Source organism: Cannabis sativa, chromosome 8 (genome assembly GCF_029168945.1).
Source record: "Cannabis sativa cultivar Pink pepper isolate KNU-18-1 chromosome 8, ASM2916894v1, whole genome shotgun sequence".
Lineage (NCBI taxonomy): Eukaryota > Viridiplantae > Streptophyta > Magnoliopsida > Rosales > Cannabaceae > Cannabis > Cannabis sativa.
The window spans coordinates 40,159,690-40,303,868 of record NC_083608.1 but is presented as its reverse complement, the minus strand read 5'-3'; the positions used below and the strand labels follow the sequence as shown (position 1 = coordinate 40,303,868).

The window sequence follows — 144,179 nt, the reverse complement described above, 5'->3', positions numbered from 1 at the left end:
TTACTATTGTGTTCTATGTTATATACAAATAGATCTTGGGTATATTATTAATTTTCTAACATAATAAACTAATAAGTGTTTATCCCAAAACAATGCTTAACAGTTGCAAATGACAACTTAGGGTTTCCTACCAAATTCCATAGTTCAAATACACTACAATAAAACTTATATTTTGGCTCTAAAACATACACCATATGATAGAGCTCCTCACAAGCTTCGAAACGGTACATTGAACGTCCAAAACGGACACCCGAGAAAAAAATTATGACAAAAATACGATTCTAGATATCATTAGAATTTCCAAAACAGCAGGCTATTTTGACAAAAACGACAGATCGTTTTCAGGCACGAAAATCTCAAATTTTACACTCACCGAAATACTCTTGAAACCTATCCAAATCTTTCTAAACTTCACATGACACATATATATCATATATACAATAATCCTTACGTAACAGAAATTAAAATCGAGCCCTTAAACAGAAAACACCATTAAATCTCGGACCTAAGCTTTAAAAAGTTCTAAACTCAATTTGTAACTCAAAATCACCTCAAATTTAACAAGTAAACATCAGAACTAGTCCCATGACTACCCGAGAACAAGTCTATAAAACCAACACTAAACTTTCTCTCTCTAATGGCCGACACTAGCTCCTTCCTTTCGTCCATGTCCTCTTATTTTTGGTTGTCAGTGAACCTGCTTTTTACAAATGACTATCTTCTACCTACTTTTTACAAGACCTCTGCCGACAAAATTGATGAGTTCATAGTGTTCGATAGTGACTTGGACTTGTGCTATCCTAATGAGCTTTCTCGAAGTATGCTTCATAATTGGTCTCTCTACAATTCAGACTTGAGATTAGTTTCACTAGAGCTTCTTCCTATGAAACCTTGTTCTGATATTGATGTTACAATATACGGATCTGGTGTTATGATTGTTGATGATGGAAGTGGATTTTGTCTTGATGATGATCTAGATCAGCCATCTTCAAAGAGCACGGAAGCACATGCTCTTTATCACTTTATGGTATGCCGATCGAATTGAGTGCTATGAAAGAGTGGATAATTGAATTTGGGTCGTTAATGGTTTTCAATTCAGTCCGAACATATATATGACATGGTATGTTTTTTTTTCTTTTTTCTTGTCATTGTCACTTTGTACCAAGTTTAGTTCCTGCAACTTAAAGTATTTTAATGAAAACTTGCTACATAGTTTTTCAATTTACTTTAAGTAGGTAGATAATAGTCATTTGCAATTTGATCTTCATTAAGTTTTTTTTTGTTTTTATTATTTTGTTTCTAGGTTTGAAATTAATTTTCACATATCTATTTTGTTTTTAGTTTTTTTGTTGTACATTGTGTTTGTTTTGATTATATTTGTGAGTATTTTGTGTGTATATTTTTCTTTCCATTTGATTGACTAATGACATTAGTTTTAGTTATCTTTATTAAGTGTTTATCATTTATGTTTTGTTATGATTTATTATAGGGTCAAAATTGATTTCATAAGGTTTTAGAAAATAGTTTCAATGGTTCACAGATTTTAATTAGGGATGGCGCCGCGGGTTTGGATACCCGCGGGTACCCGTCCCTAATGGAGCGGGTACAGGGGTTGACTTTCGGGGGCGGGGGTGGGTATGGATTTAAACATTCATACCCGAGTCAGAAACAGGGCGGGGGTGGGGGAATAGATACCCCCCCCCCCCCCCACCCCGAACCCGCCCCGATATGATATATGTATATACTTAAGTTTTAAAATCATAACTACTACAATTAAAATAGCTTCATGCTTTAGGCTTTTTATTGATTATACTCTTTTTTTTTTTACTATACACACTATTCCACTTAAGTATATTGTTTTACTAATTTTTTATGATGATTTTTTTTTAATTCTCTTTGAGACATCATTTTTTTTTTCAAAAATATATATGTAATGGGTACCCGATGGGAATCCTTCTCCCGTCGGGTAATTCCCGCCCCGCCCCCGCTTTAATTTAAACGGGTATTGGAGCAGGTATGGGGGTGAATTTAAGAAGCGGGTATGGGGGTGGGGGAGCAATCCCCGCACCCGTCCCGCCCCGTTTACATTCCTAGTTTTAATAGTTTTGTGATGGGGTTATTCTATTTTATGATGTTATTGTATATATTTTATTTTAAGTATTTTTTTATTATTTTGTTTCCAAGTTCGAAACATATTTTCAAACTTATATATTGTTTTTAGATTTTTGTTGTGCATTGTACGTTATCTTAATTATATTTGCGAGTTATTAATTTTTTTTGTCTCGGCGTGTATTTTTTTTTAATATGGTTAACTGAAGAATTGATTTTAATTATCTTCTTTATTTATTATTTTATGTTTTGTTATGATTTTTGTTCCGAGGGTTCACATATTTGAGATTAGTTTGTTATTATACGTAATTAAGCTTTAAGTTTTGTTTTTTCTTAAGAATCTGATTTCGTTGTGTGAAATTTTTAACTAGCTATAAGTGAAACTAGTTTCTGATACTTTAATTTTCTAAACTATTTATTTTTTTTAATAACTCGTTTTTGTGTTTTAATTTTTTTTTTATTTTTGTTTAGTTGTATTATCTCTGTTCAATTTTTTACGCCATTGGCTTCTATGTTTAAGATTTTAATTGGTTGTTTACTGTAACTGATTTCTTTATGTTTGTTCGATGTAATTGGTTTCTTTTTATATGATATTCAATTGGTTGTTAATGTAACTGGTTTCTCTGTGTTAAAAATTTTATTTGGTTAGTTAATACAACTCGTTTAAATGATTTAAGTTTATTTATATGTTTAGAATTCTCTTACGATGATATGTTTTTTTTTTTAATTAATTAGTTTTTTTTTTTCAATATATTATTTTATTGTTTTAGGTTTTTTACATTTTTATTTTGATTTTTTAAGTTAATTGTATTTAGTAATTGGTTTTTGTATTTAATTTTTATTTTAATTATTTAGGTAATTGGTTTATGTGAGTTAATTTTTAATTTAATTATTTTACGATTTCTCTATATCAAATGTTTGCTAAGTTGTTTAATGTAACGAGTTTTTTTTTATTATTATTATTTATTTAGTTTAAAGTTATTGTTAAAAAATATTTTCTGGTATGTGTTTTTTCTTTTTTAAGTAACTAGTTTTTGTAATTGATATATTTTTTCATTATTTTAGGGGTCATATGTTTTTTCACTTTTTAGTTGATTGTATTATGAAACTGGTTTCTATATTAAATTATTGTTTTTGTTATTATACATAACTGGTTCTAAGATTTAGTTTTTAATTTGGTTAATCTACATAACTGGTTTTTCGGTGTCATATTTTTAATTAGGTGATAAATATTATGGATTTTTCTTTGTCAAATTCTAAGGTCTAACTCTGGCGACAACTCCAATGTCCAACATCGGTGACAACTTCGATGTCTAATTATAGTGACTTTTCAGTAGCAACGATTTTTTTGACAATGATAATAATTATGTTGAATATTCTCATCTATTTTCTACTTTTATTGAAGCTAATATTTTATTTTAGTGGATAATGACTATTTTGTATAGTGAGTTGATGATTGAGTCTTGGAACTTTTCAAAAATTTGCAACTGGTTTTAATTTTGATCTTGTGTTGGTTTTAATTTTGATACTGAGTTGAAGGTCAAGTCTTAGAACTTCTAAGAAGCATGTAAAATTTATGTGAGTTTTGATATTCATAACTACTTTTTTTTTTTTGTTAAGAAACCAATTTCTGATTATATAGAATTAATTGGTTTATTAATTTATGGTTTTAATAAAATTATTTTAGCATTCCTTTAATTTTTGTAAAAAAAATACTTTAGTTGACATTATTTTTTTATTCCAATATTTTATTTTTTAAAAAAGGAAAGAAAAAAAAAAAAAGAAACACAATTTTAAAATTTTTCATGGCATTTCCTTATGTATAATGATTTTTCCCTTATTTTTAATATTTTTTAAGAAAATACCATATTTTGTACACTTAATTTTTTATGCCGTATATATCAAAACTTGCATTTTATTTCCCATATTTTTGTAAATAGTTTTTTTTTTATTAAATTCTTAATGGGTTTATTTTATATGGGCCTTCTCTATTTTACCCATGTGGGCTTTTCACTGATCTATTGATTTTTGGGAGAAGATGAAAAGTACCCACTTTTTTATACGTTAATCAAATTTACCTCCAAATAAAATTTAATTTAAATATAATTCTTTTTATGAGTATTGTACCTAAATTACCTAGGGCTGAACATCAGTTGGTTTAGTCGGTTTTTTTCTATATAAAAATCCAAAATTTAGTTTTCGATCTGGATTGGTGCAATCAGGGCCGGCCCTGAAACAAAGTGGGCCATAGGGAGAAATTTTTTTTTTTGGGCCCTTATATTAGAAAAAATATGGTATTTTTCAAAATCGGTAAAAAAATGTATAATTTTAAAAGAGGAAAAAAAAAATTTGGGCCCCTGGACTGGGTGGGCCCTAGGCACAGGCCTAGCCCGCCTATGCCCAGGGCCGGGCCTGGGTGCAATCCGAAAACCCACCGACCAATCCAGAACCTATTTCCGTTTTGAACCTCAATTTGGTTAGTTTAAACCGTCCAAACCGAACTTTTTTTTTTTTTTAAAAAAAAAATAATGTAATTTATTCTATAAATACATTATTCTACATTTTACAACTACAAACATATAAATTAATTATTCAACAACTAATTATCTTATTCTTTTAACTTTAATATTATTAAAAAAATAATATATTATTTATATATATTATTAAAAACTATAATACATGAAATAAAACTTCATAAATTAATATATATATATATATATATATATATAACGGTCAGTTTATTAACAAAAAAAAAAAAAAAACGACCGTTCAATGGTAGTTCTAACCATTAGCGGTTTTTTCAGTTTTCAGTTTCGTCAATTTCGATTCCAACGGTGTTCGGTAGGTCGGTTTGAACGGTTTTTTTTTTTTTTTTTTTCGATTTTTAGATTTTATGCTCACCCCTAAAATTACCCTCAAACAATCACATAACTAAGACATAAATTCAAATATAATAAATTTGTATTCTTTGTAGATGGATGTATATGTTTGTGGGAAAATTAGGGCAAACTTTTGATTAGAAAAGAATGAAAACTATTGTGAAGTGATATGGGTAAAATTGATAAGATGATTAAAAAAAGAGTTAAACATAATAAATTTTAAAAAGGTAAAAGTTAAAAATAACAAATTAAAAGAGGAATATAGTGTAATTTTCTCTTGATTTTTCTTCCTGAACAATAGCTAGGGACTAACTGGAAATAAAAATAAAAGAATGAGGAGCTAAGAAAAAATTAAGAACAAAAATAAACCATCAATAAAGAAATTGGCACTTAGGTTATTTACACAAAAGTTTAAGTGAAAGCTAGAGTAGTAAAAATGTCATATTCCATACAGTAAAGCAGAAAATATTCTGAGAAAAAAGAAGAGTTGTGAACAAGCCATGACGGTAGTTTTTTATGAATTTTTGCAACCATTTATTGCATTGTTGCAGCTCCCTCTACACTACCTTGCCCCTAACAGTCCAAGACTACATAACGAAATAAACCGTGTGGAACATGTTTGACTGAGTTAACATATAGTTCATACATATATCTATCAGGGAATACTATTTATATTGTGAGTGTCCCTTATCTTATATTTGAGTATTATTTGTATCTGTCTCAATAGATGAACATGCAGCTGACATTCTTTTAGGAATACAGTCTCGGATATATAATATTTCTTGTAAGACAATAAGATTCACTCCATCGAAAAATGATAGTTAGTGGTCAATTTGGTCTCAAAAGAAACTTGTCAGGCTAGAATAAGGATAGTGTGATCTAACTAATTAATTAAAGCTGGCAGCAAAGATGTTTAAGAGAAACTTGTCAAGCTAAAATAAGCAAACAAAGTCTTGACTCTTGACAGATTCAAACAAAACAAAATGACACCAATAGAAATAGAACTCCAGTCATTACCAACCACATCTCTACATCCTAAAGCTGCTAGAAAAAGGAGTGACATATTAGCAATAGTGAATAAAGTTTACTGGTCCTGCTAAAGCTCAGAGGCTAGAGGTGGTGTTTTCCTTCAAGTCCATTCTCAAAATGCTCCCTCGTAGATAAAGAACCAGCTAACAATCAATGCAGTCATATAGTAAATTATAAATGTTAATACAGAAAAATCACAAACTAAACATAGAGACGAGGTAACTGCTGCTTCTAAGACAAGAGAGAGGCTTCTAATCACTACTACAGTAATCCCACCAATTGCTACAAGTTAAGCAAAGAATGAAAACACAATGGAAGAAAAAAACATTTCTAAGCTAAAGAAAAATAAAATGAAAAAAACATGTACCGTTACATGTCGTAATCACTTGAGGAGAAGCTGATGTTATCATTATCGGATTCACTACCAGTGTAATTAACCCATGGTCTTTCATCCGGGGCAAGATAGTTCTTGAACCATGCATCATCGAACATTTCAGCTGGGAGGCCAACAGCTTCTTTTCTTAAATTTGGAACAACATCATCACTGATCACTTCTGCCTCACCATATTGGTGAACAAGACTTTTCATTGCAATGTCATCAATTTGTTCATTCCATTGAAAATTACAAGAATTGAGGTCATCATCCGCATTGTCATCCTTATCAACTTCCATTTTGCTACTCGTCTCATGAACATCCCAAAACAGTCTGGGTCTCACTTTTTGGGCATACTTCAACCCGAAATTGCCATTGAGATAAATTGTTTGCTCTGCATCTTTTGCAAGTACAAACGCAGTGTCATAAGTAACTTTGACACGGATCTGAGTGATGTTGCATTTACTAGGTGTTCCAGCCTCTGGGTCTGTGTCAAACCATTTAGCTTTGAACAAAACAACTCGGTGACCAAATGAATATTTCAACTCCCACACGTTGCATAAACTACCATAGCACTCCGCAACCTTACCTTCACTTTCTGAAATAGAATACAAACCACTATTCTGAGCAATTCTATGGCTATCTTTCTCTTCAGTAAGAAATCTTACTCCTCCAACTACGCAGCCAGAGTAGGTATTTATCTCAAAATCAGGTCCAATAGCTAATGAGAAAAGCTCATCTGAGACCTTCGTTGGCTCAGTTTGACGCAACCGTTTCACCTAAATATATACATATATATATATATATATATGTTATTTATAGTATAAGCAATATTAAGAAAAATATTCAAGTCAGGAAAAGTAAAAATAGTGACTAACATGATTCGCCAACCATGCAGGAAATTCTTCATTATGCCTTTCTTCTAAGTTGACATCAGATATTGCCTTCAATTCCTTCTTATGCTCTCTGAAAACTAATTGATTAGGATCATTTTGTAGTAAAACAAAAGTTCAAGGAGGAAAAGAAGAAGCAAATATATCACTTACTTAACATAAGGCACTAACTCGTCTGATAGGAGAAGTACAAACCAGTGGGCCTGTTGCAACATTTCACGAGACAACTTCACAGATCCCTCGTGTCCAAATGGTTGAACACGTGGTTTAACATGATGTGAGAACACACGAAACGACGGAAGAGTTTGTTTAGGACCTAAATTGTCATCTTTTTCACTAGAATATGTATCAATGTCATGGCCATATATGGAGCAAAATCTAACTGCTTCATTAGCAATGTAAGCCTCTACAATCGAACCTTCAGGCTGACAATTTTTTCTCACATACTTTGTGAGTTTTTCCCAGTTTCTGTCATAGATAAGAATAAAAAAATTAATAACATATTCTTCAAGCAAATAGAAAATGGAAAAACCATTTACAGGTTATACTCAAATACAAACCTTTCAAATGGATATGTCCATCGAAAGCCAACAGGTCCAACAAGTTTTGCCTCATGTGGTAAGTGAACAGCCAAGTGAACGATGATGTCAAAGAAGGATGGAGGATAGATTTTCTCAAACTTGCATAAAATTAGCGCTATCCTCTCTTGTAGTTTGTCCAAATCTTTATCCAGTAAAGTTTTGGCACATAGCTTTTGAAAGAAATTGGAAAGCTCGGTCAGTGTAATAGTAATATCCTCGTGTATGTAATGAAGGTCAACTGCAGGAGGAAGAAGACGTTGCAAAATCACATGGCAATCATAAGCCTCCAATCCTGATATTACCTTATTTTTTATACTAACTTTTTTTGAGATGTCTATTGCATAAGCATCTGGAAGTTTAACAGACTTGAAAAATTTACAAAACGAAGTCTTTGGATCTGAACAATGAGACCTTGTCTTTGATAAAGTATAGCATGCAGGTGGTTTCAACAAACGGTTCTTGTGAAGCTTAAAGTGCAGTTCTTCCCTTATATCCAAATCAGACAAGTCCTTGCGATCTCTGTTTGTGTCCTTTGTCATTCCCTCCATGTTTAATAATGTTCCAATAATACTGTCACAGAAATTCTTTTCAACGTACATGACATCCAGGTTATGTCTTACCTTCAGTGTGGCCCAATACTCTAACTCAAAAAAAATACTTTTCTTCATCCAATTATAGAAAAATGTGTCATAACGAGATAACATTCTGTTTTCATTATTTGGATTTTTGCCAGGTGTCTTGATTGGTAAAGAGTCGAGAGTCACCAACATGTTTTCCCAATACACTGGCTCTGGCGGTAAGGCATCATCTTTAAACCAATTCGCCTTATATTGTCTATGCTTTCGCCAAGAATGACCAGGCGGCAAGTAACTACGATGACCCGAAAAACACATCTTATCCCGAATTATCAAACCATCTGTAAAACGTTGGCAAATTGGACAGGAGAAAAATCCTGTGCTCAAACTCCAGCCAGATAAACTCTCATATGTTATGAAGTCACTAATAGTCCACAATACACATGCACGAAGCTGAAATGTTTCTCCAGTTAAATGATCACGTGTTTCAACTCCATTGCTCCACAAATCTTTCAGCTCATCTATCAAAGGCCTCAAGAATACATCAATTTCTCTCCCAGGTGACTCTGGACCTGGAATTAACAATGTTGTCATGAAAAATGACTCATCCATACACTTAGTCGGTGGTAAATTGTAAGGAACGAGTGTCACAGGCCACAACTTATAAGAACTATTTGTGTTTTTGAATGGATTGAAGCCTTTAGTTGCTAGCCCCAATCTAACATTACGAGCGTCTTGTGCAAACCAAGGGTATTGCTTATCAAAGTCTTTCCATTGCTCAGTATCTGCCGGGTGTTTCATTTCACCTTCAACACTAACATGCTTTTCTTTGTGCCATCTCATATCAGTTGCATGAAGTTTTGTCATATATAACCTTTGTAACCTCGGCTTCAATGGAAGATAATATAACACCTTTTGCGGAATCTTCTTGCCTTTTCCATTTTCATATTTATATCTTGGCTCATCACATGTGGGACACTTTTCACAAGAAGCATGCTCTTTCCAGAACAATGCACAATCATACTTGCAAGCATGTATTAACTCATAACCAAAACCAAAATCCCGCAACATCTGTTTCGAATCATGGTATGAAGTAGGAAAGTTTGTTCCTTCTGGAAAAACACCCTTCAACAATTGGAGCAACATATTAAATGAGTTCTCACTCCATTTGTTTGATACCTTCAAGTGCATTAACTTTGCTAAAAAATCCAATGCCAACATCTTATTACAATCTGAAGAAAGTGAACGAGCTTTAGCAAACAAATTTGCAAAGTTGATTGCTTCAGATTCACTTCTCTCACCTTCACAAGCACCACCAAGTAACTCATCCTCAAAAATGTTGTTTGGAAACATTGGTTGACCCACATTATCTTCTAGATTGTCATCATCAAACATCACATTGAAGTCCTCAGGTGGACTAGTTGTAGTATAGTCAATTTCTTCGCCATGAAATATCCACCTTTTGTAATTAGATACAAACCCGTACCTATACAAGTGACTCTCAATGGTTTGTAAATTATAAGTACGACAATTCTTACAGCCTCCACATGGACAACGTACTTCATCAATCCTCAGTCGAGTGCTCTCTTTGGCCAGCTCAAGAAAGGATTTGACACCATCGACATATTCTTTACTCTGCCTATCTTGTAGATACATCCAATTTTTATCCATATTTTGCTTCCTATAACCAATTACTCAATATAAAAATAGACATAATACTGTAGACCGACAACATTCATCATGAAATTAATAAAACTAAAATGATAATGCTTTTTGGTCATAAATTAAGCCAATTTTTTTTGTTTGATAAAAAAAATCAACTCGTGTATATGTAACACAATGACATAATTAATTTTTGTATAGCTACACAAAGTTGCAAACAGTATAAAGAAGAACAAAACTCCCTACCTTGAAAAGCGCCAAAAAAAAAAAATCAATTTGATCAAGCAGGAAGAATCCAATCAAGCGAATACCTACACAAAATAGAAATCCAAATAGTAAGATCAAGAATCAAAACAAAGAAACCCCACTAAATAAAACAGAATGACAAGAAAAAGAAGGTGTACATTGATGGGGCTTTTGAAGCAGGAGAGCTAAGAAGTGAAAGAATAGGTTTGTCTCTAGAGTTTGAGGCTGCAAGAAAAGGAGAGGCAGCAAAAATGGAGCAGAAGAAAAGGAGATGGAATAGAATGTAAGAGATTCGGGCTGAGGCTGGGATTGGGGTAGGGCAACCCCTTTTTATTTTAAAGCTTTCTCGTCGGTTATTTAAGCACAACTGACGTTGTTGAGGTAACGCTCCACTCTACCACTCTTTATTATAATATATATAAGTGGCTTAATCTGAAAGGTTCGAGTCAGGGGATTGCTCCACGTGTCCCACCATTTATTGTCTTTCTACTTTTCATTGTACCGCATCAACCGCACCGTTGTGATCGACGGCCCAAATTTCATTGATACAGCGTTTCTGCGGTGTGACTATTACTAACTGATTGTAATTGATAAAGCTATAGGATGGGGTATGATTCATACGAGGGGTTTTTGAGAGTTGCTTAACTGATCGAAGAATCTTCAACATAGTCTTTACCCCTTTTTTATTCTATTGTGCTCTCTAAGCCAGGTTTTTCTTTATTTTCATCATTTATTTATTTGTAGTATTCTTTCTTTTCAATGTTTTTAATCTAATGTTTTTTATTATTATTATTATTGATGTCCAAATTTTTGATTTTTTTTTTTTAAAAAAATTGATTATTTGGAAGTGAAAGAGAGTTCAATATACCAGATCGAAACTTGTTATTCTGTTTGCATTTCTGACTTACGGTATAGTCTAAATTTATGTGAATTGGTTATTTGAGAAAGAAGCAATGAGTTTGAAAATTGAAATGCAGGGCTAAATGTGTGTTAAAAATTTGACATGAATTGAATTGTGCTTTTGGATGTTAAACGAATTCAACTAAAGACTTTGGCATTATATTTACTATGAATATCTTTTTTTTTTCTTCCTGAAAAGGGTACTATGAATATCTTTTACTCGATGTTTATCTACATATTGTACTTTGGAAATTCTGTTACTTTGAAGAGTATTGCTCAAATCAATACTCCTGATGCAAGTTCCCTCATGATCCAGGTATTACATATATCAATGGGTTCTAAAAGAGTTTAGAATTTTATTATACCAACATAATATTATAAATCGGTTTTTGACAATAAGATATATACATGCTTGTCATAGAGAAAGGCCTGGATATTTTAGTAATCGTTTCTCATTATCACCTCAAAAATAGAATATCATTCATATGGGAATTGCATCATGTAATTGGATCTGTTATTCTGTTTTATCCTTACATTTCTTGTAATTAAGGCTATCGAGAAAGCAATAGTCATATGTGTATTACCATGGAATGACACCAAATAACGATGGTGATGTTATAAGATTGACCCTCTCACAATTAATTGACATCATATAGAAGGAAGGGATTTCCTTTTTGTTTAAAGATCGCTTAAATTTTCTTGATAATGAATAAAGCACTCAAAAAAGATGCTGCTAAACAAACTCAGTTCTACTTTTCTGTTTTTGCCTTTTATTTATTATTTGTCTATTAAAAAAGAAAAAAAACCATATATTATTTGTAAATCATACTATATTTTCAGGAAAGTGGGAATGAGGCCTTGGCTTCCCCCACTAAACTAACTGTGTTCTCTTTTGCAGGAAAGTTGACATTAATTCGAAGTATTCTAGGTGTGGTGGAAGTCAAGAGAAGGATATTGTGGATGCCATTTGGAAGTGCTCGACAACAGTTGCAACATGGAAAGGGAGTGGGCTGTGGAAGCTACTATTGCAGTAGTTCTTTTGACTTTCTTGACTTAGTGAAGGCCTTACTCTCCCCTGCTGAATATGATTTGTTTGCGATCCTTTCTTGGCATATTTGGTTAACTAGAAATAAATGGGTTCATGGAGAGATGATTCCAAAGGCTGAAGATGTTGTTGAATGGTGCACAAAGTATGTTGCAGATTTTTAAAACTCCTCTTTGGGTTCAAACAAATTGGCCTCCTCTAATGGTACTCTGAAATGGACTTTCTCCTGCTGCTAATGAGGTAAAAATCAATGTTGACGCTGGTCTTTGCTCTTCCAACCTCTCTGGAATTGTTGCTAGAAACCATGACGGGCAGGTTTTATGGGCTCGAACTGATTATATATATCCTGTGGCCTCTTTCTCCTCTTGCGGCTGAGTTGACAGCCATTAGAGCTGGGGTTCATTTGGCCGTAGAAAAGAAGCTGCCAAAAATTTGCATTGCGCTGGATTGTCTAGCTGCGATTCAGTTGATCAACTCCAAGTTTAGAGGTTGCTAGTCCTTTTTGTTGTTTTGGACTTGGCCTTTTCTATTGTATTTGTTTGGTTGGTTTGGTGAATATCTTCCTTTCCAAAAGAAAAAATGGTACTATATTTTCTTAGTTTTCCCTTTTCTAGTTCCCTTCATGGTTCTCATCATGCGTGCCAAAACTTTTCCGTAGTCTTGAACTTGGCGTCGCACATTTTTGCAAGAGAAATAACACTAATGTGAAGGACTTATTCAGTGTTATGCAGTTAACATGCCTTCTCTCTCTAGTGATTTTTATCTATATATTATTAGCAAAGAAAAGAAGGTTTCTTTCTTTTAATGTTTTTTTAAGAAGTCATTTATGTTATCTCAAAAAAAAAAACTTAAGTATTAATTTTTCTACACTGATTTTTCGTGTAAAAATTGATTAGATCGATGGAGTAAATGAAGAAGATTGTGACCATTTTGAAACAGAGAGAAAGTATAAATCTTACAATTGCTTTTCAATTTTTACATTACATACATGACCTGTTTGGTACTCAAGATTACACTGAATTGGACTGAAAAAGATTGAATTATGCTAAAAGTAATTATGTATTTGGTTTAAAAATAGACTGAACTATTTTATTTATTTTTTTTTTTTTAAAAAAAATTAAAATGAAAATAAAAAGGAAAATTACCCCATATACTATTTTTTAATTTTTTTTTAAAATTTACGGTTTAGGTTTCTAAAGTGGTTGTAGCGCTAGTTGCAATAGGGGTTTCTATACGATTTTTTGTTTTAATTTAGGTTGCAGCGCTAGTTGCAATAGGAGTTTCTATGTAAAAATGCAACAAAAAAAAAAAAAAAACAAAAAAAAAAAAACAACAAAAAAAAACTGTTCTAAAGTGTAAAAATGAAAAAGTCCCAAATAAAAATATATAATAATAAATTGAAATAAAAATATATAATAATAAAGAAAGAAAAATGAATAATTTGTAGCAAAAAAAGAAAATAATAAAAATAATTAACTTATAAAATAAAATAATATATCATATATAATTATGTATATATCATAAATATATAATAAAATAATTTATCATATTTCTTATTTAATAAATAATTAAAATAGTAAAATAAAAATGCTTGAATAATATAAAATTATTTATGTTAAACAATAATTTAATCACTATTTTAATATAAATATTAGTTTTTTAAAATATTTATATAAATTTTCTAGTAATTTAAAAATAATATATAATTTTATAATTGTCATATTGTTTCTCTTAGAATCAATTTAAGTAACTATTGTTTATGAGCTGTTGTTCACCGGGTTCATTCCGGGGGATGGGGTTGAGCAATGGAATGCTCCAAGTGTTAATAGTATTAAGGTGAATGTTGATGCGGCTGTGTTTAATGATTCTTCTGCCTATGGAGTTGGTTTTGTGGCAAGAGATTCCAGTGGTTTCTTTATCAAAGGCGGTACAAAGTTGTTTCATGGCACAATTTCTCCGGTGGTGGCTGAAGCAATTGGAGTCCGGGAGGCATTGAGTTGGATCAAGGATCATTCATGGCTTCATGTGACTTTAGAAACGGATTGCCTTTCAGTTGTTCAAGTTGTCCATAGCTCTATGGTTATGATTTCTTTATTTGGCAAAGTTGTTAGTGATTGTAGGAATTTGTTAAGTTATTTGCGTAATATTTCTTTTCATTTTGTAAAACGATCAGCAAATGTAGTGGCTCATTCCTTTGCGAGGGCCTCTATATCTCACCATGATCGCCTGTTCAACTTGGACACTGTTCCAATTGAGTTGTTGCCTAGTTTGGTAACGGAGATTTTCGTTTAATAAAATGACTTTCATTTTCAAAAAAAAAAAAAAAGTAACTATTGTTTAATTAATAATATTTTAATTTTGAAAGCTTATGTATGATAATTTAAAATTATACATTTTTACTAATTTTCATGAATAAATTTTTGATAAGAAAAATTATAAATAAATGTTTAATAATTCTTTCATTTAAATTCTTATTAAATTTAAAATATATTAATAAAATTAAAATTAAATAAATGATAAAAAAAAATCTCCTCTACATGAGATTATGATGGGATAAATAATCTCAGATAGATGAGATTAGCTGGATTAGTTACCCATACTTCCAACATGTCTAAACACTGGACTGGACAAATTAGCATGTCTAATCCAGTTCAGTCTTGCGTACCAAACGGGCCCACATAGTATTATAGATTTATTTTGATGGCGATGGTAAGCTTTGGAATGTCAAAATATATTGATATGTATCAAAAATAAATTTCAATTACACTAATAATAAATTTAATATAAATTTGCATGCACTAGTTTTAACCCATTTTATTATTATAAATAATCGATTTAACCAATAAGTTACATTATTTGTCTAAATGACATAATGTTATTCTCATAGTAGATATATGTATATAGTTTCAATGTAAAAGTGATTGTTGGGAAGATGTACATACCTTGTCTCTCTCTTGCACAATTATATCTGTTTTATGTTCAAAATATCTATTGCCGACAAACTATCAACAAATAGTACAGAGTCCTAAAATCTTAATCGAATCCCTAGATTTTCTAATAAGTAAAAAGAAAAACAATATAGCACTAATCAAAAGCCTTATATATTCCAAGTTTATAGAAAAATAATATAGCACAGAGGTCATAACATCTTAATTAACAAAACACAATTCTTATAAACACCAAACACCCGAATTATATAATGCCAAATAAATATGGACTAACCCTACAACCTCTAGAAAAATTAAAGCATAAATGAAGATGAGAAGTTTTTTTTAAAAAAGGCTAACTTGATTAACTCTCAAGTGCTTCTTAATTTGGAATCTCTAACCCTCCAAGCTTTCTCTACACCATCGATTGAGAAGAAGAAGATGAGAAGAGGATAGCATTCGGTGAAGTGAAAAGAAGAAGATGAAGAAATGAAGAAAATGAGTAGTTAAAAAAGTAATAACTGAAATAACTATCACATCAATATTTATTATTATTTTTAAAAAGCTAATCGATTAATGGGTATTTTTTTAACCAAATACCCCTACTGCTTATGTGTACAATATTTTATTGAATCTCAACCCTTAAATCAATTACACACAAGATTGAACGATCCACATTGAATGCGGAACCGTCCATCAGGTGAAACAACATCGATCCTTCTCCCGCTACAAAAAATCTCACTTTTAGTCACAACAAAACTTGTGACTAAAAGTAAAAAAATTGTGACTAATTATAAATAATAATTCCTATATTGTGACTAAATGTATTAGTCACAAAAATGTGCTTTTAGTTTGGTCACAATACTTATTGTGACTAAAATTAAATTAGTGACAACTTGTATATAAATACTATATTTTAGTCACAAGTAATTATATATTTTTCGTTGTGACTAAATGTTAAATATAGTAATAAAAAAATTATGTTGTGAATAAAAAATTGTTATTAAAAATAGCTTTTCTTTTGTAGTATATATAGACAGAGAATCCTAGCTCTTATATATGATAACCATGTATATCATGACCTTCAACTACTCACAATACATCTAACGGATCTGATCTTAAAGTAAAAATAAAAAGGAAGTTTAGGTGGTGGGTATTATGGATATCGGAAGCTCTAGTCATCCTTTATGTGAAAAAGTTTCAAGTAAGAATTTTGTGAAGAACTTGTTCCATATCATAATCTTCTTCCTCCTCCTATCTCTTCCTACTTATCGAATCGTCTCTTACCAAAATCATGATACCTTTTGGCACCTGGCTTTACTATGCGAGCTGTGGTTTACCTTCTATTGGGTCCTCATCATCAGCACCAAATGGAATCCTGTACACTACAAAACCTATCCTGAACGACTCTTACAATGGTAAAACCACATTAATTTACTACCTCATTCTTTTTGATCTTGTTCTATAATTATGTTGTTAATTAATAAAAAAAGTAGAATTTATAAATTAATGTTATGTTATGTTATGTCATTAGGAGGGGTGAGCTACCTTCGGTGGACATGTTTGTGACAACGGCGGATGCAGTGTTAGAACCGGCTATTATGACCATAAACACAGTCCTATCTTTGTTAGCAGTGGATTATCCAACTCACAAGCTAGCTTGCTACGTGTCAGATGATGGATGCTCTCCTATTATACTTTACTCTCTCATTGAAGCATCCAAGTTTGCTAAGCTTTGGGTTCCATTTTGTAAAAAGCACAATGTTCAAGTTAGAGCACCTTTTAGATACTTCTACAGCAGTGATGATGATGATACTTCCTCCTCATCTGATCATCATAGTACTAATAAAAAGTACTTAAGGGATTTTCAACAAGAATGGATACGTATGAAGGTATAATAGACCACATCTTTGATTTTATTATGTGCAAATAGAATTTGTGCACTTATTTTGATTCAAACAAAAGATTTATTTTTCTCTCACATATATCTTTTAAAATTCTTCAATTCTGAACAAAGCAAAAGAACAAAATTATTTCTAATGTTTACGATATTAGAAATGTTAAAGGGCATTAGTGTGCATTAGTACTGTTTAGCACCCTACTATATGTCAATGTGGCTATTGGTCCAATTAAATATCGAGTCCCATATAATTTAATATAATAGCTTTTAGGGAATATTACTAACCAATCGCAATATAACATGTCGAGAAAGTGCTAGGTGGTGCCTATAAGTTGAATCATTTATATTTATATGTATCTATATAATTCTGATTCACATATAGTTTACTTATAAATTGAAGAGTGAGGTCACCTGATAGAATAAAGTAAAAAAAAACTCTTCTCTCCGAAAAGATGCCATTTGGGTTATTTATTTATTTTATATCAGAAAGGACAATTTAGCTAATAAAATCAAATAATTATTCTCACCTCTTTACAAATCAGTTTTGAGTATATTTATTCATATTCGAGGAAAACTTTTTCTTGTTTTTTTGCTGATTTTTTATTTTTTTTCCCGAATCTTCTTAATGTCAATTTGTTAATTATTGTACTTTCAACAATTAATGAAGAAGGTTTAAATTTAGATATATATTAATAGAGAAATCCACAATACAGTCACACAACTTGTGAAAGAAAACGACAAGGAAAATAAATGAAAAAATAAAGAAGGTTGGTATAGGTATTTACTTTCATTGTGCTCCATTTTCTTTTCTTTCTTCTGAAAGTGATATATTGTGCCTTTGTCTCCATTTGTTTGTTTCAGGATGAGTATGAGCAGCTAAGCTGCAAAATTGAGAATGCACTGAAAATGTCAGTTCCAAGTGGTCTTAGCGGTGATTTTGAAATGTTTGTCAACACGCAACGAAATAATCATCCAACTATAATCAAGGTTTAATTTGTATTATTAGTAAAATTAATTTTATTCGAATGGATTTTATATTCCTTAATTAATTTTAGATAATATGTGTTATGTTTGTGTGTAATTTATGTGTGAACAACATATTATAATAAGATTATTAAAGGCATAAATTTACCATAACATTATTTTAAAGGTAATATGGGAGAATAAAAAAGGTGTTACAGATGAATTGCCACATTTAGTTTATATTTCAAGAGAGAAGCGGCCAAAGCATACACATCATTACAAAGCTGGCGCAATGAATGTTTTGGTACGTAATCTTTAATTTTTGTTGGTTTTTTTTTTCTTTCTTTATTGTATAATATTTTGTAATTACAAATTTTAATGTTAATATGTTCAATTGAATAAATATATATTGAAGCTCACTAACATTATTATGAGCATTAATAATATATATATATATATATATATATATATGCACAGACCAGAGTTTCAGGATTGATGACAAATGCTCCATATATGTTGAACGTTGATTGTGACATGTTTGTGAACGACCCAAATGTTGTTTTGAGAGCAATGTGCTTGCTATCAGGTCCCAAACCTCTAAACGACATCGCATTTGTTCAATTTCCACAAGTTTTCTATGATAGACTTAAGGATGATCCTTTTGGAAATCAAATGATCGTTATATTTGAGGTGTGAGCATAATTAATTAATAATTTAAACCATATATATGTTTTAATTAATACATTTTTAGATATATTTGATTAATAATTGTACTAATTAATTAAGTGAATTATCCTATTATCTATAGTACATGGCCAAGGGAATAGCAGGACTTCAAGGACCATGTTACAGTGGAACCGGATGTTTCCATAGCCGAAAAATCATATATGGTTTATCACCAGAAGACACCAAAAATATTAATTGTATATATTATTCTTTTTATCTTCATTTTTATTAGATCGATAATCGATATGATAAATAATAATAATTAACACGATATAAAATTTTATTTGTCTCCTGAAAAATAAGGCGAACAAGATGAGGGGTTGCTTATAAAACAATTTGGAAAGTCGAAGGAGTTTGCCGGAGCAGCAACCAATGCCTTGAAAGGAAATTATATCACAGCTTCTGAAATAAGGCTTCAAACAATATCTGTGGAGACTGCATATCATGTTGCAAGCTGCATCTACGAAAGTGGCACTAGCTGGGGTACAAAGGTAATTAAGTTCATGCACTAAAATATTACACTCTTAATTTATTTTAACCAATACATTTAACTTTGGACGGGATCAACCATTTTAAAAGGTCATACCATCGGTGTCTATATATAATGATTTAATGTTTTGGTGCATATATACTTATAGTGGTTATATGTATAATATGTACCAATGTGGTGCACAATTTTGATTTTTCTACTTGTCATGTCAAAATAATATCGCATCACTCACTTCAAAGTTTTAACAAGTTTGTTGCTGCTAAATATAAAATGGAAGGCTGTTAGGAGACTTGTATCTCCTTGACATTGTTGCAGAAAGAAGAGAAGCATAACCAAAGGAAGTAAAAGAAACAGAGCAACAAAGAACAGAGAGAGAAAAGATAGAGAAAAGATGAAGAAGACAAAGAAGTGTCTTATTGATTATACTGGGAATCAAGTACAGAATATATACACATGATACAAAGCATGGAAGAGAGTTAGTTAAGATCAAACAGAAATAACAGAATGTGACAGCTAATCAAACTAACTCTAACAACCATAACCGATTCCCTTAACACCTCCCCTCAAACTCAGAGTTGGAGCTATCGACAATGGTGAGTTTGGACCGAAATTGAGGGAAGTGTTGACTTGAAATTGCCTTGGTGAAACCATCTGCAAGCTGATCAATAGCAGGAACATGTTTGACAGCAACTTTGTGTTGCTGAACTTTTTCTCGCACGAAGTACAAGTCCAACTCAATGTGTTTTGTACGAGCATGAAGAACCGGGTTCGCAGTGAGCAGGACTGTACTGAGATTATCGCACCAAACAACTGGAGGTTGGGGCAGCTCAATGTGTAATTCGAAGAACAAGGATTGAAGCCAAGCTAACTCAGCCACAACATTGGCAAGGCTTCGATATTCAGCCTCCGTACTTGAGCGAGAAATTGTATGTTGTTTCTGCGATTTCCAGGCAATTAAATTTGACCCAAAAAATATGGCAAAGCCAGATGTGGATCTACGATCATCAATGTCAGTGGCCCAATCCGCATCACAGAAGGCCTTGACTTCAAAACTTGGAGACTTTTGCATGTGTAAGCCATAGTGTATTGTTCCAGCAACATATCGTAGGATGCGCTTGACAGCAAGCCAATGAGATTGAAGAGGCTTTTGCATGAATTGACATACCTTATTGACACTATATGATAGCTCAGGTCTTGTTATTGTAAGGTATTGTAAAGCCCCCACAATCGATCTGTACATTTGAGGATTATCAAAGACTTCACTGCCATATGCTGAGATCTTCTGGCCACTGATCATGGGAGTGTGAATAGGCTTTGCATCCTGCATCTGGGCACGAGACAGTAAGTCTCTTGCATACTTACTTTGACACAGCAGTAGACCATTGGTTGTGGATAACACTTCGATACCAAGAAAGTATTTTAGTGTACCAAGGTCTTTGAGGGAGAAGTTTTGATGCAGGGACTGAATTAGAGAGGACACAGCTTGAGAATCACTGCCTGTTATCAATATATCGTCGACATATACCAAAACCATTGTAACAGAGGTTGTGGTATGATGGATGAACAATGAGTGATCAGACTTGGATGAGACAAAACCGAAGGAGATGAGGCAGTTATGTAGTTTGTCAAACCATGCCCTGGGTGCCTGTTTTAAACCATAGAGAGCTTTGTGCAACTTGCAAACAAGGTGAGGTTGTGTTGGATCTTCAAAGCCAGGTGGCTGTGTCATATATACTTCTTCAGTCAAATCCCCATTTAAAAAGGCATTATTGACATCTAGTTGCCTTATTTGCCATCCCTTGGATATTGCTAGAGTGAGAACAACTCGGATTGTTACAGGTTTAATAACTGGACTAAAGGTCTCAGTGTAGTCAAAACCAGGTTGTTGGTGAAAACCTTTTGCGACTAACCTGGCTTTGTACCTGTTAAGAGAGCCATCACTGTTTTCTTTAATGCGAAGCACCCATTTGCATCCAATAGGTTCTCTTCCAGCAGGCAATGGAACCAAAGTATATGTTTTGTTTCTCACAAGAGCAAGAATCTCATCTGACATGGCTTGTCTCCATTTCTCATACTGGAGGGCAGTTTTGAAGGTGGTTGGTATTTTTTCTGAGAGATAAATCTTTGGTTTGTGAATACCAGCTTTGGCTCTTGTGGTCATGGGGTGAGAATTGGTGGTTGGAACAGGGTCAGAATTTGATACACTTGGTGGAGTAGTGATGGGAATAGCCGGGATGGTAGTATCTATAGTAGCAGGTGTTGGATTGGAGTTGAGAGAAGAATTTGAGTGAGTTACTATAGTAGCAGGTGGATGATGGGACACGTGTGGAGGAATGGGATACACAGAAGTAGATGACTCACCTGGTTCATTCCTTAAAGGATAAGAGTGAGTGGATATAGGCCTATGACTTGTATCAGTGGATGAGTTAGATGAAATGGGAATTAGTGCAGAGGGCAGATAACTTATTGGTTCATCTGACTCTACAGACTTGGAATTTGCATGAGGAAAAACTAACTCATCAAATATAACATCTCTAGAGATGTAGACACGGCCATTGGAGTCTAAACACTTATATCCTTTATGGTTTATGCTATAACCAAGAAAAGTGCATGGTGAGGATCTAAACTGCATTTTATGTTTGTTGTAGGGTCTTATATTGGGAAAGCATTGGCATCCAAATGTTTTGAAGGTTGTATAGTCAGGTGTAATGTTGAACAACACTTCTATTGGGGATTTATTACCAAGAATTGGTGTAGGAAGCCTATTGTGGATGTAGACAGCGGTGCGAAAAGCTTCATCCCAAAATTTTAATGGCATAGAGGCTTGAGCAAGTAAGGTGAGGCCGTTCTCAACGATATGTCTATGCTTTCGTTCGGCCAAGCCATTTTGCTCGTGGGTTGTGGGACAAGGATGCCTATGAACTATGCCACATTGGTTTAGGTATGGTGTAAAGGACCGGTATTCCCCCCCCCCAGTCACTCTGCAAGACTTGTATTTTGGTGCCTAACTGAAGTTCAGCTTCAGCTTTGAACAGCTGAAAAGTCTTTAGTGCATCAGACTTGTTTTTGAGTAAATAAAGCCAAGTGAACCTAGTGTAGGCATCTAGAAAATGGATATAATACTTGTATCCATTGAGAGATGTAGTGTGGGAAGGACCCCATAGATCTGTAACTACAAGTTGCAGAGGTTTATTGTATTCTGTCATGGAAAATTTTGGAAAGGGGAGTTTGTGAATCTTACCAAGACAGCAAGCAGAGCAAATAGAGAATTGTTCTTTATTATTGACAGAAATATTACAAGAGTGAAGAACTTGTCTAACAACTTTTTCACTAGGATGACCTAGCCTATTGTGCCATAAAGAGTACAATGAAGTGCTAGGATTATTACAATTAGAACATTCAGAACTCAGGACATTGGCTTGAAAAGAACAACACTGATTGCTGTCTGGTTGATCAGGAACAGAAGTTGTGTTTGAAGTGGGAGGGGGCTGGAGCTGAATATGGTCAAAAGAATACAGGCCATTCCTGTGAACACCAGTCAGGAGAGTGGTTCGAGTTACCTGGTCCTTAACAAGACAGAAATCAGGGTGAAATTCAAAGAACACTTTGTTATCCTTAGCAAACTTGGATACACTAAGCAGATTTTTGGTGATTTTTGGGACATGAAGCAAGTTGTTAAGGACTAAAGAGTGATTAGAACTAGTAAGAATTGAAGAATTACCAATATGAGAGATGGACAAACCTGTGCCGTCGCCCACAAAGAGATTCTCTTGGCCATTGTAATCAGCTCTATGCATCAGATTTTGCACATCAGGAGTGCAATGATTTGTTGCACCAGAATCTGGGTACCAGTTTGGATCTGTAGGTGCAACAGCTGAATTTTGAGCCAAGTTAGCCTGAGGTTGTTGTTGAATATTGGTATTAGCACCTGTGAAACTTTTATCAAATCGATAAAAGCAGTCTATCGCACTGTGGCCAAGTCGGTGACAGAGCTGACATTGAATCCTAGAAGGTGGAGGGGGAAACCTGGTTCCTCTGCCCATAAAAGCTCCTCCACGAGAGTTAGAACCTTGCTGATATGATGAAAAACCAGTTCCCCTGGGAGTTCCAGCAGTATATCCACTTCTAGGAGAATTAAAAAATGGCTGTGAGAAGCTTCGATTTGGCACAGGAGGCTTCATATTTCGATTGAACTGAGCATAATAGGCTTCAAGACTCGGTTCTTGTTCAAGAGAGAATTCAACATCAGTCTTGACAAGATTGGCACTCATTTCTTGTTCAGGATCAATTTTCTCAATTCTTGATTCAGACGATAGAAGCAAAGCTTCGATTTCTGCGACAGTATATCCCTCTATTCTAGTGTTGGAGGAAATTATGAATGTGTCATATTCACTGGGAAGACCTTTGAAGATTGCAGATATATGATCACGATCATTGAGTTTCTCTCCTACACTGGCAAGAAGATCGACAGTTTGTTTGACTTTCAGCAGATACTCATTCAGCGACATCGATCCTTTGCGAAGATTTTGAAGCTTCGTTCGAAACTCCAGTATCTTTGATGAGACTCGCAGAGCAAAATACTTCTCCAAGGCGCTCCAGATCTGACGAGCGGAGTTGCATCCGACCATCCGAGTTAAGAGACTTTCAGTCATTGACGACAGAAGCCATGAGACTAGGAGTTGATCTTGCACCTCCCAGTCAGTGAAGGCAGGATTGTAGTTGCCATTGGCTTTGTCTGTATCATTCAAGAACTGTGGAGGAGGAGCTGAATCTTGAATGAATTTCGTCAATCGATTTCCTCGTATGGCTGCCAAGACCTGTTGTTTCCAAAGAAGGAAGTTATGATCGTTAAGTTTAATGGAAATCGAGTGATTAAAATGAACAGGAGCGTTCTCATCTGATGCTCTGTTTTGATTTCGGTTTGAGGCATTGATCGGATTTCCACCATTTACATTCGATCCAGGACCAGAGGTTGCCATATTCGCCATTAATGGTGGAAACTCTAGCTCTGATACCATGTTAGGAGACTTGTATCTCCTTGACATTGTTGCAGAAAGAAGAGAAGCATAACCAAAGGAAGTAAAAGAAACAGAGCAACAAAGAACAGAGAGAGAAAAGATAGAGAAAAGATGAAGAAGACAAAGAAGTGTCTTATTGATTATACTGGGAATCAAGTACAGAATATATACACATGATACAAAGCATGGAAGAGAGTTAGTTAAGATCAAACAGAAATAACAGAATGTGACAGCTAATCAAACTAACTCTAACAACCATAACCGATTCCCTTAACAAAGGCCATTGGCCAAGATGATGAGAGAAATGGGTGAGATATATGGATACATATGAATGAAGGGACATCATCCGGAAAAAAAATCACCTCTCCCCAATTTTCCTATCCAACTCCTTTTAGATATAAATCATCACTAATTTAGTTTTAGTCCTAATAAATATTATCACTAAAAACACATTTAAGTTTCGTTAAGTATGCTATATTACATTGTATTGTATTGTATAATATTATATTGAATTGTATTTGATACAATATTTTTGTATAAAACTATATGTAGTATTCACTTTTATGAATACTTAAATATATAATATCTTAGTATAAATTAAAATTTAACATAGTATTATATAAAAATATGATATATAATCTAATTCAATATAATACGATACAATACAATACGATTTAATACAACGTAACAAATAAGCCCTTAGTCACAACAAATAATTATTTTTGTGACTAATATTTTTAGCAACGTACTTTTTAGTCACAACATAGAAATATATAATGAATTATAATTAGTTATAATTTTCACTTTTAATCACAAGTTTTGTTTTGACTAAAAGTAAAAAAATTTATAATGCGTACAAAATTTATCTTAAGAAATATATTTTTAATATTTATTCATAAAATTATATGTTTTATTTTATTTAGAAAATAAACTAGTTTATATTTATTTCAATATCATTAATTATTATTAAAAAGACAAATATTATATATATTTGTCCCCTGAACCTTCGATACTATGTGATCTTGCTCTCTAAAATATATTACTTGTTAAAAATTCTCCCTAAAATGTAACAGTTACATGATTATGTCATTTCTGTTAAATTTTAAAGTTATAATGATCTATTAATTCTGAAAAAATTAATAAAATTATTAAAACACTTGAGAAAAATATTAAATTAATTAGAAAATATTAAGTTTACTTAGAAAATCTAAATTATTCCTAAAAAAAAATATTTTTAAATTTTATTTTATTTATAAACACGTACCTTAAAAAATTAAAGTAAAATTATTAAAAATCTAATAAATAATTCAAACAAACTAAGCTTTTTTTAGAAAAAATAATTAAGCTTATTTATATTTATAAAGTCATATCTTAAAAAATAAATAAAAATATAAAATTATTTTAAAAATAAGTAATAAATTAAACTAAAAAAAATATTATGTTTACTTAAACAAATTAAAAATTTTGGAGCAAAAAAAAAAAAAAAAAACTTAAACTTATTCTCCTAAAATTTAGTTTTTACAAAATTAAATTTTTAAAATATATTTTTTTATATCTAAATAGATTTTTCATAAAAAAAAAAAAATTAAATTGCTTAATTAGTTTTAAAATTTTAATTTCCTTTTTAATTTTTTTAATTGTTCAAATGATTTTTTTAACATCTAAATTAATTTTTGAAGATTTATTGAAAAAAAATATTGAATCTTTCTCATTTTTAGTTTTAGGGTGTACGATTTGATAGTTTTTAAAATTGAGGGAGCAAAGTTGTTAATTTACAAAGACACATTAACATTTAAACGGAATAATACGATGGAACCTACAAAAAAGGTTACATATGTTTGAAAAAGTTAATAAATGAAGTAGAAAAAATCAAAATGGGTGGCAATTATTAATTGAGCATTGCTATTAGGTACTAGTGGTACTTAGTACTTTCTAGACATGTCGAGTTGCGATTGGCTGGCGATACTCTCTAAAAACTATTATATTAAATTATATGGTACCAAATACTTAATTGAATTAATAATAGTAATATTGACACATAAGAGACTTGTGCCTTTATCCATTTCTCTTATTAATTTGAGGGACAGGTTTGTATAAAAAAATTGGCGACAGTTGACGTTTTTCCTATCTTATGTAGTCTGTTTATTATGATTTGGTGCAGGTTGGGTGGATGTATGGGTCAACGACAGAAGATATGAATACTGGGCTTTGTATCCATAAGAAAGGTTGGAGATCTGCTTTTTGTGTACCAGATCCACCAGCTTTTCTTGGATGCACACCTACTAATGGGCCTGGTTCTATGATCCAACAGAAAAGATGGGCCACAGGCCTTCTAGAAATACTAGTAGGGAGAAACTGCCCCATTTTCTTCACTATATTCGACAAACTTCAATTCAGACAATGCTTGGCCTATCTTTGGGTTCTCCTTTGGGGGTTCTGCTCCATTCCTGAGCTTTGCTATTCTCTTCTACTAGCCTATTCTATTATTACCAACTCCCAGTTATATCCTCAGGTAACCACAATGCTCTTTCATATTTCAAGTTATAATTATAACAAGCTAAATCTATTAAGACATGTTACAATTATAGATATTTGTTCTATTTATTACTAGTTCTGAATGTGTGAAATTAAATGTAGAGCCAAGAACCAACGTTCATCATTCCAATATCGATATTTGTGGTGTACAATCTATACACAATATCAGAGTACATTGCCACTGGACAATCAATCAAAGCGTGGTGGAACAATCAGAAAATGACAAGAATAATCTCAATGGGCCCTTGGATTTTGGGAGTAATTGGTGTGATACTAAAGCTTATAGGAATTTCAGAGACAGTATTTGAAGTGACCAAAAAAGACCAATCAACTTCAGGTACTATTAGTGATCATGATGATCATATAAATGCTGGGGTTGGTACATTCACCTTTGACGAGTCACCAGTCTTTGTGCCGGTCACAACCTTATTATTGGTCCAACTCATAGCGTTGGCTATGGCATTTCTAAGGTTGAAACCGCCAGTTCGCAGTGGTGCAGGTCACGGCTCAGGGGCTTTGGAGGTCTTTTGTAGTTTGTGGTTGGTATTGTGCTTGTGGAATATCTTGAAAGGGTTATTTGGGAAAGGAAAGTATGGCATTCCCTTCTCCACCATTTTTAAGTCTGCAGCTTTGGCATTGCTTTTTGTAGCCTTCTGTAATAGAAGGAACAACATTTAGATTGTTGGTTTAATTCAATCACCTTCCTTACTTATATGTGTGCTGTCTATTCCTAAAAGATGTTATCTATAATATTCATGGTTAATTTTATATAAAGACTGAGAAATAATTCATTTGTAGAAGAATAATTTGTGTATGAATAATATTATTTCAGAATTTCCCGATATAATTATACATTGATTCAAGGATTGCAACTATAATTTGGAGTGGAAATGAGTGAAATTTTTATAATGTTTATAATGGGTCAAACCAGAGGTGAATAGCATTAAGATAAATGTAGATGCAGCAATTTTTGAAGAGCAAAATCGTTTTGGTGTGGCGTGGGTAATTCGGGATCATAATGGTTTTCTATTGAATGCTCTAACAAAGCTTTTTATTGGATCAGCTCATCCGACGGTTGTTGAGGCGATAAGCTTTCGTGAAGCATTGAGTTGGCTAAAAAAACATCCAGTGCATACGGCCATTATTGAAACCGACTGTTTGTTGGTGGTTCAAGCCTTGAGAAGTACTATTCATGCAAGTTCTTTATTTGGTGAAATTATTTCTGATTGTAAGATTTTACTTACTCAAGTTAGTAACGTTTCTTTTAATTTTGTGAAACGGTCAGCTAATATAGTCGCTTATGAGTTTGCTAGAGCTTCTATGTTACATCCTGGTCGTGTTTTCAGTATGGGAAATATCCCAACTGAGTTGCTTCCTAGTGTGGTTGCTGAATTTGAAGGATAAATAAAGTTGAATTTCCTTTCAAAAAAAAAATAAATAAATAATAATTAAGTGTGACAAAATAATATTTTTGTCAAAAAGTAACACATAAGAGGTTACATCATAGATGAATGGTAAATTATTGAGAAATGATGATCGCAAACTTGTGTAACTGAGCATTCCATTATCACTTTTAAATTAGTAAAAGGTATTACTAATTTTGTTTGAATGTGAATGAATGATAATTATTAAAAATATAACTATTGTAGACTTGATTTTTTTATTTATAAGGTGTATAATTGATCCGGAATCTAGTGAGAGTAGTTTGGAAAATTTTGAAGAAAAAATAACAAAAGTTGAAAAATATACGTAACCAATTTTTTGAATGTTTGAGATGTTTCTAACAGCTAAAAAACCCCTAAATAACCTAATTAATTTCATGAATGCCCAGTTTATGATTCGTAATAGTCAAGGGCTTTATGATGGTCATTCATGTTCAAATAGGAGTGAATTCTCTATAAATAGTGACCACTTGTTCACTTGTGAGACACTTGTTGAAATCACTTGTTTGGTTAGAACCTTGTGATGATATGCTCATTTATAGAAACTACACAGAGTATATGAAGCTTGATAAATTCTAAAAAATATTCTTAAATTTTCCAAAGTGTCCACACAAAGGAAGAAATGACTTTTAGGACAAAAGTCCTTAACCTTGTTTAAGCCTTTGAGAATTTTTTTTCTCTTCTTTGTGGTCATATATAAAGTGTGATGTATTATTGCAATGAGTTGTAATCTATTTTTCTTCTACTAATGTAATCATGATGTTATACGTTTAGTGTATTTGATTATAATCCTCATATTCCCTCTTGTAAAAAAATTCTCGCAACAAAATTTTTAGGTATTGTAAAAATGAAGAACATTAGGAAAATGATTTAGCTAGAGATAAGTACATTAAGTCTATTATACATTTCTAACCGCGCAAAATTCTATTATGAATTTAGTTAGCTTTCAGTCGTAAAATCCCTTATCAAGTCCATGTATATAAATAAAGAATTTCAACTCAACTGAGTTAGTTTAGCAGCTTAAACCATTTCCACAATTCATTCTACCTCTATCTCTCTCTCTCTCTCTCATCAAGAACACAAAGCTTCAAGTTTTAGTATAGTATCAGAGTTATGGCTTCCAATCAACCAAAAGCACCAAAAAAATGCTTAACCGACAACACCAGTACTAGCTCTAGAAGCTCCTCCAAATGTCTTACCAAACAAAAACTTACTTCCACTAAATCTCAAACTCAATCAGTCGAATTACACATTGTGGAGATCTATATTCTTGCGGCTGTTCGAGGTTACACTCTTGAGGGCTATCTCCTTGGCGAAATTCCGCCACCACAATAGTTTCTTGCAAATAACATTCACATCCCTGCATTTCAGCAATAGTTTCGTTTTGATCAATTCATTATGCAATGGTTATGAATTCAATATCTAAGGCAATGTCATTAAATATTTGAAGGGTAGAATGGTAAATTTGTCCCTTCTCGATGTAGATCATCTATAGAAGATCTTTGACTATTTGGATTAGAACGATGGATAATTTATAGTATATCTATATCTTGCTACATACAGAGCGTTCTATATGATTAAGAATGCAATTTCAAATCTATAGTGGCGCAATAGGTTAGAGAATGTACTTATTAGTAAATTCTAGTTCTACTTATTAAAAGCTTGATTATATAGGCCCATGGTCCCTACACTATTTGAGATAATACTGCTTGCAGACTCAGTTAATTAGTTTTAATTAATCAATTATAATTCTAAAATTAGATTATGTCTTATTTATAAATTTTCACTAAGCAATAGCTTAATTGTGAAGAAAAGAGATTAGGGATTTATTTGTTAATTAAGAGACTTTGTTAAGTCTAATTAATGAATAAGTTGAATGCTAATTTTATTTGATAATTAATTATAATTATTAAATAAATAGTTTTGACATTTATAGGATTGCAATTAGAAAATATGGCATTATATTGAAAGAATGGATAAATAGTTGAAATAAAGTGGCAAAATTGTAACTAGTGAGGCTCATTAAGTGGTCGGCCACTAGAAGGGATTTTTACCCATTATTTTATTCTTTTTTAATTCATATAATTAAATTCTAAACTCTAGTTGAAATACTATAAAAGGAACATGAAGCTCTCATTCTCATCAAACCCACTTCAACCAACCTAAACCTAATTTTCTAACTCTGTCAGACAACTAGTAGATGAGAGACTCCTTTCATAGTGATTTTAAACCTTCTTGTTGTTCTTCATCATATTCGAGCCTTAGTGATAGAGTACCATGCCCACGCATATCAAATCAAGTACTCAATCATAGTGCGGAAGACGGTGGTTAACCAAACTGAAGGAGAAAGAGATCCAAGCTCAGATCTTGTTATTACTCTGTGACAAAATAAAAGAACAAGGGTTAGAGCTTTGAGCGGAAGGAGGCATATTATTCCGCTGCCATCAATATAAAGTTTTCTAAACTCTTATGTGTTTAATTTTATTATTTTAGAGAATTCATATTTAGGGTGTTAATCAACATACATGTTAGTAAATCTAGATCCTTGTAAAATAAGTTCCAACAAAACTGTCAAAGCTTGACCGATATCTGGACGATATTGACTCAACTCTACGCTACCAAATACAAAGCAAGAATTCTCCAAATTCGTGGTCTTCTGCAATCCACGAAGAGAGGATCAATTTCGATCAACGATTACTTCTTAAAGATGAAACATTATGCAGATGCTTTAGCAGTAGCAATAGATACATCTTGGCAAGATACCATGAAAACTGATGTTTCTGAACATGATAATTTGATTTTCCTTTCTTTTAATAGGGAGAATAAAGAAACCTATCAAAAAGTAATGGAACAATGTATAATTATTTTATCTTAAGCCTTAAAATTTATAGGGTTAGCTTGTTTGGCTTTCTTGCTCATTATATTATCGTGTTTCTTTTGTAAATTATATATTTGGATATCTTCTAAGTATAAGGGTTATAAACAATTTGAATTAGAATCTAATTAACCATTGAACGTAGGATTAGTCTAGAATTGTATTATGTGCAGTGTCGTATATATTATCTTTTATAAGTTTCTCTTTAAGTTAATGAAATATTAGTCTAAAGTATAATTTTAAAACTAATAACAATAATATATTTATCAATCATAAAAAAAATAATTAAAATTAATATATATTATCTTAGTTTAAACTGATGAACGTTTATAAATAAATATAACTCCAAAAATTTGTAAATTTTTCATATTCCAATTGTTTTAACTATATATTCTGAAATTCTTAGTGGTGAAAAGCCATTTAAGTATTTTAGAATGTGGTCATGACACACACAGTTCTCAGGGATTGTCTCTAAGATCTGGCAGCAGCAAATTAAAGGTACTCTTGTGTACTAGCTGGTGACCCGACTGAAGATGCTTAAATAGAGCTAAAGAAGCTAAATAAAAAATCATTCTCAGACATTAAGGCAAAGGAAATAAAAATAAAAAATTTACTCACAGCCTACCAAGAGGAGTTACAAAAGGACCCTTTCAATAATGAACTGCAGCTGAAGGAAAAAAAACACCAGGGAGGCCTACATTCAAGCACAGAAGGATTTGTATTCTTTTTTGCAACAAAAAGCTAAGGTCAACTGGGTTAAAGGGGGTGATGACAACACTGCATTTTTTCATGCCATCATTAAAGATAGGAGAACGCAGAATCGAATTTTATCCATTGAATCCAAAGAAGGAACAAGATGTGAAGACCCAGAGCAAGTGACTGAGGCATTCCTAGCTTAATTACTACAAAAGCTTGCTAGGAAGGAATCTTAGCAACAAGAAGCAAGTGAAGAGTAACATTATGAGTCAGCGACCACTGGTGACATGTGAACAGGCTGAAATGTTACTTAGGGACATTACAAAAGAAGAGGTCAGAGAAGTTTTATTTGGGGTTCCTAGATCTAAAGCCCCAAGCCCAGATGGTTACTCAAGCTACTTTTTTCAGGAGAACTGGGAAATTATAGGAGATGATCTCTTTGGAGCAGTGTCCTCATTTCTTTAGTCTGGTCAGCTCCTCAAAGAAATAAATTCTATTGCTATTACACTTATTCTCAAGATTAAGTGTCTAAATACAGTGAGTGATTATAGACCTATTGCTTGCTACACTGTCATCAATAAAATAGCAACAAAGCTGATATGTTCTAGACTCAAACACATCTTGCCAGACCTTATAGCTCAGAATCAAGGGGGGTTTGTCTCAGGTAGATTCATAGCTCACAATATAATGATATGTCAGGATTTAATCAGATATTTTGGGAGAAAATCGACCAAACCAGGATGTGTGATAAAGCTTGACATTCAGAAGGCCTATGACACCCTGGATTGGGACTACCTGGAAGAAATCTTGCAAGCTTTCAAGTTCCCTCACAAGTTCATAAAGCTTATTATGACTTGTGTAAGAACTCCTAGATACTCATTAATGTTCAATGGCACTATGCGTGGTTATTTTGAGGCTAGCAGAGGCTTAAGGCAGCGAGATCATATGTCTCCTCTGCTCTTTGTTCTTGAAATGTAATACCTATCCAGGATCTTGAAGAAAGCAGGGGCTAAAGAAAAGTTCAAATTCTTTGAAAGGTGTAAAGATCTCAATCTTAACCACCTATGCTTTTGCAGATGATGTGATCTTATTCTGCCATGGTGACTTTAAAAGTATCTATTGTATGCTGCATGCTTTGAAGTTGCTCTCTAGCTCATCTGGACTACATCCAAACCCTTCGAAATCAGCAATTTATTGCTGTGGTATGGAAGAAAGAGAGGTTCAAAGGGTGGTAGATATTTCTGGTTTTAGTAGAAAGGAAACTCCCTTTAAGTACCTTGGCATTCCAATATGTGCTAAGAGAATTTCAAGCAAAGAGTGTGCTTTCTTGGTGGAGAAGATGACAACAAGAATATAAGGGTATAGAGTTCAAGGAACATTTCATATGCTGGCAGAATTGTGTTAATCAATTCAGTTTTGTTAGCTATTTATTCATATTGGAGTCAAATAATGATCTTACCAAAGAAGATTATAAAGAACATTGAAGCCATTTGCAGGGCTTTTCTTTGAAGGGCCAATACATGTTACAAGGGGTAGGTCTTGTTGCATGGGATTCAGTATGCCAGTCTAAAATAACAGGGGAAATTGGGTTTAGAATGGTGGAAGATTGGAACCTAACAGTTATAACAAAGTATATTTGGGCAATAGCAAATAAAGAAGATAAATTATGGATCAAATAAGTGCACGATGTGTACATTAAAGGGGAAGATTGGTGGAGTTATCAAGCTCCACTTCAAGCAAGCTAGTATTGGAATAGAGGATTGTGGCAGCCAAGGAAACAGCCAGGCAATCCATGGATTTTCATCAGCTGATGAGAGAAAGTAAGTTTTAAATTTCAAGAGCTTATAAAATGGTCAGACCCTAGGGAGAAAAGGTGCAATGGTCTCAGATTGTATGGAGCAGATTGAATATGTCCAGACATAGTGTAAAGACTCAGTTTTGACCGAGTCAAATATATATATAAAATAATAATTAAATAATAATATATATGTATGTATAAAAAAACAAAACAAAAAAATAAATAACAGACCCCCCCCCCCCTTCGTCCCCCTCTCTCTCTCTCTCTCTCTCTCTCTCTCTCTCTCTCTCTCTTTCTTACTCTTCAAAATACAAAAAAAGAAAACCCACAAACCACCATTACCACCACACTTCGGCGACCCACCTCCAGCCACCGCCCAGCCCCACGCGCCGAACAAATCGAAAGCCCAAGTGCCAGTGACCTCACCCCCCAAGCGGAGCCGCTTCTTTCACCGCCGTTAGCTCGGGATCGCAAGTCAAAGTTTGGGGGTTCAAACTTTGAACGGATTTTCCGGTCACCTCCGGTGTCTGTTTGACGAGACGTCTTCACCGCTAAACTCAACTCGTCGAGGAGAAAAACTTACACTAAACCATTTTGCCCGGCTCGCTACTTTTTTTGGTGATATTTTTGTAGCTCCGCCCCTTTTCAGTGACATTCTGGCAACATCGTGTACCGTTTTGACAAACGGGTGGCATGAGTGTTATCTACTCATTGAGGTGGTCATTTTGATGTACACTACCCCTATTTTCGGCGACGTTTCCGGTACACCGATTTTTTTTTTTGATGAATTAGAAAGTTTATATTGCTCACAATCAACTTTACAAACTATAGGCACCTATCAAGATCCTTAATCGGCTATTCATCAGCTTTTCGGAAAATACTTACATGTTAGATCAATTTACTCTATACTTCCTTTATACTTTCTTTTCTTTTTCTTTTATTTACAAATGGTGAAACCACACTTGGTCTATTTCTTTCACCTTCTTCAGCCAGCAGAGAGAGACTCTTTGTTTGACAGCCACCTTAGTTTGTTGCACCATGCAATCAGCTTCCACCTGCTTTCCTTCCCACACTTTAGAGTTTCGTGCTCTCCAAATTGAGTACACTAAACCAGTAACAGAGGGTACGCGGATTTTTACCGCCACCGATTGTTAATGTGCACCATTTAAGTGAGGTTTCGGAACCCCAAATTTTAAATATAATCATATTATATGTCGTTGGACTCGGTTTTGAATGTAGAATGCGATGATGATAATTATTTAACCATTTGATGATATAAGTGAGAGTAATATGTAAGATTGGACTAAAAAATTAGAGCTCGGGACTTGAGAGCTTAAGATCGTCTTTTGGAAAAAATTTAACGACTCAGGAGAGGTAGGGACTCAACTTGATTATTGGACTTGATTTTTATAAGTGTTTTATAACATGGGACATATTCCAATTTTTATGATTTACAAATTGTTTGAAAAATTAAAAACTTAGTCTGCATATTTTTCTGGATGGTTGTGGGGCACTGAGTGCCAAATATATTTTTGTGTACAAATGTTAATGCCGGTTATAATTTTTGAGTTTATTCAAAATACAGCTATTATGCTGCCGAATTTTCTAAAAAATAAAAAGGAATATGTTCTTTTGTTATGCTTATAATTTGTCTACCTTGGTTATACTGATGAGAGCCATGTTGATCATGTTCGGTGCATATTGTTGTTTCACGACCTAGTCTCTGTGTCATCATAGGTAGATTAGGTGTGCACTCACCTGTAGGTGAAAGACCTAGAATCTGTACAGGGAATGAATTAAATCTGAGCCCCGGTACTATGGTGGATATTAGGTGCGACTACCCAATTTTGGATGTCATTTTCGATGATTGGTATTGAGAGCTAGGGGTCTAGTGGACGGTGTGATATGCATTTGACGTTTGATTTGTGATTATTTGTGGTCTCTCTACTTTGTTTATACATTTTGATACTGGTGATGAGATATTTTATTTTTATAAAGCTAACCATGCATGCAGGAATTTTATTAAACCAAGGGTCATTTGATATTAGTTGTTTTTCTACTGGGCTTTGTAAGCTCACCCCTATTTTTTCCCATTCTAGGAACTCAGTTTGATGCTAGTGGATGAAGATGGTACCGTTGGGAAAGGAAGTCGTTATTAGTTTAGTCTTATTCTACTCTTTAGTCTTCTAATGAAACTGATTTTGTATTTAAGCTGAAATGGATGGTCTGGATGACTTAAATTAGCTATGTACTAGAAATGAGGAATGATGGATGCTAGGTATTATTTTGGTATTTTATTGACTTATTAAATCTATCTATTCGGTGATTACATAATTGTGGGAATATTATTGTTCTTTTATATTGATGAGTGGTCCTGATTTTGTTACTAATATTTTTTTATTAATATAGGAGTTAATCTATTACTTTTAAATTAGTATTTTGTAATATAAATTAAAGAATCATTTATAAGCTTTATCTTCCTACAAGGGTCAAAGTGTGACTTTTGACTTCCCAAGTTATCATATCTGCCACGGCCTAGGGCTGGGGTCGTGACACATAATTTCTTCTTATGGTTAGCAGTGCAAGATCAGTTAAAGACAAGGTGTGAAAAATCAATATAACTGCAAAAGACATACACTTGTTTACTCTGCAGGACTGGTAAGGAGAACTTCGAGCATCTCCTTTTTAGCTGCAATGTTGCAGCAAATTGCTTACAACAAATTAAAGAGTGGGTTCATTAGAGGGTTGTGTCATTTTCACTTCTTAGACTAGTGAGGTGGTTGCAAAGAGACAAGACAAATAGGTTTAAAACTAAGATTTATGTTGCTGCATTAGCAGCCTTAGCCTATAATATTGGCAAGCTCGGAATGAAATTCCGTGGAGTGGAAAAAATGTCCAAACTAGTCATATAGTAGCTAGCTAGAACAAAAACAGATATTTTGTATAGAGTTAAAAGTGTTTAGCCTAAAAGAGTTAGTGCTAAGAATAGAATATGCTTTGAGAATTTGTAATAGAAATATACATACACGATGTCATTGTTGTACTGCTAGTAGTTTTTTTGTTTTTTTCTCATGTCTCTACTTTGAGATGTTTAAGTTGTAATTGGTTATATATTATATTTGGAGTAATAATAATCATGCTAATTCATAAAAAAAAAACAAAAACAAAAAAACAAAACAAAAAAAAAATTGTTAATTTTAAGGTTTATTCTTATAATAAAAAAAGTTAAATTATATATGATTATTTCTTGTATTATTTAAAAATAAATTATATAATACCTAAAATAAAACAAAATTTGCGTGCTTTATATATATTTATATATAAGGCTTCCCCTCTATACTAGTACCTCTGGTCATCTTCTCCTCCAAAGAAAAAAGAACTAATGGCCACTACTCGAAGAAGCAACTCAGAAGTCGAGTTTCATGGTGATCATGACCATCATGAACTACTACTACTTCCTCCTCTGTGCGAGAAAATCCCAGTCAAAAACACTCTAAACAAAGCTATTAATCTCACAACCCTACTCCTCCTCATCTCCATCCTTCTATATCGTCTTCTTCACCTCTCTGAACATGGCTACCCTTGGCTCTTCGCCTTCTTATCCGAGTCCTGGTTCACCTTCGACTTCCTCCTCAGTCTCAACACTAAGTGGACCCCACTCGATTTCAAAACTCACCCACAAACACTCTTACAAAGGTACTTATATTATTATTTATTAGATTATATATAATTGATAATAATACATGACGTACTTGTATATATACATATATATATACATAAAACTACCAGGGTGAAGAGAGATGAGGTACCAGCGGTGGATATGTTCGTGACGACGGCGGACGTGGGTTTGGAACCACCCATAATGACAATAAACACTGTGCTGTCACTCATGGCGGTGGAGTATCCACCTCACAAGCTGGCTTGCTACGTGTCAGATGATGGTTGCTCCCCTATCATCCTCTACTCTCTCATCCACGCTTTCCAGTACGCCCGCATCTGGATTCCTTTCTGTAAAAAATACGGTATTCAAGTCCGGGCACCTTTTAGATATTTCTCTAATGACGACGCCGTTTTGCCAACTGCTCAACATCGTGGTGTTAAGGGTAATTATAACTTCGCCCAGTTTCAACGGGAATGGAAAAATATGAAGGTACCTACATTTTTCTGTCGTTTTATTGTTATTGAAATGATTAAACGACAGTTAGTTAATTAGTTGATTTCTTGTGCAGGAGGAATACGGAAAGCTTAAAGAGAAGATAGAAAAGGTTGTGAACGGAACTGTCCCTTTCGATTGTTCTGGAGAGTATGCCGATTTCGCATATGCACACAAAAATGACCATTCTAGTATAATAAAGGTTATTCTTTATCACTTAATTAATTATATATTGTATACTATTTATGATATTATATATATATTTATATATAATTTTGAATGTGAAGAATTGAAAAAATAATTTAGATGACAAACTAAAGGTTTTTTTTTTTTTTTTTTTTTTTTTTTTTTTTTATGAACTATAATGTATTATATCTTACTGTCTAAAATTTAAAGCTTTTTTTTTTCTTTTGGAAGACTTTTTTCTTAATTTTCATTAATTTTTTCAATTAATTTCTTGAAAATAAAATTATTTTAATAGATAAATCGTAAGCAAATAATTTAGAATGTACAATTAATTATCATAAAACAATTTTTGAAATTATAATTATATGTATGGTATTAATTTAAAAATAATAAATTAATAAGCGCAAACTAACCATTATTAATGGTCAAATATAATTCTAAGATGGGAATTCACTCAACAAATTTTAATGAGGTCAGTTTTTCAAACTAATAATAATAACAATATTAAATAATGTAATGAATTAATTGATTGATTAAAAATAAGTGAATGAGAATTTACAAACCATATTCCTCCTAATTAATTTTATGTTTGATATATATATCAAGTAGCTAGCTAGTAGGAAGATAAGTAGATAGAATTTGGTTGTTTCATGTCATAAACAAAAGCAAAATTAGGAAATATGGCTAGAATTTAAACAACGGATCTAGAAATTATTTGTCTCCATCTTTACATTGAAATCAACAATAAATATATGTGGTCCAATAAAATTAACACCACATAGTTTATTAATTAGTATAAGTCAATTGAAAGACTAACACAAATGGAATACATTATCCCTTTCAAAAATAAAATGGAGTACATTTGTAATATCAACCCATATAAAATAATATCAACCCATGTTATGGTGCCCCCCACCCCTCACCCCCCTTCTATATATATATATATATATAAAAAAAAAAAAAAAAAAAAACTTTGTCCAAGCTAGAGAAATGATTGTAACACTAATTATTCTTTTTTAATTACAATTTTCTACAATATAAAACAATAGATCTGTATATTTATATAAAGAAATTTATAATTCGCAAATATATTTAAATTTTTGTACACCTATATTTTTATAATTTTAATTAATTGTGAAAATAACTCTAGCTAGATTAACCTCAATCATACCACTTAAAAAATATCTATAATTATATTGAATTAAAAAAAATCAAAGAAATATTAAGGTACCCAATATGGAGTAGATGTCATACTATTATATATTATTGTAATTTAATATAGTAGTGGTGTTTATCCAATTCAATCCGCACTATTTTACTCGTGTTGTGCTGATTTCAAATTTTAGATTCAATTCAATCAGAGTAATAGCTTAAATCTAATGTAATCCGCAAAAGTGGTTATTTTTTATTCATTACTTTTTAATATTAATAGATTATTTAATGCTTACTAAAAAAAATATTTTATTCACATAACTAACAACGAAGTAAAATAAATTATTAAAGTTTTATTTCTCCAAAAAAAAAAAAAAAAAAAACAAAAAATATATATAATAAATTCAAATGAAGAAAAAAAAATTGCATGTAAAAAAATATTTAATTTTATTGTAGACTATATATTTTCCTTATATATAAGAATGAAATACAAATTTGATTTATTAAGTTTTGAAATATATTTGTATCATATGTATTAAATTTTTAAATTACTATTTTGTATATTAAAATAATAATTTTATATATAATTTTTTTTAAATATATATAAATATATGTAGATTGGATTGAATTAGTTAATTTACGTCAATCAACATCTAATACGCCCAAATGCGAATTTGAGTTTTTTCAATCCACACAAGTACATATATCTGCCCATTAAAGATTGAATGAGATTAAATCGTACGGATTATATTAAGTATTTTATGAACACTCCTATATAAGACTATAAATATTTTAATTCAGTAAGTAATTGATATAGAAATAACTTAAATAAGATATCATCTCTTATTGAGCCTTAAAGTATCTAATAATAATATTATATAATTAATATACATGATAAGATAAAGGTCATTTTGTATCTTACAAAAGTTATTGATTTAACCATTTATTTTGTTAAAAACTAAATTGAATCATGTATTTTTTAAAATAATATTAAATAGTATCATTAACTGATTTTTTTGTAAAATAAAACTTAATAATTAATAACTTGACATAGAGGTGTTGTGACAAAACTAATATTATATTGTTTTTGCATCTAACTCGTGCTAGAAATCGTCTTCAAGTTGATGATATTAAAAAAAATTATTGAAAATTGAGCTTATGGTCTTATTTGTACTATTTTAAAAAATATGGAATTTATTTTGTGATTTAACAAAATAGATAGGGTAATCAATATATCTTTTACAAAATAGAGGATCCAAAGTAGTATTAACTCTACATAATATAATAAATTGACAAAATATAATTATATATATATTTTTCAAACAATAACTCATCAATTATATTTTGATCCAGACAAAAAAAAAAAACAAAGATAAATAACTATTAATCAAGAGAAAATGAAAGAAAGTTGCACAAGGGAAAAAATGGTGAGAATATACATATTACTTTTCAAAATGGTGTTACAACAATGATTTTCCACCATTTTATTTTTAGGTTATTAAATAGTGGTCTCCAAGGGAGTACAACAAATGAAATAGGGTATAGGAGATCATGGAGCAAGTGGTAGTGTTGCTGGCTTGCCACTTGCTACATATATGTATATAGTTGAGAAAGTGCTAGTTGTGTGGGTCGTGTTAGAATTTAAGTGTATATGTGAGAAAATAGTTTGTGATTGTAAGAGGTTTTATTTTAAAACTAATTAATAATATAGGAATAGTTTATAAATATATGGTATTATCTTCTTACATTTTTACATTTTAACAATATGAGATATAGGGAGCTCATCCTACCTAGTACTCTAGGGAAAAATAAAGTTCATGTTGGCTAGTTAGGCCAAGGAGAAACTCATCTTTTTCCAAATATATGAAGCCAAGGGGAAATCATCTTTTTCCTAATCGGAGAAGGAGAATTGTACCTCACATTTGCTACACAAAATGGAAAAGAAGCTTGCCTTTCCAAAGGATTATATACTTAATACTTAATTATACTAAAAATAATGCTAAATACCACTAATATCTTTTAATATTTCTTAGCTTTTTTATAAAACATTCTTAATTAAGTGACGTTTTCATTCTTTATTTTCTTATGGAGCTTGAAAATGACTTATTATTGATAATTAAATAATTATAGCATGACCTGATCAAAATATCAAGATCAGTATGATCATAATATAACTTCTTGAAAAGTTCTCATTTTATTTAATTTGATTTTCCCATTTAGGTATTGTAATAATTAATTAATATATATTTTGGACAGGTGATATGGGAAAACAAGGAAAATGACCCAAATAGCTTGCCTCATCTAGTTTATGTAAGTAGAGAGAAGCGTCCCGCTACACCACATCACTACAAAGCTGGTGCTATGAATGTTTTGGTAACAACCCACTTATTATTACTTCTTATGTACATACATCCATTAAATTATAAGAAAATTATATGATAATTAATTTATAATATTACAGACTAGAGTGTCTGGAGTGATGACAAATGCTCCATTTATGCTGAATGTGGATTGTGACATGTTTGTAAACAATCCAAATGTAATCCTTTACGCCATGTGTTCTTTCCTTGGTCTCAACCCTCGTGACTCTGCCTTTGTTCAATTCCCACAAGTCTTCTACAATGAATTGAAAGACGATCCTTTTGGAAACCAAATGGTTGTTAGTTTTGAGGTCAGTTTCTATGATTTCAAATATCACTACTATTCCCTTGTCATTTTATTTATTAAAAAAATATATATGTTTAAATTATATATGATGCATGGTATGAGTTCTATCTATACTATATGCAGATTATTGGGCGTGGGATGGCAGGTATCCAAGGACTCGTTTACGCAGGAACTGGATGCTTTCATAGACGTAAAGTTATCTATAATTTCGATTTGGATAACGCTGATATTAAAGGTTTAATTTGCATGCCTTTTACACAAACACATTGATCACACATTTATATATATATATATATATATATGATTCTAATATCCAATATTCCTTTTTGATCTTCTGGCTCTAGGCAAAGAATTATTAGTTGATGAAAATGAGACCACGACATTTGGAAACTCCAAGGAGCTCATGGAATCAGTGGCTAAGACCTGTACAGAACCAGTAGTACTTTATGGGAAGAATAATATTGACACAATTATTAGTTCTCATCATCATCAAGATCTCTCAACTATGGTTCAAGCAGCACACCAAGTTGCTCGTTGTGACTATGAGCATGGTACCACTTGGGGTGCAAAGGTACTATATTGGAAATGCTAAGTTGTCACTATTAATATAATTAGTCAATAAAGAATTTCATCGATCAAAACTTTATATTTATTTAATTAAGTCTAAAATTAATGACGATGATGAGTAATATTGTAGGTGGGTTGGAAATATGGTTCGATGACAGAAGATGTCCTAACAGGAATGCAAATTCATGCCATGGGGTTGAAATCGGTGTCATGCATGCCAAACCCACCGGGGTTTATGGGCATTGTACCAACAAGTGGGCCCACATCAATGACCCAAGTAAAGAGATGGGTAACTGGGCTTCTTCAAATTTTGTTCAGTAGGAACAGTCCAATCTTCGCAACCTTGCACTCTAAGCTTCAATTCAGACAGTGCTTGATTTACACTTGGATTCTTATCTGGGGCCTACGCTCTATTCCTACACTATGCTACGCTATTCTGCCAGCCTACTGTATCATTACCAACTCAAGTTATTTACCTAAGGTATACATTACTTACCCATATCTCCACACAAAATTAATTAAATATGCTGCAAATAATAAATTTACGAGAAATACTAACTTACTAAGGGACATTTAAGCTGTGAATTATGTGTCATGTATTATTATTGATATATATAATTTAATATTAGATTATACACATTTTAATTAAATATATAATATATATATATAGAGAATTGTTAATCTACTCATCATAATAGGCATATAGTTATGGTGTTGGAGATTTTAAGGTACTTAATTAATAAAAATGTTCTAAATTTATTGATGTAACAACATTTATATGTGATTAAGATGAGTTCATAATTTGAAAAAATAAAATAATACTACTGCATAATTATTATAGGTATTATATTAGGTTAATGTATGCATGTAATGTTTAAAAATTAAAATATGCACATATCGTTACTCATTACCATAAATTTATGCATGTAATGTTCTCATGAAAATTTTGAATAATATTGAGTGACAAAAAAAAAAAAAATTAGATCCAAGCAAACTGTGGTAGGATACTCAAAATTTGAATTCTACTTTTAATAGCTTAAACTATTTAAAATTTTCTAAAATTTACTTGAGTCTTGTTGTTACTACACTCAATATTGTCATGAGATTAATATTTGTAAATCCACTATATAGGGTAAGATTTTTTATTTGATAATATTTTATTAAGTTTTACATCTATACTAATATATGCAGGTCAATGAACCAGCAATGTTGCTATTTTTAGCTCAATTTGTTATCGAAAATATGGAAACCTACCACTTTTATCGTAAATATGGCCAATCCTTTATTGCATGGTGGAACAACTTGAAAATGGCAAAAATAAATGCAACCACTTCATTGTTATTCGGAGTAGTAAGTTTCCCACTTAAGCTATTGGGAATTTCAGAGATCGTTTTTGAAGTAACACAAAAAGAATCTGATGATAAGACTAGGAGCAGTAGTACTACACAAGGCACTGAAAATTCAAAAGATAAGGAGGTTGTAAACGCTGGTAGGTTTACATTCGATGATTCTGCGTTGTTTGTGCCACCCACAACATTGTTGTTTGTAGAAGTAGCTGGATTGGGATTGAGCATGTGGGAGGGTGGACGAGATGAGGTAGGGCTTGGGGAGTACTTGGCTAGTTTTTGGGTGGTGATGTGCTTTTGGCCTTTTGTCAGAGGTCTTTTTGGGAAGGGCAAATATGGGATTCCCTTGTCTACTTTGTTAAAGTCTTTTTGTTTTTCATTTATTTGTGTACACTTGTGTAGATATGCTTCAGTTCTTGGCTAAGGCAAGGCCTACTAGATTTTATGGTCTAAATCAGTGAATTGCAGAATGTAGAGTAAGAAATTACAACACTTTTATTAATTTATTGAAGACTACTTACAATCTTTTAACACTTTGGACACAATGACTCTGACACTCTTACATTTTTACACTACTTTGGACTCTTTTTCTCACACTTGAACTCTCTTGCTCAAACTTACATCATAAGCACACACTTCATTTCTATTTATAGACTACAAAGAATGTATCTAAATATTTTTAGAATTTTCTAATTTACTAACTAATTAATCACTTTTTACTATTTTCTAAATAACTCTAAAACTTAGTTCAAGTCATTCTAAGTTTTCTCTAAAATTTTTAGGCGTGTTCTTGATTTCTCTTATAAATTTATTAGAATATTTTAAAATATTCCAACATATATATTCTAGATTTAATAATGACTCTTAATACTCTGTCTCATTATCAAATCTTTTTCAAGCTTCTTCTCGTTTGATAAGGTTTAGTTGATCTCTAAATATTGAAAATATAATTGTGCTTAAGCTTTTGGTGAATATATTAGCAACTTGATCATCCGTACTGATTTTTCGCATCTCTATTTCTTCTTGAAGTACTTTCTCTCTTAGAAAGTAATAATGCTCTTTTACATGCTTTGTTCTTGCATAAAATACTAGATTTTTAGCTAAACAAATAGTTGATTAATTATCATAGGACAATGGCACCGAGTAATTGAATGGTTAATATAAATCTTTTAATAATTGTATCAATCATGTGCTTTCTTGTACTACTATAGCAGCTGCTCTATACTCTACCTACGTGGATGATAATCACATAGTCTGTTTTCATTTGCAACACCAAGAAACAACTCCAATTCTAATCTTAAACAAATAACCAGTAGTTGATTATCACGTGTCATGATCTCCGGCATAATCTGCATCATAATAACTAATCAACTTGATCTCTCCATTATACTTGTATAGAAGCCCATAATCTATAGTGTCTTTAACATACCTCATTACTCATCAAATTTCTTCCAAAAGAGGTTTCTTCAATTTTTGCATGTATCTACTTAATACTCCAACTGAATAGGAAATGTCTGGACGGATTAATGTAAGGTAGATTAAATTATCTACAAGTTGACAATACATTGTATCATTTTTCAACTCTTTTCCTTAATGAGCCTAAAGTTTGTCATTTGCTTCCATGGGTATTGATATAAATGTTCAAGCAAGCATTCTAAACTTTTGCAATAAATCCTTTGCATACTTTTGTTGGTAGAGAAATAAACCTTTCTTGGTGCGATTACCTTCTAAACCCAGAAAGTGTTAAAGTTCTCCAAGCTCCTTTATTTGAAAACGCTGTTACGAATTTTTCTGTTTATTACGCAAGTGTACGTATCAAGTAGTATCTCACGCAAGTGAGGTCGAACCACAGGGAATTGGATTGAGTACTACTAAATTATAATTATGATTCTATTTGGTAAAATAATAAGTTGCAATTTTAAAAGTAAATAACTCAGAAATTAAAGAGAAAATAAACGAAGATTAATCAAGATGAGAGATTAGGGAGGTGAATCCTGTTGATAAGTTACCTATGTTAATGCCTAATTGCTATCCTTATCTCAATGTGAAAGACAGATTATAAATTAACCTAACTCTTTTCAGATCTTTTAGGTTCTAAATAATATGTTCTCTAATTAACTTCTTAATTAGATCAACACAAAATCAGCATTAAGCAATAATCTATTAGTCACTAGGCTATGTAAATACTTTCGTTTTACATCAAAACCTAGACTATCCAAATTTTAGCATTCCTAATTCTCACTTTTCAGATTTCGAATTAGGATCATAGAGCATGTAAAAGGTGATCAAGCTTGCACATGAAATTAAACACAAATAAAGATAGTATTCACACATAAGATGTAGGAATGGCAATTATTTATTAACTAGGCATAAACTTAAACAACATTCATCATCCTCCCTTATTGGGAAATTTAGTTCATAATAACTCTAAAAACATCCATGATTAATTCAGAAATAAAAACAAACATAAAGATGAATAAAAAGGGTAAAAGAAAGAAACTAGAAGGTGGTATCGCTCCGGGTCTTCAAGATAGCTTCCTCTCCACTTTGCCTCCACTATTAGGTCTGTTTTTGCTTGCCTTTGACCTTCAATGTCGTATTCCTTATATAGGGATAAGTGGTGAGCCTCCAATTGAGTGAAAAATCAAAATTAGGTCAAATCTGCGATTTCCGTACATAGTCGCGACTAGCATTTAAGCTGGTCGCGACTACAGGCAAAACTCGAAAAACCGAGTTTCTGCCTATCTTACGAAGTCGCGACCTGGGTCGCGACCAGGAAAAAGGGTCGCGACCAGGCTCATCAGAGGTCGCGACTACTGATGCTTCAGGAACCAAATTTTCCAATTTTTTCCAAGTTTGTCCCAGTTTTTCGCCATTTGACTGAATTCGAACTTTAACACCCCGAGAACCTGAAATAATGAAAATCAAGCGTAAAACTGCTCCAAAAGACACCAATAGACGAGATAATGCTAACTTTAAAGACCCGAAATATAGGTTAATTATAACCTAACAAACGCACTGATAGATTCTCCTTTGTTTTATGAATTCTACTTCATTGTCTCCAGTGATGATGAGATTGTATACGTATACCAACACCACTAAAATCTTAGCATCTTTCATTTTGACAAATAAACTAGAATCTTTATGTGCCATTGAGTATCTGCTTTTCATCAAAACTCAACAATCTTTCCATACCATGCTCTTGGCGCCTGCTTCAATCCATATAATGTCTTATTCAACTTGCAAACATGATTAGGGTGAGCTTTGTCCTCAAATCCTCTTGGTTGAATCATATATATTTCTCGATCCAACTCTCCATGTAAGAATGCATTCTTCACATCCATTTGCCAAAGTCTCCACCCTTTACGAGCAACAAGCTAGTAAGACTCGTACTGTTGTCATTGTTGCAACTATACTAAATGTTTCGTCTAAAGTAGAAATCCAAAAAGTAAAAACCCTTCGGAGTCTTGATAACTCTGAATGGGTATCAACAAAACACACTAAGGATAGTTTAAAATTTCATCTTGCCTGGTTTTTCCCTAATTTCGGAATCCTACAAGCATGCAAATGTCTATGGGGGTGGAACAAGCCATACTCAAACCATTCAAGCAAAATCAACACTTCTAGGGCAAAAAGAATTTCCACATAATCTTACCCTAGAATTAAAACTCGACGGGAAACACTTTACCACTCAAACATGCAAGGAATCCTAGACCTAGCTTGAAGTAAGTATTTCTATCTTAGATACGAAATAGCGAATCGTCAACAAAGCGTCGGGGCACTTACTTATTATACGAACCAGAAAAGAGAGGTTGTTGTGGTAATCTGCCTAAGAATGCTGGACCCAGTCGATTACACGATCGTAGTAGGCCTGAGCGTTGAAGCTTTCGTCAGTCTAGGGTGGAACGATTTGAGGTCCAACGGCGCTGCTTTTAGAAAATGGGCTGAACGGAGATTTAGAAAGATTTGAATCAAGCAATCAAAGACTTCTTGCATTCACTGTTTGAGACAAAAGTGAAAAGTGAGTTTTTTTGGAAAATAAGGGGTTCTGGTTTGAAAGTTCAAAAATGGAAAGTTTTGAAAGTCTGAGGTGATGAAAAAGGAGAAATGAGTTGGGCAAATCAATTTATACCTTGATTAAGATCCACACAATTTGAAATGGATGGCTTGAATTTCTTCTTCCAAAAGCACACTTCGATCCGATGGATGGGAAGTTCAAAATATGACATTTAAGGCTTGTCCTGGCATTTATTATTCATCATTGCATGCCTCGAGTACCATACGCATTAAAGGAGACATCGTCTCAATTGTTCTTCTATCATTGTAACTGTTCCTAAGAGACGCACCCTCAACACATGCGTGCTGACAATAATTACATTAAAGCCCTCCATGCGTGCCACGCACATGGTACCTTCAATTTATGTTCCCTTACTTGATGATAGCTCACGGGATGCATCCACAACTCCAACAGTTACCATGTGTCAAGAACTCATCCCCAAGAAATGGAAGAGTACTGTAAGCTCTCAGATCTCAGAGAGTCCCGAAAGCTTGAGAGTAAATGTTATCCATGTTTCTAAGCATGTTACATGTGGCATTCAAAGGATGGGATTAGTCTCATAAATTCCCTAATGAAGGTCCCCCACTATGATCTTGCCACGAAGAAGCCTCGTGGAACCGGAATAAGTCAAGACTAAAGAATATATGGAAGTTCACTTGGCCCTGCCATAGCTTCCTGGATGCGGAAGGCGTGTTACCTCTCCCAGACCCAAAGGGATCTAAACTTGGAAGCCTACCCAAATGATACTCGGATGGGTAGTCAAGGGGCTAATGCAGATGTTATTTACCTTAGAGTGTCGCGGATGTCTACCTTTGATACAAGCCAGGTCACCAAGTAACGGTTATATTTTTTCTGACAAAGGATCAGATCTTGTCTCCTACGACCAAGCATGATAGTACGCACACCTCCACCACCTTTTAAGCAGACGGATATTACAAGCCTCTTCTTTTAAAGGTGAAAGCTTTATGCAACACATGGATTCTCCTTTTAAAGGTTAAACCTTTGGAGGACACGTGTCAACTTCATACAAATGGTCTCCCATTGTCCAGTTGTAGTACGCACAGGCACAATAGCTTCTAAGGGACTCAATGGTTAACTCTTATTTTACATGTATTTTACCCCATTAGTGGACTTTGAGCAGAAACCCCAGGTGGGTCATGGGCATGTCCATACCCGCCACTTAGCCTATAAATACCCTCATATTCCCATATGGAGGGGGATCGCAAATAACATAGCTGAAACGCTGCTAAGTTCACTCTTCCTCTTCTTCACAAGAAACATAGAGTGCACAATTAGAGTTTCCTCCAAATATTATAAACACATCAAAAATGCCCTAAGATGCTAATAGATTGACTCATGGATTAAAGTTAATTAACACCTGAACTACGTAAAAAATTTCCATCTCTTTATTTTTTATATTTTATTATTTCTTTAGTTCTTAAATATTTAGTTTCTGAAAATCTCGATAAACAATTGTAATTACCAAAAAAAATCTTTCTAGCTTTTCTAAAAAAAAAATACAACTAAAAATACACATAATAATCAAAGTAAAAACTAATTAGAATATATAACTAAGTATATACGTGCATTGCACGTAATATTACCTAGTACATAAATAATTTTATATACCAAATAAGAAAACGTATCTAATCATTGAAAGTGATTTTAAATTCTCTTCTCAAAAATAAGTAATGAATTACTGACAAATAACTTAAAGATGAAAAATAAAATTAATAGTGAGAATGATATTAATAAATGAATAATCATTATGTTCTCGATGATCATATCTACAATCCCAATTAATTAAGTAATATATTTTCATCTTATTTTCTTACGCGGTTTTTCCATATAAACTCCTTTATCATTAAATATCTATTGATTCTCTCCTAATTGGTTGGACCGTAGGTGTGATGATTTACGTAACGGATGGGTATTGGCTCAAGTTTTAGATGACCCAACTACGCCAAGGAAAAGAATAGAAAGAAGTAGTGGACTCCGTCAAATAGTTTAAAAAAAATTATGCATCTCATTAGTACAAAATTTATTTTAAATAAATCTTTCTTTACCCTCTATGTTATTATTATTATAAGAACTTCCAAGACTCACTTTTTGTTAAGTTATTCAAGCCTTAAGTTTATGCAAGTAATATATATTAAAAATGTGTTGGAATAGAATGTCTTCTAAAAAAATATAGCAATTGTATAATATTAATATATTTATAAAAAAATTTAACTAAAAAGAGTATTTTTTTTTCTTTTTAAATAATGAACTAGAAAAAGTTTTCTTTAAAAAAATGAACTAGAAATAGTACGTATTTAATTAGAGATATTTAATGGAAGATAAAAAGCATCAATTAAACCACCTTAACAAAAATGATAGGACTTGTATATATTCAAATATATATAAGCTTATTTATTCTGATCTTTTTACCTCCCAAGGTCTCGATTTAGAGTCAATCCGAACTGTTCTTCGAGGGCTTACTAAGCGTATTAGTCATCAACAATACGAGTATCTTGCTAAACCTTTCGATTTTGTTAAGGTCAGAAAAGTTCTTTTCCAACTTTCAGGGGACAAAGCCCCTAGCCCTGATGGTCTAAACACGTTGTTCTATTAGAAGAATTGGTCTACTTCAAATCAAGATCTTTGTAAAGTTGTTCTTGATATCCTTAACAATGGTGCCAATCTAAATCCCATCAACGAGACTTTTCTTGTCCTCATCCCTAAGAAAAATAATACTTCCAAAATTCGAGATTTGAGACCTATTAGCCTCTGCTCTACTATCTATAAAGTTGTTGCCAAGTCCATTGCCAATAGACTGAAAGAGATTCTTAATGATCTTATTTCCCACAATCAATGAGCTTTTCTTCATAATAGAATCATTTTCAATAACATTATCATTGCTAATGAGGTCATTAATGCCATTAATAATAGGAAGAATGGCAAAATTAGTTGGGCTGCTCTTAAGCTGGACATGGAAAAGGCTTTCGATAAAGTTGAATGGGATTTTATTAGGCATATTCCTACCCACTTGGGTTTCCCTATAAATTTTATTTCTCTTATTTTTAACTGTATCTCCTCGGTTAATTTTAAACTCAGTATCAACAATAACATTTTTCCCTCCCATTCTTCCCTCCAGAGGAATCAGGCAAGGGGACCCCCTCTCTCACTATCTGTTTCTCCTTGTTGCAGAAGGTCTTTCTACCATAATCTCTTCTAAAACTCAAGATCATCTGTTCAGGGGCATTTCTATATATCATTCTGCTCCTTCTATTTCCCATCTTCTTTTTGCATACGAAAGTTTGCTCTTTACTCATGTAAATTCTCTTAGCTGTAATCAGGGTCGGTCTTAAGGTATGTGGGACCTAAGGCGAAATTAAATTTTGGGGCCCCTATATATATAGTTTAACTATTGTAAAAATAATAGTTCTAGTGCTTAGTGTAATGGTAAAACTTTTAAAAACTCTTAAGAGCTCCAAGGTTCAATCCCTCATAACTATACATTAAATATTTTTTAAGAAAAATTAAAAAGTAGAGGTTGGGAATTGATTCCATGATCTCTTAATTTAAAGTAAGACCTTTTACCACTACACCAAACAATTTTTATTATATTTTTTTCTTATTTAAAATTTTATCTATATATTAATATTTTTTTTTCACAATTTCGGGGCCCTAAGCGTTTGGGGGCCCGAGGCGCACGCCTACCCTCAGGGTCGGCCCTGACTGTAATACTATTAAGGATATCATTACTATTTATAATAAAGTCGATGGTCAAACTGTTAATCTTGCTAAATCTTCCATTCTCTTCTCCCCTAACACTAATCTTGTTGATAAAATTTCTTTTCTGAATTCTCTTAATATGGTGGATAAACATTTCATTCATGATAAATACTTAGGTGTTTTCCAATGTTTCTCTCGTTCTAAAAATGTTAGTTTCTTTTTCTTCTTTAAAAAGCCAGTAGTAAACTATCTGTCTGGAATCAAAAACTTTTTTCTAAAGCTGATAAAGAGATTTTGTTTACAAGTAATGATCCCAGCTATTCCTTCATATACGATGTCCTACCATAGGCTTCCCCTCTCCATTTGTAAGCATTTAGGAAGACCGCCCATGGCTAACTTTTGGTAGGAATCTTTGGATAATAAGCATCATAAGATTCATTAGAAAAAATGGACTCATGTTTGTCATTCTAAGTTTATGGTGGTCTTGGTTTTAGGGATATTGTTCACCACAATCAAGCTATGCTTGCTAAATAGGCTTGGCGCATCTACACTAATCTTGATTCCCTTGTGGCTTCCCTCTTAAAAGCTAAATACTTTAAAAACAATGATTTCCTTCAAGCTCCCATTGGTCATTATTCTTCCTCTTGTTGGAGAAGTATCCTTTGGGGTAGGGACATTCTGTCTAAGGGTTTAGTTTGGAAAGTGGGGGATGGCAATTCTGTTCAGATCATTAGCCCCAACTTGATTCCCAATTATAGCTCTATTACTTTTAAAAATGATTATCCTCCTCCTTAAAACATGGTTTCTTATTTTATCAGGGAGGATTGTGCTTGAAATTCTAATAAGCTCAATAATTATTTTCATTCGGACTTTCTTAACTCGATTCTTAAAGTACCAATTGACCCTTTAAATAAGGACTGTCTCATTTGGGGGCATAATCCTTTTGGCACCTTCTCTGTTAGCTCAGCTTACCACTTAGCCAATTCCTCTCACTCCAATCTCAGTTCCTCCAATCCTGACACTTACAAGCCTTGGTGGAAGTCTGTTTGGTCCTCCAATGTTCCTCCTAAGATTAAACACTTTATTTGGAAGGCTTTTAACTACTTGCTGCCCTCTAAACTTAACCTCTTTTCTAGGAAAATTTTTTATAACCTTTACTACTCTGTTTGTTTTAACCAAATTGATTCTAACACTCACTCTTTGTTACACTGTTCCAAGGCAGGTAAGTATAGGAAACAAATCATTTCTCCACTTTTTTTTTTCATAATAATAAAGCTTGTGACATTAAGGAATTTCTATTAAGAGGTTTTAATTTATTTTAAAAAGGGGAGTTGACTGCCACTTGGGAAAGGACACTCTGCTTCCTTCCCCTAGAATGTATAAATTGAGCATGGATGCTACGGTTAAGAGCCAGGATAACAAGCATGGATATGGTATTGTAGTTCAAGACTCACAAAACAACATAATTGCAAGTTTCTTATCTTCAGTAACCTCAGGCCTTCCACCTATCTATGCAGAAGCAGAGGCTCTTCTTAGGGCTTTGAGTTGGTGCCAGGCGGTTCATTTCCCTATTGATATTATTGTCACAGACTATCAAGCCCTTGTCTCAAAAATTTTGAAGCAGCAAAAGGATCTCTCAGCCCTCTCTAGTTTGATTTGGAAGATCATCCACTCTTTGTCCACCTTTCCTAATGCATCAATTAATTTTACACCTAGAAGCAATAATTTTATGGTGCACGACCTCCCATGAAGAGCATTAGGAACTGATGAAGAGCCAATTTAAAACAATGTGTTTCAAGTCTTCTTTTTAGATCTTTGTAACCTATTCTATTTCTTTGGTTACAGGTCTTGTTTGTTCAAAAAAAAAGTATATATAATAAAGAAACTAATTCAAATCAAAAAACATACATATAAATGATAGAGCAATTTGCGGCAAAACTCCCTTATATTTTAATTTTTATACACTTAACCTCCTTATTTTTTTTTTTGTGGCAAAACCCCCTTATATTTTAGTTTTTATACACTTAACCCCCTTATTTTTTTTTTGGTGGCAAAACCCTCTTATGTTTTAATTTTTATACACATAACCTCTTTATCTTTTATTTTGGTGGCAAAACCCCCTTAAGTTTACTTTTTTTTTTTTTGCAAAGTTAAAGTTTTAGTTAGATATTACCGTTAAATATTAATTGGATTACTACTGCATCGACTTCGAGATTTTACTGTTACATATACACAGGTGTATACAATGGTCATCCAGATGATATTTAACAGTAATATTTAACTGGTGTGTCAAATTTGCAAAGAAAAATAAACTTAAGGGGATTTTGCCACCAAAATAAAAGATAAAGAGGTTATGTGTATAAAAATTAAAACATAAGGGGGTTTTGCTACAAAAAACAAAAAAAGATAAAAGGGTTAAGTGTATAAACACTAAAACATAAGGGGGTTTTGCCACCAAAAAAAAAGATAAGAGGATTAAGTGTATAAAAATTAAAACATAAAGGGTATTTGCCGCAAATTGCTCAAAAAAAAATTACTAATAATTAATATTTTTGTCCTAGAACATTTTACAATCAAGTTGTGTCATATTCTATTCATGAAATGAGTGATGCAATAAGTGGTAGTTGATAAATGGATGCAAATTAAATACCTTTTACTCTTTTTACTTCAACGATTTAATTTGCATCTATTTTTCTATACCATGCTACTTTACTCATTTCAGAAAACAAAAATATTAAGTGGCGTTTGATAACACTTTTTTAATCAGTTTTCTGTTTATAAAATTGAAAAAGTGAAAATATTTTTCAAAATTATGTTTTATAAAAATGTTTTCATTTTTCAATTTATTAATTGAGAATCAAAATTTTGAAAACAAAAAAAAATTACTTTCAATATTTTTTTGAACACTTTTTTTTTCTTAATCAATATTTTAGACTCTGCCCAAACCCGAACCTAAATCCCCCAACAGCCCTGGTGTTCTGTAAATATCATTTTCATTTTCATTTGTTGATTCTATTTAAGTCGAGTTTAGGGAGGTCGGGATCAGGGCCGGGTCGAGGGATGGCAGTTATACCCGCAGGTTCAGGTACCCGTGGGTACCCGCGGGTTCGGGTAATGGAGCGGGTACGGGGGTTGACTTTCGGGGGCGGGGGCGGATATGGGTTTAAAGATTCATACTCGAGTCGGAAACGGGGCGGGGGCGGGGGAATAGATACCCGCCCCGATATGATATATGTATATATTTAAGTGTTAAAATCATAATTGCTACAATTAAAATAACTTCATGCTTTAGACTTTTTATTGATTATAGTCTTTTTTTTACTATACATATTATTCCACTTAAGTTTATTGTTTTACTAAGTTTTTATGATTATTTTTTTTTATAATTCTCTTTGAGACATCATTTTTTTTTCAAAAATATATATGTAATGGGTACCTGATAGGAATCCTTACCCTGTCGGGTAATCCCGGCCCCGCCCCCGCTTTAATTTAAATGGGTATTGGGGCGGGTATGGGAGTGGGGGAGCAATCCCCGCACCAGCCCCGCCCCGTTTACATCCCTAGTCGGGTCCAAGTGGGTCGGGTCTGTGTTCGATTTTCAAGGTCTAAGTTGGGTAAGAGTCTAAAATATTAATTAAAAAAGCTATTTAAAAAAAATTGAAAGTGATTTTTTTTTTTTTTTTGTTAAAATTTAGATTCTTAATTAAAAAATTGAGAAGTAAAAACACTTTTATACAACATAATTTTGGAAAATAAAATTAAAAAAGTGTTACCAAACAAACTCAAAAAAGTTGAATTAGGATTCATGATTTACCTATATATACCTAGTCATTGTCATTCATACAAGAATGACTGAGGCTAGCTAGTTAGTTCTAAATATTTTTCCTCTCTTTTTCTTATTTTTTTTTCCTTGTTGTCAACTTAAACATCGTGTCTCCTTTGATTTTGATCTATCAAAATGGAGAGCAGTAAAAGAGAATCATCAAGTAGAAGTACAAGAGCTGGTCCTAGTAATTATAATGAAAAGTACTATTCCAAAGCCAAACCACCTCTTCCAAATTTATCTTTATCATTATTTTCTGTGGAGGAAGCCATTGCGTTACTCAAAGACGATTTGACTCGACCAAATGCCCTCGTTCTGCTGGGCAAGGTATAAATTTCATAAATATACACAAACCCTCACACTAAACAAATTTTATTTATTTCGACATTTTCATCTAAATTTTTTGTTATTTGCGTTTACATCCTTACAAACATTATTATTTTTCAATAATATCCGTATTCGATTGCATGTTTTTATTTTGCTTTTGACCAAGTTCTTTACTCTTTGTTAATTGTTTTGTCTCTATTAAAACGTATGCTGATTTCTTGATTTTCTTGGATTTTTTTTTTTTTGGTATAAAATTGTTTTCTTGTTTGGTTCCTGAGAAAAAGTTTTGCCAAGATTAATATCTCTCGGAAAATATTGGAAGAGAAAATAATTATATATGACAATTATTGTCTATATAAGATTTTCCATTCTGTTTTGTTTTTTGATTATTATAATAATTAATAACAGTCATGATACACGTTTACGAGGACCTTGTCATCTTGCAAGGCTATCTTTAATTATTTTCCATAGACGTAAAGACTACCAAATTATGACTCTAAAAAACGTTAGGAAGTATTATAATAAATATTAAATTATTAATGGACCTCAGATTTTTTTTTTTTTTCTTTTGTAACATAAGAACTTTTGAAAAAGAAAAAAAAATAATTTATATCTATTTATATGAATATATAGAAAATACCCATTACTCATTTAACCCGTTTTAGTGATATTGGAGTACTTTCATGTATCATCGTTTATTATCATTTATATATTTCACGGAATTAATTAATTAAACTTTAAATATGACGATGATTAGCCAAATAAAAATTAACACAATAAAAATCATTTTAAGTTATGTGACAATATTATAGAAGCTTGGATAAATTTTAAAGTTATTTACTGTAAGTTTTGTTCTTGAATTAATAATATAATACTAATAAATAAGTAGTAATAAGAGCTTCCACTATATTTTAATTTTTCAGATGAAATCAAATCATCAAAATATGGGTCCAATGGTGTGGAATTCCAGTGGTACTATATTTATTCTTCTGAAGGTACGTATGAGTGGACTCGTATGATTAATTTACATGAATGATTTGAAAATATTGAAACTTATACTGTCGTACAATATATGAATCTGAAATTGAGTTTTTATTTATTTATTTATTTAATGAGGTTAGGAAATAACTCAAATATATCGCTGGCTTTCAAGTGGACTAATTGCTGAAAATATGGCCAAACAAGTGTGCAATGCCCTTTTAGTCCTTCAGGTTATATATATATATATAATTATTTATTATATCTAAGCTATCCAATTCGGACATTCCTAAATTTGAGAAAAAACATTAGTCCTAATTCATCAAATTATATATCGTTTTCAGTCTGTAGCTTCACACCCACAAAGCCGGAAGGAATTTATTAAAGGTAATTAAATCATCCTTATTATTGAGATTTACAAGGAAGATAAAAAGATTTAACAAGCTAATACTTTAGTTTTTAGTTTCTTTGCTTTCTCTTTTTATTGGTTTTGAGTCTAATAATTTTTTTTATTATTTTTATACTTTAGCTAATCTTGCAGAATATCTGTACCCTTTGATTTCCATAACACACAGACAGGAGCCTTATGAAAATCTGAGGGTGGCCAGCTTAGGTGTTCTGGGCTCTTTACTCAAGGTATGGTTCTCCTCACTCATTATCATTAACCAATGAAAATGTTCCCATGTCCATGTCTTAATGTGCAATTTTTATGATCTTAATTTGAATTAGTTTGGTTTACCAAATTTTTGTGTGCAGCAAGATGATGCAGAGGCCCTTCATTACCTTATTCAGGGTGACATATTTTCCAAATGTCTAATTTGCTTGCAGACAGACAGTCTAACTGTAAAAACGGTAACTAGATTGCATTGATTCTTTCCAACCAAATATATTTGTATTTGTATTGAATTACTTGTTATGATATAATAATAACTTTTAGCATTTTGAGTTTACAGTTTTCCCCTCTATGGAAGTATCATATAACTTATGTGAGTGTATTATATGAAGGTGGCTGCGTTCATTCTTGAAAGGTTTCTGTCAATTGGTGAAGAGGGTCTAGAACACTGCTGTTCTTCTGCTGAAAATTTTCTCTCTTTGTCCCGAACTTTAGCCCAAAATATTCAAGATCTTGGTAGAGAACCCTGTAAGCGATTTCTAAATCACATAATTAATTGCTACCTTAAGCTTGCTGAGAACCCAAGGTGAGTTTTAAACATAGTTTTGATTATGATTATGATTTGGTTTGAATGAAATACTTTAAGTTCAGCATTTACTAATGTAGGCTGTAATTTTCTTAATAGGGCATGTGACATTTTGGAGTGGCAACTCCCTGCGAAGCTTACTAATGTTACCTTCCTTCAAGTACTGCTCAATTTAACTTTTCCCTATGAAATGTAACTTTCTGTAGCATTTTCAATATGACATTTTTACATGTTCAGTGACTGAAACTTAATTTGGGTGTTTTTGCAGAATGATCCAACATTAATTACTTCGGTCCGAAAATTGGTTCTCAAAGTCTCTACTGGAAATCGCACCCAAAAGATGCTGCGCCCAAATGGTAAACAGGTCTTTACCTTTCGTAAGTAGAAAGTGCATCCTATCGATCTCTGAGGTCCATGAACGCCACCGGAATTACAGTTGAAGATGAGCCTTGGCGTTTATGCATTTTTTCTTTTCTTTTCTGGAACTAGTTATAAGTTGTCTTTGTTCTTTAATTTCAATGTTTTTGATCCTTACCAATACCATTGTTCTGGTACTGAAAATTTAAACCAGTGTTTCTTAATTTTCTTTTAAACTAATGACAATCAAATTGTGGAAATGAGATCAAAGTAACCTATCTCATATGTCAAAAAGGTAGTTTAGTATAACTGGAAAGACAGATCAAAGAATAAACATTACATAATCAGATATAAAGATGGAAAATATTGGGCCTCAATTTTGAGATAACGAGTTGAAGCCTTCAACTTTGTGAGGAAGGAACTGAAAGATTGTTGTCGAGCATGAAAGAAAGATCATGCATTTGGGATAGCAACATCTCTACATCATTTGCTTCGGACTTGATTTCTGCACCAGTGACATTTCTGCTCTTCTCGACATCTTCGGGGTTCCCTCCTACCATTGTATTATCACCAGATGTCCTGCAACATGAGAGAAAGTATGAGAACTGAGGTCTTGACTAGTATTTATTCTAGATTCGAAAAAGACCACGGGCCAAAATGGTTGTTTCAGCAACCTTCTTCTCAAGGTTCACATTCATTTGAAATTGATCTCTAAGTCGTTAAAAAAAGGTTTCGGAGAAGTAAGAAAGGTCAAAATGATAAAAATGAGGGGACAAAAACGTAGGTGAAATCAATAAGCCAACATGAACGGCATCCACACAGGTAAGAACTGGAAAATGTTCTGTTCTTTAGACATGGTCAAATGCCCAAGAAGTGGATTTAAAATACTTAAAAACATACTGTTGTGATGGATACTACAAAAGATAGCATTATAACGTATAACCAGGCATGTCAAACTAATATTAATAACAACTGTAATTGTTATAAAGAAAGTTGGACCAATAGAAGACCTGTCTAAACTAGAGGCTTCTGACAGCATTTTACTCCCTTCTGTGGAACCAGTTGGACTGCTAAATGCTGCTGAAACGACACCTGGTTGTGAAATGCTATCAAACAAGTTTATATCCTGTTGATGATTAGTTAAGCTAAACAAATTTACATCTGATGTCATGTCATCAAGCGGCACAAGGGTTTGGTTTAGAGAACTACTAGGAGGATTGTTTGCAACAGTTGAGCTGGTAAAGTCATTCCAATCATCAAATGAATCATGTTCCTCATCAGCCTTATTGTCAGGTAACTTGTTGCTAGTGCCTTGCCATCTAGTATCTTGGACCCAATCAACATCTGTTGAAGAAGAATGACTCACACTTTCCACCAAGTTTCCAGTCTTCACATTTGTGTTCGTTTGAAACACCTCAGAAGGTCCAGCTAACCCAGAGTTAGAATTATTCCATGAATCATCAACAAACCATTCACTACCAATGGATGAAGATCCTGTTGTCTCTACATCTTTTGTGTCTTTTCTAGCACCAAATACTTCATCCATTTGATCGGAAAGATCCACAGAACCCACAAAAGAGTCAAACGGTTTTGCTTCCTCATTAGGCATTGCAGAAGCAGCAGATTGAAAATTTGCACCCCAACCAGAATCAGAGACATTACTCTCCCCTTCATTAGATGGATCAGCAGCTTCAAAGTGCTGAACATTCTCAAACAAATCAAGATTTCTGTGACCTTGTACACTTTGTTTGGCATTGGTCTGATTGGTACTCACCGATGACTGTACAGTCGCATTAGTAATGACACCTTTCTTTTCCTCAGCAAAAAAATTCTCAATATTGACTCCTGACAAATTTAAGGAACTTTTACTCTGACCTGGTGTCTCCTTTAGGTAACGAGATTCAAATCTCTCCGACTCAGAAGGCCACTTTATCTCCAGGTCTAAAAGTTCAGACAATGGAAATTCATCTTTGGGTGCATTCTTTCCTCGGTGTGAGTTATTGGTTTCAACGGGTGATGCCACGGTCTCCTGAAAAACAACATGCCAAACTTACAAATATATCATAGAAATGAGGTTCAATTTCCATATCCATGCTAGTATGTGGAGACAACAAACATCTTTTCTTATTTCAGCCCAGAAAAGTCACACACCTCTAATCTCCACAAAACAGATTGTAGGACAGAACAAAAATTATGGATAAAAATTACATTCTACGATAATGGTCTGAACTTGGTATTACTATCGAAACCAGCGCAATAACAACTAACTCACAAAGTCACATCTGAAAAACAAACCAAAGCTAGCAAATTTCTACGGCACTTGCGGAATTAGGCAATGCTTACTGATCCGTGATGAGAAAAAAAAAATCATAAACAAAAAGGTTCCCAATAATGGAAATGAAACAAAATTTGCAAATATTACTAATTTAGTGAAAATTCCCAGTACGTCACCACTTTGCAAGTAAACACAAAAAAAAAGGTTAAAGGAAAACACTTTCCCAATATCCATTTCCATTACAAATTAGTAGACACCTTGAAGAATTAGAATCAAATTCAAAATAAAAATCTTATCTTATCTACTAAAGCAATAGAAAAATCCTATTCAAATAACAGTTGAAATACTCACGAAGAACTAAACTAAATTGTTAAGAACATCAACAGTTAAATTAAAAGCTTCATTGATTTCTTCCTCTTAAACCTAATGTGAAGCGACCCAACTGATATACGCCAATTAAAAACGAAATAGATTAAGACTAAGAAAAAAGAAGAGAGGAAGAGAGGGAGAGAGAGAAAGAGAGAGCAGGTTATACCGATCCATCCAAACTCAATGACTGGAGAAGCCATTGATAACCAAGAGTGTTTCGAAAATTGATGGGTTCAGGTGGGAGGTCCTCCTTAGTTGCTTCTCCACCACATAAGACGCAAATCAAAGACTGTAAGCCCCTAAGGAGTCTGCCATTGCAATGCCTGCAACGAAGATATGGGGGCGAGGGATCAAGGGAGGCTAGAGCTTCTTCGAGGGAAGGTAGATTGGGGAAGGAATTGTCGTTCGGGTCGTAGGAGGAGAGACTGGCGTGACTCCTGAGCGAGATCTGTACCTGTTTTATCAGATCGATTGGAATTTCCATGTCGTTAGTTTGTGACCCTTCTCTCAGTTGTAAATTTACTCAGATAGGAACCATTGACGCCATTTTCTTCGACATTCCATTCAAACTGTTTATTTATGTGTATAATCATGTTACCTTTGCCAACAAAAGCTTTATTTTTTAAAAAAAAAAAAAAAATATAGGGAAATTTTATTTATTATTTTTTAAAAAAAATTCCTATTACAAAAAAATATTTTAATAATTAAAAAAATATTTTTAATTATTTTATACAAGTTTATTTTAGGAAAAAAAACAAAAAAATACAAAAAAGGAAAAAAAATTACAAAAATACTTTGGGCCGGCCCATTAAACATTTATACAGTCCACATACAAATATTTACAAAAATACCACATGCACTAAGCCTTCAGCTGTACAGAGCGAACCATGAAGATGAAAATACGTGCTCGTTTCAAAACTGCAAAACAACCAAAATGAAACCAAAACGAGAAAAATACAACTATTAATTCTGGCAAAAACAACTGGAAAAAAATACCTGCAATGATCTAAACTGAAAATGACGAAAAAAAAAATCAGAAAAACTGTGAAGAAACTGAAATTACACATTTGTTTTCTGTTTTATTCGATCAAAACAACTCCCCCTAATATCGAAATCCGGATTCATGAAATGTAGATCTGTAACAAACAGATCTGGACCTCCCACCAAATTCAAAACAATGTATGATGTGAAAATTTTTAAAAAAACCTCATGAATAATACATCTACGTTATATACAGTTACATTTTGATTTATTTTTTGTTTTGGTTGCCTTATAGTTGCATTATCGTTTTATGATAGTTTATATATTATGCAAGAATTTAATTTGATGGGGACTAAGAAATAGTAGTTATACATAGTAAGTTTTGTGCAAATAGTTGCATATTAATTTTATAGTGAAATAACATATGCCAGTAGCAAAACTATAATAAAACTACAAAACAACTGTATGCAAGTGCAAATAGTTGCCTTATAGTTGCATTATCGTTTTATGATAGTTTATATATTATGCAAGAATTTAATTTGAAGGGGACTAAAAAATAGTAGTTATACATAGTAAGTTTTGTGCAAATAGTTGCATATTAATTTTATAGTGAAATAACATATGCAAGTAGCAAAACTATAATAAAACTACAAAACAACTGTATACAAACTAAAATACAGGAAAAACTCTTTGAACATCAACATCCATGATAAATCTCATTGTTACCCATTGATGATATAAAAATGGACAGGAAACAACTAGATAAAAAACTTATTAAAAAATACATATAGAAGGTGTAAAATTTCAAATATGGGAGAAAACCAAAAAGAAACCGAAAACAAACCTCGGTTCGAACATCAGCACCAACATTAGCTTTTTTCCCAGAAACGTTGACAATGAAATCTCTGCATTATTTGTTGAGCAAACATACATAAGAAGCACAATGATTTCTATACTCTTTCTGGCTTTATTCTCTACACAGTCGCTCCATATGTTATCAAGGTCCGTTTCTTCGTAAGAATATATAAGAAACTAGCTTTACAATTAAAAATTAAAAAGAAAAAGAAAAGAAGAATTGTTATGTAAAAAAATTTAAAATTAAAAACTCGAAATAAAATTAAAAATTAAAAATTAAAACTGAATTAAAATTAAAAAGAAAAAAAAAAAGAAGAAAAAAAGAGAGTGAAATGATGGATTGATTGATAGAAGTCAATCCTAGACCTAAGCAACAATATATAAGAAACTAGCTTTACAATTAAAAATTAAAAAGAAAAAGAAAAGAAGAATTGTTATGGAAAAAAAATTAAAAATTAAAAACTGAAAATAAAATTAAAAATAAAAAATTAAAAACTGAAATAAAATTAAAAATAAAAAATTAAAAACTGAAATAAAATTAAAAATAAAAAGAAAAGAAAAAAAAAAGAGTGAAATGATGGATTGATTGATAGAAAATGAAAAAAGAGAGGGAAGAGAGTAGGATTTGATTGATGATGGATGAAATGATGACTAAGTGGTATTTGTGTAATAAAAGCAACTTTGTAAGTAAAAATGTAGTCATAGGCGTGTGTGAGTAATTTTGTAATAAATTGTATAAAATGGATTTTTCATGTAAAAATTTCTTTATTTTAATAATTTCTCACCTTACTTAAAAGAGCACCCCCAATTAGGCTAAAAACTCTAAAATACAATTACAAAATAAATAAAATAAAAATAAAACCAATTAGGCTAAAAAAAACATTAAAATATGTGTTTTGGATATTAGATTTACAAAAAGAGATAATTATATAAGATACAAATTTTTTTTAAAAAAAATATATTTTTATGTTTAAAGATTTTTTTTTTTACATTTTTACAGTTTTACATAGAAACAAGATGAAAATAACAAGAGAATTAGTGAAAATAATATCTAAAGAACAACAAAATACAAACATACAAATAACAAAAAATCAACAAGAGTACAACATAAATATAACGTTTTTTCTGTAAATAAAATTAAAAAAATCGTGAAAATATTTAAAATTCCGTGAAACTGTAATTTTTTTAATTATTTTCGGGGTAAATAGCGGCATAAGTACCCAAAGTTTTAGTTTGTAAGCTGCATAAATCCAATGTTTATTTTTAACGGCATAAACCCAATGTTTGTAAAACTGTAATTTTTTTTCAGTTTTGTCAGTACAGACTCCGTTTTAAATTTATTAAAGGAACATTTGGAAGTAACTAATACTATATGTTTTCGTCTAGACCCAATCTAGACATTATATGTGGCCTGTTTAAGAAAATAACAGGGTTTGTTCAGACGAAATTAGAGAAAATTTACAGTTTTACAAACATTAGGTACTTATGTCGCTAAAAATAAAAAAAATATGATATATTAAATACCATAAAAAAATAACAAACTTATAAATGACATATTTATGTAATTTTATTATAAAATCTCATAATTTTCAAATGTAAATTTGTAGTAATCTATCTTCTAAATTCTAATACAAATTCTTCCACATATATTGATTTGATTGTTCTTTTTTGGAATAAAACAAATCAAATCCCATTAATAAACACATTGTTTATAACCGAACACCGTGACTTTGGTTGCCGACTAATTTTATATGAGTAGATCTCCCACACACACACTCTTCAAAATCTTCACTTCTTTTTTCCTTTTTCCTGTTCAAACCAAAACGCGCAATCTTTGTTTCTTTCTTTCTGCTGCTACCACTGTTGTACGCCCAGTATCGCATCCATGGCGATGACCCAGAGCGCGGCTGGGGCTTGTAGCCCGGTGGTTTTAAAGACGGGCCTCACCGTCATCGCTCTCTGCATTGCCGGCTATATTCTCGGTCCCCCTCTTTACTGGCATTTCATGGAGGGTTTGGCTGCTGTTAGTCAATCTTCTTCTTCTTCTACTACTTGCCCTCCTTGTGTCTGCGATTGCTCTTCTCAACCTCTCCTTTCCATCCCCATCGGTAATTTCTCAATGTTAATTTTTGTGATATTAGATCCGGCTTAGATCTATTTCAGTTTCTCTTACATTTCATCATAGATCGTGATCCACGCTACTGATATACGTACTTTTTTATGGTGAGGATTTTAGTTTATTTGCTTTGGTCATGGTTCAGTAATTGAGGCAATTTGTTTCCAACGAAAACCTCAAGTTAACAGCTGCTTAGTTATTACTATATTTTGCAAGATACACCTTTTCTCTGTGCTGATTTATTAATAATGGGTCGTGAGATATAGTTTTTTTTTGGGGGGATGAACTGATTCTTTACTGTTGTTTGGTTTCTTTGTATGCAGGACTGAGCAACACCTCCTTTACAGGTTAGTCTCCGATTATAAACTACCCATGTATACATTACCTTTACACCTTTAATCTTACTTTTTTCTGTTTACATAATACATATTAGATTAAGGTTAGCTCTTGATATCCTACTTTTACTTTTACTTTGAGAGTTATGAATAATCAACTATGAATTACTCACTTTTAAGGCAGTAGCTTTAACTGTTTTTCTTTTTAAGGGTTTCTGATTCTATTTTGGAACATTAGATGGTGCATTTTGTTATTCATTGACAAATTCTTGTGTGATAATAATTCAGAGAACAAGAGATGAAATTCAGCTATTTCTGTCTGTAGTTTTTTACAAGAAATAAGAAGAACAGATGACAAATGTCTCTCGTGATAAAATGGGCTGATAAGCAGCTGACTAGCACCAAGTTGCTGTTTTAGGCGAATTGAGAATGCTCAAACTTCTATCATCTACCTAGACCAAAAACTATCTATGCTATTAAGAACAAGACTCTTGAGAACAACAAAAAAATAGGAAAATATATCCACAGATGAAGGATCTTTCAAATTTTTAGTGTGAAGGTTAAGGAGATGCATCCTTATATAGCATTTAGAGGAAGGGCTTTCAATTTCTCATTCACTTAAAAGGTTGAAAACAAAATTAGTTCAGAAATTATTAAGGATAATGATACTGAAAACCATGAAAGAATGGGTCCACACAATAGAAACCCAATCTTCACTAGAGATTTCAAGATCTAGGTTCAAAAGTAAAATACATGCTTATTGTGTAAACCATGATTATTCGTAAGGAAAAATGATAAGTTAGGTTCTTAATATTTATTATGCCTTGGAATAGCCAAATGAGAATGTGACCTACTCTTACTTAGGAATCATCCATGTGAGAAAGAAGTATGGTTGCTCCAAAGGGGATATACTTGGGCTTAATTATTTTTACATTGTCTTATGGAGATGTTCATGGCTAAGGTAAACATAATTATACAAACTGATTTGTATAAGAAAGACTTGTGTGTGGAATATGTCTTCGACTCATCGTTTATTAACTAGTAAAGTAAACATATTTACATGAGAGAAGGTTCAAAGGATAACGCCCATTTATCATAAGCAGGTTTTAGACCATTGCCTTCTGTTACTATATCTCTGCTGTTTCATTGTTTTCATTTTCGTTCACTGGGGAATTTGTTAGAAAAATAAAGCATAGGTGAATGAAAAATTGACAATCAATGGTGCTTATAATTTTGTTTTGTAACAGTAAGACTTTGTTCAATTTTCTATTTAATTGTGTACCAATTTGGAAGTTATGTCTATCATAATGTATTTTGAAAATGAGAATTAATAAGAAATTTAAAACCTACCTCATCCAAGTGTTATACAAGTTGTGCTCTTTATTGTTCACATGAAAAATTTGAAAGCTAGATCACTTAAATTATCTTTCTTTTTTCTTTGTTTTCAATAGTCTTAACTTTATTGGTATAGAAGATTTTTGTACTGACTCGATGACTGAAGTTAAACATCCTCAATACCAAGTACTAGTCAGCTTTTTTTTTTTTTGTGCATGGTATCTTGGGAGGCAAACGTCATCTTTCCTCTTGTGCCACCTTGAGGGGCATTTGTTTTAAAGAAACTGCTGCAACACATGTCTGGATCCATCTTGCCACTATAACACCTATAGCATGAATATTTTACTTGCATTTACACCTGTACCGTGTCCTAGGAATAGCTTATTCTGGATATTGTATGTATATATAGATGAATTTTGAGAGCATAATTACATGCCACATGGATTTGTATTTGAAGGTTTGCTTAATCCTGGTGTACTATCTCAATCTGTTAGCACTACTTATTTTCCATTTTGGTATTCTATGCAGATTGTGCAAAACGTGACCCAGAGGTGAGCGAAGACAGTGAGAAGAACTTTGCAGACTTACTGGCAGAGGAGCTGAAGCTAAGGGAAGCTGAATCTTTGGAACATCAGAGACGGGCAGACATGGCTCTACTTGAGGCTAAGAAGGTGACATCCCAGTATCAAAAGGAAGCAGACAAATGCACTTCCGGGATGGAAACATGTGAAGAAGCAAGGGAGAAAGCTGAAGCAGCATTAACTGCCCAGAAGAGATTAACAGCAATGTGGGAGCAGAGAGCTCGTCAGAAAGGATGGAAAGAAGGAATGGCCAAGTCTCATGCTCAGACTCAAGGAAATGTCCAGACAGCATAGAAGAAGCACCATATGACATTGTGTGGAACAACAGCCTAAGGCTGCATTCACAGGGAGATTGCCTCCACCGGTACTACTTTTCACCTACAAAGGGAGTTGTATCATTAAATTCAATATGCTATATGTTTACAAACTTAGAATTATATGTTATCACCATCTCAAGTCAAAATATAGAATCTTTGAAGTGTCATCATCTATCTCGCCTTCTAAAAGCAATCAATTTTTTTTTTTGCAAGACCAACCTGTAATCTTCTCATTCAAATCCATGCCCTAATGAAATTTCCACTTGTAATATCTTGGCTAAAAATGAAAGCCCCTTTCACTTTATTGTTGTTGAAAACGAAATGTGACAAGCTACATTGTTTTGGATGTCTAGTGTTTGGTATGTATTACACCCTTAGTCTCGCTGAGCAACATAGTAATTAGCATGTGACTCGATGTAATACTTCAGCACCTGTATTTTCACCAATACCGTCTGTTTTTTATTATTACTATTACTCTAATAGTGAGGAACTCTAAAAGTTGTTCACTATATTCCATACCACTTTTTAATTAATTTTTAATTAAGTTTTATAATTATATATATTCTTTCGAAAAATTGGTTGATGAAAAATAATGTATACTGATTGTTCATTTTGGACAATAATATTTATAGGAATATGATTTTGTCCTGTGATATACTTTCACGGAATGTATTTCGGGGTACATTAGATGGGTCTACATTAAATGAGTACATTTCCACTTTTTAACCCTAATTATCCCTAGATCAATTTCAGACGTTAGATCAAATAACTCTCTCATCTGATAGTTGCCGTACATCGCGGAACAAAATCATATTCCAATATTTATAATATCCCAAAAATAGATTACATGAGAAGAGTTGACCTGCCAAGAAAACATTTCCATAAGCCTCCAATAAAGAATTCCAGCAATATGTTCCTTCTCTTTAAGTATCTGACACATCGAACAAGGGAAAGTGACTTAAATAAACTAGGATAAGGATGGCAATGTTGTCCGCGGAACCTTATCAATATATTAAGAGATACAATAAAATTCAAATAATTAATAATGTTAGGAGAACGGAAATTTTTTATTTAGTGGGAAAATTACTTTATAAGTACTTATTTATTTGGTTTCTTAATTCCATAGGGTTGCATATAGTGAGTGTGAATTGACTCGAAGTTGAAAGTTCCTTTTGCAACCTTGCTTTATAACAAAACTAGGAAACAAAAGCCGCGCGTTGCGCGGTCTTAAAAAAATCATAAGCTATATATATTATTGAAAAAAGTTTATTTTTTAAATGTGAATTTTTTACAAAGTTATATCATAAAAAAAACTGAAGTTTCTAAAAAATAATAAAAATGCATTGAAAAAATATGATTTATCTTATCATTCTTAGTCTTACATATATAATTTTTTTTTAATTATTAACAATTAATTTATTAAAATATCTTTTAAGAAAAGTTTTTAAGGTGTATTTTTTCTTAAAAATCGACGATCACTATATTTTAAAACAAAATTAATAGTCACTAATAACACACATAATTTTTCACTGATAAATTAATAAAAAAATATATATAAAACATTATTTAAACTTTCAATAATAAGTTACAATTATTAATATTAATTATTACTTAATTTTTTTAATAATAGACATACAACTACTTAATTAATTAATTTGCATTATTCATAATTTGTAATAAATATTAAAATTACTACATAAATAGAGAGATTAGCAAAAGAAGAATATAACGCCACCTCTTTAATTAATTTTTTTTGTTGTGGGAAAATTATTATCATATTATTGTTGCATTTATTTTTAAATAAATATTATAAGTTGAATGATCATGTAATTTTACTTTTTACTTAATTAAATTATTATTATTATTTTAAGACAAATCAATTATTTAATTATATTATTTATGTGAAATTAAAAATTAAAATTATCAAAAATTATGAAAAATAAGATATTTGAAAAATAAAGTGTCATCTCACCTCTCTATATTATCATTGTTTTTTTTTTTCACTTTTGAGAGTATTTTTTGTTTTTAACAATCCTATTAGAGATGAATTATTATTGTTCAATTAATTTTTTTAATGCTAAAAATGAGTATCATGATCACATAATCAATATTAAAATAATGTCAAGACATTTATTTTATTACAAATATAGAACCATTAGTATTTATTAACACAAAATATATTTTGAATAAATAAATTAAAAATAATATTTTCCATCATGTACTTGTTGTAGTTGCTTCTATTTTTAGGTATGATCATTATTATTTTGCATCATGTAGACTATTGAGAGTGAGATAACATTCTCTATGCATTAATAAATCATCTCAATATTTAATGAGAAAAAATGTATTGTAAGACTAAAAAATTATACAAATATTAGGAAAGAGAAAAAATGAGAAAGTATCTAATATTACACTATATATATGTAATATTTATACATGTACGTATAAAAAATTGAGTAAAAAATAATTAAAAAAAATACAAATATATTGTTAAAATATTTACATAGAGAAGTGAAAGGTATGAATACTTGACATTATAAAATGATGATGAAAATAATAAAAAAAATTGAATAAATATATAAAAAAAAAAAATAGAGAAAACAAATAATTAGAAAGAAACCTCATATAAAATGCTATTTTTTTTAGCATATATGATCGTCCATGGCAATTTGTTCCAATCTTTTTAATCTTCTTCTTAAAAATTTTTTCCCTTCCCATCTTCATATATGTGTCAAAGTGTTTGTATTTTTATATCTTCAACTCATCTATATATATTATATGGAAATATGAGGAGGTATAACCAAAGGTCTCTTAAAATAAATTTTGTAATTATAACATGAATTTATTGAATAGTTTTTTTTTTCTTTTGAAGAATGCCAAAAGCTTTATTTATCATAAAATCAATATCAATGTAAATATTAATGTAAATATGAATTAACAGATAATTAATTAAAATAATTAGAAAATGAATAAAAATTTGAGAAAAAAATGAGAGAATAGAAAAATTAGCTCTTTGAAAAGTTAAAGGATTACATTATCCATCCTAACATTAGAATTGTATAATTATATATATAAATATATAGATAGATATATAAATATAGCTATATGTATATACTTTTTTGCAATATAAATATGTATGCATATATTTTGAATTGTTAAAGATTAATCAATTATATAGGTTTACAAAATTACTATACATATATCATATATTTTGGGTGTAATAAAATATCTATATGTATATAGATGAGAATATTAATAGTTTAAAAGAATACTAATAGATTATAAAAAATTAATAATGGGGAGGTTACATTATTTTTTTCTTATTATTCAATAGAAAAAAATTAGAAAACATAACAAAATAGAGAAAATAGAGAAATGGAAGGAAAATATGCCACATCAATGCTCTTATGCTTTCCTTTATTTAGATATATAGATTTCATTGAAGTGAACTCAACGCCAAATTGGTGAAACCTGAGCATAGCTTCCTTTTTTAAATGACATAGCAAAACACACGAGAAAGAAAGTGTCCCAGAAAGTTATCTTCTTCTAATCATCAACAACATCACAATTTTATTACCTATTTTATTATTTTTGGCAATTATTTATTAAATTAAAATATATAAAATTTAATATTAAATTATACCGATACTAATATCTCTTTTTTCTCCCTAATAAAATTATTTAAACACATCATCATCCTGCATGTTGTAAGTTTGTCATTACCATCACCATCACCATACTCCTCTGATTCAGTAGTTTAAGCCTTTTTAAGGGCTGTGATTGAACTTGAGCTCCCGCTGATGGAGTCATAACGACGGAAGGTGTAAGCCAAGATCAAACAAGCCGTAAGCGTGACGATATCTTTTCCCGCGCATTGCTTATTGGTGACGCTGGGCACACCGGTTTGAGGTCCATTGGACCAGTAAAGATAATCTAACAGACCTTTATCTTTCATGAACCGGTCCCCGATGAACGACTCCGGTTCCGAGAATATTTTTGGGTCCCTCATAACAAGGCTTTGAAACCCGCATAGGAGCTCGCCTTTCTTCACCTCGAAGGCCGCGTCGTGCGAGCTGAGCCGGAAGTCCTTCCTGGCCCTGGCGAATTGGAGCGGAACAGGTGGATTGAGCCGGAGAGTCTCGTACACGACCGATTGAACGAGTGGCATTTCTTTGATCGAGTCAAACGTCAGAGTTGACCCGCCATTTTGTCTGACTTCTTTGACCAGTCTTTGTTGTAGATCGGTTGTGTCACTCGCCACGGTGCCCAGTAGGCTCGGTAGAAATATAGAGAATCCCCCGAAGGCGTTGAAACCCAAAATGAAGAGAAGGTTGTGAATCGCTTCTTGTTTACTCAGCCCGAACTCGGTTTCACCTCTCGCTACTATTTCTTTACCTGTAAAAGGTAACCACAAATAATTTCTCAAACTATTAATTTTTAGTGTATTATTACTCCCAAGTGGAAATTATTTGCAAAATGACAAGGGGTGTCTATGCAAAATAAATTTTACAAAAAAAATCATTTTGCCAATGCATTAATGGGGTCATGAGTCTAACACAACACTATCACCGCACCACCATATTTGGTTATTTACTCAAATCTTCTTTTGGTGGAGAGAGGTGAATTGTTAGTGTGAATGATTTGGAAGATATAGTTAGAGGACATGTATGATTAGGTTCCATTTGTATATTTGGTGGAATCTGGCATATCTTAACCAAACACTTTGCATGGGCTCGTCGTGCACTTGTATGTATGGTTTGGAGAGAATGGTGTACTAATAACAATATATCACTTCCTACATATCTCTAAATTAATAGTGCCTAATACCAATTAATGCAGCTTTATATGACCATGATTGTTCAACATAAGGTGGGGTGTTAGACACTAAAAAAAACAATGCAATGCAGCACTAAATAAATATTTGTGTAGAGAGTAGAGATAGTAATTAGTATAATTAACTAACCATATTCCTCTACAAAACTGGAGAGGTTATTGTAGTCACCACTGACCAAGAAAAAAGGATAGGCAAAAGAATGAATGAAAAGCTCCTCAAGAGGCTGAAGGATCCCAATCTTGATAGTGGGAAGGAGCTGGAAGGCTAACCATCGGTCGAGCATGATGTAGCCAGACTCTGCAATCTTGGGGGAGTTGGAAGGGTCAGCACCAATTAGACACTTGACCAGGAAGTTGAACAAGAACTTTTGAAGTGGGGCTAAGTAGGATGAGGATGATTTCTCAGATACGTCTTTTTCTATTGTGTCCCACATCGTCGACAGATTTGATGTCAGTTCTCCCACCCATATCTTCGAGCTTTGTTTTAATACATCCATTGCGAAGTTCTTAACCTGTACTTCATTGATTTCAACCACTTCATTTATAAGCATCTCTATATAAAATAGCATTATTAAGACATTATAATATGACTCAATTCAACCAAAACACTCTGCCATCTAATTCTAAAGTTTAGATTGATATTTCAATGAACCACTAAACTTAATGTACCTGCAAAATTATATGCTTATTATGCTTTCATATATCATGGCCCCTCAAAAACATGTTGCTTGTAGTGAATACCTTAGGGCTCTTTTGGTATATAAAGTAATGCATGATTGGACTGGATATTGGATAATTTAAGTATTATATCATGTTTACTTTGAGAAAAAAGAAAATATATTTGTATTATGTTTGGCTTAGAACAGGACTATACAGTTTTTTTTTTTTAATAAATTTATTATTTTTTTTAATTTTTTTTGTCACTAAAGAATAATGTGAAATAAATATGTAATAAAATAAAATAAAAAAATAAAAATAAATAAAATAAATAATTTTCAATAAATTTAATAGCTCTAGAAATTAAATAATATGTACAAAATTATAATATATAATTTATTATTCTATAATTTAAAATTCATATTAATAAACATAACAAATAAAAAAGAAAATATATTAATAAACTTTTAAAATTGAACTACTTTATTATTTTATAGATTAAAATTTCATTATTTTTAAAAATTTTAATTATTAAAATATATGTAATGCACATATATATTTTAAATCTAATTAATGGTAAGAAAAAAAAAACAACTTGGGATATTTTAATCCACAATCCAAGAGGGATAATTAAAGTTTAAGATAATTTTTTGGAGAATTATTCTATATATATATATATATATATATATATTAAAAATTTACAATTGATGTTGCTCCGATAGTTTATATGGGTTGTTGTGTGAATTTTAGTTGCAATTTAAGTAGTTTTGTTGGTTATTATACAAACCCAGACCCTGAACCCAAACATGGACCCCGACCCAAATCCTAGCCCCGAACCCGAATCTAGACCTAAACTTGGACCCCAGACCCCAGACACCGGACACTAGACCGAACATAAACCTAGATCCCAAACGCCGAACCTGGACCCCAAACAACAGACCTCGAACCCCAGACCTAAGACCCCGTACCCCGGACAGGTTCCAGACCCAGACCACAAACCTAGCTTAGGACCTCAGACCTAGCCCCAGGTCTGGAGTCTGGGTCCGGGTTTGGATTTGGGACGAAGTCCAAGTTCATGTCAAGGTTCGGCCCAAGGTAGGATGGGTTCATTTTTTTTTCAAAAAAAGTGTAATTAATAAATGAAATCAAATTAGGCCCAATGGCCATTACAAACAATATTATATGGTATTGAGGATGTTTCAAAACTACCAGTTACATTTTTACTAAACGCCCACTTACGCCAAATTGTGGGCTTCAAATTAAGTTAAAAGATCTAGAAACCTTTAAAAAAGCACATCTTAAGAAGGAGCTCATAAGGCTTCTACAATGAGTCAAATAGCTATCAATTTTCTACCTCGGGTTCAAACCATTGCCTGCTTTAATGACTGTGTTAGAATTACTTTTCACAATAACAAATTCTAAACCTTTCTCTGCAGCAAGTTCCAATGCCAGCAGACAAGAAATAATTTTCCCAATAAAAGTATTGGCAAAAGGCAGGCGCTTAGTACCGACCTAAAGTATCTTCCCAACATGATCTTGAGCCACAACCGCAAGCATCATAGGCCCCTCCCTAATCCCACATCACAGTTAAGTTTGATCCAGTCCGCAAGCAGAGGAGCCCACTCAGTGATAGCATGGGAAAGTTAAGATTGATCCAAAAGAGATTGGCAATACTTTGTATAACAATGAGCAATAGAGTCACTATAAAAATTTATGTTATTTAGATGGTTATTATGTACCTTTATCGCTCTCCAAATAGTGTCAACTAGTATAGACACATATAAAAATACATCATCAATCTTCACATCTCTCACTAGCAACCTCCAAATGAATTTGACATAGTCTCATATCCTGATTTCTGGTTCCTGAACAGGAATGATACCCCAAGGAGCGACTCTCTAGAGATGAGAAGCCATGTTACAATGAAGAAAAAGATGTTCCATAGTTTCTTCTTCTCTCCCACAAATCGGGCAAGAGGAGTCTTTAATGTTCATTGGATCTATAAGAAGGGATCGAATTGGAAGTGCATTGGATAGAATGCTCCACCAAAGCACTTTATGTCGTTCAAGTGTTTTGTTGCTCCAAAATTTATTCCACAGAGAAGGAGCGACCTGACAATGTTGGTCTCTCTCAAGAGCCTGCAAAAGGTAAGCAGATTTGGTGGAGAATTTTCTATTCAATTCTTTAATTCAAATCCAGCGATCCCTCCCATGTCCTAGTGGCCTTTCCCTTACCAAAGTGGCACTCATTGTGTCATGATCATACAACCTATTTAGTTTACAAAGATCCTACTCCCCATTTTCTAGTAATAAATTTGCCACAGTCATAAAGCTGGGGGCTGAAACCCCATTTGCAATGGGGCATAAATCGATACCATGGGCCACCCACAGATCCTCCCAAATGTTGATATCTTTCCCATCAGCTATCACATAGCAAGCACCCTTCTTTAGAACATCCTTAGCCTTAACCACATTCTTTTAGAACCTCGAATTAGAGTTCTTATAATTGCAAGCAACCCCTTTCATGAAACCAGTGGGTGATGTTCGACAACCCCACCTTGAACCAAAACCTCCACAAAGGTAGCAAAAACCCAATTATCATTAATGTTATGGAACCAAACTTCTAACCAAATGTTACTCCCTCCCAGAATATGCAATAAACAGCTCAACAACCAGGGGAGTGACAAAAAGTAAAATCACAGAAACTCTCAGGCCAAAAAAGTCCACAACAACCCAATCTAAAATCACAAAAACCTCTCAATTGTCGAGAAAAATGTAAATCTTAAACCAAAACCCACAACCAGATGAACAGAGATCCCACTCAAACATCACAACCTCAAACCCTAAAAATAGAAACCCTAAAGCAACAACACTAAATAATCTAAACAAAAAGCAAAAAGAAATCAAGAAATCACATACCAAGAGACCCTGACTGCAATAGGCTTTGAGGAAGAAAAGCTCTCACTAAAACAAGAAACCCAACCCCAAAGGAAATGAGAGGCATGTCCTAATGCTCCAGCCAACACCCGTTAGAAACTAATACCTTCAAGACCGCTCAAAACTAAGGCCACAAACAGAGCTTCGACGGGCACCAAACTCTCCACTGTCATCTGAAGGGAGCCTCAAAAGTTCACATCTGCAAGGCATCTCTCTACTGGGGCATCGTCGAATAGGGGACCAGACCTGACAGGGCACGAAGAAGGCGAAGAGAATACAGATGCAAGGCGAGAACGGAGAGAACGAAGCCAAAGAGAAAACTCGAAACGGTAGAGGACAAGTATTCAAATGACCGAATCAACGACTCAAATATCCTGAGAAGTATATCAGAGATCAAGAGATTTCAAAACCCCATTTTTATGTAGAGGTTTTCAAACGACTCTTTATTTATAATTTTGTTTTTGAGGCAGGATGAGTTCATGTCATAGTATGGTGTAAGGTATTGATTTTTTTTTTTAGAAAAAAAAAATTAAAAATAGTTTTAAAAAACTTGAGTCAAACACCATTAATTTTTTTAAAATAACAATTTTTTTTTTCTATTCTTACTTTTAACTGAAAATACAACTTAAAAGCCTCTATGTTTTCGTAATATTATTTTCTAAAACAATGCTAGATACCTATATTTATGTGCTGCTAGTCTTAGTTCTAGGATATATATTTATTAAAGGGTAAATACTATTTTGGATCCTGTGTTTTGCAAAATTGACCAATTGAACAAATTATTTTGTTAAATGACAAAATAAATCCTATATTTTCTAAAATTGTACAAATAGGACCATGCACTAATTTTTTTTATCAAAATAAAACTTAATCATAATCTGATCTATAGATGTTATGACAAAACTGATTATATTTTCTGAATCTGTTCGTGTTAGAAATTTTCTTAAAGTTAGTTGTATTGAAAAATAAAATTGTTGAAAATTGAGCTGAAGGTCCTATTTTTACCATTTTAGAAAATATAGGGTCTATTTTATCATTTAACAAAACAGATGGTTCATCTAATAACTTTTACAAAACATAATGTCCAAATAGTATTTACTCTTTATTAAACCAAAAAAGTCATTGTTTCAAAAAAAAAAAAAAACCAAAAAAGTCACATAATTTCATTGGTTCTTAGGAGAGCCATATGATAGGAAAAGGACAATTGGTGTTTAGTATAAGAGAATGGTCCCAAAATAATGTGGCAAAAGTAATTCTCCCCTCAGAATCTCATACATACGAAATTTCGAATGGAGCTATTTGATTGCATTTGCATTTGCCCGTACGTGTGACCAAGATCGTCCACTTGTTCATTTGATTGGAATAGTACACCAATCGTGTTACACATTTGGGCCTTTTAGTCTTTTCCTTTATATTCAAAGAAAAAAAAAATCTAACCTCGGTCTTATGTAAAATTTAATAAGCCATTTATTTATTTTGACTTATATTAAGCCATTTATTAATATGTAAGAGAAGTGAGAACTCTGAACTAACACCACAATTAATTGATTTCGAAAAAAAAAAAACACCACAATTAATTTAATAAACATGTAAATCCCTATCCCAAAAAAATAATAATATAATAAAAAAAATGTGAATCATAACTTAGTGTTAAGAAACTCCATTGGCTCTGATCCCAATTATTCAATCAATCTCAGATTTGCTCCTTTCAAAATAATAAATAAAAATCAATCTCAGATTTGTTTTTTAAATATCTAAATATCTTATTATATAATCCTAGTCCTTTTTTTTTTTCTAGACATTATTATATACATCTCACTCTCTCTTTCTGTCTTCTTAAAATTATATGTTGCAAGAAATTATTAAAGACTATCTTAATAATATATAAAAACCCAGTTCAAATAATCCAAAATTAACACAATAAAGAATAAGCAATCAAAGATTTTAATTAATTTGTTAAATATAACTTTTGAGAGGAAATTAATTACCTTAGCGTGTTGTGGTTCAGAAGTGTCGAGATAAGCTCCAACCCTAATATCCCCAGTGTAATTGACACTGGGCATGAAATCTCCAACAAGAACATTCTTTTTCTCGACAATTTCCATGTCGAAAAGATGAGAAAATGATTTACAGTCCAGCACGGCCACAATGTTCGGATTAACGCTGAAGAAAGGAAAGGTCGGGGGTATGTTGGTACGGAACACGGTGCTCTTGTATTTCTCCACTCTTTTTCTGAAAAACGTATCTGGGCCTTGGAACCAGAAGTAGTCTAACCGGTCCGAGATGGGCCCCAGTAACGGCCATCCGTAGCTTCCCGGGATCGTACGGACTGGCAGTGTTGACGGCGTTGAGGAAGATTCCGACGGCGACGATAACGGTGGCGGTGGCGAGGAGGGAGAAGGATTCATGCTCATCATAAAAGACATGGTTTTAAGATGCTTTTGTTTGAGTACTGTGACTGACTCACATGTATGTATGTATGAAATAGTGACTATTAATAATGGATACTCGCGAGGCACATATAAATGTCTTTCTTTGTCTTTGTATTTCACTAGCTCTTCCAAAAAACATGTGCATACATACAACTATGCCTAAAAAAATTTAATCATAATAAATATGATTTATTCCCATTGGCACTAAAATTTAGTTAGGCTGTATAAAAAAATAAATAAATAAATAAATAAAATAAAATAGACATTTTTTTTAAAAAAAATAGGGGAATTACTCTATATATTGTTTTTTTAACTTTTTTTTTCTTCAAATTTACTGTTTGAGTTTCTAAAGTGGTTGCAACGCTCGTTGCGATGGGGTTTCTATACGATTTTTTGTTAGAAACTAGGTTGCAACGCTAGTTGCAATAAGAGTTTTTATGTAGAATTCTGTAAAAATGTAAAAAAATTGTTTTGAAGTGTAAAAATGAAAAAGCCCCTATAAAATATAAAATATTTTTCAGTAAAAAAAAAATGTGTAATTTTAAAAGGGAATAAACTAATTTTGGGCTCTTAGGATAGGTAGATTTTAGGCACAAACCTAACTCGCTTATGCCCAGGGTCGAATTCCCATGGACTATGATCCTTCTAAGTTTTGTTCTCTTAACTTTTATTTGTTGTAAAGTTTTTGTTGAACTATAAAAACCACAAGAAATATCCTTAGTTGCATTATGTTCTTTTTTTAAAATAATTTATTGATATAACTCTATCGTGGCGTTAATATAGTCCAGTTCAAAAATCCAGATATAAAATTAATACATAAATAGTAGTCTAATGATAAATTACGAAAATATTATTATGTATGTATACTCTTAGAGCTAATATTTGTATGTTTAATATTAATAAATTGAATTTTAGTTAGCTTAAAGCTGTTAGAAAAACAAGCAAAATGCAACTGGAGGGGGATATTTGTAATGATTAGTATTTTTGATCTCGCTTTTAGACAATGAGTCAATTAAAGTGATTAGAAGTAATAAATAATAATAATTAAGCAATAAGAACATGAATTTGTTATAGAGGTTTGACCCTGTGATGGTGTTAATAACTTACTCCCCTTTTACTTGTATTAACTTGTGAGAAAAGAAGCAAGAAGTTCTTGATCTTTCTCGAAAGTTTTTATAAAGATTTTAGCAACGTAAGTGCTTTATTGAATGAATGATTTCGGATCCCTTAATAGTAAAATAGCTCTACTATTTATATGGAAGAATTACATCAGTTTGGTTTCACAAAACAATTAATAAGTAAATAGAAAAAATTATTTACTTTCTTAAAACACAAAAATAAAAAGAGAAACTAGGTGGGTTTACTCTTCTTTTTTGTTGGTGCAAATTTATCCCACAAAATTAGGGATGTGATTGAAGTTTAAATGCTTGAACATTTAGAAAAACTATCTTATAAGATATCCCAGCCGCATTTACTCTAGTCGATGTATGCAAGCTGACTGTGAGGTTAATGTTAGTCAGACGGTGGACTGTACCTTGTCAGGATATTCTAACTTATTCTTCTAATCAGTTGTTTACGAATGATAAATCACTTTGGATGGTACATCATGGAGCGTATTGCCCGTCAAGGTCATGAAATATTCCCCACGTGTCGCTGAGAGGGATGCCACGTTACCTTGTGTGAATTTCGGGATAACATTTTCCCTCCAAGTCCACATGGGAATTTTTTTTCTCACATGTGGACTTATTCAACCACTAAGCTAGTCGGATGGGTGACACGTATTCGGTCATTGTAGTCTGCCTTGAGTAGTAAGAGTCGTCCAAGTACATTCGGGAGCTTAAAAACCGTGGGTAAGTCCTCTTTCTTCTTTTTTATTTTCTTTAAATATATGCACTACTATTTTTGAACTGCTTTCTGTGAAATCTGGGTTCTTGAAATTGTTCTTTGACTGTAACGTCCTAAAGAAAGGCACCCTACCATCAACCATTAAACATAACCTAATCCTGCTAAATCGGGACTACTAGAAATAAGAGCAAAAATTAAAACTTTAAATCAAGTACAAAGTGAAAATATAACATGTAACTATTTAATTCACAAACCATTCCAAAAGCTTACACATGTTTCGGGATCCCATAAAAATTTTCACAAAATATTACAAGTCATTTTTATATGCCGACCTCAGGGAAAAAAATTGAGAATACAAAATACATCAACTGGTAGACCCAACCCGCATGGTCTAGTGTGGCTCGAACATGTACAATACACCGCCAAACCCTCAAACTCATGGCTGATCACAAACTAGTTTACCCTTTCCTACACAGTAGAGCACCTGTGAGCCAAACCTAGCAAGACAGTATAAATAACAATATGCAATATATTCTCAATTCAAATAAATATTGATGCCACTGCTTCTATTGTATATTTAGCATAGACCTACGTGTTGCGCTCACACGTCTATTTACAATAAGGCCTTAGATTGGTTTGTCTCGATTCTGATTACCGAGTCTAACCTAATTATGTCTTACCCGCATAATTCTTTATCTCAACATATATACATCACAGTATTGCATTCAAAATCACTTAAACACTAGAGTAATAATCCTAGATCGTATAATTGCTCACTTTAAGGTAATAATCCTAATCCCGATTTCTCACTTAATCACAAGTATAATATCAAACATGAGCGTCACAATGCTTAACTCTACGTGCTAACTACTGTCTCACCTGGTATTCCAAGTATGTGGAGTTTTCAAATCTCTGGGTATTCCTGAACAAGAGTCGGTAATCCTAATTACACATTCTTGAGATTTCACAAATAGGGTTAACCCCAAAATTCAATTTCACATCATCACATAATTTGCATTCTAATTACAAATTAACATATAGAGCTTGAAACGAGCTTTTCAACAATGTAAAGAACGTCCAAAATAGAGTCTCAAGTCAAAAGTTATAGCCAAAATAAAATTAGAAAAATGGGATGTCTCTCTCCTAAGTTTTCGCTGGGATGACCAAAAATTCGGTCACAGGTTCGAAAAACCTAGAAAACTAATTTTTAAGGTCTAAAAATGCCAACTTTTTTATATTTTTGAACCTCAACCAAAACATATCCAAAACTCGAACAAAACCATTCATAAACTCAAATTTTATATCTCACAAACCTTACACAACAATTCTAAGCCAAAACAAAGCTCAAAATCACTTTCACAACATACCCAAAGCATGAACATAATCTACACATTACACATGATTCAAGCTTGAATTTCTAAGCCTTCAAACCTTCAAAGGGAACCCAAAAATTCAAGCTTAAAACCCAAAAATTCAACATGTGAAACAACCCTAAAATCTCACAAAAGTAGTCTAGATGCACTACACATAATCTAAGCAACACATACACACCAAAATATCACAAATCCAATAAATGCATGATAACATGCATCAATTGTTGGGTTTTATGCCCTAAATAAAACTCTTTACAATCTGATTAGTTATCAATATAAGAAATTTGAAGTGATTGATGTTTGCATGAATTTACATGCTAATGGTTTAAATATGTTTATTACATTTACACACAAAATCAGTTAAATCCAGATCATATATTTATTCACAATTACAGTATCGTCAACACAGTGGAATGTGATTGTGATCATATGAATCAAAAGACTTGGTCCCTGTTTCATCAGTGTTATTGGATTTACACTAATGTGATAATCAGCGATGATGTATACTTACACTTGGAGTAAGTGTTATGTTCTTTCCAGGACATTAGTAAAGTATACTAGTTTCGAATTTATGGAGTATACATTGGACTAGACCGATATTGCAACTAAGTTAAGATATTACAAACTTACCGTTATATATATCTTTCCAAGTCAATATCAGTAGTTGATCTTAAGATTAAAAGAATCTAAATCCTGATATGCTTAGGCTCAACTCAGGAGTGCTATTCATGTTCTTTGATTTATTAGTTAAGCCTACTTTTAGGTCAGGGTGATACGTATATTTTGGGAACATGATAGTATGATTGAGTGGGAGTGCTGAACATAAATATGGAATCTATAGCTTCTACTAGTGTATAGAAGTCAAGTGGTGATTCCCTTCGAGCTTAGCAAATAGAAGTAAATGGATGAGCTCTTGTTTAACTGACTAATCATTAGATCACTAAACACCATTTACAGGTAGCTAAGTGTTTTAAGGGGCAAAATACATTGAGAGGTGAGAACGGTAAAGAAATCTCATCTCGATGTAGATCATCTATATAGAGGATCTTTAAATCACAATAAGATTATAACAATGATTAAATGAGATAGCGTATTGATATCGTGGAACATACAATATGCTCTATATAAGTCTGAGAGTGCAATTCTAAGTTCTAAGAGTGGATTCAACGAAGAATTAATAAGTAGGAATTTACTTGGTAAATTTAGTTCACTTATTGGAAGCTCAGCATATAGATCCATGGTCCCCATTCTAGTTGAGAACATTCTGCTTGTAAGACTCATTAATTGATTCGTGATTGATCAATTATAATTCTAAAGTTAGACTATGTCTAATTTTATGAATTTTCACTAAGCAGGGGTAAAATTGTAAAGAAAAGAGTTTCTAGGTTTATTTATTTATTAATGGACTTTATATGTCTAGTTAATAATTAAATTAAATGACAATATTATTTAATAATCTATTTTAGTTATTAAATAATTAGTTTTGGCATTTAAATGGTTAGAATTGAAAAATTGGCGTTTTTGAGAAAATAGAAATAAAATTTGTTAAAACTGTAAAATCAAGTGGGGCCCACTAACACACCATGGACGGCCACTATTTGTTGAGTTTCAAATTGATTTTTTCATTATTTTAATGTCAAATAATTCCTAACCTAAACCTAGTAGTTGCCTATAAATAGAAAGTGATGGTTCAGTCAAATCATAAGTTTTCACATGCTTTCATAAGTTTTCTGACAGAAATTTCTCTCTTCAGAAAAACTGAGACTTCTCTACTTTCTATACCTAGCCGAAATCATCATTCTCTTTTCTCTTCATCAATTTCGTGACCCTAGTGAAAGAGTGAGTGCCCACACACAGTAAGCAGTAACTCAATCATAGATTGGAAGACTGTGAAGGATCAACTTAAAGAAGAAGGACATTCGGGCTCAGATCTTGATTATACTCTGCTACAGAAAGGATACAAGGGTTAGAGATCTGAGCGGAAGGAGACATTAATTCTGCTGCATCAATGTAAGGTTTTCTTAACTTTATATGTGTTTAATTTATCGTTTTAGAAAGTTCATATTTAGGGTGTTTAAACAACATACTTGTGAGTAGATCTAAGATCCTGGTAAAATAAATATCCAACATCAATTTCATAAGAACATCAAGAACAATAAATAGAGAGCTTCAATTATCAGAAATTAACATAATCAAAAAGGAATTAGAGAGCTTTACCACAATTCTCAAGCTCCAAATATTTTCCATTTTGCAAAAAAAAAAAAAAAACAAAAAAACAAAAAAAAATCATTTTGTTGAATACCTTAAATGGTCAAAAGATCAAAATGTCCCTAAGGCATAAATAATGACATATACACTTAACAAGGGTAAAATTGTCAATCCAATCACATAAACATAATACATAAATCCAGCATTCCTCATTTATCACAATGATATGATAAATAAATCCTGAAAATGTATTTTGGGCCCCGAATTCGGTTTGGCCAAAATACACGGTTGTGACTATACCGCGTCGACTTGTCAAAAAATATCTGCAGAAAGATAGAATAAAGATACTATATAGTAATATAGTCCATAAGCACGATATATCATAAAATTACAATTTTTACCCCTCTCGGGTCAAAATTATAAAAATGCCACTGACACACCAACAGAGTCTTAAAATGCAATTTATCAAACATGCACTTATGACCTTAAGACAACCCAAGTTTCCATCGGTCTCTCATTATTTTTGCTAGTAGCTATTCGGAATTACTTGTTTGAAGTTTTTAGGGATTTTCCAAGTTCATGACTTTTTTTAAACCTCCAATTTGGGAATTCCATTGCTAAAATGAAATTTCATCTATTTTTTTAAAATTTGCATGGTCGACACATTAGACATGTTTTTTCCTTTCAAAAATTCTTACTTTTGTCCAGTTCTTACCTCTCTCTCTTCCTTGTTTTGTAGATGAACCCAGAAGATTATTAGGGAGGTACCTACCAAATAGATAACGACCTACTTCATCTTCTTTACGAGAACCAACCCTGACTTCTTATAGATTCATCCTCATCGAGTGAAAACTCATCTACTTCTAGCTTCAACGAGTGGAAAGTCACGAGTGACTCATCAGAGTTCCCGGAGCCTATGGTACAGCACCTCATTACCCTAACCAAATCAGTACAGAAGGATAAAATCGATTCATTTGGGAATTGAACAGAGGTTGGAGGAATTATCTGCCTGCTACTTGGATGTACAAGGTCTAGGCTGACGTCCCAAACACAATGCCAGAAGACTGATCAGAGCCTTTGAAGAAAAACTCTGCACTAGTAGAAATCGCTATCATTGTAGCAAAGCATACTTCCAAACCAAATCATCCACCCAAACGTAAGGTGATGGCAAAAACAAAACAAACTTATAGGAAAGCTTCGGATAAGGACCCACACTTTGCCTAAATTTTTACGATGGCCAGTGCAGAACTAGCTGGACCTCCTAGGGAGGATGTTGAAATGGTCGTTGGGGACATTGAAGTACAAAAGGTTAAGGATTAGGGTAAGGTCCATGCAGCCACTTTTCCTAATGGTGAAGGAGAAGAAGAAGAAGAAGAAGAAGAGGCTCCCCATGTTCTTCCGTTCAGACGGTAAAATGAGGTCGGAGAGTATTGGAATTTTATGCCCTAAATAAAATCTATTTCAATATGATTAGATTTACTAATTAATAAAAGATCAGAAATTATTTTATGTTGCATGGTTCACATGATTACTTTCATGATTATATGTTTATTATATAAATTCTATTAAATTCAAAACATATAGTTATTCACAATTACAGTGATATCATTGTTGGATGTTATTTTACTAGGTTCTATTGTCACTGGCTACTCCACCTATATTCAACTAGTTATATTTTTAGGGGAGAAGTTGAAAAATACCCTCTTTTTTTATATATTAACTAAATTTACCTCTAAATAGAATTTAATTCAAATATATCTCTTTTATGAGTATTGTACCCAAATTATCTTCACACACTTACATAATTAAGACATAATTTCAAACATAATAGATTTGTGTTCTTTATAGATGGATGTGTAGATTTATGGGAAATTTTAGGTAAAACTTTAACTAGAGAAGAATGAAAACTATCGTGAAGTGATAGGAGTAAAATTGATAGAATTATTAAAAATGAGGTAAACATAATAAATTTTGAAAGAGATGGTAAAAATTAAAAACATCAAATTAAAAGAGGTATGTAGTGTAATTTTCTCTATTTTTAGTGGTCCTTCCTTCTTGATATTGTAATATATTGAAACCTAGTTCAAATTGTGTTATAGTCCTCTCTTAATATGTGTTTTGGACTTTTGCATAGATATATGTTGGTTTGCTGTGTTAAAGTTTTGACATATTTCAAACGAGATGTATATCAACAAATTTTCAAATTTATGATATCCTATATTTCTATAGATTATATAAGTCTTGTGGGTTTATGTTAAATACTCATGTTTCGCCTCTTATATTTAAGTTCATTAGTATTTTATGTCGAATATTTATTATTATCATAATTTTTTTTTTTTTTTTATTAAAAACTTTCTCCAAATTATTCAAAATATTAAAATATAATTTTTGTTAAAGTTTTTATCTCATATAGCTGACAAAATACTTATGTAGTTGATGTGTATTGATCTGGTTGTTAGTATTGTATTTTGGAATTATATATATTGGTACCTTAAAATTAATTCTAATTAATCAATTTGAGTAAATTGTTCTGATTTATATGTAATTAAATGATTAAATTAAAACTTGAAACTCGTCTCATATAAGTAAACATGGTTTAATTATATTAATAAAATTTTATTGATCAAATTTATATTTAGAATAATAAATACATACTATTTCAAAATATTGGATAAGAATTAAGCATTATTGATATGATAGATTACTAAAAAATAAAATACAAAATATCGAATAAGTACACATCCATGATTATAAGATTTTAAGTACACATCCATGATTCCCAATGGCATTTTCACCCTTAAATTGTAATAATTGATGCATATAATGTGGGATTTGTTTATAACATATTTAGTAATAATTTTTTTTAAAATTTTGTAGATACATAAATTTAAATGGGTTATTTTTACATTACAAATTAAAAATGATCTTCCGTTTCAAAAAAAAAATAGAAATAATATTGTGCACATATAATGATGATTATAAATCACTTTTTACTAAGTAGGACAAGTCACTGGCTCATATTAAATAGAAATTAGTTTCACATTGAATTATTGATATACCCCAATCCTTGTCAACCCCACATTATCTAACAAAATCCAATTTTATCTTTACATGTGTTCCCCAAAGAAATTAATTCGTGTAGACACTTACCCCTACTAAGAAAAGATCATGGTGGATATGCCACGTCAAATTGTACCCAACTTTTCAGAGTGAACGATTTAAGACAAGACAGATTTTCTATCTCTATCTACTGTACCAAATAGAGAGTTGAAGATTTAGTATTTTATGATTCACAAATTTTTCATGGTACAAGATGTTAAGGAACACAAAAAGCCTTATAGAAGGGTGGGTTGGGTACAAGAACGAACCAATGAGATAAAGCTCTAGTCTACACTGCTCCACTAGGACGTGGAATAAGTATTGAAAGATCGTCCATGTCTGTGTGTCCACGGATGGTCAATCCATGCTCATTTGCTAAATGTAACAAGCATATGAAACACAAGTGTGGTGAGACGTCATTGATGGTTGCCGCAGCTTTTGAGTCACTAGGAAATGTGCCCAAGATTTTCTTGAAGGATAATGGGTCTTCTTCCTCCTGTTATTCAAAGATGAGAATTTCATAGTCAGAATTCACCTTAATAAATGATATGAGAGTATATTTTGGTTCATAGACATCTCTCAAGGAATAAATTAGAATACAAGACACCTTTATTTAACCAGAGGTAGCTATGAGCATACCTGAATAGGTGCTCGATGAGATTCTTGTAATTGGTCCCATAAAGTTTCCTTCAGAGCCTGGACGTCAACTTGTTTAGAAGTTTTGTCATATTGGACTTCAATTTTATTCACCTGTGGTATTCAGATGAGAAAGTAAATCATAAACACAATCTTTACATACTATAATGCTATTGTGACTTAAAATTATGCGCTGAATCAAAATTGTAAGATATACACTTAGTCTCCTCTCAGTAAAAACATGGATAAGTGAGATTTCAACACTATATAATAGAACTCTTATATTCGGGAATCAAGATTAAAAAGGCCATATTAAACAAGAAACCTACCTGGCGAGGCTGAGAAACAAGAATGCTGGACTCATCGTCATCACTTTGAACATTTCCTTCATCATATTCCCCGCCAGGTACATCATCATCATCCCATAATGGCATTTGGCCATATTCGTCACGCTGTTGCCTTGATTCAGCTGATAAGAAAAGCCAGGTTAATAATCACATTGTAGCGGTTAACTCCGCCATATGCAAAATCTCATTATAAAAAAATGTGACAGAGAAAAATGAAAAGGAAAACATCCAAGAGAATCAATTTGTTAGTTCCTATATAATGTAAAAGTTACCTGAGAACTTTCTTCTCCCAAGGCACTGCAAAAAGAAGAAAATACTTGTAAAAATTTAATAAAAACAGCACACATTAAGTACAAGATAAGGAAGAGAGACGGACAAAGTACATTTGTGACAAATATACCTTCACTTTAGGTAGCAGAAATAACTTCACCAAATTCTCCGGATGATAGTGGCAATCCTCAGGAAGTTTTGTATTACTTGGTGCTCGACTTGCAGGTAGCAGTAATGACTTGGGATTTTTAGGAGGAGCAAAAATATCTGGCATCTCGTTGTCCAAGGATTTTGTGAAATCAATATCAACTTGTACCTGTTTTTCGCTCTTCTTTCTTTTAGAGTTTAGTGCAGAAGCATTTTCTTGAGAACGATCAGCCTCTAAATCTAGCATAACACCTTCAACATTAATTACCAAATTAAGAATAAAAAAAGCAAAGGACCTACAGGCTGCAACTTACTGATACATACCCTTAGTTTTTCGATATTTCCAATGCTCAGGACCTGCCCAAGCATTTTGTTTTGAAGCTAACCCCATATTTAAGAACAAATACCCATCAACTTCCTCAAATCTGTCATCAGCATCGTACTCCTGGGAAGTATATGGTTCACTTCCCTGCAAAAATTACGATGAATGTCAATTTATTTCTTTATTTCAAAGACAAATCAAAAGCATGAAGAAATATGTATATAGCAGGTGAATTGCATTCTATTCAGGGTAAAAGTGTAACAGAAACCTCGTGGTAATCTGGAAAAGTTGAATCTGCACAATTAGGGCCCTCATCTACCATGGTTGTCTCGTCATCGTGATCATAACTCCAGGTCCCACAGTCCTCAATTGGATCACCATCAAACTCAGCCTCATTGTAAACATCCTCTGCTGAATTCTGGTCAGAGTAATGAAAATCTGATGGCCTCTTGTTATCTTTGTCAAAACGATTGACAATAGTTCCAAGGGTAGGTGAGATTTCTTCTTTCATTCGCATATTCAGCACCATCTGTTCAACATGTTCTGTACATAGATCACAAAAACAGATTTATTTGAACTGTTTTATAATCTGTAACTGAAAACACCATATGACAGGACTTGCCGAGAACAAAAATATGAACCAATTGCAACACACCTTTAGCAAAAGAAAGATCAATTGTGTTTGCTTTATCTTGCTGATTATCACATGTTATGCACTTCCCTGGTACCTCCAGGGAATCAAAAAGCACCTTGCATCCACCATAAACGCTGAGATTATTCATTAAAAGACCCTTAGCTCCACCTTCATCAAATTGTGCTGATGTTTGATGATAAAGTGGATCCACTGCAAATGCAACTGAAAAAAAAATATATTTCATCTTAAGATTAACCAATCATTTGAAATCACCAAACTTAAGATGAAACAAACAAAGAATGTGTGGTCACCATCGAATTTTTTCACATTAAGAGCCTCAAAAGATGATTCCAGCGTTGACAAAGGTGAGATCTGCACAAATGTATCTGGCTTAGAATGTATAGTTCAGTCACTTAAATTAATTTACCATGATCAAAGGTGACTAGCAACCTTTCTCTCTGTCTCTTTCTTTGATGGAACACCATCTTGTCCACTATCAACGTTTGCAGAATCAGCTGTTTCAGCATCAAAAAGACAACAACCATGATGGAGCACGGATAAAATTAAAGTGTAACGATGCCATTGAAATAAGCAACTAGAATTTGACAGATAGTCATACAGCCATGGTAGTGTTTAATATGTTGTAAGTTCTATATTTCTCCACCTTGTACTTATGACTGATTACTAAGCTCAAAAGAAATTTTTCTTTCAAGCATACATAAAACCTAATGAAATATCAAAAAAGGCAGAGCTCTCTATTAGTAATCAAACAAAAGTCTGACCTTCATTTTCTTGGCCTGCTCTATTCATCCCCCCAAGGACCTTGTAGGCCTCAGAGTGTACCGAGTCCACCCTTAGCGAATAAATCTTAACCCCAGCTTCAAGAGTGCAGCTTGCCTGTAAAAATAAAATTTATAGCATTACATGCGCACACATAAGGTATCAGAATTTCAAAGCCAACTGTTCAATTTCGCCCCATAACATTAATTATTTCAAGACATTTTTTTTCAAAAAAAAAAATATTGTGGCCCTCCTAATATATATGAGTCTGGAGTACGCATGAACAAACTTAATGTGCCAAATTTTAAGGGTTTGACATGACTACAACCTTTATAAAACAAAATTGTCTTACAAAAACTATGAAATTGGAACAGTGGGGCAAATCTTCCCACAAATTTTGTATTCCCTGCTTGTCTTATTACCCTGCCTTCGTGTTATTAAACAAATAAGAATCTGTATGATCATCACAAAAAACACTTACCCAGTGAACCCAAACTGCAAATGTGACATCTGCTATTTCACCGGAATTCTACAGCAGACAAGCTTTTTATTTTAATTACGGTAGAAAAAGAGAGCAGCAAAAACTTTACCTTTTGAAAATTTGTCTCCATATTATTCTCTTCTTCGACCTTTATAATCTCCGTTAGATGATCAATCAGATTAAGTTCCCAAGTATTTTTCTGATTAATTTTCTGCACCAAGCAAATCAAGACATGACAAGCAGAAATCAAAACCATGTAAATGCAATGCAACTCTTAAAAACGAAAAAGAAGGGTTGAGAAGAAAGAGCGAAAGACAAGTACGGACATTTTCACTGGCAAGCTTAATGCAATTTTGAAACAACTCGAAAATCTGCTGCTTGCCGAGGAGAGGATCAGAATCTCCAAGAGACGGAAGCGCGCTGACGGAGATGTTTTTCCGGCGAATCGCGGCTGCACGAGCAGCGCGTGCCTGTGCACGCTCGAGCTTGTCGTCGTTGGATCCCAAGAAGAAGGGGCTAGTGGGAGACTGGATGCGAGCGGACATTGGAACCCTTTGCTTCTGGGGGTTCAGATCAGGGCTTAGAATCTCAGCCATCCTCTTCAGTTCTGCAACTTGGATTCGATCAGAGAATTTAGGGTTTAGAAAGGTTTGAGTTTGGGAGTTCGTAGCAATGGTTGGGTTACCTTTTTCCCTCCATTTCTTTTATGTTTCAAATTTTTCATGATTTAAGTTAAATGGGTTTTCATTTTGAATAATTATCTTTTTTACCCCCTATACTTATGACACTATACTATTATGCCCCTTAATCTATTCAGCTTGTTACAAATAGTCCTTGTATAATTTTATATGCATACATTTAGTCCTTCTGTTTATTTTGTTTTAAAAATACCGTTTGTATTGATGATGTGGTATTATAACAAAAGATAGAGTAGTAATTTCATCTCTTTTTAGAGGAAAAATTGACTATAAGGTGGCATAATAACTGACAATGAAAGATTTTCATAACCTTTTAAAAAAATTTAATAAAAATAATTTTATTAAAATAATTCCAATCGTTTTGTAGCAGTTCAAATTAGAAAAAGGTGTAAAATTAAGATTCTACAGTATTTGAAGAGATGGATATCACTAGAAAGAACATGGGATTTTTAGAAAATTAAGGTAATGATATTCTATTTTTTGGGATGTTATTTTTCATATTTTTTTTCCTGTGATTGTAATTTTTATGACTTGTAATTTATTTTCCTAATGGTATATAATTTTACAACTGCTATCTATGTATAATGCCACATTATTAATTTAACAGTCAACTTTAGTCAATTTTAACAGAATTAGATAGAAGGATTATACTATTCCAACTGATATATTTTAGGGGGTATTTTTAACTACACTTATAAATTAAGGGGCATCATAGTATAGTGTCATAAGTACAAGGACCAAAAAAACTAATTATTCTTTAATTTTTTTTTTAAAAAAAAAAAGTTGAGCGTCACATACGACGTCGTCTACAAATATTAAAAAATGGTTTTTTTTTTAAAAAAAACAAATTCTATTCTAGTAAAAAAAAAAATTGTAATTTTATCAGAAAAAAAAATTATCCTTAAATTTTTTCAAAAAAAATAAAAACTCAATATATATTAAATATTGAAGTTTTTTCATAAATGAAAAAAAATATAGTAGAGTTTACTTTTATATGGTATAAATAAATAATGTTAAAAATTATTAAAGTTTAAAATATGAAAACAAAAAATAATAAATAAATTTGATAAAACTTATAATAATAAGTTTCGCCAAAAAAGTTACCGGTGCTGAAAAAGTCGTTGGTACCGGAAAAGTTACCGAAAAAAGTTATTGTCGCCGAAAAATTCATCGTCACCCAAAAAGTCGCCGAAAAAGTCACTATCACCGGAAAAATCACTGAAAAAGTCACTAGAACTAAACATCTCAGATTTAAATAAAAATAGAATCAGTTCTATAACATAATGAATAAAAATAAATAACATAAAATAACTCAAACCGGATAAAATTGAAATATAACTGGTTCTGTAACATAATAAAATTAAAAACAAATAACACAAAATAACTCAAATCAATTATAATTAAAATATAATCGGCTCTATAATAATATTATAATAAATAAAAACAAATAATACGAAATAACTCATGACAATTATAACTGAAATAGAACCGGTTATACAACATAATGAATACAAACAAGTAACACGTAATAACTCTAACCGATTACAATTAAAAAACAAAGAGGAAATTAGTTTCTAAAGCATAAAATAAAAATAAAACTAGTTCCACAACAAAATACCTCATAAAACCAGTTATAATTTTTTTAAAAAAAAAAAATGGGGATCAATTCCAAAAAATATTGAGTCATAAATATGAAAAAAAAAAAATCAGTTCCATAACAAAATAAATAAACACAAATAATAACACACAATAACTCAAATATAATATATATAAAAAAAAACCAATTATATTTATCAACTAGTTAAAATTTTGAGGAAAAAAATTGGTTCCGTAAAGCAACTAAGATAAAAACTAAGGGTGTACGTCGATCGGTTTGGTCAATTTATGGTACATTTTATTCAACCCAATATAAAAATTGGGTTACGAAAATCTATGTGCAACCCGCCCAATTAAGAAAAAAAATAGTAACCACCCAATGAAATTGGTCGGTTTGGTCGGGTTAACCCATCCAAACCGACCACTAATATTTTTTTTAATTTTTTTAATTTTACATTCAATTATTATATTTTAGTGGATTATAATAATGAGACAAATACATATATACATTGAATTCAAAATTTAAATCAACCACCATAAAAAATATATTAGTTTGAACTTTATATTTTTAAATAGTCATATAAATTCCCACGATTATGTGATTAAATAAAGTCCCACGATTTATCAATACACAGGATTTTCATTGTGATATGATAATCAACAATGTAGTTTACTTACACTTGGATAGTGTTATGTCTTTTCCAAGGCATTGGTAAAGTAAGCTTGGATTAGATGTATTGTTATACATCGGACTGGACCGATATTGAACTTGGATAAGATATCATAAACTTACCGTTATATCTTCCTAAGTCAATATCACTTAGTTGATCTTAGATCAATAATCTCAATCCTGAGATGGTTAGGTTCTGGTTCAATTATATTATTTGTGTTCTTTGACTTGTTCGTTAAAGTTGACCAATTGGATCATTTCTCTCTCTGCTTTTTAAATGCAGTCTCTGTCAAAGTTTTGGTGAATGAGTCGACTAGGTTGTCTTTAGTATCAATTTTGTTTTACCAGTACGTCTCCTCTTACCACATATTCTCTGATGATGTGGTATTTTCTCTCAATGTGTTTACTCCTCTTGTGGCTTCAAGGCTCTTTACTATTGGCTAGAGCACTATTGTTGTCCCAAAGTAACACTAGTGATTTTTCCATTCCTAGAACAACGCCAAGCTCTGTGAAGAACTTTCTTAGCCAGACTAGTTCCTTAGCAACCTCAGCGACAACTATGTATTCGGCCTTCATGGTAGAGTCAGATATTGCAGGTTGCTTGACACTTCTCCAAACAACTGCTCCACCCCCAAGAGTGCGTACCATCCCATATGTAGACATCCTGTCATCAAGACAAGCTTAGAAATATGAGTCGCTATAGCATACGAGATTGAAAGCACCACCATTGTAGATGAACACATAAGTATTCTAGAATATGCTTAACTGCTATCCAATGTTCCTTTCCTGGGTTTGACTCATACCCGCTCACAATTCTCACTGCATAGCAAATGTTTGGTCTAGTGCATAGCATAGCATACATTAGACTTCCAACTGCTGAAGCATAAGGAAATTTTCTCATATCTTCTACCTCTTAGGGATCAGTTAGACATTGTTCCTTAGATAGTCGCACACCATGTCTAGAAGGCATAACTGCCCATTTAGTGTTGCTCATTGAGAAACACTCTAGTACCTTATCAATGTAAGTTACTTGCGAGAGAGAAAGTGATTTGTTCTTCCAGTTTCTAATAATTTGAATTCCAAGAACATAATTAGCTTCACCCAAGTCTTTCATTTCAAATTGAGTGTTTAGTCATTCCTTTATGTCAGTCATTTTCTTGATATTGTTACTAATGATCAAAATGTCATCAACACAAAGGACCAGAAATACTACCACTTGATTATCCTTGAGTTGTTAAACACACAGTTCATCTTTATTTTGGTGAAAGCCGTAGGTTTTGATTATTTCATCAAACCTTTTGTTCTAAGAGTGATAAGCATGCTTAAGTCCATAAATGGAACTATTTATCTTCCAAACTTTCTCTTCTTGTCCTGGAAGTTTATAGCTTTCTAGTTGCTCCATATAGATTGTCTTGTCAAGAATTCCATTAAGGAGCTGTTTTGACATTCATTTGCCAAATTTCATAATCAAAAGCGGCTGCTATGGAGAGAAGTATTCTGATGGATTCGAGCATGGCAACCAAACTAAAAGTATCCTCATAGTCTACACCTTCTCTTTGGGTATAACCCTTTGCTGCAAGTCTAGCTTTAAAAGTTTCGACTTCTCTACCAACACCTTTTTTCTTCCTGTAGACCCATTTACATATGATTGGATGATAATCATCAGGTGCATCTACATATTCCTAGACTTTATTTTTCTTCATGAAATCTATTTTTGAATTCATGCCAGCTGACCATAAAAATTACAACATAATTATTTAAGACATTTTGAATTTTTTTAAGAAATTCAAAATAACTTATAATATAGAAATCATGTTCAATCTATTTTTCATACGTATAAAATGAAAAAAGTACGTGTGCAATAAATTATTTGATACTTGTTTTCAGTGCATTATTATTTTTTTTTTTAAATTTCTCAAAAATTTACAGGATATATTAAATATCATCTAGTCATGGAAAACACAAAAAGAGTATTAACTAGGAGTGTTCATACAATACCCAATCCAATCTGCAAAAATGTAGATATCCGCACTTATATAGATTGGATTGGATTAAAAAATTTAAAATTTGTACTTGTGCAGATTAAAAGTTGATTTGAGAGAAATAAGAATTTTTATTAAAAGACAAATAAGCCACTAGTCCATTACATCACCATAGATCGCTAAAAAAACAAAAACAACAAAAAGCAAACCATGCAGTTTACAAATAGTAAACGATTTAATTCAATCTACACAAATTTATATATATATTTTAAAAAAATTATAAGCACTAACTAATATTTTAATGTAAAAATAATAATTTAAAAATCTTATACATTTCATATAAATATATTTTAAAACGCAATAGATCAAATGTGGATATTCCAATATTATTTATAAGAAAATATAATATTTCTTCAAATTTCATCGCACTTTAAAGATTCAAACTAAGCTAAACTTCGTTTCTTCTACATCCCTAGCAAGTGTCATAGACGGATTACTAACACATAACACAGGTCAATGCAAATTAGCAGGCTTAAAAAGTCATATGATATGGAAAGAATGGATTTTGTATATATTGAAATGAATCATAAATTGCACAAAGGGAGAATCCTTTATTTGGAAAATTGAATTTATGATATATAATATATATAACAATGATTAAATTCATGGCAGAATCTACTTCCAACAGGTGGGCTAGCTGGACAATGAACTCCATTCACAACAGCTCCAGACCACTTGCCTGTGTTGCAGTTGAGCTCAACAGCTCAAAAAATCAGTATCAGTCTCGGCTACCAGATTTTTACTAGGACTCTTTCATCAGATATGCTACTACGAAGCCCAAAACCGCACCAGCAACAACCTTAACAAATGAATTCAAACAACATCAATTAGTGTCAACTACCAAAGGACAGAATACATAGAATATTAAGATTCAGAGTTTCCAATAAAACGTTTCAATTATTTTATACTGGACGACAATGAAAGAAAGTTCAGTTCGCTACTTCTCCATCCTTGATCAAAGCATTGCAAGATTGACAATTCTGTTGACTCATAACCACAAGCATAGACTTTAAGTGCAAATATCAGGAATCAAGATCAAGGGTCATGGCCAAGTTGCACTTATAGAAACATTTCACATACAAACCCATCCAACATAACAGAAGCATAAAAACAAGTAAGCAAGAAATGATTGGGTTTTGGTAATTGTTGAGTTTGAGAATTTGTGAAAGAAAGAAGTAATTCTCATTAATTGAAAACAGAGAGTACAAGTTGTGATTATATACAGTGTAGCTTAGGCTAGCTAATTACAATTAGCAACTAGCTAGCTAAAGTTTAACAGAAAATAACAGAGAAAAAGAACCAAGGGGACAACTAACTCCTAACCAACTTACTGTAACAGTCCCCTCAAACTAAGTGTTGTTGGAAAGAACTCTTAGTTTGTCCCTTAAAAAAGGAAAACGGGAACTGGATATAGGTTTGGTTAGGCAATCAGCCAGTTGTGCAGTAGCAGGAACATGTTGGACTTGAATCTGTTTATTGATGACCTTGTCTCATACAAAATAAAGGTCAATCTCAATATGCTTTGTTCGAGCATGCAAAACTGGATGAGCAGCTAACATCACTGTGCTAAGGTTGTCACACCATATGGAAGGAACTAGAGTGGAGTTGAAATGAAGTTCCTGTAGTAAAGATTGAATCCAGGAGATTTCTGTGACAACAGCCAAGCTTCAAAATTATGCCCCTGTTGAAGACCTGGAGATTCTTTTTGGACTACCATGAGACAAGGTTATCCCCAAAGAATATGCAATTTCCAGTGGTGGATCTTCAATCATCTGGATCCAAGGCCCCTTTGAAATGAGATGATTTGTGTAGCTGCAAACCATAGTCAAGAGTCCTTGCCAGATACCTTAGAATCCTCTTAACAGCAACCCAGTGAGACTGAAGAGGATTGTGCATAAATTGGCAGACCTTGTGGACACTAAAGGCAGTATCTGGCCTTGTGATAACAGCATACTGGAGAGCTCTCACAATGGACCTATGCAGAGTTGGATCCTCAACAGGATCACTTCCAAAGTTAGACAACCTTTGCACGGTAAATCTTGAAGGTATTTTTGCTGAGATAAGAATAGACCATCATTAGTGTGAATGACCTGAATGCCCAAGAAGTAGTCAACAGTGCCAAGATCTTTGAGAGCAAATGTTTGATATAGCTTATTAATTAAGTCTGAAACAACCAAATCATTGCTTCTAATGACAAGAATGTCATCTACATAGACTAGTATATAAGTGCAACTATTGGATGTGGCTTGAACAAACAAAGAATGATCTGTTTTGGCAAAGATGAATCCAAGGCCAATGAGAGCAGCAGATAATTTGTCAAAGCAGGCCTTGGGGGCCTGCTTTAAGCCATACAAGGCTTTGTTAAGTTTACACACAACAGTAGGATTTTGAGGATCCACATAACCTGGAGGTTGAGTCATATAGATCTTTTCATCAAGATCACCATTTAAGAATGCATTGTCCACATCTAGTTGTCTTATTTTCCACCTTTTTGTAATGGCAATGCTGAGAACCCCTTTGATTGTGACAGGTTTTACCACTGGACTAAAGGTCTCATTGAAATCAAAACCAAGTTGTTGGTGGTAACCTTTTGCTACTAACTTGGCTTTGTACCTAGAAATGGATCCATCTGCATATTCTTTTATTCTGTACACCCACTTGCACCTTGTTGCAGCTCTACCAGGTGTAAGAGGAAGTAACACTCAAGTTCCATTTTTCTTGAGAGCATAATATTCAGTGTCCATAGCTGCACTCCATTTAGCATTCTTCAAAGCTTCATTAACAGAGGTAGGTTCAAGAGAAGCCAATTAGAACTTTTGGTTTATGAATTCCTAACTTCGTCCTGGTAGTCATAGGATGAGTGTTACGTGTAGTGATAGCTAAAACAAGAGCAATAGTATTAGTAGGCAATGTGGCAACAAGATTAGTTGGCACAGATATAGGAGGAGCAATAGTATTAGTAGGCAATGTGGCAACAAGATTAGTTGGCACAGATACAAGTGTAGTATGATCAGATGAGAAATTGTGAGACACAGGAGAGGAAAATGACTCAGAGTTATGAGGCAGAGTTTGAGTACTAGAGGCAAGAGTAAGACGGGTGTTTTGGTGAGCCTAATATGGTATAGGATCACTGTTTTGACTAGAGGTGTGTGGGGTAACAAAAGCACTAGGTTGTGGTGGATTAAAAAAATGAAATTGAGCTGGTAAGGGAGCAGTGGAAGAAGAGATAGGTGGTTGGCCAAGAATAGTGAAAAGGGGAGACACAGATGATGAGAGTTTAGATTCAACAACAACTTTTGAGAATGGAAAACCTAACTCATCAAATAGGACATCCCTAGAAATGTATAGTCTGCCATCTTTTGCTAAGCACTTATACCCTTAATGAGTTCCAAAACACACAAGGTTGAGATCTATACTGAAGTTTATTCTTGTTACATGGTCTTAGATTTGGTTAACATAAATACCAAAACACTCTTAGCATAGAGTAATGAGGCTTAGTATGAAATCAAACCTCAAGTGGAGAAAAAAAGTTCAATTGAGGAGAGGGCATTCTATGGATCAAGAAGGCTGCAGAAATGCATGCCTCAGTCCAATACTTTAATGGAAGAGTAGAGTTAGAGCACTCTCTATGATATATTTATGTTTTCTCTCAACTACCCCATTCTGCTCATGTGTGTGAGGACATAAAAGTTTGTGAATTATAACTCTGATTAATTAAGCAAGTAAGCAAAAGACCTGTATTCACCCTAGTCCGATTGAATAACTTTTATCTTGTGTCCTAGCTATAATTCAACTTGTGTTTTAGAAATGGTAAAGGTAGGTAGGGCCTCATCTTTGGTTCTCAATAAATAAATCCATGTATGCCTAGAGAAGGCATCTACAAAGCTAATATAGTACCTATACCCAGTAGGAGAATCGATGGGACCAAGTCCCCATAAGTCAACATGTATGAGAGATATAGACAGTAGTAAAATTAGGAAAAGGCAACTTATGATGTTTCCCCAAACAACAAGCAACACACAAATCAGGTAAAAGAAAATTTGTTTTATTGCTTTTGAGTGGAATATTACAAGAGGAAAGAGCAACTTTTACAATTTTGGTTGCTCGATGGCCTAACCTATTGTGCCATAATGAAAAATCACAAGAAGAAGGAGACAAAACATGAATGTTACAGTGTGTAGTGGCCAAACTGGTTTCTGTGGACTGACTGGGGCAGGTAGTGGAAGTGGCAGTGGTGTCTTGAACAAGATTGAGTTGATTTGGATCGAACTTGTAAAGCCCTTTAACAAGCTTCCCAACCAGCAAGGTCGTCAAAGTATCCTAATTCTTGACATAACAAGAAAATAGGTGAAACTCAAAGAAAACATTATTATCTTGAGCAAATTGAGATACACTAAGAAGATTTTTTGTAATATCATGGACATGGAGTAATTTGAGCAAAACAAGATGTTTATGTGAGTGAGGGGAAGTAAAATAGGAATGACCAATACTATGAATAAATAATCCTGTGACATTGCCCATATGGATTTGTTGCTCTCCTATGTGGTCTACACTGTAGGTGAGGTTGGATGCATCTAGAGTGAGATGGTTGGTAGCCCTTGAGTCAGGGTACCGGTTGGGATCAAGAACTGTGTCAGGAGAAGCATACAAGGCCTGCATCTCAGCAATTTTGGCCTGCATTGAAATGGTTGAAGTATTTAAATAGGAGGATCACTAAGACTATAGCTCTTGGTAAATTTACCAAAGACAAAAATGATTTATTTAATATTATGGATGACAAGTTACGGAGGGTCTGCCAATCTGTTCAGTGCTAGAATCCGCCCTGCTATTAATGTGGGCATTTCGATTTTCAGAGTAGGATTTCAGAGTTCCTCGAACAATGTGATATCTCACACCGGGTAAATCCTTAATCCTTCCCCCTCTTACTAAGACTACAGAATGTTCTTGTAAATTATGGTCAATACCAGGTATATAAGCAGTGATTTCAAATCTAGAAGTTAAGTGTACTCTAACAACTTTACAGCGATGGGTTTTCTGCCCCTGCGAGGGTGGAGCGACAGAAGTTTTGAGAATTCAAGAGAAGGTCACGGCGAGACGAGCCGTTTATCATTATAATAGGTGTCAAGTGAAGGTGCAAAAATGTATGCAGCTGAGGCATCCTAACAGATCGATAGACTTGATTGAACCTTAAGTTCATTCCATACCGGACCAGGCCAGAATAGGGTTATATACATTCTAATTATGAGAAGGGGTCATTCGAGCGTATCTAAATAGATACTATGTTAGAATATGGATCCCTACGTTGTTACATTTCATTTAGGATTAGGAATAGGCGTAATCGGACCTCCTTTCTACATATCTCTCGTTATTTGGGATCCTATTCATCTCTTTGGGTTCCGTGTGTCTTTGCTTCTATTGCATTCTATCTCATCGTATCACATTTTGTTCTGCGATATTTGAGAATCGACGTCAATCCCTCTCGCGTAGCATGGGACACATGGAATCTCGTGTGAATCAGCAAGGACCACCTTGCAAGGCTAAATACTTCTGGGTGACCGATAGTGAAGTAGTACCGTGAGGGAAGGGTGAAAAGAACCCCCATCGAGGAATGAAATAAAGGCTGTGTAATACTCTTGAAGAGCATTCCAACTCTGAGTTTAGGTGTTGTATCCGGCCATCCGAGTGAGTGTCTTCTCAGACATCAAGGAGAGGAGCCAAGAAACCAGAATGCTATCTTGCTGATCCAGTCTTCAAATTTTGGATTGACGCGATTTGCAGCTCGATCTGCATTTGTGAGATACTGCAGTGGAGCTCGATGAGGATCAAGGTACTTCTGCAACCTGCTTCCTTGAATGGAAGCAAAGACTTAGTGTTTCCATGGTAAGTAGTTGTGTTCATCAAGATGAACTGAAAGAGAGTGAGTAAAGGAAATTGGAGATGATTTTGGTAAAGCAGGGGAAGTAGTGTTTGGATTGATAGGCTGAGACAAATAAGTTGTTTGAGAATTGTTTGGAGGGTAAGACAAACCTCCATTGCTGGGAAACAAAGGGTTCTCCATTACTGTAGACGAAGAAGTTTTGATACCGTGTTAAGTTTGAGAATTTGTGAAAGAAAGAAGTAATTCTCATTAATTGAAAACATAGAATTCAAGCTGTGATTATACAGTGTAGCTTAGGCTAGCTAAATACAATTAGCAACTAACTAACTAAAGCTTAACAGAAAACAAGAACCAAGGGGACAACTAACTGACTCCTAACCAACTTACTCTAACAGTAATTAAGTAAATGTTGTGTTTGATGTGATTAAATCTATCAAAGAAAAAACAAGTAAGCAAGAATGCAAAGGACCTGAATTGGTGTATGCCCAAGGGAATCACGAAGGGGTCTGCAACTGGATAAAGGATGCTCGGGAGGAAGCTCACAGACAATTTGGTTCAACAACTGCATAGGAAAATCAATGTGGTCATCTTACGCACAACAAGTTAAAGAAGTATACCAACAAATCATCTGAAAACAAGCTTCGTCTAGGGTGAAAAAAGTAGATACAAGAGAGCTTACTTCAGCTTGGCGACCCGCATGAAGTCTTACGCCAGTGGCATCATACATCACCTGCAAGAGCTCAAACATTATAAACGCCTTCTCAAAAATTCACTCGGCAATTTTCCCAGTACAAATCAAATTTACAAGTTGGTGATTCCAGACAAATTTTGGAGCCAAACTCAACAGATTTAATGAAAATAATGACTAATTTAAACAAAATGATGAGACCTTTTCACCATTTCCTTGTTAATCAACTGCAGGTGCAGGTACTCATTTAAAGATCTTTAACCCCCAACCCAACTAGTTCATTTAAAAACAACAAAACAGAAAAGGGTAACCCAAAAAAGCCTCAAATTATAAACATTAAACGAAAAAAAAAAAAGAAAGGTTTGGTTTCACATACAACGCAAGCCAAGACCACAGCGAGAGCGAATTCCGGTGCTCCAGTTCCTTTTTGCAGAGCTATGGCAACTGCAAGAGCCGTCACAGTAGCCGAATGCGACGAGGGCATTCCACCTGAATCAAGCATTCGCTTGGAATCCCATCTCTTTTCCTTATACCTAACCATAATCTATACAAATTTTTCACAAATTCCAACTGATCTTTTCATAATAACAATTATAATAATGCATTTCAAATTTGATAATATGAAGATTGAGTCAAAAGGGGATGTGTAATTTGCACAGACCAGGTAGTGAATAGCTTTAGGAACTGAGCGAGAGCACAGGCGAGCAAAGCGGAGAATAGAGGAAGATTGTAAGGGAGAAGGTTATTGGGCGAAGCCGTTGTGGTGGCATCGGCAGCCGTGATGACCTCATCCATCTTAACCGGCAAAAGCAGAGCAGAGAGGGAAGAAGCTTCTCTTGTGTTTGTGTTTTGTTCTCCTATGAATAATGGCGCCGTCGGTGGGGCCCGAGTAAGAGTCAGATCGTTGAACCGCGTTGGATCGTCCAGGCATTTGGCCCCATCGGATCAACTGGAGCGTGGAGTTTGGACTAGGCTGTCTCTTTGTCTCTTCTTCTGTCACCGTCCACTCAAATATATTAAACAATAATTCGAATATGAAAGTGGAAAATTGGGTTGTTTGGATGAGAAGAAAAGTTAAACAGAAAAGTGTGTCCCTTCTGCGGCTAAGCAAAATTGGGTTAAGATCGATCGCCCCCAGGGAGACGTAATGTCTTTAGAAATTTTTCTAGTTATGATTGAAAATTCTGTTTACAACCTAATTAATTAATTTTACATCATGCTTCACAATTTGTTTCTCCTTTCAAAATCTCATTTCTATCTAATTTTATAAGTTTAATAACACGTAATTTTCGTGTACTAAAGTTTCGAATTTTTATATTTAAATTTTGAAAATTATGCACCTAAATTTTAATATTTAGTATTTATTTAAATTTTTATTTAGCTAGTAAAATTTGACAAAATTTTTGAATCCAATAATTTTAATAGTTTAATTTTTTTTTTTTTTTTTTTAACAATTTGCAAAATTCAAGAAGCGGTTACATGTCAAAATTTCAACCCAAAAATCCAAATTATAATTAATAATTTTCGTCCAAATTGATCTCTAACCATGGATGGTATTATTATAATATACTTGCTAAGTACGAAAATTGATCCAAGCACCGAGCAAATTCATGTTGTTTAGTACTGAGTACTGTGTAGACAGTACTGTTGAGTTTTGTCATTTTTATCTCTTCAGTATAATATATGGAAATGCAATTTGTGATTAATACAAATTCATAGGGAAAAAATGGAACTTCAAAAAAATTAATGAAATGAGCAAAAGAAAAAAAAATAGTTCAAAATCTATTTTCAACAAGAGCTTCTTTAACACTCCTACCTAAAAATCTTGGTATCATTTCAATTTCACTACACTGTGAACTCCTCTAAACTATTCTGCGAATTTACAATGCCAAAAGAGGGAGGAAAAAGAGATGAAAAATATACAGAGATAGTAACAAGTTTAATAATCCTCATCAACTTTAGTTAATGAACCGCTCTGTTTGCTAGGCATTGGTGTATTTCGACGCGAGTGACGCTTCGTAGGCACCATTGCAGGCTCTTCCATTAAGTCTTCTAAAGACACCTCACTTTCACTACCATCATCTCCGCCCTTGAAAACTGGATGAACATAAGCATTTTGAAGGAAGGCTTTCATGTTCAAGTTTGGCTCTCTTACACGTTCCAGTGTGTCTTTCATCATTGCTTCCTGAAAACCCCAAGCCAAAAGAATGAACAAGATTATGTATCTAACTTTGTGGAATTCAGAAATATGCAATATGAAATGCCATGTAAATGACTTGAAAAACAACCAACCTGCAAGGGATGTCTGATAAAAGCGGGTTCATACCGGCCTTTGCAGAACCTGTGAAACCATATGGTTAACACAGGGAGTGTTATGAGTAATGGAGTTGATTGAGCAGCATTTTTTGTACTTAACAATCCCATTAGAAGCAGTTGTGACACTATAAGTGCAGTTATTATGCGGCCGTGGACATCAGGCCAGAAAGCTGCAGCACTTTCGTACTCTTGATTGTAGACGTTTATAATCTAAGATCATGCAAGAATTCAAGTTAGATAACTTCTTAAAACAATATAATTATATAAGAAACTCTTAATCTTTGTAAGTTGTCAAACTAACCTGATGACGATATACAACGTATGCCAGAGCAAAGAATATGATAATGAAAGGAAGTAGGAATGGTGTCACAACTGCATAAACAAGACCAAGTAAGAAGTAAAGTTGAATTCGAGGTTCTCCTGTGTTGAACTCAAGGCTTCCAGGGTCCATTGCTTCTTCCCTGTCCTTTTCAGTCTTCACCAAGAAGAAATTCCTTAAGTGATACATAATTAAAGGTTTCAACCTAAGAATCTCCCCGGCAACTCCAGCCCACCCATCAACCATAATATAGGTTATGAAAAACGTTGCCTTCATTGGAATAGAGACACCAATTGTTTTTGGAATCCTACACAGGGTAGAGTAACCATTAATTTGTGCAATGGATATATATAAAATAAACAAAGGTGTGTGGGGTTGGTTGGTACGTACTCATTTGCAGATTGATGCATAAAACTATCCAGCTGTTGAAATGCAGTTCCAGTGATTATGCTCCCAAGAAATACATTTATAAACTGGAAAATATAATATCGAGTAGCAGATCTTCTCTCGAGACTTGATATGCTGCTGTATCCTTCAAACTTTGACATGAACATCAATATTGAGGGTAGAAACATCAGGAAAACCTTCAAAGCAATTCCGGGAAGGAAACCTTGTATAACTGACTTTATAAATTTCCTGCATAAAATGGATGATGTCAGTACTCAATTTGAAAACTCTCTCTCAGTGACAATTTGAAAACCATAGGAGCAACAAAAAAAAAGGTACTCACAATTCAATTATGGGCTTCAGAAATGGGACTGCTTTCTCAATACCTTCTATATTTGCAAGGGATTGTACAAAGGCAATGGGGATCATGAAAAAAAAGGTCAGAAAGAAGAAGGCAACCAAAGCAATAAGCCTCCTAATTGTGAGTGAAACATATGGAATTGCCAGATTATCCCAATAAATATCACGGGGTTCTGGAGCCCATTCGGTCAGCCACATGGTTGGATTTCTGCATTGTTGAGTCTGTGAACAAACAGCAGCACCCCATCGAGACTTGAACGACACAAAAGCTGCTGGCATTATAGACTTAGGATTCTTTGAAATCCTCTCTCTCTCAAAAGACATCTGATGTTCATTTGAAAAATAGAAAATCAGGCTTGTTCAATGATTTTGAATCTCAGTGCAATGCACAATTATTCCTATTCAGAAACTAAATTTGAAAGGAAAACAAAGTTGAAAAGTATGATAAATCAGTGTTGTGCATGTATCTTAAACAGCTTTGGATATATATCATGGAAAATATTTAAATGATGTTGGAAAAGTAGGTACGAGTGTTTTAACAATTTAAGATCAGAATATATAATATGCAATGAAATCTAAACAAGGGCCATTAAGAAGCTTGAGGATAGTTTCTTACTTCACTAGATAGCCTGTCAACTTCGGATGTGTAAAAGTCAATTGCATCCACTTTTTTTCCCCAAAGACCAAGAAAACCAGTCTGCTTAAAAATAATTTGTCATGAATTAGACACAGAAAAATGTCATATAGCATTTATCAAACAAAACTTATGAACTGAGAAAAATCAGCTATTTTCTTTCCAATACAGTACCTTCACAATTGGCCTCTTGGATTGATTTCTAAGGTATCTAAGCTGATAAAAGTCAAGCCAATTCTGCACTTTCTTCTTCTCCTTCACTAAACTAGAAAGCTTGTTTGCATTACAAACAACCTGTATGCAAAATAATTCAGCACATAACAAACTGCAATTATTGTTAAAGTTCATTTAACAGTGCTGTACAGGAATTGTAAATGACTAGGGAATTAATTAGTACATTAAATTACCATCCACAAAACTACTGTTTATCTTGAAAAGATATCATTGACAGTGCTTAATGTTAGAAACTGTATATAAAAATCAAAAACTCAGTCTGCAAATTGGAAAGAAGAAAGGTGTGGAAAAGTACTCATGCACACCACAGTTTTGTAAACTACTTATGTGAATAAATACACGACAATCGAACCTGGTGAGTAAGATATTGATCTGGATGGTTGACCAAGAAAAAGTGTTCGACTAGCTCGCTTACTGATTCATCAGGATCTGGTGGAACATTTCTAACAAGTACCTACAACAAAAAAAGTTAAACTCAACCTTTAGCAGTATACTGAGAGAAAACTGGTTTTCAATGGCATTTTAGATTGAAATAACTGGCATACTATACTAGCTTGATTATTCAAAGCGAAGGCATACTGTGAACTGATCGGGCCGCCTTTGTTCTGATGCAAGGAAATGAAGCCTCATTGATGCAACCGTTTCATACTCACTTTTTAATATGTAGCAAGTCCAGAATGTAAAAGCATAAGCCATGACTAAATGTGTCCAAAATCTGCAACAAATGCAATAAAAGAAAACATCAGAAAATATCTAATTAGATGTCATTGCAGGTTGGGAAGTTCTAAAACAAGTGTAAATGATATATAATTGAATTGAATTTTACCTATTTGATCCAAGAGGAATATTTGAAATGGAAAGCTTATCTACATCGCTATATGTAAAATTGGAACGCTCTAAGGTGACATTAGTCCAATTGACTGGTACCATGACTGAAAAAGCCAAGCAGGCAATAGGAGTAAAAATTTTGAGCCTGCAGTTCAAAAAATGGAATAATGAGATGAAAAACAACAAAGCTGGAATAATGAGCATTTGAGGAGCATGAGAAATACTTAAATTTAGATCAAATAAACAAACTTACCCAATCAAGTAAATTCTTAAGTAAACAGCAGAGTCTAATCCTGCATGGTCTATAAGCTCAGGTTCTGGCATTTTCAATGCAGCAGGCATCCAGCTCAAAAACCTGGCATAAGATCTGAAATCCAAATTGACAAATTTGCTTATGAATGCACCCGCACGCAACGGACTGTTCCTTAACCCTTTAAGATACCACTTTGGAAAGTAGACCCTATCATTAACCGGTTGAATCCGGAGTATGGCGAATATCAGGAAGAAAACAAATGCACTGAGTATATTTATAGCTGCTCCAACTGCTATATCATTTAGAGAAGCCATTTTTCCACTTCAAGGACTTGAAATTCAATGGTTCTTCTGTAAACTGAAGACAGAAAGAGGGAAATGGAAATGAGCTTGAAAATTATGAAACAAACAGCAAAGACTCAAAACTTCACCAATTTTTGCACATTGGTCATATTAAAAAATTTGATTAAATATTGCTTCTTTTTGACTTTTATAATAAAGGTTCTTGTAGATACATGAACCAAAGTCATCTCTGCCAACAAATAAACAAAGAAAATAGAAAATCACCCAGATAGATTGTAAACGAAACATGGCTCATCAATCATGATAAAATTGTTGACTTACAGTGCTCCTTTTTGACATTTTGGCAGAGGGTTTGGTAGATTCTTTTATATGTATTACTAAGTTCTTTTATGAGTGATAAGCCAAAAATTCCTAGCAGGGACATGTAGAAACAAAATACATTTTGCAAGAAAAGTAAATGCAGTTCTAAATGAAAATCAAATTCAAGTGACAAACTAAACATAGAACGAGACCCATTAAAAACATCCCCAGATTGCTTTCCCAGAATTACAAAATAGTTTAAGCTATAATAAACACAAAATATCTAAAGACTGCATCAGAAAACAAACCAAATAAATAACCCACATTAGATCCCTCGAATTTTCCCAAACGAAAAGAGAAAATTACAAACCTTTTTGGCTCAAGCTCTCAGATTCAGAGAGGAAGCTCTGTCACTCGTAATCACTAAGTGGGTGAAGTCCAATCTGAGTCAAACTCAAAGTAAGACTTTATCTACATAAAGAGATGATGAAACTCAATTTTCCTTGAGCCTCAAAGAATCTAAAAAAAGCTATATCAAAACCATTAACAGGGATGTATATAGATCTTTATAGTATATACTTTACACATACATTAATTAGTATTAATATATTATACTATTATTGTACACGTATAATTAAATATAGTCGTTTATGATCATGCCCTGTCACTGTCCGTTGAAGTAAGATTAAAAGAAAACGCATGGAGAATTATTAACTTTATGATAATAAATAATATAAAACTACAGAGGAGAACTGAGGTGTCATCTCGTTTGCTTACTAACCGACGCTTCCGTTTCTGGTTTGTTTTCATATATTAAAAATTAAATAACAGTTTTTTATTTTAATGGAGAAATTTATGATATAATTGTCGGCAACTCTTTTGTGTGAAAATACTTTCGAAAAATAAAAGTAAAAGTTGATGAAGAGAAATATATATTTAAAAAAACAAAAAAGACAAATGAAATGTTGTGTTTTGTGTTCCAACGGCTACTTGTTATGTCAACGAGTATGGAATTCGCGCTGTTATGACTGCGCACTTTTGACACGTGGCCCCATATCTCGGTTACAATCTGCATTTATTATATTATTAAATTAATATTGTAGTTTGAAGAAAAGGATTAATACTGTAGTTTTGAAAGAAGTTTCACTTGTAATTGTGAGGGTATAGACAAAAAAAAAAAATAGAATTGTAATAAAATTAAATTTGTATGGGTAAAATAGTTTATAAATATCACACTAATAATCCACTTTTATAATAGTAAGATTATGGTAAATTACAGTATAAGTACTCAAAGTTTTAAGTTTCTAAGTGACATAAATTTAATATTTATTTTTAGCGGCATAAGTATCTAATATTTGTAAAATTATAACTTTCCTCTAATTTTTTTACTTCGTTTTGGATTTATTAAAAGAAAATTTAGAAGTAACGCATACTACATATTTCTGTCTAGACTTAGAATCTATAACTTATATGTCCATTGTTTGAGATAATAATAGAGTCTGTACTAACAAAATTAAAAAAAAAAAAATTACAGTTTTACAAGCATTGGGTAAAAAAGTTACTTAATATTTACAACATGTTTAAGAAGCTCGATATACAAGTTAGACGGGCTCATCAGTAATGAACCCGATATTATTAAGCCCAATAAGGTAGCTAGACAAACTCATTGGGCCTTGAAATTGACAAACATGTGAGCTTATGGGCCATGAGCTAGTTCACCCCGCAATCGGGTCCGAGCCCAACCAGTCAGCCAAACGAGTGGAGCCAAGTAAATATTGAACCAGTCAGAAAGACGGTTACTACTCCCTTAAAATTAAGGAAGCAATCAACTTGAACAAGTTCAATGGGTGGCGTGGATGGAGGGCAACGGTATTGAGAACACACGATAAAAGAAACCATACAGTAGATGCAGGGCATCGAACATTCGATACTCACACTATTCACTTACTCAAGCAGACAGTCGTCCTTTTGAAACTTTTCTCTTAAGCCTCACCACAGTAGTTGTTCCTTTAGTCCGTCTGTCCACTTATCCGTTCATCAGTCCAGCTACCATTTACATTTCATTTATTTCTCGTTATTGTTATTTTTTACTACAATCATACTGACTTGAGCGTCGGAGTCCTTTTGGCTGAAACCCCACCGGTGCTCCCAATTAAACTTTTGTCTCTCTCTTTGTTCTTAACAGGTTGTTGGTGCCCAAATTTCGTAATTATAGATTTCACCCTCTATACTTATGCCACTATTTACTCTATTATTATTATTTGTAATAATATACAACTATTTCTAATAGAGAAGGTAAAAGTTAAGTATATTTGTAATAATATACAATTTTATTTATTTATTATTTTTTTTTAAGGAAAACTATAATTTTATTGTTAATTATTATATTTTGTATTATATATATATTTGAGAGAGTGATATAAATCACACTATGAAAACCGTCGACGCAGAAGAATTTCCAGTCAACAAGCTAATTGTCTAGCCAAAGATATACAGAGTCAGAATATGAGTCACTACAAACAAAGCGACTTATATAAGACCAAGTTATCTCAAAAATTTAGACAAAACAACTTGAGACCACCTTCAAGAGGCATCCGATACAAATAAACACCTGGACCAAAACTACCTACAAAATAAATAGATGAATACAGGTGAATTAGCACACTAAACAATGATAATGTTGTGAATTTTGTATTATATTTAATGTTGCATTTATAACCACAAATTCTCATATTTAAAATATAAATAAAAAGTGTCATTAAAAAAAAATTACACCCCACTTAATTAAATCTTGGGTTCAATCACCACTACATATAATTTAAAATAATAGTTTGTATGAAATATTGTTACCAATTACAAGACGTCATCTCTAAGTAGTGTTAGGCGCCACTAATATCTCATAGCGATATTTAATATCAAATCATGTCCTCCCAAACTTTTCAGACTGTTAAATTTTTTTTCTAAACTACTGAGATTGTTAGATTCAAGGACTTCTATTCAAGTCTGTTCAATTTTACTAACGTGCCAATAATACATGCATTAAATCATGCCCTTAGAACTTTGATATGTATCAAATCTTGTCACTCGAATTTTGACATGTACTGAATTGTGTCAATTGAACTTTTATCCACGTCAGGTATTCGTTAGTAAAATTGGAAGGAAGTCATTGAATCTAACAATCTAAATAGTTCAGGGAGAATTTTTAATGACTTAAAAAGTTCAGGAGTCGTGATTTAGTAAATGTCAAAATTTAGGAGATAAAAATCCTAATTAGCCATTATGTTTTTGGCAAACTTTCTGATTGAGCAAATTTACTTGGATTATTATTCACAAAATTTTCTCACTTGTAATCTAGGTGTACTCTTTTCAAAAGCAATAATGAAGAGATTTTATTTAGTTTTTCCAATTTCGGGTTAATGGTTTAGAAGAGAATGAAATTTTTTGTAAGTAATTAATTATCACTTGTTTTTTTAACAATAAATTCATTTGGGGTGTTTGTTTTGAGTTTTGGATTGAAACTCAAGTGTACAAATGAGTTGATATTATCCATTAAAAAGCATGTAACTTCCACAAAATAACAAAACTTTTCCACCTTAAGAACTATGTCATACATAAAAAGGATTCAACATTCTCATTCCCAAATGCACAAACCACTAACGGCAAAGTGGGTAATGAAATCCTTTTAAAAAATGAATAAATATTCTTCATTCTTAAAAAAATAAAAAACTAAATAAACAACAAATTAGCGAACTAACATAAGAAGAATACTTCCTAACATGATTTATTATTTTTGCCTCAATAAACTAACATTTAATTTTTATTATTTTTGTTCATATAAAAATTAGGGGAATTATCCCATATACTATTTTTTTTAAACTTTTTTTTCTTTTTCAAATTTACGGTTTGAGTTTCTAAAGTGGTTGCAGCGCTAGTTGTAATAGGGGTTTCTATACGATTTTTTGTTGCAAATTAGGTTGCAGTGCTAGTTGCAATAGGGATTTCTTTGTAAAATTTCGTAAAAGTACAAAAAAAAAATTATTTTGAAGTGTAAAAATAAAAAAGCCCCTAAAAATTATACTTTTTTTTTTTTTTTTTAATTTTCATATTTATTCCCATGAAATTTATATTTTTAAATTATATTCTTACATATTTTTATATTTATCCCTATAAAATTTATAATTTGTCTTAAAAAAAAATATTATTTTCATTAATACTCTATTCTAAAATCCCATGTTTTCCCAACCCACAAAGTTGTCATACTCTTTAAAGCCCGGGAAAGATATGGACAGGAAGAGATCTACCATAAATGTCTAGAGATGATACGTGATTACTCTGATCCCTAATGACTTCACCTATCTTATTGAGGTTGGGGGTACGAAATAAACGAAATGGCCTTTTACATTTTCCTGAAATATTGGCTCCAAGAGCACCCTCATTCGAGTATGCAATAACAAATCTCTTTGTGAGTTCTTCTTCTTCAGTCAGGGGGTTAGAATGGCGGAATGCCCAATCCGCCATCAAGTGTTTGTCCTCTTCAAGGGCCCTTTCATGATTTTGGAGACCTCAACGATAATTTGTTGAGCATAACCTAAACCTATATTGCTGATGTTGTCAACACTTTGGGACTTGGCAATGAGTCCATGTTCCCAGAGTAGTTGGGGGGTGACTAAGTCTTCTACTTTCAATTCCTCTTCCCAAAAGGATCTGTACAAAGCCAATCTTTTCTTTAATTCCTCACTCTCTGGGGTTCAAGGCACGGGTGCTGCCACCGATGAATAAAAACCACCTCAGTCGTAATTATGGAAAAAGGCATAACAATGTCAAGTGAAGAAAAAATGCAAAAGCTCATACCTGGTATTTTAAAGTCCAGAGAGAGGTTTGGCACCATCTTCACCGGGAAACCTAAAGAGAAGAACCAGTATTCCCAAAGGTCAGGAGATTGCAGCGTGAAACTGGTGGGACAACGCACATCTGGATACTTCTCCAGCTTATAAAACTCTAGTTTCCTATTGTTTATGCGCATGGGTTGAGGCTTGACCGCATAACAATATAATATTTCCTCCGGGCTGGGAACTTCAAGCTTCCGTATCTTACATAGAATTTACCATCCAATCAGGAGCTTGTAAGATGAGGGGATTAGCTGGAAGGGAGAAATCCAAATTTTTAAGCAAAGCTCCACGAAATAAGTCTTCAGGGGTAAGTGTGCTCCACTCGAAATGTGGGCCCAGCTCCAAGCACTAAACTTGTCGGTGCTCCGGGAAGCGAACTCCTCTGTGATCGACAATTTGTTCCATACTAAGTCCGGGATGTTACGAACTCCACCTTCCTTAGACAAGTTCTCCATCATCTTGTATGAACTGAAGTTGTTAGGGTTTTGATCCATCTCCTAGATGGAGTCATTATAAACCACAAGAGAGGAAGACAAGGCTTTTGCTTTGCCCTTTCCATTGTTATCATTATTATTTATGTTGATGACTTGAATATTATTGTAACTGTTGAAAATTTTTCTGAAGTTGTAGACTATCTAAAGAAAGAGTTCAAAATAAAATATCTAGGAAAAACAAAATTTTATCTTGGTTTACAAATTGAGCATTTAAAAGTGAGATTTTCATTCATCAGTCAACTTATGTTGAAAAGATTTTGAAACGATTTTATATGGATAAATCACATCCATTGAGTATCCCAATGGTAGTTAGATTACTTGATGTGAATAATAATCTTTTCTGACCTAGAGAAGAACGTGAAGAGCTCATTGGTCCTAAAGTGACATATCTTAGTGTAATAGGAGCATTGATGTGTCTTGCTAACTGCACAAGACCTTATATACCTTTCTCTGTCAGTTTATTAGCAAGATTTAGTTATTCTCCGACATAAAAACATTGGAAAGAGATTAAGCACATACTTTTTTATGTTCAAGGTACTATTGATAAAATATTGCTCTATTCTAATAATTAGTTGTCACAACTCATTGGCTACGCAGATGCAAGATATTTATCTGATCCACATAAGGCTAGATCTCAAACAGACTATTTGTTCACATGCAGTGACACTGCTATATCTTGGGATCAACAAAGCAAGCTCTGGGGGCTACTTCCTTAAATCAGGTTGAGATACTTGCCTTTCACCATGCAAATTGAGAATCTAAGTGGTTGAGATCAATGACACAACATATTCGGGGAACATGTGGATTAACAACCAATAAAGAAGTACCAAGTTCTCTATGAAGATAATATTGCATGCATCGCTCAACTGAAAGGGTAGTGCATCAAAGGAGATAGAACTAAATATTACACCAAAAAAATTCTTTACACATAATCTTCAAGAGAATGGTGATATGAATGTTCAAAAAAATTGATAAAGTGATGATCTTGCAAACTTATTCACAAAGTCATTACCAACATCAATATTTGAGAAGATAGTTCACAAGATTGGAATGCATCGATTAAAATATCTCCAAGAATGCTAAAATGAGCAAAAGGCACAACGCCACTTTTGCTCATTTTTGAATAAAGATGTCTCTTTTAAAAAAAATGCTAAAATGAGGGGGAGTAATTTCCAACTGCACTCTTTTTCCCTCGATTGAGTTTTGTCCCACTAGGTTTTCTTGGAGAAGTTTTTAATGAGGAAGTTGTTAACTCCAAAAATTAAGCAAATCTAACCTTCGAGATTAGTCAACGGTTAACCCAGTGTTAACTCTAAAAATCAACATTGACGATTCTCGGAGACTTGTCCAAGAATTTTGGATACCAGATTCATGGTCCCCCGCAAGTAAAGTATTGGGTACGTTGGAAAAGAATAAAGGAGGATACACCACTCTATGAAGATTTTAAAAGGTCCATCATGCATATGTGATTGTTTGAGGTATTTTTGATGGAGGTCAGCGGGCACAATTAGAGTTAGTATGACCAACTTACCAAGTGATAATTGTTGGAGGATTTTCATAATGATGCATTTAGAATTAGATATTTTCATAAACATAAAATCCATATATCCCTTTCTTATCTTTCCAAAACATTTTGAATCATCCAATTCTAACATATATCGAGGTGTGGGACTTGTGTGTCTTTGTACGAGCTGGTGTGCCTATGTGCGAGTCGGTGTGCTTGTGTGCAAGTTGGTGTTCCTTTGTACGAGTCGGTGTGGATTTCTATAAGTTGGGGAGAATTTATGCAGGTCGAGGAGCATTTGTGTGAGCCATGGAGCCTTTGTGCAAGTGGTGGAGCATTCGTGCAAGTCATGATGCATGCGAGACGTCCAGGCGAGCCGTGGTATGAGACGTCCAGGCGAGCCGTGGTATGAGACGTCCATGCGAGACCCGCATACAAGCCATGGCATGAAAGATGTGAGGGGCTCATACATGAGCAGTGTGCGGTGTGTGAAGGGCTCGCATGCGAGCCATGTGTGGTGTGTGCAAGGCTCGCACGTAGAGTTAGTAAGACTAACTTACTAAGTGGAAATTGTTAGAGGATTTTCATAATGATGCGTTTAGAATGAGATCTTTTCATAAACATACAATCCATAGATATATTTCTTATCTTTCCAATGCATTTTGAATAGTCTAATTTCAACATATATCAAAAACGTTATGACCAAAATACTAAGACCACTGAAATGTGAAAGTGGGGAGTGCGAGTTGGTGTGCCTTTATGCAAGTCGATGTGCCTGTGTGTGAGTAGGTGTGCCTTTGTGCAAGTCAGACAACATTTTTGCAAACCGGGGAGCATTTGTGTGAGTCGTGGAGCCTTTATGCAAGTGGTGGAGCATTCGTGCAAGTCGTGATACAAGTGAGACATCCATGAAAGCTATGGTGCGAGAAGTCTATGCGAGACCTGCATGCGAGTTGTGAGGGGCTCGCTGTTGTGATAAATCCAACACGCAAGTATACGTATCGTTTTAACAAGTAATACTCAGGTAAGTGAGATCGTTCCCACGAGGACTGCAGTTAAGTACCAATCAATTAAATTCTTGTTTCTATTTGGCAATCGAATAAATAAACTTTGAACAAAATAAACTAAGCAAAATTAAATAAAACAAACAAATAAAAGGTTTAACAATGGATGTAAAATTAGGGATATGATTTCAATTGCTTTGATTACCCAATTATTAACACTAATTAACCATCTTCTTCCTCCTATGTGATGACAGATTATAAATTAACCTAAACTCTTTTCAGATCATAAAGGTCCTAAATTGTATGCCAACTACTGCATCTCTGAGATAGAACAACATACAATTTGCATTAAGCAATAATCTAAAAGTCACATAAGCTATGTGAATACTCTCGTTTCACATCAAAACCTATGTCTATTCATTTAGAGCATTCTCAATACTCACTTTTCAAATTTTGTATTGAGATCATAGAACATGCAAAAGGTGATCAAGCTTAAACATGAAATAAGCACAAATATGAATAAATCACAATAATATAGGAAGAAAGAACAATCAAATAACATTAATCCATAGAATAATCTCAGTCAATATCCATCAAATCCCTAAATAGAGAGTTTAGCTCATAATCGAATCCATAATTAAACTAAACACAAATAAAAACATAAAAAAATCAAGAGAAGAGAAAGAAACTAGATGGAGGATTGTTGCAGATCGCCCATGCTCGCTCCAAGAGCCTTCTTCTTGTGTTTTTAGGGTTCCATATGGTATCTCCTTTTTAATTTGCGACCCTCTTTCCTTTAAATAGAGTTTTTCAGCCCAAAAACGAGAAAAGACGAAGTTATTCTTGACCTGTATGAAGTCGGTGCCGCGGCGGGCAATATACTCGCCGCGGCGGCTGTAGAAAAGTGAAAAAACGGGCTTTCTGTAGTCCCCCGCCGCGGCCAAAAGTGGTCTCGCCGCGGCCACTGGACCCAATTTTTTCTGCTTTGACCTCTTTCAGTAAAATTAGCATAACTTTCTCATACGAACTCCAAATGAGCTGATTCAAGATGCGTTGGAAAGGAAGAAAAAAGAGATCTAAAACTTTTATGTTTTGACTTTATCCAAAATTTGATTAGAATATAGTCGAATTTAGGCTTGAAGTTTTAGCTTTTTTTCTCTTTCAAAATTTCCTCTATTTTATAGATCACTGTTTTCCGAAATTTGTCCAATTTATACATTCCAAGTGTAGAAACCTGAAATCAAAGAAAACAAGCGTAATTCTATTCCAAAAATAACAATAAAGAAGAAAAACAACTATAAAATGTGACCCGAAACTTAGGCTAAAAATAGCCTAACACTCGCATGCGAGCCATGTGTGGTGTGTGAAGGGCTCGTATGTAAGCCGCGTGTGGTGTGTGCGAGGCTCACGTGCGAGACCCATGAGTTAGTGTTATAAATGTGAAGTGAAGGGAGAATTTGGATATGTGTTGAAGAGGAGACTGTTAAGTAAGGAATCGAAGGACAAGGCTTGCACAAGGAGAGGTACGAGACTGAGTACAATCACTTCCTCAACGTGGCGTGGTGGTGAGATAGAACACGTAGTGGATTGATGTCCCGACAATAGGTACTCTACAACCACTACTCCTATAACTCGAGACCACCTGACACTCGATAATGGTATAAGGCGCAAGACCATCTCTTGTACCGGCAACTTGTAGCCACATAAGGCCAACTTGTCCCTTGAGGACCAAAAGTGTATCTCAGACTATTAGAGCCTATAAAAACCCCATTCTCAAGTGAGAGAGGGGGTTGGAAAATCATTGTAACACTTGACCTAGAGAAATATACACTTCTATCTTTCTCCATAGTTATTCTACATTTCTTCTTTAAGTTTTTATATATCTAGATCTTCATCTTTGTCCTAGGTCTTACATCCAAGTTTTGATTTTTTGGCTATAATTTGGTTGATAAGCTTTCACTGTCAATAGTTTTGCACCGTCTATGGGAACAACAAGCTCAGGCTAAGTTGCTCCCTTACATATAATCATCGCAAAATGTCTAGATGCTCTCGTTGTCTTCAAGGTGTGGAGATTCAGCTAGACAACACTGATCAGCTTATCATCTCAAGGCGTAATCCCCCACACCTGTCACAGGAGAAGAAGTTTCTAATGTTGGAAGGACTCAGGTGAGAGAAGAGGACAACCATCCTAAAGAGGTCCTAGTGGACATACAAGAAGATGGAGTGACCGCTTCCGTCACACTTGAGGGTGAAGGTGAGTCAAGGCATAGAGTACCATCGCTAATAAGAAACCCCACGACGTTGGCATCGAGAGATCCCAGAACCTCACACCATTGACCCAGAAAGGAGAAAGGGGTTTACTCAATGAGTTCAAGCTCACGAACTCATGTTCACCATGAGGAGATGAACGAGCTAAGGATGAACAACTTACGATTAGAAGAAACTGTTGTAAACATGTAAAAAATACTCGAAAAGGTCGCTCTAAAACACCCCTAGTTAGGCGTGGAGAGATAGAAGCCTGAAGGAAAGGTGGGAGTGAACTAAAGGAGAAGGAATGACAAAATACTCCACATGTAACACGTCAGAATCTTCACTGCCAAAATCTCAATCTCGCAAAGACCTAGAACCTTTGTCGCGACCAAAGAAAATTGTGTCAAAGGCAATCCTTGGCCATCTAAGGGAGAAACTCAACCGAAGGGCCATTGCTGAAAGGCGAGCACTGTCGCCGATTAATCCTTGCTATGAAGAAAGGCCAAAGCACACATCACCAGACCTTCAAAAAAAGTTGAACAAGAAGTGACAAGAACTTGATAGAGAGATGGAAGACCTTCGACAAAGGATAGCGTCCGCCATCTCCAAGGAATGTAATTGGGATAAGGATGAATTTGATGATAAATCACCTTTCTCGAGGGAAATCCAATATGAGTCGCTACCTACAAATTTCAAGGAGTAGAACATACTGCCCTATGAGGGAATTATTGATCCAAAATACCTCTTAGATACCTTTAATGAGATCATGAAAATGAAGAGGGTGGCGATCAAGGAAAGGTGTCAATACTTTGCCATGACGCTCAGAGGCACGACGTATAAGTAGTATAAGAGGTTGGCTCTCAAATCTATTGCCTTGTGGACATAATTCACTAATGAATTCTTGGCCCAACACCACGCCTCGTGAGACTACATCATCCTTAGGACAAGTTTGGCCAACATAAATTTAGGAGAGATAAAAAGCCTAGAAAGCTACATTCAACACTTCAACGCTGAAGCGGCCAAGGTTGTGAGACACTCCAAAGACGAACAGACTGGAGTCAAGCCAAGAAGCAATTTATGGAACAACATTCTCAAGAGAGAATTATGCGATTTGGAAGACTTCTACGGAAGAGCCAATAGGTGTGTCCAAGTGGAGGATGGACATGATAACCTAGATGTGAGAAGAAGTGGCCATCCCAAGACAACTCTTGCTAATAAGCCACTAAAGAGAAGAGAGTTCGATCACTGGGAGATGATCGATGCAAAAAATTCAAGAAAGAGATGGAACAACAATGTTGTGAATACACATGCTATACAAAGTTTAATAGCTCAAGAGAACAATTCAAGAAACCACCCCTATGAAGAAAGATAGGCCCAGAAGAGACCCAAACAAATATTACAAGTTCCACAAGGACGTTTGAATTTTACGGAGGAGTACAAAGATCTCAAGATTAAAATCAAGGAGTTATTATAGCAAGGGTACTTAGGTGGGTACTCCAGAGAGAACCAAAGGGAAGACTAAAGGAAAATCAAAAGGAATGAAGTATTATCACAAGAAAGAAGCCACCGAGATATCTTTTTGGTCTCTCACTTTAATTTGTTTTAAATCAAGGTGAAAACCCCTCGAGTGACCCCAATTGTCATGTCTATCTTTTAGCTCATTGTAAACAAGGGAAAGGCCCCCATGAGGATCTTTGGACCCTCTTTATTATAAAAGTGGGATGAAAGAAAAATGATATCTTGGAGTTATGTTATTGTGTTCAGAAGAATACTTAATAGTGGATGTTCAGTCTTCCCCATCTCTAAGAGAAAGAAAAATATTGAGGTTGAAACTTAAGGGCTCAGTATTACAAAAAGCGCTACATCTTTGGTAGGCCAAGAAGAGAGTCTTGAAAGACACTCATGGCCTCACAAAAAAAAATAAAAAAAAAGAAAGAAAGAAAGAGAAAATGATATAACTATGAGATGGACAACTCTCTAGAAGGAATACTGTTAAGCTATTTTTAGTCTAAGTTTCGGGTCGATTTCATAAGCGTTTTCTCAGTTAATGTTGCCTTTTGGAATGATTTTATGCTTGGTTTTCCTTATTTCAGGTTCCCGATGCATTACAGTTCAAATTTTATTAATTGGGGAAAAGACGGGACATTCTGGAGAAAAATCTGCTGAAGCTGTCAATTTGGCTCCAGTAGTCGCGACCCTTTTCTATGGTCACGACTAGGAGGTTTGGCAGAATGGGATGTTTTTCCAACTGGCCTATTGTAACGCCCTAATCTATAGGGACGCCACTTGTGTGATTTTATAAACTAGTTTAATACTAATAGAATAATTAATTATTAAAAATCGTGATAATATTAAAAACTTGACTAAAATAAAACACTAAAAATGGACATTATAACGGCATAAAAAGTGTGTTCCGGGAATCCCTGTTGTAAAAAGTTTTTCTAAAGAAATATGTACGACAACCATTTAAACATAAAATCAAAATACACAGCAGATACAACCAGTCTAAAACAACTCCTAGCAACTCGGCACGCAGGCCGGCGAGGTCAATATGTACATTGCTGGAGAAGACTGCCACCTCATGGTTGATCTAGCTTTTCTTTGCCTTTACCTGCACCACATAGCACCCGTGAGTCACAAGGACTCAGCAAGAAAAGTAATAATAACAACCATATAGCTTATTATTCGAATATTGTCATTTATACACAATAAGAATCAAACCATCACACTTTGTTCATAAGATGAAATCCAAATCACTACTGGCATCTGCCACGAATAAACATTAGTATACAGATATTTGGTAATACAAAACCATTATACCAATAATGGAATTCATATTCATTTAATCATATAAATAATATATATGTTACCTCATAAAGCAACCATCTTCATGACATCATGTTGCCTAATTAGGCAAGTCGATGCTTTAATCTGATGATCTTGTATTGTATCGCCTAATCAGGCAAGCCCATGCCATAGCCTGGCACCCATATGTCGCATAACTGCATCACCTAATCAGGTGAGCCTATGCCCAAAAACCTGCACCCATATATCATACAATTGCATTACCTAATCAGGTGAGCCCGTGCCACAATCTGGCACCAATATATCGCATCGTCTAATTAGACGAGCTCGTACCTACGCCCGGTACTTATCATGTCACTGACGCCTGTACTTACGCCCAGTACGTCGCCAGGAAAATCGCATCACCTAATCAGGTGAGCCCGTACCTACACTCGGTACTCATCATATATCACTAACGCCCGTACTTACGCCCAGTACGTTACTAGGAAAATTGCATCACCTAATCAGGTGAGCCAACATATCACATGCATAATATTATCACATTATCAATACTCAACCAATCAATCTTTTCAATATATAACAATATTAACTATATCTCAATATTAATCAATTCATAACAATACTAATTGCATTACATACAACGTACTATGCAGTACAATATACTTTTCAATATATAACAATATTAACTATATCTCAGTATTGATCAATTCATAACAATACTAACGGTATTACATACAAAGTACTATGCAGTACAATATACTTTTCAATATATAACAATATTAATAAAAATTTTATTATTAATAGTTATCTTATAATTTCTTAGCCATTAAGAAATTTCTATTTCTAAGGTATTTAGCCAACTTTGAGTACTCTAAAATATCCCGATATTTCTAAAATCAACTTATCCCAATAATCTCATCAATATTTCTAACTAAAACTGTTGTGACATTTTTGGCCTCCAATCAGGTCTCCTGGGTCGCCAAACTTGAAAATATTTTTATTTCACAAATAACTCATATTATATCCACGTATTTCAAATAAATCCCCGTAATTAACAAATTACGCTTATGTATCCACTTATTAAGTCTCCAGGATCGCCCAACCTGAAAATATTTTTATTCCACATATAGCTCATATTACATTCACACATGCTATATAAATCTCCGTAATTAACAAATTACGATTATTTACTTACTTATAGCAAAATTTAAATTTTATACTGAAATAGATTAGTAAGATCATAATCCCACTAATTACCTGATTAACTCATAGTACAATATAAACTCTAATTATTTACCATTAGGCTTATCGGGATATTACAACCATCCCCTCCTTATAAAAATTTCGTCCTCGAAATTTATTTAGACAATTCGGGATATTACCCCCATATTTATAATTCTAATTCTCAAATTGCTGCTTCTATCTTACTGTTTTTTTTATAGCACTTTCTTAACTAGTAGAATTGTCTCATTTCATCTTTCTAGTCCAAAACCTGGACAAGATATTTTTCTCATATAATAAATTTGTCTGAAGTTTAACATCGTCACAACTCAGAACATGGGTCGAGTCTGATTCATATTTTCTCAACATGGAGACATGAAACACATTATATACTCCTGACAACGCAGGAGTTAAGGCTAGCTAATAGGCTACCTAGCCTATTTAATCCAGTGAACATGTATATAATAGTTCTCTTGTACCACACTTATTAAGGTACCTAACCAATGGTACATTTAATTATCACTTTTTAAATAAACACCTCATAAGGGAAGATATTATTCTAAGATATTCTAACCTTTATCAAATATGCTCACAGTATATTTCTAATATTCTATTGATCTTCGCAGGTTACCCACCTTTCAAGAATAAAACATTATACTATTTTCGCTTTAACTTCCATGGTTCTCAATAACCTTCTTTAATTCTTAACATCATAGCCAAAAATATCAACCTTGGAATTTTACAAGATTAGACTATTCCTTTGTATGAATTTTGTATTCTCATTTATAGTATAAATTGTCTACACTGATAGACAACATATTAACTCTGTATGTCCAATCGTTACTACTCGGTCAAAATCATAAGATCGCATAGTACAAAATTCATAATTATGTCTTTCTACTTCTTCTATGAGATCTCCTAAGTTGATCTACGGACTTAACTTAGTAACAAGTTAAGTATTCATTTCTGATAGATATTCAATTAGAGCATTTCTTATTTCCACCCACTTACTTGTCTCAATACCTTGTAAATTTCTGCTTATTAACACATCACTTCCTCTTGATAATCTCTGGAACGACTATCGATTCTGCATCCTAATATGAATCATTCTAGCGTACTTTGTCCTCACTCATACGCTTTCCGGGATGACTCCCTGAAAGATTTCCCATCTTGAGATTACCCAAGTTAAGTATGCTTAACTCCAAGGTAAGCTCATGGTGGGTTATCAGAAAGTAGATGCCCCCTTTTTTTTTTGTCGTTCTTAATTGTATTTCTTGCTTTCATTCTTTCATTAATAAAATTAAATTGCCATCACTCCCTTCATAAACCTCTTGCAATTCCTCATTGGTTTTTGTTCACTTAACTTGAGAAATTCCCATCTTATTGTCAACTTAAATCTTATTCATCTCCACTTATTTTAACTTGTATCAATTTCCTTTGAATTGACACAACTTTTAATTAATTAATTTTTTTTTTTTTCCAATCATTTACGATTAACCACCATTATAAAGTAATTTGATTAAACCTATACAGTAGAGGCAACACTGCTCATACCAGGTACCCACAACTAAACTGGAAATACCCATTTCCCGAATTCTAAACTAATAACAATTAATTAAAGATCATTCCTTGATCCTGAAGTTTCTTTTCATCATCACCACTAAGGTTTCACTCCCTGATTCATATGATACCATTGCTTCTCTGCAATCATCACTATCTTCATACTTCGTTAACCACTTTAAAACTTATTCTACACTCAATTATATAACTCGTTGTTTAATAAACAACCTACTTTGTGATTCAACATCCACCAATCACTCAATTACGTGTCTATTAAATTGCATCTCAATTCATAAGCTTTTCTCCATTCTGGGTGAGTATGCCTTTCCATAATTGCACAATAAATTAATCTTTTCCAAGAATGTCAATGGTCTCCTTATATACCATATTGACTATCTAGTCAATTATAAAGTACTCTCCATCATTACCGTATCACCTTAAGTAATTTAGGTAATCTTCTTTACCTTAGTGATACCACTACTCTTCCTGATGTTCTTTTATACGTTACCTCAGTAACGTCACTGCTTCAAGCCTCCATTGGGCCCTTATTCCCACGAATTAATGGCTTTTATACATGACTGCATCACTCTAGCTATTTCCTGGACTGACGACTGGTCCCACGGACCAATCCAAGTGTTTCTAGCGTGCTTTGCTCTTACTCGCACGCTTCATGGGAAATTTTCTTAAATGAAACCACCCCAAGTCAAGGACACTCAACCATGGAGTTCCGTCATGGTGAGCTACCAAAAAAAGATGCTTCTTGCTAACATAGGTAGTCCCACTCCTACATAATCTCAAAATTACTACACAATCGTCACCTTTAATTCATCTAGGATTCCAGACAATACTCATAAATTGTCCCACCTTTGGTAACGCTAGATCACTTCTAAACAAAAGATTTTGTTATTTGAATCAATTAGATCGATGCCTCCATTAACTACTCAATTTCTATATTCCACTAGGGAATATTAACAATTTAACTCATATTGTCATCCTTCTAATCTGTCTACCCTGTTAAATGGGTTACCACTAAATAACATACATGCACAGTTCATTCAGATTTCTTGATGTCTCTAACTAAATGTATAATGTTTAATATCAATAGCAATTATAATATTGCCCATAAATTCTAACTTGAGTCGGCCGAAGGACCGATATCCCTGTCCCCTTGAGTCATAACCAGCACTTGGGCAAGACCCGTACACTTTTCTCCTTTAACATAAGTCCTTCTTAACTACGTGTAGGTTCTTTTCAGATGACCCACTACCCCATAAAAAACAAGATATGGCTCTACATTGGCTCAAATGGCGCCTTTTTGCATCTTGAACACTCAGGATAAGGTCGCCATTTCTTATACGCACTTTGACCGCTATCATGGTCACCCTAGAACCTTTCGTTCTATCCCATAATTTGTGGTTCATTTAGTTTTTGCTTCTTGATCTACTAGTAAGTTGGCTTCATATATTCCACCACATCCAGTGGTACAACAGGAAGTGTCAGTAGTATAAGAACAGACATAAGATGAGCCTGCCATCTTTTTAAATCTTAGATTATTTTTTTTTCCTTGTCGTCTAATCATGTCCTGTATAACAGAATTTACATGTTCCCAGCATTATGGCAATAAATAATTCTCTTCCATATTGTTTGCCTTGCGCCCAAATAGCTCGCTAATCAGACTATTTGAATGCCCTTACTGTATAACTTATCACATATTTAGTCCACATCTTCTAACTATTTAAAACTCAAACAGATATTAATATCAATATGCATATACCATACACATATTCTTATAAAAATTATCATTATGCTACTTTCCAACATACTTTATAATAGCCTAGGCAGGTAATCCAATAACAATTAATATAAACACTTACTATACCATGAGTTGACCTGTCCTCGCAGCAAATGTACATATTCGACCAGTCTACAGGACCCTTAAAACCATGGCTGCTCTGATACCAAGTTGTAACGCCCTAATCTATAGGGACGCCACTTGTGTGATTTTATAAACTAGTTTAATACTAATAGAATAATTAATTATTAAAAATCGTGATAATATTAAAAACTTGACTAAAATAAAACACTAAAAATGGACATTATAACGGCATAAAAAGTGTGTTCCGGGAATCCCTGTTGTAAAAAGTTTTTCTAAAGAAATATGTACGACAACCATTTAAACATAAAATCAAAATACACAGCAGATACAACCAGTCTAAAACAACTCCTAGCAACTCGGCAAGACGTTGTGCCTAGCGAGGTCAATATGTACATTGCTGGAGAAGACTGCCACCTCATGGTTGATCTAGCTTTTCTTTGCCTTTACCTGCACCACATAGCACCCGTGAGTCACAAGGACTCAGCAAGAAAAGTAATAATAACAATCATATAGCTTATTATTCGAATATTGTCATTTATACACAATAAGAATCAAACCATCACACTTTGTTCATAAGATGAAATCCAAATCACTACTGGCATCTGCCACGAATAAACATTAGTATACAGATATTTGGTAATACAAAACCATTATACCAATAATGGAATTCATATTCATTTAATCATATAAATAATATATATGTTACCTCATAAAGCAACCATCTTCATGACATCATGTTGCCTAATTAGGCAAGTCGATGCTTTAATCTGATGATCTTGTATTGTATCGCCTAATCAGGCAAGCCCATGCCATAGCCTGGCACCCATATGTCGCATAACTGCATCACCTAATCAGGTGAGCCTATGCCCAAAAACCTGCACCCATATATCATACAATTGCATTACCTAATCAGGTGAGCCCGTGCCACAATCTGGCACCAATATATCGCATCGTCTAATTAGACGAGCTCGTACCTACGCCCGGTACTTATCATGTCACTGACGCCTGTACTTACGCCCAGTACGTCGCCAGGAAAATCGCATCACCTAATCAGGTGAGCCCGTACCTACACTCGGTACTCATCATATATCACTAACGCCCGTACTTACGCCCGCATGCGTTACTAGGAAAATTGCATCACCTAATCAGGTGAGCCAACATATCACATGCATAATATTATCACATTATCAATACTCAACCAATCAATCTTTTCAATATATAACAATATTAACTATATCTCAATATTAATCAATTCATAACAATACTAATTGCATTACATACAACGTACTATGCAGTACAATATACTTTTCAATATATAACAATATTAACTATATCTCAGTATTGATCAATTCATAACAATACTAACGGTATTACATACAAAGTACTATGCAGTACAATATACTTTTCAATATATAACAATATTAATAAAAATTTTATTATTAATAGTTATCTTATAATTTCTTAGCCATTAAGAAATTTCTATTTCTAAGGTATTTAGCCAACTTTGAGTACTCTAAAATATCCCGATATTTCTAAAATCAACTTATCCCAATAATCTCATCAATATTTCTAACTAAAACTGTTGTGACATTTTTGGCCTCCAATCAGGTCTCCTGGGTCGCCAAACTTGAAAATATTTTTATTTCACAAATAACTCATATTATATCCACGTATTTCAAATAAATCCCCGTAATTAACAAATTACGCTTATGTATCCACTTATTAAGTCTCCAGGATCGCCCAACCTGAAAATATTTTTATTCCACATATAGCTCATATTACATTCACACATGCTATATAAATCTCCGTAATTAACAAATTACGATTATTTACTTACTTATAGCAAAATTTAAATTTTATACTGAAATAGATTAGTAAGATCATAATCCCACTAATTACCTGATTAACTCATAGTACAATATAAACTCTAATTATTTACCATTAGGCTTATCGGGATATTACACCTATGGTCACGACTAAGGGTTTATGTAGTCGCGACCATGGGCGAAACACGGGATTTTTGGCCAGTTTTGAAATTTTGCCATTCAGAGGTAGCAACCCTAATTCCTAGATAAGGGACTCGACTTTTATGGCAAAAATTATTAGAAATCAGCCCCAAAAAGTAAATGAAGGAGGAGAGGAAGCTATTGTGACGATCCGGAGCGCAATCACCAATTAGTTCTTTCTTAACTCTTCAATTTTTTTATGTTAATTTCTATTCTAGATTCAATTATGGATGTTAATATAGTTTTTATGAACTAAATTCTCAATTGGGGAAGACGATGAATGCTGATTGAAGTTTTGCTTAGTTAATGATAATTGTCATTCCTTTTATCTTGTTTGTGAAATTATCTATATTTGTGTGTAATTCCATGTTAAAGATTGATCACCTTCTACATGTTCTATGATCTCAATTCGAAATCTGAAAAGTGAGAATTGAGAATGCTAAAATTGGATAATCTAGGTTTTATGTGAAACGAAAGTATTTGCGTAACCTGTGTGACATTTAGATTATTACTTAAAGCTGATTACATGTTATTCAAATTCAGAGATTGATTAGAGAACATGTGATTTAGGACCTAAAAGATCTGAAAAGAGTTAGGTTAATTTGTTTAATCTGTCATTCACATAAAGAAAAAGGATAGTAATTAGCATTAACAATTGGGTAAATAAATCAACATGATTCTCTTCCCTATATAATCATCTTGGTTGAATCTTTCGCTGTTACTTTTAGTTTCTTGATACTCTTGTTTTGTGTTTTAATCATAAAAATTATTAGTTTGCCAAGTAGAATCATAAATTTAATCTAGTGGTATTCAGTCCAATTCCCTGTGGTTCGACCTCACCTGTGTGAGTTTACTACTTGATTACGTGCACTTGCGTATTGTTCATAATTTTCGTAACAAATACCTATTTTTTTACATTTAAAATGCACTTTAAGTGCCACGAATGCAATGCAAGAGGTCGAGCGCCGCTTTATAAGCTCCCTCAATAGCATCACAAAACTGAAAAAGTCAGAGCGCAATCCAAGAGGCTAAACAGCTCCCTTAACCTTTAATATGAAATTTGAAAAAGACTGAGCGCGGCCCAAGAGGCTATACATCTCCCTTAACATCAAATAAGTAACCAGTAAAAGGTCAAGACTGCTCAAAGAGTCTATACTCCCTTTATAATTAGGTTACATTGGAAAAGTGGTTGTGAAAGCCCAAACAACAAAAGGCTCCCTCAAATAAAAGATCTCAAGGCGCAAGTACCAAAAGAAACAGACCATGCTGGAGGTACGATGCTTACCAAATTTAGTCTACAAGAACACTTAAAAAGAGTTCTTACAGACTGGGGGAAGTGTTAACTCCAAAAATGATCAAACCTAACTTACGAGATTAGTCAACAGTTAACCTGGTGTTAACTCCAAGAATCAGTGTTGACAATTCTCGAAGACTTGTCCAAGCATTTCAGAGACTGGACTCATGGTTACCCACAAGCAAAGTATTGGGTAAATTGAGAAAGTACAAAGGATGAGACATTACTCTATGAAGATTTTGAAAGGTCCATCATACATATGTGATTATTTAAGGTATTTTTGATAGAGGTCGGCAGGCATGAGTAGAATTAGTAAGACCAACTTACTAAGTAAAATTTTTTGAAGGATTTTCATAATGATGTGCTTAGATATAGATATTTTCATACACATAAAATCCATAGATCAATTTCTCATCTTTTTAACGCATTTTGAATCGTCTAATTCTAACATATATTGAGAAAGTTATGGCCAAAATACAAAGACCATTGAAATGTGACAGTGGGGTGTGCATAGGACTGAACATTTTGAGCGGGTTCGACCCGAACCCGAACCAGTGAACTCGTAAATTGTTTTTTTAAAAAAAGTTTTGGGCGGGTCGATTTCAACCTGGTACCCTTCGGGCGGGTTCGCGGGTTGAGATTTTAAGGGTACCGGGTTTCGGGTTGAACCCAAGAACTTCCCGCCAACCCGGTATATAAATATATTATATATATTTTTATTTTTTTTATTACATTTTATATATATTAAATTATTAATTAAAAAAATAAAAAACCCTAAATCATTTACATTTCCGTAGCCCTAAAAAATCATTTCAGCGGCCTCTAGTCCACACCAGACCTCACGATCACGAACAAGCCTCCCACCCCACACCCAACCAACCACACCAGCCACCAGCCACCAGCGTCCAGCAGCAGACCTCAGCCACGCCACGACCGACGACGACCCAGGGGAGGGATCGGCGGCTCCTCCTCCTCCACGACTCCGTCCGCTCGAGTCGCCCACATCCCACGTCGTCGCACCACTCCGTCAGTCCGTCATCGCCCACAACCCCACCACACACCACCACGGCACCACGATAATCTATCTCTTTCAGCTTATTTTTTATTTTTTATAAAATTATTTTCTATTAAATAATATAAACTAAATATATTTTTATATATAATTTTTTATTAAAAATTTATATATATTATATAAAATAATTTATATTCAGAAAAATATAATAATTTTTTAATAATATATAAATTTTATTTTAATTTATTGTTATTTTTATTAGTTTTAAATAGAAAATTAATTTTTTTAAAGAGATGACCGAGTTGACTGGGTCAACCCGCCAACCCGGTCAACCCGGCCAACTGAAACCCACCAACCCGTGCCATATTCGGGTCCGGGTTCGGTTTCATTTTTTTTAACCCGAAACCCGTGAACCCAAAACCTGCAAACCCAAAACCCGGTAAACTCGCCCGATGTTCAGCCCCAGGTGTGCAAGCCGGTGTGCCTTTGTGCGAGAAAGTGTGCTTGTGTGCGAGTCGGTGTGCCTTTGTGCGAGTCGGTGTGCCTTTGTGCAAGTCGGGAAGCATTTTTGCAAGCTGGGGAGCATTTGTGTGAGTCGTGGAGCCTTTGTGCAAGTGGTGGAGCATTCGTCCAAGTCGTGATGCATACGAGACATCCATGCGAGTTGTGGTACGAGACGTCCATGTGAGAACCACATGCAAGGTGTGAGGGTCTCACACGCGAGTTGTGTGTGGTGTGTGAAGGGCTCGAATGCGAGACGTGTGTGGTGTGTGCGAGGCTTGCGTGTAGAGCTAGTAAGACTAACTTACTAAGTTGCAATTGTTGGAGGATTTTCATACTGATACGTTTAGAATTAGATCTTTTTATAAACATAAAATTCATAGATTGTCTTTCCAACGCATTTTAAATCGTCTTCCGACATATATCGAGAAAGTTATGGCCAAAATACTAAGACCACTGAAATGTGATAGTGGGGTGTGCAAGCCGGTGTGCTTTTGTGCAAGTTGGGGAGCATTCGTGCAAGTCGGGGAGGATTTGTGCAAGTCAGGGAGCATTTGTGCAAGCTAGGAAGTATTTGTGTGAGTCGTGGAGCCTTTGTGCAAGTGGTGGAGCATTCACGCACGTCGTGATGCATGCGAGACGTCCATGCAAGTCGTGATGCAAAATGTCTGTGGGAGACCCGCATGCGAGCCGTGGCATGCGAGGTGTGAGAGGCTCGAATGTGAGCTGTGTGTGGTGTGTGAAGGGCTCGCATGCGAGCGGTGTGTGCGAGGCTCACGTGCGAGCTGTGTTGTACGAAAGCCGTGTTGTGCGAGACCCGTGAATGAGTTTGAGAAATGTGAAGAGAAGTGAGAATTTGAATACGTGTTGAAGAGGAAATTATTAAGGAAGGAATCAAAGGACAAGGCTTGCACGTAGAGAGGTACGAGACTGAGTACGGCCACATCCTCATCGTGGCCTACTGGTGAGATGGAACAAGTAGCCCATGACGTCCCTACAACAAGTACTCTACAACCACTACTCCTTCAACTCGGGACTACTTGACACGCGACAATGGTACAAGGCGCAAGACCACCTCATGCACCTGTTACTCGCAGCAACATAAGACCAACTTGTGCCTTGAGGACCACAAGTGTATCTCAGGCCATTAAAACCTATAAATACCCCATTCCCAGGTGAGAGAAGGGTTGGAAAATCATTGTAATACTTGACCTAGAGAAATATATTTTTTCATATTTCCAGATCTTCATCTTTGTCCTAAGTCTTACATCCAAGTTTCAATTTTCTAGCTACAATTCAATTGGCAAGTTTTTACTATTGTTATTATGGAATTCAAATGAAGAGAGTTATATATAATAAATATACATATCTTTTCATTTATTAATTGTAATTACTATCTTATTTTCTTAATTTTCTAATCTATGATCGAATTTAAAATAATTTATATTATTTTTATTATGTGAATATAAATGCATAGTACATATAAACAACTCATATTGACAGTTAGCTGTGTCAAATAATTTTACTACCAAAATTTAAATTTAGAAAATTAAGTACAAATAAAATGATAATTAGAAAGATTTGGCACCAAAAACTCTAATTAAAATTTGGTTATATTATACTTTGTATGACAAATGAGAGTAATAAATTTCTATATTGTGTATGGAGATTTCTATGTTGAGTGTAGAGATGTAAATTTCCCCTAATTTTAGCTATGTATTTTTACTTCTCATTATTGTGTACTATTACATTTTTTTTTCTGCTGAAAGTGTACTATTACATTTCCATGACAGAATGAGCTACACACAACTATTATGTCACATTACCATATGGCATTGTGTGATTGCATAGAAGACTGAAACATTATTGGTGCCTTTAACTTTTCTTTCTTTAAGAATATTTCCCACCCATATTAAGATAATAATCCAAAATATAATCACGATCCAACCAACCTGGCAAATATATTCCTCTCTCCCTTATTAAGATGATAAACTAAGAAAATGCAATAGCAAATCCGGAAAGAAAGACAAGATTCTCTCTTTCAGGTGCCCACATAATAATCAGTGAATTCAAGATATATGTTAAGAATAGTTCACAACTCCACCACCACCAACCAATCATCACAAATTCACAATTGCCCTCTTTCATTTCAACCCCCTTCATGATATAGTTCAACCAATCATATGAATATAACAATATTTATTTAATCTTGGCTTTTAGTTCTTTTGGTGGACAGCAATGTGGTGAATGTCCATATCTTTTAACATGACAGAGCGACCACATGAATCACATGGAGCAGTTCTTGACCCACAAACGCCTTCATGCTCACACAATCCTCTCATTCTGTCTCGAGCATCGGCAGCAGAGCTTCCAGCTTGAACCATGTCCCCACAAAATCTACATACAATTAGACGCAAGGGGCAAGCCGAAGCTTGGTGTTGCACCTGCAAAACGTAACAATAAGAACAGTGTTGAGTTTCTTTTCGCAAGATGCCACAAGTTTCAGGCATACATTATGCGACTAGTTTAGAAGAATCAAGTCAATTGCAATTGAGCCTTGTCATCTCAACAGAAGTTTCCAACTATCAAAGTAACAATACTAACAAAGTCCGGCCAAATCCATATTTAAAGTAACAATACTAACAAATATCTTTTCATATTGATTTTTGATAGTTCTGATGGTTTATGCTGTCCTATCAGAATGCAAAATGACAACTAAAATTTGAATCTGACACAGGCATTGGCATGAAGAAGAATGACCTTGAACTCAAGTCAAATGCATGAAATTAACTTAATGCAACAAAATTGGAATGTGCAAATAAAAATATGAAATGAAGTCTTGAAGAAAATGCAAAGATAAGAATAGAAAGTTCACGGCAGAAAACTTGACACTAATATTGCTTACCATTTGTTCTTTCTCAAGGACTATACCGCAGGGGCAGCGAACTGGCTCGTGGAAGACTTTCATGTGCTTTTCCATTTCTCCCTGCTGAAAAGCTTGCCCACATTTGTCACAATGAACATGATTCTTGGCCTCCTCAACTCTAAGAACAACTCCACATCCTGCATGCTGACAAACAACATTGTGTCTGCTACAGTAGGCTTCATGCAGTGATATAGTTCGACTTGGTATGTGACGCTTGCAGTTCCTACACTCTACAGTATCCATCTCCGTAGATGAAGAGGAAGACACAGCTTGTTGACCTACTGTACGATTACAGTCATCCTGAACACTCACTGACACATGGTACTTAGTTTTTCCCTTAAAGCCATAAATGCCAATGCTATAAGTACCAGCTGTGAAGTTCTTATCTGTAGAAGCAATGATCAAGGCCTTCGAACCAATATCATAGGAAGACCATTCATGCTGGTGCTGGGTAGGAAATATGAGAGGATGCCTGGATACATAAAGATCGGTATCTCCACCATCAGTCTCTGCGTCTATCCTAACCTCAACTCGAGCAGCCCCAGAAGAAACTATCTCCCAAATATTATTGTCTACTGAGAACTTGTAATACATGTAATTTCCTTCATCAACAATGCCAGAATCTGGCTCTCCAAATGTGAGTGGTTTTAATACATTCTTCTCTGATTGCTCAGCAGCTGAATCAGGGCTAATTATATCTACTTCAATATCAGTTTCTAGGACAGATACACTTGTAGAAGGTTTCAACTCAAGGACTCGTAACTTGTATGTAAGCTCCCCATAGTTGACAGTGAACAAGTCATCCTGAGAAAGGGTGGCATGCTGCCGAAGGCTGGTCTCTAGGATAGCCTTGTGGTTGGGCAAATCAGAAAAGCCAACCCTATCAGGTTGAAGTTTAGCATAAGTACCTTTTGGTAGCCACGCATAACGAATTTCAATCATATGACTAGTCAATGTGTCTGTTGCAAATAAATTCTGCCAAACGTGAGGAGGAAGCCCAACAAAACCTTCTTCTGCAGTGAACTCCAAAACACCTGAATGAGTGGTCCGATGACTTTCCTGATCAGCAGCATTGGTGTTTAACGAACCCTCTTCTTTAACTGGGGACAGCTGGAAGTACAGAGGTCCCTTGTCAAAAGCTCCTTGATCAGACAATTCGTTGAAGCAAGATGGTGGAAGTTTTATCTTATCTCCATTACCCTGAAAAGGTACAGCTTCCAGTAGACGATAAAACATGATTCCCCTCCCAGCAAGTAAACTTTCTTCCGTTAGTTGATCAGCCTGAAAAAATTTGAGAAGGCATTGAGTTAAGGTGCAAGACAAGTAAATAAGACAAATCACTACAAAAGTCATACAATACATCAACAAATAAATATACATCAAGACCGTTGCATATGTATTTAAATATTAATTCTAATTCCAGCTTTCTACTTTTTCTTCTGCCCCTTTTATTTGTAGAATTATAGCTATGTAAACAAAGTCTCTTCTAGAATTTTCTTTCAATTTTATCTTCATTGTTACAAAACGCTCTTTAATTTATCAAATGAAAAATTATGAGATTAATGTGTGCCTATCTATTTGTTCTAATTCTCATGAATTTTATTCAAGAAAATGAAAATAAAGTAACAAGAATTATAATTCCCCTTCTTCTAAAAATTCTATAAGTAACCAAATAATTCATCAAACAAGGAAAATAAAAATGGGTGAAATATTTCAAACCCAATTTATTTTATCTGAACATAAGAAGAGGGAGAAATAAGAACCTTGAGTTGGGCTTCAGCAGCATCAAGGCGTCTGGATCTCTGAGCAGCTTCAATGGCTTCCCTTTGCTTCTGGGCCTGTTCTTTAGCCTTCTTCTCCCTATCGGCTTTCAGCTTGGCCTTATCCTTCCGCTCCTTCTGCTCCTTCTGCAACTTCTCTCTCGCTCTTCTCAGCTCAAAATCCATCTCTCTCTCTCTGTTCGATCGTACGGAATGAGATATTTTGTTTCAGATGAATGAGAAACCAAAACTCAGAACTCCAAACTTTTATAACTTGTTGGTTAAGAGACTCAAGTATTCAATTTTCAATCGAAGTAGACAAACATCAAATAAGACAGGACTTTTAAAAGTCACTCTCTCGAAGGTTCTGGGTCAATCACTGAACGAAAATATGGGCCCTAACTAATAGCCCACTTTCCTTTTAAATGAGCCCAGTTTAACAATATTCTAATAGAAACAGGGAAATTTACACAGATTACTGTTTTTTCCCAATTTTTTTCTTTTATACTGTTACACGCTCAAATTAACTTTTATACTGTTTTTTTTTTCCTTTTTTTTTTCGGCAGTGTACTGCCAACAATTTTATGTTATTGTTTTGTTTTTTTTTGATTGATTGGGACATGAGCTCAAGTTATTTATTTAATTTTTTATTTTAATGGATGTAAAAATTATTATTTATTATTTTTAATATTTAATAATTATTATTTTTTGAGATAATTTAATAATTATTATTTTGATGAAAAGGTTGATGGGATGTGTCATAGAAGTGACATGTTTTACTTTTTCTTTTATTTAAATAAATTTAAAAATCACACCCCATGTCTCACTCTTTTTCTTTTATTTAAATAGATTTAAAAATCTCACTCCCCTTTCTCACGATTCATCTTCTTCATCATCTTTATCTTCTAGCTTTCCACATAAATCTCACCCCCATGTTCTAATATTCATCTTCTTCTTCAAATTTTTTTTTCTTCATCTTTACCGTTGTTTTAGTATTGTTCTACTGTTGTTTTTCATGATTTTTATTTTTTTTTTCATGTTCAGTTCTTCTTCTTCATCTTCTTTTCTTTTCTTCTTCTTCTTCTTTTTTTTTTTTTTTTCTTTTTTTAATTTTTTGAAGTTCTTAGTTATGTTTTTTTTTTGAAAATATAAGAGTTAGTGTGGTTTTTTTTTGTTCTAATTTTCTAGAACTTTTCTTGCAAATATAGTGCATTTAGTATTGAGGATGTGCACAACATAGTTAATTTTTGATCATTTTTTTCTTTTATTGTTTTATTTGTTTTAGTATTGTTTTAGTATTGTTTTACTGTTGTTTTTCATGATTTATTTATTTGATGCCGATTTCACTGCCCTTGCTCCATCTCGCTGGAATTAATAGGTATTTTCTGGGTGTTCTCGTGTTGTTGTGATGGTTATGTCTGTGAGTGTGGAAGATGGAGGCTATAAATACATTTCTTCTTCGTTCTCTTTGGCTATTTTTGTGGTTTTTTTCTTTTGGTTATCCTATAAATATATTTGACGAGCTCACTCACAAGAGAGTTTTGAGGTGTGTGTTTCTTTTATATTTTTTCTAAGTGTAGTTATATTTGCTTCATTTGTTTTTGTGTTGTTTCAGTGTTGTTTTAGTAGTTTTTTTTTATTATAATTTTCTAGGAATAGACTTGCAAATATAGTTGATTTTGCATCTGGTGTTGAGGTTGTGCAGCAGATTGTTTGTTTTTTTTAATCATTTTTTTCTTTTGTTTTGTTTGATTGTTTTAGTGTTGTTTTACCGTTGTTTTTCCATGATTATTTATTGACGTCGATTTTACTGCTTTTGTTTAATCTTGTCGGAATTAATGGTTATTTTCCGGTTGTCCTGGTGTTGTTGTGGTGGTTATGTCTGTGATTGTCAAAGATGGAGGCCTCATACTTTTGTTTTGGTATTGACAGTATAAAAGAAAAAAAAAAAGGGGAGGACAGTATAAATGGTAATTCTGCCGTGTGGCAGTAAAATTGAAAAGTATTACCCCAAATCCAGTATTTTTGTAAAATGCCCAACAATAAACTATTCTTTGGCCATGTTAAACAACATTTCATATTTAGTAGGAAGCCGCGTTTTGTTGGGGTTATATTTTGTTTCGTCATAATTATATAAATAAAATTAGAATAAAAAATGTTAAAAATTTAATGAAAAATAATGTGTTCTTTTTTAATTAAATAAAAGGTAAAAAAATCTATTACTTTTTAAATTCGATACATAAAGCCTTATTTATTTGTTTTATTATTTTTTTAAAATTTCGATAAAAAAAATAATACATTATATATTAGTTTAAGTATTTTTAGAGGTTTTAAAGAATATAATATTTTTTTTTTTACAAAATAGATAAATCTCTATAGAACTCTAAAAAATTTGAAATAAGTCATTATAAAATTTTTTATTTAATAAATAAAAGATTAGAAATCTAAAAATTCTCACACCAATTAGATATCTAAAAAAAAAGATAATTGCATATAATTTCAAAACTGTTGTTATAATTGTATCTCACTTATAATTGTCGTTATATTCAAAATTGATGTTATCACCGTATCTCACTTATACTTATCATTATCATTAGTATCATTTTTAATAAATTTGCTTTCTAAGTATATGTGGAAGACAATGTGCAAAACCACCTCAACTTTATATTTTTTACACTTAACTACAAAAATTGATTTTTTGGAGCAAAACTACTTAAGCTCTCATTCTGTTTTACTCTTTACCCTTCTATCTAAAGATCTCAGTTAATAGCCATGGTGGACAGCTGAAGTGTATACTAATATACATGTGTCACGTTTTTAGTAGTTTACGTAATATTAATTATTAAAATATTATAAAATAATTTAAAAATTATAAAAAATAAATAAATTATAAAAAATATATTTTATTTTATTTTATTCTTTCCTTTTCTTTTTTCTTTCTTTCTTTCTTTTTCTTTTTTTTTTTTCTCTTTTCTTCTTATTCTGTTGCGTGCAAGACCAAACAATAAATAAATAAATAAATCTTTTTTTCTTTTTTTTTTCTTCTTCTTTTGTTGTGTGCGAGAATAAACGCCCAACCCTAATTCCATTCCTTCTTCCTCTCTCTCTCTCTCTCTCTCTCTCACCTCTCTATTGTGCGGCGGTGTTGTTCAGATGAAGATGAAGCTCGCAGTGAGCTTCGGTGCCCTCAAAAACCCCCAAACCAAATCTCTATGACGGATGGAGAGCACCAGGCGAAGCCCTCACCACCATCGATCGAAGCCCAGTCGAAGCTCCAACCTCTGTTCGCCCTTTTCGTCGATGAGAAATAGAGAGACGACAAAAGAAATGGGGGATCGACGACACAAGAGGGAAGTGTCATTGGGGGTTTGGGTTTCTCGGGGTTGGGGATAATAATGGTGTGGCTTTTTGGGCTGAGGATTGTTGGCGATAGTTCCTTTGGAGCTGGGGAAGGCTGTTGCACAAAGAGGAGGGCTAGGTTTCGGTGGGTGTGGCCTGTGGAAGATGTAGAAAAAGAGAAAAAGAAAGAAAAGAAAAGAAAAGAAAAAAGAAAAGAAAAATAAAATAAAAGAATAAAATAAAATAAAATATATTTTTATAATTTGAAAATTATTTTTATAGTATTTAATAATTAATATTATGTGGACCACTAAAAACGTGACACGTGTACATTAGTATACACTTCAGTTGTCCACCATGACAATTAATTGAGATTCTTGGACGGAGAGGTAAAAAAGCAAAATAGAATGGGAGTTTAGGTAGTTTTGTCTCCAAAAAATTAATTTTTGTGGTTAAGTATTAAAAAAATATAAAGTTTAGTAGTTTTCCACCAATATCTCTTTTGTATATGCATGACATTATAACCTACTACTATATATGACAACAGTGGCAGACTTAAGATTTAAAGTGAGGGAGTGCATAATTTTTTTTTGGTAAGGCAAGGGCAAAAGTAAACTTAAAAAAATGCTCTTGGTGGGAATTAAACCCTTGTCCTCTAATGTATATGCTATCTAGCTTAATCATTACACTAAATCTAATATTGTACCTCTAAGTATTACCTTTTATTAAAAATATATGTCGTAAATAATTAAAATATATATTTTTTCTTAATTTTTGTTTCAAGGGGGTGGCTGCCCGCCTCGCTTCTATGTAAGTCCGCCCCTGTGTGACAAGGATGATATGTATATATATATATATATATATATATATATATATGCTTAGAAAAGAAGAATTGTATGCTCTATGAGGGATGATAATATCTTTGAGATGATATGATATATGTATAAGTTTAATAAATACGAATAGTTTATAGCACATATATATAGTATGATTTGAGAATTTTTTTTTATTATTGATTTTTTGTTTTAAATTTTTATTAGTTAATTTAGTTAGAGATATTTTGTAGTTAGTTTGGTTATTAGAAATATTTTTTTTAGTAGTTACATAGTTTATAAATATTTTTTATATAAGACTGTTTAGACTACATGTTAGTAATGTGTTTTGGTTAGTTCACTTTCTAAGGTTATCATAATCATATAATTTATTTATTAAAATATAAAATGTATATTTGCATATATTTTGTGAATGTAAATTATATTTTATACATGAAAGTTGTCTCAAATTTGGAATGTCTCTAAATAAATAGGTTGGTTTGGGCTATATAGAGTTAGAGTGTGTCCAACCCATAACCAATCCATAATTATACGACCTATCACTTTTTAGCCTAATGAGTTATAGCCTACTCTTAACATAACACTTTATTACGAAAATTGGGTTGGGTTGTCTGAATTAAATGATTTGACCCATATTTTATGCACCCTTACAACTAAAGCAAACCGCCATTGAAATTTCACTCGAAGCTATTGAGACAAACCTTCGATCGTGAGATTCAACCAATAATTTCTCATGAAATAAACTTTCAAACAGAAAACAATAAAGTTTCCTTCGATCATTCGCACTTTCACCATTAAATTAGTGAGATATTACCTTCAAGCTCTGTACATAGAAAAAAAAATAAAAGATAAAGAAGATGAAGAAGAAGAAGGATATTGATGACAGTTCTTGGAATATCATTCACACAACAACAAATTAAAAAACCAGTAAGTTATCCTACCTGATGAGATACTAAATATATAACTAATATAATGTTTGATTGCTTCTATCTAAACCTATTAATATGTTCTATAATAATGTCATGGAACCATAAATATATAACAGAATCATGGAATCTTTATTGGTGGTATTTTACTATAATAGAAAATTTTGTGGACAAATACTTATACACAGATTATGAAGTCACAAATATACTAATACCAAGAGATTTCTCGTACCAAGATCTTAAAACACTAACTTGTAATTTTTTGGAAATGAATAACATCGCCACCATTCTAGAAATACAATTAAAAATACTTGAAGGTGCATCACCAATAAGGATCAAATATGACAATTCTTGTAGATTCGAAGTCCTTTGATAATTATTTTTAGGAAGTAATGGAATGGTTAGTGAAGTTGTCAAACCAACTACTTGCAGCCCTTGTTAGGGAGGTTGGGAATAATATGCATTGTAAGTTGTTTAAAGTATTGCTTGCTCACATTATGGTATCGAAGTTGTTCAGGTGTGCCACATGATCATTTGTACCATCATACTATGCAACATGTGGGTTTTTGAATCCTTGAGGAAATTATGAATTCAAATATCAGTGGAATGGTTCTGTTTCTTCGTCTGAGTCGTATCCCGATAATTTCCCATATTCTCTACCCTGGTATTTCTGAACTTAATTATCTTCCAACTTATTACTCATATCCACGGGATACTGCCCCATTAGTTGTTGCCCGCCTGTATTTTGATTTAATCGATTGCGCAAATCTGGTGCATTACGATTAAGTGCTAGCGTAAGTCAAGTTGTCTTCGGTTTAGTTGCTCGCGAAGATCAGGGTCGCGATGCCTTTGATCATAATTACTCAGAGATCTTGTCATCGAGTAACTTTTAGATTGGTAACTTTAAGAATTACTAATACTCTCTCAAGCACTGTGATAATAATGTCGTGATCCACCTTCATCTCGTGTTCTCCTGTCATGGGCATGAGTTTGGGTTGATCTGCTGTGCCTGCGGGTCCTCAACCTTGATCCACTTGGATCTGTACTCGAGCCAGTTTCTTGTGACTCTTCTTGCATTGGCCTTATCCTTCGGAAGAGATTTGACACACAACTGGCCCCTACTCTTGTAAGTGACTGTACTATCTCTATCGTTGCAATTAGGCCTTTGTGGACGCCTTGGGGTCGACCTGTCCCAGGCTGATTTCTAGCATTTCTCACATCATGCTGCAAAATTTCATGGTTTCTAGGTCTCATCTGCCTAGCATTTGTATTCATGCAAGAATACTCTAGTACATTAGGTTGTTCATTCTCTTGGTTTGCAAATGGGAAGTTCCTAGATTGTCACGTTGAGTCTCTTAATTTCTTGCTTTTGTGGGTTTTCTCCATCCATTGAGATATCTCTCACATTTTTCAGGTTGTTCTTCATGAGTGTCTGAGGGATTCCCTTGGTTGTTTCCTTGTCTTCTAATTCTAGAACCTCAGGGCCTCCCCCATGGTCGCCTTATAGATGGATCAGGTTGATTTTGAGGGGCCTCTCTGTTAGGTTTTATGCCCTAAATAAAACTCCATTTCAATGTAATCTATTTTATTCAACATCAATAAAGAAACAGAAGTATTTTTCATTCATTTGTGTATGTTTTGGCTCACTTTATCAATTGCTTGTCTAATTGATTTATAAATTCATCTTAAACCCTTTTCACATACTTGATCATGTTTATTGTGCTGTCATCACATTGGAAAGTAAACATGACTATGTGAATAAAGTTTCCTAGATTTATCAGACACAGGGTTTTACTGATATGATAATCTACAACAAGAGTTTACTTGTATTTGGAGAAATACTATGTTCTTTCCAGAACATTGGTTAAAGTAAAGCTTAGGTTGGATGCATGGAGTATGCATCGGAAGGGACCGATATTGAACTTTGACTTAGATTTAATTAAACTTACCGTAAAATCTATTCAAGTCAATATCGCCAAGTTGATCCTAGATCAAATGATCTTAATCCTGTTATGATTAGGCTCAATCTTGAAAGGCTATTCGTGTTCCTTTGAATTGTTAGTTAAGCCTACTTTTAGGTCAGGGTGATACATACTCTTTGGGAACACGGTAGTGCAATTGAGTGGCAGCGCTAGCATAAACATGGAATCTATAGCTTCTACCTGGCGAATAGTAAGCAAAGGATGATTTCCTTCGAGCTTGACCAAACGAAAATAAATGGTGGAGATCTCATTTCACATAAGCTGAAATATCATTTATACGGGGTCAAGTGTTTTAAGGATAAAATACATAGTAGGGTGTTACGGTAATTTAATCCCTTTACTGTGTAGATCATTCATATAGAGGATCATTGATCACATTAGGATTATAACAATGGATAACTAATGATGTGTCTATATGGTGGAACATATAGAGCATTCTATATACTGAGAGTGCAATTCTAAGTTCTATGCGTGGATTCAACGAAGAATTAATAAGTTAGTGAATTTTAGTGCTAAATTCTTGATCTACTTATTGGAAGCTCAGTTATATAGACCCATGGTCCCCCCACTAGTTGAGATAATATTGCTTGTAAGACTCATGTAATTGGTTTTGATTAATCAATTATAATTCACGAATTAGACTATGTCTATTTGTGAAATTTTCACTAAGTAAGGTCGAAATGGTAAAGAAAGAGTTAATAGGGGCATATTTGTTAATTATGATACTTTGTATGGTTCAATTAATAAATATGATAAATGACAATATTATTTAATAATTATTTATAGTTATTAAATAGTTAGAATTGGCATTTAAATGATTGAATTAAGAAATTGGCATTTTTGAGAAAATCAGATACAAAAGGTGTTAAAATTGAAAAATTGCAAAAATCAAGGCCCAGTCCACCTAAGCCATGGCCGGCCACCTTTATAGGTATTTTAAATTGATTTTTTTCATTATTTTAATGCCATATAATTCAAATCTAACCCTAGTGGAATGCTATAAATAGATAGTGAATGCTTCAGGAAAATTACACTTTCTGAATTAGAAAAACCTGAGCCTCCACTCTCTTCTCTAGCCGCCACTCTCTCTCTATTCTTCCTCTATATTTCGAACCTCTCTTAGTGATTAGAGTAGTGCCCACACACATCAAGCAATACCTCAATCATAGTGAGGAAGATCGTGAAGAAAGATCATCAGCAAAGGAGATTCAGCATCAAGGATTCAGAGAAGAAGATCCAGGTTCAGATCTTGATAATACTCTGCTACAGAAAGGAATCAAGGGTTAGAGATCTGAACGGAAGGAGTCATTATATTCCGCTGCACCCAATGTAAGGTTTCTTAAACTTTATATGTGTTTAATTTATCGTTTTAGAAAGTTCATATTTAGGATGTTAATAAACATACTTGTGAGTAGATCTAAGATCCTGGTAAAATAATAACCAACAACTGGTATCAGAGCCATGGTAATTGATTTACTTACATGAAATTTGGACTTTAAAACGATTGTTTGTATGTTCTTTGGATGGTATCATGTTGTATTGAGTGTTATTTGATGAATGATTGATGTTTGTGAAATTTTCGTGAAAAATAATTGTGATTTCGTTTCTGGAATTATTTTTATTGGATAGTATGGAAAACATTAAGCAAGTTAGCCTTTTACAGAACTCAATTTGGATTTTATTTGAATTAGTTATGATTTTTTGAAGATTTGACAAAATTGGGGCTGTGCTGATATTTTTCTGCGATCGCAGAACTGTCCGTACAATTTCGAATTTTTTCCTTTTTCTTCAATTTTTCATACTTTTTCATGGAATTAACTTCCAATTTTTTGTATGGTTTTGTATATATACTATTACTATTCCTAATTCAATTCTAATTATCATTTTGAATTAATTTATTTTTTTTTAAATTAATTCAAGATATTAGTGTAATTTGAATTTGAATAGAATTAGTATTTATCTTTTTGCTTAAAATCTATCTTATTTTTAAATTTGATTATATTTTTTTTAAAATTTAAGGTCAGATTTTATAAGATATTTATAATATCTTTTAAGATATTTTAAAAATATCTCTTAAGATATTTATAAAATCTTTTAAGATATTTTAAAATATCTTATCTTTTAAGATTTTTTTTAT

The 144,179-nt window shown here is 33.3% G+C and overlaps 11 protein-coding genes and 1 long non-coding RNA gene across 19 annotated transcripts; 5 read left to right on the top strand and 7 right to left on the bottom strand.

The window, feature by feature from the left end:
* Positions 1-5,900: 5,900 nt before the first annotated feature.
* Positions 5,901-10,637, bottom strand: LOC115699180 (uncharacterized). Its single transcript, XM_030626449.2, has 7 exons — positions 10,506-10,637; positions 10,348-10,412; positions 7,844-10,120; positions 7,437-7,751; positions 7,269-7,356; positions 6,385-7,169; positions 5,901-6,160 (listed from the first exon to the last, which is right to left on the bottom strand). The coding sequence occupies exons 3-6, from the start codon at positions 10,108-10,110 to the stop codon at positions 6,387-6,389; spliced, it is 3,453 nt and encodes a 1,150-aa protein (XP_030482309.2). The 5' UTR covers positions 10,111-10,120; positions 10,348-10,412; positions 10,506-10,637; the 3' UTR covers positions 5,901-6,160; positions 6,385-6,386.
* A 282-nt stretch (positions 10,638-10,919) lies between these two features.
* On the top strand, positions 10,920-13,024 carry LOC115699182 (uncharacterized). Its single transcript, XR_004008303.2, has 2 exons — positions 10,920-11,056; positions 12,146-13,024. It is a non-coding gene; the product is annotated as an uncharacterized LOC115699182 (long non-coding RNA).
* A 3,213-nt stretch (positions 13,025-16,237) lies between these two features.
* Positions 16,238-27,698, top strand: LOC115701037 (cellulose synthase-like protein H1). Its single transcript, XM_030628720.2, has 9 exons — positions 16,238-16,637; positions 16,754-17,111; positions 17,981-18,106; positions 18,270-18,386; positions 18,560-18,772; positions 18,891-19,005; positions 19,112-19,299; positions 26,478-26,828; positions 26,954-27,698. The coding sequence occupies exons 1-9, from the start codon at positions 16,378-16,380 to the stop codon at positions 27,527-27,529; spliced, it is 2,304 nt and encodes a 767-aa protein (XP_030484580.2). The 5' UTR covers positions 16,238-16,377; the 3' UTR covers positions 27,530-27,698.
* Positions 27,699-36,952: 9,254 nt separating this feature from the next.
* On the top strand, positions 36,953-44,266 carry LOC115698677 (cellulose synthase-like protein H1). The gene is made up of 9 exons (XM_030625814.2): positions 36,953-37,358; positions 37,452-37,812; positions 37,892-38,017; positions 41,410-41,526; positions 41,615-41,824; positions 41,944-42,055; positions 42,165-42,391; positions 42,518-42,868; positions 43,579-44,266. The coding sequence occupies exons 1-9, from the start codon at positions 37,045-37,047 to the stop codon at positions 44,155-44,157; spliced, it is 2,397 nt and encodes a 798-aa protein (XP_030481674.2). The 5' UTR covers positions 36,953-37,044; the 3' UTR covers positions 44,158-44,266.
* A 10,756-nt stretch (positions 44,267-55,022) lies between these two features.
* LOC115700245 (uncharacterized) lies at positions 55,023-58,451 on the top strand. 4 transcript variants are annotated; one of them, XM_061102943.1, is made up of 9 exons: positions 55,023-55,657; positions 56,581-56,652; positions 56,779-56,868; positions 56,980-57,022; positions 57,177-57,271; positions 57,392-57,487; positions 57,641-57,834; positions 57,934-57,994; positions 58,103-58,451. In XM_061102943.1, exons 1-9 carry the CDS (start codon positions 55,466-55,468, stop codon positions 58,217-58,219), a joined length of 960 nt encoding a protein of 319 aa, XP_060958926.1. In that variant the 5' UTR covers positions 55,023-55,465; the 3' UTR covers positions 58,220-58,451. The 4 variants fall into 4 exon arrangements, with proteins under 4 accessions (XP_060958926.1, XP_060958928.1, XP_060958925.1 ...); XM_061102945.1 differs by having other exon boundaries at positions 57,934-58,026; XM_061102942.1 differs by having other exon boundaries at positions 57,165-57,271.
* On the bottom strand, positions 58,408-61,444 carry LOC115700586 (uncharacterized). Of its 2 annotated transcripts, XM_030628179.2 has the most exons (3): positions 61,002-61,440; positions 59,202-60,220; positions 58,408-58,770 (listed from the first exon to the last, which is right to left on the bottom strand). In XM_030628179.2, the coding sequence occupies exons 1-3, from the start codon at positions 61,317-61,319 to the stop codon at positions 58,593-58,595; spliced, it is 1,515 nt and encodes a 504-aa protein (XP_030484039.1). In that variant the 5' UTR covers positions 61,320-61,440; the 3' UTR covers positions 58,408-58,592. The 2 variants fall into 2 exon arrangements, with proteins under 2 accessions (XP_030484039.1, XP_060958924.1); XM_061102941.1 differs by having other exon boundaries at positions 58,408-60,220; positions 61,002-61,444.
* A 2,806-nt stretch (positions 61,445-64,250) lies between these two features.
* LOC115699570 (uncharacterized) lies at positions 64,251-67,705 on the top strand. Its single transcript, XM_030627047.2, has 3 exons — positions 64,251-64,779; positions 65,111-65,134; positions 66,986-67,705. Exons 1-3 carry the CDS (start codon positions 64,557-64,559, stop codon positions 67,330-67,332), a joined length of 594 nt encoding a protein of 197 aa, XP_030482907.1. The 5' UTR covers positions 64,251-64,556; the 3' UTR covers positions 67,333-67,705.
* A 3,174-nt stretch (positions 67,706-70,879) lies between these two features.
* On the bottom strand, positions 70,880-78,394 carry LOC115698766 (fatty acid hydroperoxide lyase, chloroplastic). Its single transcript, XM_030625939.2, has 3 exons — positions 77,770-78,394; positions 72,319-72,700; positions 70,880-71,750 (listed from the first exon to the last, which is right to left on the bottom strand). Exons 1-3 carry the CDS (start codon positions 78,205-78,207, stop codon positions 71,113-71,115), a joined length of 1,458 nt encoding a protein of 485 aa, XP_030481799.1. The 5' UTR covers positions 78,208-78,394; the 3' UTR covers positions 70,880-71,112.
* Positions 78,395-86,662: 8,268 nt separating this feature from the next.
* On the bottom strand, positions 86,663-91,096 carry LOC115701299 (condensin complex subunit 2). Its single transcript, XM_030629051.2, has 13 exons — positions 90,682-91,096; positions 90,465-90,566; positions 89,877-89,991; positions 89,545-89,609; positions 89,406-89,466; positions 89,116-89,316; positions 88,729-89,003; positions 88,463-88,607; positions 88,122-88,378; positions 87,994-88,018; positions 87,704-87,843; positions 87,378-87,488; positions 86,663-87,234 (listed from the first exon to the last, which is right to left on the bottom strand). The coding sequence occupies exons 1-13, from the start codon at positions 90,949-90,951 to the stop codon at positions 87,028-87,030; spliced, it is 1,974 nt and encodes a 657-aa protein (XP_030484911.1). The 5' UTR covers positions 90,952-91,096; the 3' UTR covers positions 86,663-87,027.
* A 4,750-nt stretch (positions 91,097-95,846) lies between these two features.
* LOC115700630 (uncharacterized) lies at positions 95,847-103,180 on the bottom strand. Of its 4 annotated transcripts, none has more exons than XM_030628240.2 (5): positions 102,589-103,180; positions 102,304-102,460; positions 101,919-101,969; positions 101,709-101,801; positions 95,847-96,160 (listed from the first exon to the last, which is right to left on the bottom strand). In XM_030628240.2, exons 1-5 carry the CDS (start codon positions 102,720-102,722, stop codon positions 96,104-96,106), a joined length of 492 nt encoding a protein of 163 aa, XP_030484100.1. In that variant the 5' UTR covers positions 102,723-103,180; the 3' UTR covers positions 95,847-96,103. The 4 variants fall into 4 exon arrangements, with proteins under 4 accessions (XP_030484100.1, XP_060958923.1, XP_030484101.1 ...); XM_061102940.1 differs by having other exon boundaries at positions 102,304-102,471; positions 102,589-102,651; XM_030628241.2 differs by lacking the exon at positions 95,847-96,160 and adding an exon at positions 96,521-99,687 and having other exon boundaries at positions 102,589-103,160.
* A 508-nt stretch (positions 103,181-103,688) lies between these two features.
* On the bottom strand, positions 103,689-108,556 carry LOC115701267 (calcium permeable stress-gated cation channel 1). The gene is made up of 12 exons (XM_030629017.2): positions 108,231-108,556; positions 107,259-107,615; positions 107,004-107,150; positions 106,757-106,892; positions 106,530-106,631; positions 106,118-106,237; positions 105,926-106,006; positions 105,293-105,633; positions 104,953-105,198; positions 104,545-104,869; positions 104,220-104,453; positions 103,689-104,112 (listed from the first exon to the last, which is right to left on the bottom strand). Exons 2-12 carry the CDS (start codon positions 107,570-107,572, stop codon positions 103,867-103,869), a joined length of 2,292 nt encoding a protein of 763 aa, XP_030484877.2. The 5' UTR covers positions 107,573-107,615; positions 108,231-108,556; the 3' UTR covers positions 103,689-103,866.
* Positions 108,557-132,229: 23,673 nt separating this feature from the next.
* Positions 132,230-135,283, bottom strand: LOC115699498 (uncharacterized). Its single transcript, XM_030626946.2, has 3 exons — positions 134,966-135,283; positions 133,182-134,483; positions 132,230-132,720 (listed from the first exon to the last, which is right to left on the bottom strand). The coding sequence occupies exons 1-3, from the start codon at positions 135,146-135,148 to the stop codon at positions 132,493-132,495; spliced, it is 1,713 nt and encodes a 570-aa protein (XP_030482806.2). The 5' UTR covers positions 135,149-135,283; the 3' UTR covers positions 132,230-132,492.
* Between the last annotated feature and the right edge of the window lie 8,896 nt (positions 135,284-144,179).

Coding starts and splice junctions, on each gene's coding strand:
- LOC115700630 (XM_030628240.2), bottom strand. CDS start 102,722: ATGGATGAGGTCATCACGGCTGCCGATGCCACCACAACGGCTTCGCCC. Junction 101,970..102,303: donor CTGTGGTCTTGGCTTGCGTT/GTATGTGAAACC, acceptor GAGCTCTTGCAG/GTGATGTATGATGCCACTGG. Junction 96,161..101,708: donor TTGGGCATACACCAATTCAG/GTCCTTTGCATT, acceptor TCATTTGTTAAG/GTTGTTGCTGGTGCGGTTTT.
- LOC115698766 (XM_030625939.2), bottom strand. CDS start 78,207: ATGTCTTTTATGATGAGCATGAATCCTTCTCCCTCCTCGCCACCGCCA. Junction 72,701..77,769: donor CTGAACCACAACACGCTAAG/GTAATTAATTTC, acceptor AATGAAGTACAG/GTTAAGAACTTCGCAATGGA. Junction 71,751..72,318: donor CAGTTTTGTAGAGGAATATG/GTTAGTTAATTA, acceptor TACCTTTTACAG/GTAAAGAAATAGTAGCGAGA.
- LOC115701299 (XM_030629051.2), bottom strand. CDS start 90,951: ATGGCTGAGATTCTAAGCCCTGATCTGAACCCCCAGAAGCAAAGGGTT. Junction 89,610..89,876: donor AGCAGGCCAAGAAAATGAAG/GTCAGACTTTTG, acceptor ATGCTGAAACAG/CTGATTCTGCAAACGTTGAT. Junction 88,379..88,462: donor GAAATATCGAAAAACTAAGG/GTATGTATCAGT, acceptor GTGTTATGCTAG/ATTTAGAGGCTGATCGTTCT.
- LOC115701037 (XM_030628720.2), top strand. CDS start 16,378: ATGGATATCGGAAGCTCTAGTCATCCTTTATGTGAAAAAGTTTCAAGT. Junction 16,638..16,753: donor CCTGAACGACTCTTACAATG/GTAAAACCACAT, acceptor TTATGTCATTAG/GAGGGGTGAGCTACCTTCGG. Junction 17,112..17,980: donor AAGAATGGATACGTATGAAG/GTATAATAGACC, acceptor TGTTTGTTTCAG/GATGAGTATGAGCAGCTAAG.
- LOC115698677 (XM_030625814.2), top strand. CDS start 37,045: ATGGCCACTACTCGAAGAAGCAACTCAGAAGTCGAGTTTCATGGTGAT. Junction 41,825..41,943: donor AAATGGTTGTTAGTTTTGAG/GTCAGTTTCTAT, acceptor TACTATATGCAG/ATTATTGGGCGTGGGATGGC. Junction 42,056..42,164: donor GGATAACGCTGATATTAAAG/GTTTAATTTGCA, acceptor TTCTGGCTCTAG/GCAAAGAATTATTAGTTGAT.
- LOC115700586 (XM_061102941.1), bottom strand. CDS start 61,319: ATGGAAATTCCAATCGATCTGATAAAACAGGTACAGATCTCGCTCAGG. Junction 60,221..61,001: donor CATTGAGTTTGGATGGATCG/GTATAACCTGCT, acceptor GTTGTTTTTCAG/GAGACCGTGGCATCACCCGT.
- LOC115701267 (XM_030629017.2), bottom strand. CDS start 107,572: ATGGCTTCTCTAAATGATATAGCAGTTGGAGCAGCTATAAATATACTC. Junction 106,632..106,756: donor GGCGGCCCGATCAGTTCACA/GTATGCCTTCGC, acceptor TTTTTGTTGTAG/GTACTTGTTAGAAATGTTCC. Junction 105,199..105,292: donor CTGAAGCCCATAATTGAATT/GTGAGTACCTTT, acceptor CATTTTATGCAG/GAAATTTATAAAGTCAGTTA.
- LOC115700245 (XM_061102942.1), top strand. CDS start 55,466: ATGGAGAGCAGTAAAAGAGAATCATCAAGTAGAAGTACAAGAGCTGGT. Junction 56,869..56,979: donor ATGCCCTTTTAGTCCTTCAG/GTTATATATATA, acceptor TATCGTTTTCAG/TCTGTAGCTTCACACCCACA. Junction 57,835..57,933: donor AAGCTTGCTGAGAACCCAAG/GTGAGTTTTAAA, acceptor TTTTCTTAATAG/GGCATGTGACATTTTGGAGT.
- LOC115699180 (XM_030626449.2), bottom strand. CDS start 10,110: ATGGATAAAAATTGGATGTATCTACAAGATAGGCAGAGTAAAGAATAT. Junction 7,357..7,436: donor GAGTTAGTGCCTTATGTTAA/GTAAGTGATATA, acceptor ATTAGTTTTCAG/AGAGCATAAGAAGGAATTGA. Junction 7,170..7,268: donor CTGCATGGTTGGCGAATCAT/GTTAGTCACTAT, acceptor GTATATATTTAG/GTGAAACGGTTGCGTCAAAC.
- LOC115699498 (XM_030626946.2), bottom strand. CDS start 135,148: ATGGATTTTGAGCTGAGAAGAGCGAGAGAGAAGTTGCAGAAGGAGCAG. Junction 134,484..134,965: donor CTGCTGAAGCCCAACTCAAG/GTTCTTATTTCT, acceptor AAATTTTTTCAG/GCTGATCAACTAACGGAAGA. Junction 132,721..133,181: donor TCCTTGAGAAAGAACAAATG/GTAAGCAATATT, acceptor TACGTTTTGCAG/GTGCAACACCAAGCTTCGGC.
- LOC115699570 (XM_030627047.2), top strand. CDS start 64,557: ATGGCGATGACCCAGAGCGCGGCTGGGGCTTGTAGCCCGGTGGTTTTA. Junction 64,780..65,110: donor TCTCCTTTCCATCCCCATCG/GTAATTTCTCAA, acceptor CTTTGTATGCAG/GACTGAGCAACACCTCCTTT. Junction 65,135..66,985: donor GAGCAACACCTCCTTTACAG/GTTAGTCTCCGA, acceptor TATTCTATGCAG/ATTGTGCAAAACGTGACCCA.